This window comes from Sturnus vulgaris, chromosome 7, assembly GCF_052056855.1.
Source record: "Sturnus vulgaris isolate bStuVul1 chromosome 7, bStuVul1.hap1, whole genome shotgun sequence".
Taxonomy (NCBI): Eukaryota; Metazoa; Chordata; class Aves; order Passeriformes; family Sturnidae; genus Sturnus; species Sturnus vulgaris.
Window position 1 is genome coordinate 12867208 of NC_142249.1, and position 134675 is coordinate 13001882.

A 134675-nucleotide genomic window follows, 5' to 3' on the forward strand; every position below is an offset into this window, starting at 1 on the left:
CTACTCCCTGGTAAATGTCAATGCATAACAATATTATATACATTCCATTAAGCAAAAGTGCTGTATGCTGGTTTTTTACTTTCCACCCGAATTCTGTCTCACTCAGCTACAGTCAATTCTCATTGTCTGTTAACAGTACTTGTCTCTAACATGTCTTATCAGACCATCTTTCATTGGAGAATTGTATTACACTACACAGCACCCAAAAGAGACTGTCAAAAAATAGATTCTCACAGGAATCTCCTCAACCATCAAGGAGAAATATCCTCTCTAGGAGAGACTTACCAAATATACAAAACAAGGCACAGCAGTATGCATAATGCTTTTCCAACAATATGAAAAGGAAAAATTATATGGTATTGAAGCTGTTACTTTTAAACTCATTTTATCCAGATGAATCCTTGACAATTTTTATGCATTCCTTTAAAGTCAATAAATGATATCATGTGGTCATTAGACTAATTTTTGATAAAGAAACAAGATATTTGAGAATTAAAATCAATAAAAAATTGAAGCTGATTTGAATTGAATTTCAACACAGTGACACATTCATTGTCTGACCCACAGAAGTGACTGTTTTATTACTGTTTTTGTCTATGCACTTCTGTTACTCCATGCACTTTTTGTACATTTAGACACATTTTTAGCAGTGAAAGCACTCAATTTCATTTAATGTGTAGGCAGAAAAGAAACTTACGTTTTTGCCAGATCTCTACATAGAAACAGCACTAAGATCTTTATTTAAATAAGGTGAAAGATAGAGGGAGCCTTCAGGCCAGGAGTAGAGGTGGTTTTGTATTCAATGTTACTTTTCATTAAAACACCTGTCAATTGTAACTTTTAAGTCAAACAACTGTAACTTGTCACTAATCCTGGACTGGTCATTAATTCTCTTGGCTTTTGATTAACCTGCTCTCTATTTACTACATACATATATATATGGATATACATGTTCATTGCTTATAATTCTGAAATAAATACTTAGCCAGGAATTCTTAGTTATTTAAATGAACATTTTGTTAGTGTTTCCTTACTCATTATTTCAGTCTATATTATTAAAATACAGATAAAATACCAGAACTAGCATTTTAAAACAGTTTTATGTTTTTAATTTTTTTCAGTGAGTGCTTTTTAGTCTTTCTGTAACGTGCTAAATCTAGGAGCAGAAGGTTTTGTTGCTCTTAGTGTCTGGAGAGGCAGTGTTAGTGTCTCCCACTGCCAGCTCAATGCATCCCTTTCCACTGTGAGCGACAGAGACAAAAACTTCAATTTCTGTCCTGTGTTCAGAGAGCAGTCAGGTCAGGGTCCTGCTAGAGAGGGGCTGCTCCCAGGACCTGATCAGTCTGTAAAACCCTCAGGCTCTGATGCTTTCAGGTTACCAATTTATGGCACAGTGCTGAGGGAAGGCAGCTGGGCCAGATCAGAGCTGGGAAAAACATCCCTGCTACATTTTGAAGGACAAGTGGGATGTGGAGCCCTGCTCTCTGTTTGGAAGGAAAGCAAAACTTATTTTCATAGACACGATAAAAATGGAGGAGTTGCCAACTGGCCTTGAGGAAGTTTAATGTGCAGCTGGCAAAGCACTTGCACTGCACACTGGGAGATAACTGGGAGCAGGGAATAAGTGGGAATCAAGTCTTCTTTTTCTGGGTTGTGATTCTTCTCCCACCTTTCCACTGCCTTCTGTGTGTAGAGTGGAAAAGATTACTTGAATGTTCTGTAAGAACTACAAATCCTATCTTCATTCTGCAAAGAGTGCCTTTCATAAGGCATTTTTGGCATTGGCTGAATTTTGGGTTATTTGGGGTTTTTTTTAATTCTAGTTGAAGAGAAACTGCATATCAACATTTTTCAGACCAGCATTCTGCAAAATGCTGAGGTGAATATTTTAACTGCTGTATTTTTTAGCAAGACTGTCACTTAAATACAGGGTAAAAATAGGATACAGTCATTTAAATGCATTTTGTGACAGACATTTTAATCTCTAGTGTATTATCTGTTGAACAGCAGAGTAAATGAGTATCTGAGATTTCTGAAGGTGTTACAGAAATAAAAAAAATTAAGAAAAAATAAAAATAAGTGATATTTTGTGATTATTATTCACTAATATTTTGAAATTTGGTGCTGTGAACCCTAAGTGTATCCTTAACATTTCCTCAGTAAACCAATAATAAATTCCATGGACAGAACTCAAGACTACAAGATTCTTTTTAAGCTAGTCAACTGATGCAACTTGCAAATATTTTAGGAAGTATGTTGCATATAGACATAAATCTAAGTTTACTCAGGTCCTTTAGTCCTGAAATATTTATGCCATGAAGAAACTTGTCTGACGAAAAATGTCATCAAAATCTGGTACATTCAAATCACAGCTTCTCAACTGACTGGTATTTCTGTAAAGAACTACATCAAAACTCAGGTCTAAACACATCTAATCTTAGTTTAGACCCAGATCTAAATTTCACATTCCTATTCATAGTATATTCTGTCCTTAGTGGACCAATCTCAAATCTACAAAAAAAAGTGGATTCTATTTTAAAGTAAATATTAATCACATATAGTACCCAGTGCTGTTGATTTTGAGAGCCTTTCTTTAAATATGAATTTAAAAGTCCAATTTTGAAATTCTGTCCTGTGGTCAAATTGCTTCTCTGAGCAATTGTATTGAAATAATCAATCTGTATACCAATTTTTGAGTTATAAATCATGGCCTACAAAAGTAATTTTTCCTCAAAATCTATGTAAATCCTTGTACAGTAAATCCAAATCAACTGGGATTTGGTTAGATTTGCTTTTCAAATACCTCTTCTTTATTCTTTGCAGCTAAAATGAGAAATATTTACATTTTCTAGTCTGCCAGAATAATCTGGATTTTGTGTCTTGTAAGAAGGAAGCTGTTTCCAACACAGGAACAGCTCCAGTTACCAGCTCAGCTCGAGGCAGGGGGAGCTGGAATGTCACAGCAGCTGCAAACTCATCTGCTCCATCCCCATTTCCAGATCTCACCCAAGTTCATGACCAGTTCCGTGCTCCTGCAAGACCTTGAGACCAGAGCACTTCTGCTCCCCTCCACATTTCCTCTGTTCTTTGTCTCCTGGCTTGTTGACATGGCACATCGAGGCACTGTCACATCGTTTATTTAGAGATGATGTGGCACTGCAGGTTGCTGCCCATCAGCACCAGTGCAAGACTCACTCACACAAAATAGAGCCAAGCTGCCCCAACCCTTTGTTGAAGGTCAAACAGTTATCCTGGGAAAGTTCTTGGGTCAATTCTGAATTTCACCACCACACAGAAGACATGGCCTTATAGGAAATGCAGCTCAGGATTGGAAATACAGCTCCTTGACATTCTGTTGTTGTAAAGCACTGTGGAATTCTGCCAGGCAGCTATGAAAAGAAATAGTAGGTTTCTCTTTTAAAGCAGGCTATGAAAAGTAGAGAAGATTATTCCAGCTATACAGCAGAGCCTGGATTTAAATTAAACAGTGACAAGCTGCATATATTTCTTAAACTCATTACAATTATTTAACAACATTTGTGCTCTGGTTGGATAAATCATGGAAAGCAATGCTCTGTCACAAAGGTACTCCATGATTAACATTGAATAACTGCTTTACTAAGCACCTCTTGCTACTCCTGATAGCAGAAGTAGCTGCTTAGTCTCCATTATACAATTATCAGGCTCTAATCCTTTTATAGACTGTAATCTAGCTTTAGGCCTTTCCCCATTCATAGCTATGCCTTTAATTGAGTTTACTTAGGAGCTGAATTATGCAGTTGTCAGTAACAAAACTGACAGCCTCATTTTTCTACTTCTCAAACAGCTAGCCATGCAAATAGACATAATATCTGGCAGGATCTTGCTATTTGTCTGTCAGCTTCACATTTTATCTTCATTGTTTGTCTAAAATTCCTTCTCTCTCTAAAATAATTTACAGATTCCTGTGGCTTCCTGAAAGCTGGGAGAGTCTGTAAAAATGCGGTCAGTGTGGTGTCCAACCGCACAAACTGATCAGGTTGTTGTATTAGTCTAAATTTTTTTTAAAAAAAGGAAATTTATTACCTAAAGCAATTTATCCAGAGTCTGAGAGTTGCTGTTCTGTCTCATTTCCATCCAGGAAAGTGGTGTAAGCCAGAGGAAGGCAAGTACTCCTCCCTTTGAAACCAATGTTGAACCTGAAAATGGAGATAGAAAATATGATTGAGTTGTCACTGCCTCAGGCTGAAGTAATGCAGGGCTAGCTCCTGGTCTCAAGGAACTTTCAAAAGAAACAGTAAGAGGGACCTTTTTTTGTTCTGCAAAGAGGAGAACTGGGCAAACTCAACCTACAGTCCAGCACAGGCTAGCAGAGATTGCTGGGTTCCGTCTGCAGCACAGGAGGACATGTTCAAAATGTGACTGTTATAAGAAATCAGGAGATATTTTAAAAAATTTTTAAAAATGAAGATCAGACATGGGATAATTCACCTTTCAGATGCAGGTACCCTATTGCATCATCAATGGCACCCCCCAGAGCTAAGGATGATTCTGATATTAAAGAAAATCTTTAATTCAGAAGGTGACAGGCAAGCGTGATGTGACACACAGAATGAGAAGTAGAGGTGATCACTTTTCCATCTCTCTGAACAAGGCTGCATTTCTGCAGATGTGTTTGTCACTATGAAAGGCACTGCTCTTCTTCAGAGTGGAAAGGTCTTTTAATTTTCCAGCATTATCATTTTGGCTTGGTGCTGACCAGGTTAAATCACTGGTGTGCCTCAGATGAAAGTTTGCCAATAAAGCCCAATGAAAGCAGGAACAGGCCCACATTTCCTAGAAAATACATATACACTAGACAGGAAATCAATCTCTGATGATGTCAAATCCTGAAGTGCTCTGTGTTGCTCCCTGGTGTTGCAGGAAAGCTGATGGGGGAGGGTGAGAAGTGCTGTACATGGCTGTGGTCACTGGTTCTGGGATGCTAACGCTGTGCCTGAGCTGGGGAGCAGCCAAGGCTTCAGCACCAGCACTCAGAGCACTCCATGCACTGAGGCTGAATAAACAGTTTGACCCTCATGATCATGAAAGATGAAAACTTACTTATTGCACTACAGGCTCTGCTCTGCTCAGCAAAAACCATTTTTCAGTCTGCATCACCTTCCAGCAGATGTTTATATTTTTTACTTGTATATTTTGCAAAAATACAGAGACAATATTAATGCTGATACTTACTTTCCTGAACAGCACCATAATGCCATTAAACAAAGCTATTTTCACCAGTACTTTATATTCTCTGAAATTAGTTTTACAATGTTTCATAATTGAGTCTAAAAGCACATCCAGAAATACAGCATAACTAGCACAAACCTTCATATAATCTCCTGATTTTTTTGCAAGTGTGACAGGCACTCTTAACACTTGCCAGAATAATTATAACCTCTATTTTTCAGTACACTCCTAGTCTAAAATGAGAAATCTCAGCTTCTGAGGAGTTTTAGAAACATCTTCTTTTCTTAGAAACTATTAGAAACAACACAGTAAAAAGAACTAGCATTTTCTTACAGTATGTGTGTGTATTTCTGAGTGCCAGTGGCAGTTTATCTGGCTAGCCATGAATGGTAATTAATCACACCAATATGTTCATCACAATGTCACCTGCTTTCCCTTTTAATTCCAAGCAGCTTTCCCAAGCAAGGAAAATTTACAAATATAAAAATCCCAGAAATTTCAAAGCATAATTGCACCAGGCACTGATTTTTACAAATCTACTTATTCGTATGACTGTAAATAATAATAATAGTAATAGATATAGTGCACTTGCCATTGAAGTATATTATTTTCTAAGTAAAGGTCAGTGTATCTGAAATATTTTTTCAGAATCAGTACAGGAAGTGCTGCTTTAACGAGTCAGAGAGTAGCGAAATATTGTGGTTCATTTTACTCAAATAATGCCTCAGCTCGTAATTAGTATGCATTTGGCTTAGACAGCTAAATGGGATTGCCTTTATATGGCTAAAAACAGAATTTCGGCACATACAAAACCACAAAAAAAGTAAAAATTTGTTACCTAGGGTATTCTGTTGTTTTACTTCGTGCCACTGAACGATGCAGACATCCAAGGCCACTCAAGTGTGATCATTTACTAGTACTGAATATCATCAGCTTGGGAGAATCAGAGAAATGTGACCTTCAGAGATACAGAAACCTTGCATAAACCAATAGTTTGTACAACATTTTTTGTGTGTGTGTTACAGAACACCAGCAAGCTGCAGATCGAGATATGTTTTTATTATGTAATGATCAACATTAAAAATTCCATTATCAGAGCTAATAGCTATGTGGTGGCTGAGACATGATCAGAATATGCTGTCTTTATTGTCTATATTAATGTCATCTTTCCATTTGCTGATAAGACTAAAGCCTTCTTTCATTATGAGATTAGGCAGATTTCACTTGGAAGATATACACACACTCTGATACATAATATGACATTGTCAAAGGTGCTTTTTCCTCCTCAAGTTTAAAATTTGTTTTTCCCCAGTAACTTGCCTGTGGTATATATATTTTTGTTTAAAGCGTGTCACTGCTTTTCTTCTCAGAGGCAAAATTGCTGGGCTTTTTATTTTAATTTCCTTTTGGATAAAACTTTGTATCTCCTAGAGGCACAAGAAGCTCTGAAGTGGGATTACTGGTGAAAATTCTTCTGGAATGACCTTCTTTCCAGAATAAAATTAAAGTTTGAGGATTTTATATACGAGGAGGCACCCTGCTGCAGCATATATTCCTCTTGCTGCTTTACACAAGCATATCAAAGTAATATTCCTTTAAATTTGTTTTCTGTGTATATAGACTTTCAAGACATGCAAGAAGTCAATATAATTTTAAACTCGGTTTTTCAGTGAGAACAAGTACTGCATCATTTTTATTTTGATGTGTCTTGTATCCAACACTATTCACCAGCAGATGAACCATAGACTTTTGTAAGCCAGAGGAAAAAATAAATAGCTCAAATCTTTCATCTTTGAGCAGAAATCACTGGGAAATCCAGCTGGTGCCCCCAGCCCTTCACAAAGGAGGTCCAGAGAGTTTTGGTTCTTTTCCTTTCTCTAATTCACCTGCATGAAGCTCTTGTTGGAAATGATGCTCTGTAAATGGCAGCAGTGCAGAGGCAGCAAAGCACAAGGAAAGAGTATAATTTTAAAATGCTACTGGCAAATTGAAATTTGTTAGAGCCCCATTGAAGAATATCACTGAATGTGAAAAAAAAAAAAGAAAGCTGGTGGTAGAAAATTAACATAAGCACAGTTAAGTCATTATACCAGAGGCAGTGGCCTCTGTTCACATAAGAAATATGCTCTCTGGAGGTTTTTGCTCCATCTTAATATCCTTAGTGGCAGCTGCTAAAATGTCACCTTCTCCCTGCAGCACCAGAAAACTGTCCTATCTTATCAGACTCTAATTTGGCAATAGCAATGCACACACACGACTTCTAGGCTTGATTATTGCAATCTATTAGAGTCAGGAATGGAGCCATTTGCCTTGAGACAGCTCCACTTGTATCCACCCACTGGCTCAGCAGCCAGAGCTGCCAGTTCCCTGCCATCAACCTTGCCCCCGTTCCCTGCCCTGGATCCCTGCAGAATCCACAATCCAATTCCAGGCTCTCATCTTCCCAGTGGGAGTGGGCTGGCAAACCAGAGCCCTCCCTGAAGCTGGCACTGACTGGAGCCTGTGCTGGCACCAGCTGCCAGGCACTGGGTGAGGATTCTGTCCTGGAGAAGGAGCTGACCACTCCCTCACAGATGGGCTCTCTCCAGCAGCTTTCCAAGCCAGCTCCTGGATTCTTTGTCTACTCAAACCGCCCACTGAAATGAGGGTGGTTTGCATGCACTCAGGATGATCAGATTCCCAAATTCTTTCTTCTGGAAAATAATATTTAGCTCATTAAGATGCTGAAATTGAATTGAGGCCTTTATAGTTATTATCTAAATTATTATTATATGTCAATATTTTTATCTGAAAAGAGTGCCTTATGATATTTGGGTTCTTAAAAGACCATGAAAGTGTAGCTTGCCACTGTTACTATACAAACACAGATGCTGTGATCAGAGACTCGTGAGATTGAATTTGCTGACAATGGACCAAAAGTCTGATAATAGCTAAAGGCAGATGTCCAGGCAAGAACGCTGAAGCCAGGTAGGGACAATTTCTGTGGTATCTTTTCCCAGTTTGCTATAGCCCTTTTCTTAGGAACTTCCTGAAGGGATTGCCCCTACTTTTGCACTTAGTGGACTTTTCTTAGATATAATTTTTTTAGTAAATGGTTATGAACAAGTAGCCATTCTCCTTGCCAAACAATCACAGGAAGAGAATAGGTGTAAGCATAGGACTACATTAGTATTGTAAAAATAGCATCAAAGGGTCACCTGGTCTGCAGCAAGCCATAGTGAGATCAAAACTGCAGTTTGTTTTCTTCATGCTGTAGTCTCACACAGGTTAGATTTCTTTAGGAGTGAAAGCTCTCTGACAGTTCTCAAATTCTTTCCTAGGAAAGGACAGCAATGAATATATTGATCCTGGTTACAAACAGTTCAGCCAGGCTGAAAGCCAGAGCATGAGTCAGGAAATCATTGGGTACAGACACCCCAAACCCCAATTTGTTAGTAACTAAACAAGAATTTCTATCATAGTTCTCTTTTTATTACCCATACACAAATATCATCTCTCAATATATTGCTAAGCAGGAATGCAGCACAGCTGCACTGGATGATGCCAAAGGTGATTTCTCTTCCATCTGTGATGCCAGGGAAAGAAGGTAGGAATAGGCAGAGTTTATGTACAATTACTATTTCCCAGCCTGCAGTCATCTGCACTCCTGGGGCATTTTGAGATTAGCATTGTTTTGGCAAATATTCCCCACTTTTAGAGTTCTCTCTTTTGAGATGCAGGCACTAGAAGGGTGCTTCATTCCATTTGCCTTTCTGACTGTCACTGAGCACCAAGGTGTCTTTTTCACACAACTGTCACAACATCAAGATTTCTGAGTCATAATGTTCATCTTGGAACTAATCATTCCATGCATAATTGCTGTGCATAGTTTATTTAATTAATTTCTGTTCAATTTCACCTGCCATTTTATTTTCCCAGCCACTCCATCATGTAAGTTTTTGCAATTCTGGCTGTGGTATTGCAAGCTATGCATCTCAGGACAGATACAAAATATCATACGGAAAGAGAAAATAGCGGGGGAGAAGCCATAGTAGAAATGCAATACAAGGAAAACAAAGTGTGCTTCATTTAATGAAATAAATGGAGAACATGCAAGAGCACAAAAAAATTCAACAGATTGTGACTGGTTATTGATAAACAGAGAAGACAGTTTATGTAGCATTACAAGAGGAGTAGGTGTAAATCACTGTTTGGTTCAACTCCTTTTTTAAGCATTAGAACAAATAGTTAAGCAAGGATCTGGCAAGAAAAAACATATTCTGATCACATTATAGGAAGAAACACTGGAAAACTGGTGAATGTCCTGTCCGGTTTTATCCACTTCACAGGTGCTGAGCTTTAGATTGTTTATCCCAAAGCCTTTGTAAATTCTTCTATTTCTAATTGTTATACTGGTTGTAAAAGAAATAAGCTTTAATATTATAAACTCAAGCTTTTAATATTGTTAATAATCATATAAAACAAAGAGCATAAAATGGGATCTTTTAAAAAGATATTACTAAATTTTTACAGGGAGTAAGCGCACTGCAAATAACTTCTTGGAATTGCAGCCATTAAAGGCAACTCCTTATCACAAAGCTTGGACAAACACAGTTCTAGGAACATTGTCTTTTCACTGTGCAATTGGCATTTCTTGGAGCAAAGATTTTGAAGTACTAATCAAGTAGAAATGTTACTGTGACCCCAACCTCCTCAGCTGTTTAAATGTAAGTACAGATACTCAAGTGAAACATGAGCTATCTTCTTCAGTTGGACAGGAATTATCACACACAGGCTGTTTGGCCCAATTCTAGGAATGGATGGGCCAGATCTAGGGCAGCATCCTGGCAAATTCATGTGCAGTTTATTCCCAAACCATCCTGCATTGAGGCAATAATAACACAAGGCTAGGCTGGACTTCAGCTTGAAGGATAAGACTGCAGCTGTGGAAAAACAGCTGTTTCATCAATGTCTTCCTCAGTGGCTGACACCAGAGGGAAAAGAGTGCGAGATGCTGAATGCAGTGACAACAATCACTTGAAAAGAAAGCTGAGAAGTGTCAAGTGTTACCTCAAGCCACTAGAGAAAATCAAAGTGTATTTTAAAACATGCAGACTTACCTGATTGGCCGGATTTCCTGCTAAATGCTCTCTAGAGATTCTTGACCACAAAATTTCCTGGTTCATCATAACACCTGGGGTAACTTGTTAAGTTTATTAACCACCTATGTTGTTAATCTGAAAGCAGTGTTCCTTTAAACCTATAAAAGAAATCAATATCTAGAAGGCTTTTCAAGGCTAGAATATGACGTTGCTGTAAAGCAAACAGAGGAGCAGCAGCATGAATGACAGACAGCTTTACTAAAACATTAGGCTTCACCTAAGGCCAAAATCCTGTGTAAGTGGAATAAAATTGCCACTAATGATCTTGGTCATTAATGTTTAATTATGCATTTCATTATGTAAAGTTATTATTGTAAAGGATTTCATTAGTAACAATTAGAGTGCCTCACTTCTAATTTATATGCACCTGCTCTTAATTACCATGGTATCGAAATCACTACTGAAAAATGCTTAGGTACTTTACATTCAACATAATGTGCTGTGTATAACTAGGAGCACAACACCTTCCGTGTTATTAGCTGACAATCAAGTTAACATCTGCTAAAATATGCTCTCTTTGTTCTATAATGAGGTCATATCATACTGCCTGTAAAATCTGAGTTCCTTAGCAAAGCCAAAATTATCAGAATGTCTATGTAAGTGATATTTGTAAGCCATTTCTTAAAAATCCTTTTTGTTTTCTGTTGTTTTTAACTTCTCCATTCTAGAGTTTCTGTACTATTATATACCACAGCTATATATAGTATACATAATATAACTGCTAAGTCAGCTTTCTCAGCATACATTACCATAAGATATCCTGACAGAAAGAGCTGCTAGGGATAATAACTCTGTGCCAACAGGAGGATTGCAAACCCCAGATGTTTCATGTGAGGCAACACACTAGAAACCCATCATCAATTCACTTCTCACACATACTGGTACAGCTTCCAAATCAATTCTTATTCTTGTAATTTTTCATACATAGCTAGATATTCCATATGGAAAGCCTAGTTCCTCTAATATTGAAATGTGTAATGGTGTTTGCTCATGCAATTAATGAAAATGTTTCTTGATATTTATCAGTGATTATATTTAGCAAGCAATCCTTCACCAAGTAAACAATCCTACAGCAAAGCATCAGTGAGGTTTTTAGGGCTGAAACCTAAAATTGCCCAGGACACAGCAATAACCACAGGAGTAGGAGAACCCTCCCAGTTTCTCTCTTTCCTCTGGCATTTTGGTTTTGAAACCCTGCAGCCCACTGAGATTTCAAACACATTATTATTTCAAGCCATAAAGCTAAAAACAGTTTGTGGTAAATGGAACTCCAAGCACACTGGACACCTGTAGGAAGCCTGCTGTGGCTTTTTAGATCATATCTGGTTCCTCAGCTGCTTGGCATGCTCCAGGCAAAACACGGCCTAAGCATCCTCCCAGCTACCAGACTTTTGTTTAACCTGAGGTGTTCTTGAGTCAGATCTACCGCAGTGCCTTTATTTTCCTCTCTTCCCTGGCCATCCTCCCACTTACTCAAGCTGCAGCAGCATCAGAGCAACAGCTCTAAGTGATGAATGGTCTTTAAACCACCTAAATCTGATCGGATCCATGTGGTCACTCGTGCTCTAAGCCAAAGCATTTTGACATATGCTCTCTAGCACCTGTCCCATAATTCACAGTATGCTCTTCCCCTCTAAAAGGGAAAGCAGGGAAAGTGAGGAAATATCATAGCACCAGTGTGATTGCAGGAAATCATCTACACAGCTTTTTCAGCACTTACCAGACCCATGATACAGTAATACACAGAATTAACAGAATCAATCTATTTTTCACAGGAACAAAACCAAAGTTTATTACCAGTTATGACTTACAGGTATGGTACATCTATAATATACAGGTATACTATAGTATCTTTTTTACATGAGAATGGAATTCTCCAGCACATTCTCTTACCCAAAGATTTTCTTCCATGCCTTAAACATTTGCTGGCATTGCAAGACAATGCCAAAAAATTTTGCCTGTGAGATTCTCAGGGTGATAGAGGGCGAAACTGTCTTCACAGGATGATTTTTGCAGGAGGAAACTTCAAAGAAAAACTGACTGATGTGGCAAATACATGAAAAGCACAAGAACAAAGCAATATTCTCAATTGTGGGGAAATTATAATTTGGATCTGAAAACATCAGACAAGTAAACACCAACAAACCAAATTAGCACAGGTAAACAACAGCTAAGGCTTGCTTCTATTGCAAATTAAAGGCTCTTCTTTATGGGTTTTTTTCTGAAATATGACTTATAGATGCTCCATTTGCAAGCCGTATCTTAATTGTGTTACTCTGATGTTCTGATTTTAATGCATATTTTTAAACATGAAGCTGACAACTCAGTGGCATTCCGGTAAAATGTTTATTTAAATTATTGTTTTGCATCCATTTCTTTAATTACTTTATTTAAAATAGGCATTCAAATGAACAGTCCTGAAAGATCACTTTGTTCAGAAGGGTAATATCAACACTGCAGAAATATCTGCAATATAATTACATTGTCAGTGTATTTTAAATTTTGCAGGCAATTGCAGTTTATCTTCACAGAAAAATAGTCTAGATAAAAATAATTGTCAGATATAATCAGAGAATCTACTTAAGTATCTTGCTCAAATGTGGTAAATGTTTGTTTAGGGCTTGGTTTAGTGCTTGTGAAGGACTAAGGAAGCAAAGCAAGTAAGATCCTTGCACTGGATAAGCATTCCAGCTTTTATCCTCCAGCTTACTAGAGACTGGTTCTTTCTATTTCTGGAACTTTCCTGCATAAACTGCTATTTATATTACATGTGTAACACTTTTGTGACATGCACAAATTACTCATCCTTCTCTCTTTCCCTTTGTACAGAATCCCAGCTTTGTAATGCAGGACAAGGCTTTTGTCTGGTTTGGGGTCAATTAGTGAGCCTCTTGCTATAAAGTGATTGGAATTATTCATTAATCTTCCAGACCAGTAGTTCTGTCTTTCATGAAGTAAAATTGATTTCCTTATCTGAGCTTAAGTGGGATGTGCACCTTTCTTGATTCACAGCTCAGGATAGACAGTTATGGAGAAACCTTGAAAGCAGCAGTTTTTGGGACCCCAGGAATGACAGGTCTTGGCACAACAGCCTGATATTTACTCATGGGTGGGCTGCATATTGCACTGGATAGCACTATGAAAAGAGGATATTTAAATCTGGAGAGAATAAATCCTTGGGGAGCACTAGCTTTTCTACAGATTTGCTTTATTCATTCTCTTCTGGAGAGCTTCACGACAGTTTATAGTGCACAACAAATCTCTTTGGTTGCAAGAGGGGTAGATTTATTCCACCATGTTTGAATCACCTGGGAGAAATAGAAGCAACCTTGAGTTGAATTACTGAGTAATCAACAGCTTTTTTTTTTCAAGGACTAGCAGACCCAGAACAGACAGCATTGCCATCAGAATCTTACCTATTTTCTGGCCAGATAGTAGCAATGAGCATTGGAAATCTGATTAATATCCTGTGGTGGATTTTACCAGCTCCCTGGTTACTGGCCTTTCAAACACTCCAGAACTTTTCAGAATCTTCTGTTCATAATACCAGTATTATGTACCTCATATCTCTTTGGGCCAATACAAAAAGGGGTCAAATCATGGTTCTCCTATTTGATTTAACTGAAGATCTGTGGCATTTTCCTATCTAGAAGCTAACACTTCAGGAGCTAAATTGATTCCTATTCCTTTCCAATGTAGTCTGGGAATGACTATGCAGTCCTTACACAGCCACAAACACAGGTTCTTGAATCAAAGCCTGAAAAAGAGGGTCTGTATTACTTTGGATTTAGTCTAGACTTGAACCTTTTATCCATAATATACACAATCTACTTTGCAGTAAAAATGCAAATCATTTAAGTCTAGAGTATAATTAGAGTTGCAGACCTAGATACCAGTTCCTTCTGCCTGCTGTTTGACTAATTTCTTATTTCATTCATTTTTCTTTCCACTGAGAAAAATACTGCGTACTGCATTAATGTGCTGTGGACAGAAAAGAAACAGAGATAAATCAGCTTTGTATACCAGTTATTCCCTGGACTGCAAAATAATTGCCTTGAAAGCCATTTCTCTTACTGTTTTCTCCTACATTCAGAACTGTCTGCATTAATAACAAGGCTTTGCATCTCCATATTACTGTAGCAGGGCATCATCTCTGCTACACTAAAGTTTACCAGTCCTGTCTGTGCAAAGATCCTTTTTGCAGGTTCGACCCACATGGTTAGTTAGCAGAAGCCATAGGGAGTGTAACTGCATGTGTGTTGCACCAATAAACAGAGCAGGGAATATGTACCACTAATGACAAAGTATCAAACCCTAAAAGAACAAAAACTTAACACAGACCTTTAATGGTTCTATATTCTATTCCTCATTTAAATCATGTTGTCCTTCATCCCTTATAAATCCTTGTGATTACAGTGAGATAAACATTTCACAGAGGTGTTACCCAGCAGGTGGTGTCACAGGCTATGAGTATTACCAGCAGCTGGAATAAATATCTGAAAGGTAAGTCAGACATTGGGAAATTAAAAGTTTCAAAAGTGGGTTCTAACACCGCGTGGAATTGCAGCACTGGGATCTCTGACCCACGGACAGTGCAATTTAGGATCTCCTGACACAGTGGTTCTTCTGTAATTTCTGGTAGCATCAGCAGGACTTAGCTAAGCATGCAAGGAAGGAGTCAGAAATAAATACCCTTCGTGCTCAACACAGCCAGAACATGAAGGTCACCTCAGAAAAAAGGAAATCAATGTATGCCAAGGACAAAGGGCCAACACACAATATAACATACTATTATCCCAACTCACAGTGCTGTATGCAGCTTACTGTCAACAAATGCTCAGAGCAACAGGAGAGATGGAGTGAAATCCCTCTTATCACAGTTGTTTGGAGAGAAAAGCAACTGGAAATAACTGCATTCCACCACGGAGAAATCTCGATCTCCTATGAAATGGCTGACAACTGAGTTGTCTTAGACCAAGGCATAGCAGAACCATAAATAGATTGAACATTTTACAGTCTGTATTTACCTGCTTCTTTGATAATTGTTATTTATCTCAACATTCTTTTTATCACGAAATCTACTATGGGTAGTTTTTAAAGTTATAAGCTGGTGGTGTGCTAGATAGAGTTTGAAGGATTTGTTAAAACCCCAGTAAATGAAGAAGACCTGAACTGAATGAGGTTATAATCAGTAGTGCCTTTTTCTGGATTACGTTTTATCTTCATTTATCACATTTTTAGGTGACTTCTAAATTACGGTAGGACTGGCTGCAGACTTGTTTCCTGTAGGACACACAGGGTACACAGCACATGAGGCATGAAAAAAAAAACATCTGCAGGTAGAGGAAGGCTGAAGCAACTGTGCCATTAAAAAAGGCATTGCCCAAATTCCTCTCGGGGGAGAATTGCATGGCTAATGAACCACAGGAAGATTTCAGAGTGCTAACTGCTTAACCTCAAAAAATCATGACTTGGTCATCAGCTCTGCAGCATGAGTGAGAAGGGTGCTTTTAGCATGTACTTCTGAACGAAAGAACAGATCAGTTGAGAAAATACGGCTTTGGTACTTCTTATATGCTTTGTCAGCCTAATGAAATCAAGATAAAATGAGGTATTAAATATCATTTCTATGGGGTAAAGTGGAAGGCCTTTATTGTCCTAATGTCAGACTTGAAAGCGAAGGGAAATATAACTATGAGTGCAAGGTAAATTTCTACATAGGAAAAAAATCAATGAGCTATGGCAGTTGTCTGAAGACTTTATTAGCTCAATGAATCACATTTATATAGACACTAATAATTATAATGTAAATAAGGCAGTCAGAGTAATGTAAAACAGCCCATCATATAATACTCAGTATGTCAATGTTATTACCACAGTGTTACAATTACTGAAGTTTAATAGAGAAATATAAGACACACACAAAAAGTAATTGAGATAAAAGAGCACAGTAAATTGGTATAGTACTGCAGAGACTGATGAACCACACTTATTAATTTCAGCAATTACAAACCTACAGAGCAAGTTCTACCTCTCTTATCCCAATGAATGATTGTGTTAAAGCAAATATTCCACACTCCTAATGGAATTCCCCTACTTTATAAAACTGGAAGGGTTGTTAAACATCCCACCTGGATTTTCTGCAATGCTGCGCTGCTTGTACTTGAATGTTTCTTCTGCAGCATTATTTGCAGAGTGGGACATTCCTTGAAGTGCTGTAGAATGTCTCTGCACTTTGAAGTGTCTGTCATGAGTGTGGCAGACATGCCATCAGCCTGTCTCAAAGATAAGGACCTCCACAGTTTTTTACAATAAATAAACCAGTTCTTTTTTGTGTTTCCCTTGCTCTAAAAATACCTTTCCTTTACCATCCCTGAAGTTAGCTCATGTGCTCCTGTCTTTTGATTAGCTTCTTCAAAGGGAGGTAAAAAAATTGACTGGCTGTCAAAACAGCATTAAAAAGAAGGAAAGAAAAAGAAATGAAAAGACAGAGAAAATAATCCAGTAAGATACAGTGGTGTTCAAACTTCTACATGGCAAGGAGTAAAGGTAGGGCAGAGGTTTTGCATAACCAAAATAATTGTCATTATAAGGAACAAATCAATTCCAGAGAAATACTAAAATTCTAGCAAGAAATTCAGCCTGGTGGCACCTTGGCATGATTTACATCAGACATTGCCTGGAGAATTCTCATTGGAGAGGGACAGGGAGAGGCTCTGTGTCTAAGGAACAACCTGACCCAGCTTGCTTTGAAAGTCAGCTGGATGAGATTTTATGATTAATCAGAAAATGCACAAAATGAAGTGCTTATATGGTAGGATATCCAGCAAAAACCTTGCTGAGCTCCCCCTTGCTGAGCTCACACATCCTGGGAGCTCTCCCACTTGTACAGGTGTCTATGCCTTGTCTAACAGCCCCATAAAAACTCTCTGACCTTATTACACTACTGGTTTGTGATTAGTTACCTGGTCTTAAAATAGTATGAAAAATTAGAGTGACCTAATTTTCCACACAGCCACAACACCCAGAAATTAATTCTTCTGTTCCCAAAACATTATTTCCTCCTGCTAGTTCCATAAGTGTTCCTTCTGGGGCTTCTTTTTCACCAGAGTACTGCAGAGGATTCTCGGCCTGATTGCTCCATGGAGCAGCAAAAGTCTGAAAAGAAAGCATAAGATTTAGTGTCTCAGCTGGTGGCCAAGGGAAAAAAAATAAATATGCAGGTATCCTGAGATGCTTCAGTGCTTTTGATGAATGAAATTGTGCTGTGAATGAAATGCTTTCAGAGAGAAGGAAACATTTTTTTTAATGTTTGCAAGTTCAATTTAGTAATTAATACTTTACATAGATATTACTAAGGGAACACCTAAAGCGAGGTGAGGCAAAAAATACCTGTTCTGAATTTGAATTTTCACAAGCAATTGGAAGGACAATTAAAAAGGATTATGTACAAGTGATAACAGCTTGAGAATTCATTAAAATAGAACCTCAACATCTTTTGATTTGCAGAACCTCTTCAGTATTCAGTATTTAATGACTTTTGCAGCATTCTTAAGATTTACGGTTTGAAACCTTTAGACTCTGGGAAAGATCAAAGTCTTGTGCCTGTTTAACAGTATCACCTACGAGTCTGAATAGAAGGAAAAAATATGTAAAGCTGGGAGAGAGAATTACTGCTGGGACATATGTATGGATTTTCCTGCCACTGTAGGAATGTACAGATTATCAGTCTGGGTCACTTTGTCTCTGGAAGAAATTCAAGAATTCACCTAGACGCCTTGTTTTTCCAGCTGCTTTTCTTCAAAGGTATCCAAGTGAGTTGTGCCAGCATAAATCTTTCCATGAAAGAGCAGCATCTGCATCCTGGCCCATAATACAGACTTTTACAGGCTCTTCATGGCAGCTGAGGCGTCCTGTCTGACGAGGTGAAGGAGCAGTGTCAGTTGTTGTACAGCTCCTCTAAAAATTATATCCAGGATGAGATATTTCAGGAGCACCAGAAGAACTTCTTGCTCTTATGAGAGGTGTCTTTATGTTTCTCCGTGTCAGCTTGAGTAGAATGTGATAGCACAAGCTGCTACTGAGAAAGCCAGATCTGTCATATGAAAAACTATAAAGCACTACTTCAAATGTATGCTTATATTTCTTTTGATACAGACCAATTCCTAGGATTTAATATAGAGTGAAATAAAAAGTTGAAACGTACTTCATATTAAAGTAGAGTCAAAATAAAAAAAGGCATTAAAGTTTCTTAAATGAGCTATTTCAAGCTTGAGAGCATTTTCTGAATTGCATTTCAGACACTGAAAATCCAAATTTTTTCACAACTGGTTCATATCTAAAAAAGGGATGTAGAAACCTTGAAATGTTTCATATGATGGAAATCCTTTTCCTCCCACCACATAAAAATTATACTTTTATCTTTTATTCCTTCCCCTGCCCCACCCCACCCCAAAAAACCCAAAAACAATTAGAGGAATCCGTGACGTTGGTTATTGAGGTATTCATATAAAAAAATTAAAAGGAACCTCAGCTTTTTATAATATAATTATGTATGAATTCCCTTTAAAGTCTGATCCAGTATCTGCTGACTTCAAAGAACAGACCTTTTTTGGATGAGACTAGTCACTGAAGAATTTGGATGATATTAGTCACTGAAATGCAGATTCTGTGTTACCAGACTCTGCCTGGATTATGAATCTTAGGTAAGACACGATTATTAGCTTGAGCACACAACAAGCTTTACAAATTACCACAGTATTCTGAAGTTACAGTGGTATATTATCTCTTAAGTGTTCAAATCTCTTCAAAATTCTCTTTCTGTTATTATGAATTATATATAAAAATACTCTTAGCTCATAATCAGGCTGCAAAATCTATGCATAAAAGAGCATTTCTCTTTTGAGGAACCTTACACTAAGTTGAAAAAAAAAACTCCAACAAAAATCTGTCTACCTATAAAATTAATGCATCAAACACCTTCAGATTTAAAAAAAATGTCATAAATGTAGAAACTTACATTTGCATGGTTCAGACAAGAAATTTCCTGTCATCTACTGCCAGTTTTATCAGTGTTGTGTTAAATGATCCTCTCCTGCATTTGCTTCATTGAGTCCTAATAACATTTGTCTTTTATTCTGAATTGAAATTATGTTAGCATGACAAACACTAGAAGAGAAATCTGCTGGGAATTATTTATGAGGAACTTGGCAGAGCAGCTTTTAACAATACCTAATCCTAGAACCTTAGCCATGACCTTCATTAACCATAGAAACTTTCCGAATTACTAAAAAAGATGAAGTGCTGAATTTTACATAAAAGCATGAAAAATAAATGAAAACACCAAAACCAAAGAAAAGCAGGGGGGAAATGGAGAGAGGAAATCTATAGGGGAGAAAAACACTAGTTTCCAAACCCAAATAACTCTTGATGGCCAAATTCAGGACAAAAACCCCAGACGTGATGTGACAGTCTGTTCCACAGAGGTCACATCAAGAACAGTGCCACTACTCCTGGTCAGCTGGGTGCCATCTCAGGGATCACTCAGTGCACCAGGGATTCTGTCCTGATGGGTGGCTCCAGAGCACACACTCAGAGCTCCCTGATGATCCAGTCCTGCTGGCCTGTGCTTCTCTGAGGATGTTGGACAGGATGTGCACGGCTGCAATTCCCAAGCAAGCCCTCCCCCTCTCCTTTTGGAGAACAGACGAGGCTGGGGCTGTGTTTTCCTTGCCTGTGACAGATTTGCACACTATCATAAGCTTGGTGTGCTTGGTTGTTTTCTTCTTATCAAAAGAAAGATGTTGCAAAACTGTTTAGAGTACAAATGAATCCACACCCCATATGTTGCTATTTATATTTATATCCACTTAGGACACCCAGCAGACCTGGTTATGGAGCAGGTCCTTGTTGTTCCCAGTTCCTCTTCTGCTCATAAACATTTAAGTGCAAACAACTGGATATCGCCATGTCTGCACTTAAATTGCTCATTGTAATTTCACATCAGCTCCTATTCCATATCAATATTCTATGCAACATATTATAGTATCTGCTCATGTATTTTGTGCAGACTGTGTAGGAAGAAGCTTAATCTAAAACATCTGCGGCAAGATGAGATGATCACATAAACATTATTTCTTGCAGAGGTTCTGTCTATAAACTGCAATGAAGTATGTTTCCACCGCATCAGCACAATCCTACCTTTGCATTTACCTTTTATCATCGAAATGGAGAACAAAGGAAAATAAAATACAAGAGGAAAAGTCAAATTCCCAGGCACATAAACACTATGTTCAGGCAGTAGCTGACAAAGCTCTGAAAATTATGTCTCTACTCTGAAACTCGTTCAATAAACTACATTAATTATCACTGCTGAGTATCTGTTTATGTGCCTAAATTCCCAGTAAGCCATATGGAAAATTACTTTCTAATGTGGAATCGCCAGAGCTTTTTGATAGCCAAAGTCCCACACACACTAAACTGTTGCAGAGTAAGTCAATAATCAGTGAGCTGCAATTTTCAGAGCCTAATGGATTCAATAGACACCTAAGGGATATCTCAGCTTCAGCAGCATCATTGTGCTCCATCACATTACCCTGCAATAGAAATGGCTCAAAACAGACTCCTAAAAGAGGGTATAAACTATGCTTGTAGTTGAGATTTGCCCTTGAAGGTTGGTATCCATACCCAAGCAATTTCTCTTCCATCCTGCCCTTCAGGCCCTTTACCAAAAGATAGGAAAGGTGCTCGGCACCAGGCATGTTTCAGCTCTGAAGGTGCCTATATGCAGCTTCATCTGCACATAAAATACAGAACGGAAGCAGCTTGCCATCAACACACAAATAGCTTTTGTCAGCAAACATGTTAATTACCAAAATTTGTGTTCCAATTCTTTCCATGTTAGTTCCTTAAAAAAAAAAAATCAGTACATTAGCTGTTTTCTCATTACATCATTTTGAATATGAGAATGAATGCAAGTCCCAACAACAGTTTCAGGCACTAGAGAAGGGCATATCATAAAGATTCACCTAATGGCTGAAAAATTTCACAAAGAAAAGAATCCTTTTTCACAAGAAAGTGCTCTGAATGGAATATCTGTTAACACTTAATGTATGCCCCTGGAAGTCAGAGGAGCATTCGGATCCCCTCTTAGCTGTAAGATTTTATAAATAAAAATCTAGTAAGTTCTTGGGATTTGTAGCCTCCCATTCGATCCTTTCAGCCCTGAGTGTTCTTCACCATCCTCATTGGAATATAAGCAGAAGAGTTACATACTTGTATTTCTAAATGCAGAGGAGTATTTTTCCCTATATTATGATCCACCAAACTGGAGTAGGATTCAATAAATAAATTACTCTTAACTCCCACTGAACTATAATATTGTAAAGAGACTGGTGTAAAGGCAAACATGTCAAAAGTTGAATGTCTGGTGACAAGCAATCCATTGGCTTCTATAATTTTAACCAATATAAAATAGTTTTTGAGGGGCAATATCGTAATTCCAAGAAGACTATAGGAAGTGAACTACTCTTGCTTCTGCAACTGAAGTAGCAAAAGGAGTAAGAACAACAGGAGGTAAACTTGAGGGAAGAAGGCTCATTTTCAAACCTCAGAACTTGGTTCTATGTCCCAGAGTAAACTGAAGACACTACTGTCACCCACTCATTAATTCCCTGCTTCCAACTTTAAGAAGCCTGGGGGTTAAATAATGATAAAAATCCATGGATGATGGGAATGTCTTTGCTCCAGGTGGTCCTGCAGGAGGAGGAACAGTGCCCTGTGGTACTGGGTTCAGTCTCAGCTCACAGTGTGATCAACACTCCTGTGCTTGATGCCCAGGCAGAGCCTCCCTGGCACGGAGAGGTTCCTGCACACACAGGCACCAACACGTCCCATCACCACAGGCATAATCACTGCCTCTGCAGCAGGGGGAGAAACAACTGTGAGAATAAAACTGGAGGCCAAAAACTGCCTAGAGCCTAAACACTGGCAATGATTTCACTCTTCTATTTAGGATAGAAAGGAAGGTAGGAAGTCCTATTACATGCAGGGAAGGAACAAAGTCCTCGAGGCTCATTGGTGAAGCCTATGAATTGAAAAGTACTAATTTAACACGAGGTTAGTAAGTGGAATGATGGCATCTCTTCAAATAAATTCATAAATTAAAAGGTATTTTACATTTTTAAGGGAACATTTTTGCTGGTTATAAAGAAATTAAGAAAACTGAACACTGCAACTGGATTCACAGGTTATCACTGAATGCTTGTGTTAAATGAAGAAAATAACAGCTACAAAGGTTTTGAACCTAAACTGAAAACTGTACCAAGTCAGTCTCAAAGTCAGTTTAGTTCTTGGCAACTCTTCTGAGGACACATTGGCTGATCTCTGCCCACATGAAAGAAGAGCCCATACTTAGTGACTTCAATAAATTGAAGCTTTGGATATTCCCAGAAGGTGCAGAGAATACGGGAGAAATGTAGATTCTTTAACAATGCCAGGTATTTCCTTTCTCACAGTGACTGTGTTCCACACTGTGAATGCTGGATGAGCACGCTGTATATGGAAGAGAAGTCAGACTAGGAGAGCCCTTCTGACCTAAAAATGGAGATACAACTTAACTACATTTTAGGGGACTCAGGAGCAGAAGCATCTGGACAAAGCAACTTTTGTGAGAGTATTCTTTTGCATTATAGTTATGTATTTAATAAGACTTCATACTTACTTTTACTGTAAATTAGTATCTGTATCAAAGTACCAGCTTGTTTCCCACCCGCTTCTTGTTACTTTTTGCTTCATATTTCTCTTCCTTCATATTCTTTTCTCCAATTGCTTTTGTTTTTCCACTGTAGTGTCCCCAGTGATGTTCTTTCAGTCTACTTGCATATCACAGTTCATTTTGCTTCCTGTTTCTTTTCACCATCACCATAAAATAGATACTGATAATGTGGCATTCTGCTGCTCTGCGTCCTACTAAACTTATTTTATAGCTGAGAGATTGGCACAGGCAATAAATAATTTGCTGGTTTACTTGTGCACCTTTAAAGTATGTGTCACTGCAAAAACCAGAAAAGAGATCTCTTGCCTTACTGGATAAAGTCCTAATTCGAATGTTTCTCTTCTCTTTTACAAAACTGAAAGAACTTTATAACAATTGTGAATATAGCATACTCTGGCAGAAATAAACATACCACTTCCTCAGTAAGAGATCTGAAGAACAGCTTTGGGAGACCTTTCATTCCCCATCACCAGGCAGAGCTGTCAGATTCTCTGCCAGGGTTCGAGTTAGTCAGTGAGCACACTGGCACCACTGGCCCTAAGAGGAAGTTCTTTTACAAAACTACACTCCTAAATCCACTCCCACCTTTTTCACACAACAGTTGAGTTTCATTTCTGTGGTTTTCTTGTCTGCATTAACTTGTCATGCCATGCCCTAAATTAGACATCGACCTAGCTTCCAATGCACTCTCTACAGAGGATGCAGAAGACACAGAAGTGTCTCACACAACTCACTGATCACGTTGTGATTTATTAAGAAATAATGAAGAAGCTGATTGGTATTAGTTTCAAAGCTTTGAATCGAGCCCTTTGAGAATGGATGTAATTGGATTGCATGATATTATAAGCTAGCAGATTTAAAGAAGAATTCTTTAACTTTGGGTAACATTACAAAATATTCTGAAGATACTTATTAAAAAAAAAAAAATCAAGAAGCCATTTCTCTGTTTGTGAAGGCAAGAAGAGCAAGTTAACCATTTCACAAAGCTGAACTATCACACCCCTAGCCAGCTTCATCACCTATTTTGTGAATTAAACAATTGTTTATATATATGACATTCTCACTACAAGTTTAAAATCATATTTATTTATTGCAATTTAAAGTAGAATCACTGGCTGAAAACATTCAGACCCTAATCAAAACTATAGCTAATTAGTACTAAAGTAACTTTTCTCTATCAATAACTTACCAGTGGGGAAAGGAAGTTATCTGAATTATTTATTCCACCACAATTTGCCAGTTATCCAAATAATAATTCATTTTTTCATCTGAATCTTTTATTGCTGAGAATTAAAGTGTATGGGTATTGAACAGGGTCTTGTTTCATAGCAGTCACAGATTTTATCATGCACAAGGAACTGTCATGACTTTAAATTAAGCTTTCATGGAATCTAACTTTCCACTTGAGCCTGCACAGGGTCATGATTTTTTTTGTTTTTTTATGCCTCTATGAAATTCACAAAAAGAAAGTAATTTTATTTTGTAAATGAACATTTATTCCTCTTAAAGCAAATGGTTGAGGGTACACTGTGTTCATTACCACATTACTGACCTAGCCAGAATTAAATGAACTCAGCATTTAAACTAATATTCCATAAACAGCAATGAATAAGGGCATCTAAACAGCAATTTAAATGCATCCATTTTGGTGGAATGAGTATTATACAAGAGAGACTTACTTCATATTAGAAATAATTTCCTGCCCAGCTCAGCATCTTTGTATTATCTCCTGTGCTTATTTACTTTTCATATCATTACCACTGCGGCTTTGCCAGATCTTTTTTTTAAGTGATAACATCAGTTTCTCTCAGCCAAGAATCTTATTTGACATAATTGCTTCTCATATTAGAACTTTTTGGAAATTAATGTCGATTTGGCACATTTCTGGGGTGATGCTGAGGACTTTCTAGACATCCAGAACTAAAATTACACTTCCAGAAAAGGCACTGCTAAGCAGTTCCACCACCAAATGATGGTTCCTAATTCAGCTGGTGGTACTGACCAACACTAAGCCAGCAAGTCCATCCAGGGGACTTCTGAATTCAGTGGAGATAGTCAGGTTCTGTTAAAAAGAAGGCTGGGAAGGCTGAGGGTTTCTGGAAAAAAAAAAAAAAAGATGGGGAAGAAGGTTCAGCAAGCATTTAGAAGCCCTCAGAAACAATACCTACTGAATAAAAATATTATTATGTTACAGTATTGATATTATGGGACACCAATGGGGATTTGCACTGATTCATTCTCATCTTCCCTGAAGCCACATTGTGGCTGTATAATCATGGCCAAATGCATCCTGCAGGCAAGTCCGAGTATCTGCTGCTGCAACCTACCTATTTCAGCACAGTTTGAGGGGCATGCTGTTCATTATATAGCACATATATTCTGTTTTACAACATCCACTGGCCAGAATCAGGAAATCAAAACATCCCTTCCTGCATTTACCGCAGGGCAGCTGCACTTCAGGCTGCTGTTGTAGCAATGTGTAGTTCAGGTCCTGAAAAACAGCTGCTCTGCATTACTATCAAGGCAGGCTTCTGTTTGGGCACTGTAATCAATGAAAATGCATCCTGGCTAGTTCTGAAAATAGCCATGGATGTGTGGGAATACAGAGAAATTAAAACCATCCTTCTTAAATTGATCTTTAAAATAGCTAAGATACATTCAATCAAAACCTAACCTAGAGATTCTCTCTGCAAAGACTTTGCCTATGAATGCATTTCATGTTTAGGTCTGCTGAACCCACCACAGAAATTGCATAGCTTTATTTTGGGACCTTATCAGGTGGTCCAAATTTCCTCACAGCTCAGTTGTTGATTCTATAAAGCTATTCACATACTTTAGACATCTTGATGAGAAGCCCAAAGGCTTTCTATAAACATTAACAGAGAGTGGGGACAGTTATAGGACATGGTTCAGAATAACAGCTGAATTAGGTTCAAAAGGAGCATGAATATCCCCTCTTCTTTCATGACTCTTAAAATTTTATTTAGATGGCATAGTCCAACATTGAGGAAAGACAGAGGGCTTATGTTATCCCTGAACTTTCAGAGATGCCCTAAGTACTACAACAGCACTCAAAATACAGTAGCAGACACCTAGAGCCTTTTATAACTGGCTTATGTTGCTTTTGCACAGGTGGAATCCTGGCCTGGGCCCTTCAATCCTGACATCTTTGTGAATTCTTCTGGAGCTGGTGATCTAAAGAGTCCTGAAACATTGCAACATCTTCGGAGTGGTTTGCAGCAGGAACCCCCAGAAGCACAGTCACACTGCAGAGAACATGGTAGGGAATTTCCACAGGCCATAAATGATCTTTACTCCTTCAACAAACAAAAATTAAAGTCCAACCAACTCAGCCACAGAACAGGTCCACTGCTCATAATTCAGGGAGCAGGAACTTTTCCACTGACAACATTTTATAACCTTTGAAAAGACAAATGTCTATGGTCCCAGACCTTCTAGTTGCTTAATATGATGGATTCCTTGATAGATTGCTCTGGAAATTTGGTGCTTGGAAAGCCAGGGCTCTCGTTTTGGAGAATCCTTTGGGGTATGACAGTGACAATGCTTTTGTAAGCCTGCCTCATTTTATCCAGCATTAAGAAAGGGTCTAATATATTTCATGGCACTGTGTAGCATAATTGCTTGTGCCTTTTTTTCTTCTGACTCTTTCAAAATGAAGAATGTTACTCCCATACATCCTTACAGACTGTGCATCATTAATGACCATCCAGGCCACAGCTGCATATTTATTTCCGTGCATGGTTTCACACTGTCTCTCTGAAGTCTTTGCTTTTTAAAGTCATTCAGTCTTCTCTTGAAAATGTGAATAAGAGACTAGGTGATATGTTCCCAAAAATAATCACATTCTGCAAGAAGTCTCCATGCTGTTTTTTTATACACGGCTCTTACCTCTGAGGACAGAAGTACTTTTTAAATCCAAGTGTTAAAGCAAGTCAAAGACAGGAAGGTGAATCAACCATGCACTTACATTATTATGAGATAACTCAATGCTTTCATACTGCAGGATAGCTATTTCATTATCTTTTGCTTGCAAAGGGAAGCAGCAGTTCTGATTAAACATTATTTTATCTGTGCTCTTTGTAAGCATAACTCAGTGAAGATGACAGTCCGATATGGCTGAGTTTTGAAGGCTTGTGCTTTAAAGCCATATATCTTTAAGGCTTGTACCTTACGTGGATTCTCTCCTAATTAAGAACACCTGTAGAGGCCTGACCAGAGCCTGTGGTTTGCAGCAAAACTGCCGAAGGGCTCTGAAAAGGCAGAAACTTTGTGTTGTCTTTTAACCTAAATTATAACAGGGTTCAAGCCTGTGCCAAGCAGAGTAAAACTATATAATTTATGAGCTATGAGGGCAGCTCTGGGCCCCTCTGAGGTGATTTTTATCAGTGCAGTAGCATAAACAGTTCTCCTTTACTTGAACATTGGGAACAGGGAGCAGTGGAAGGCCTGCCGTATAAAGGGGATCCAGCCTGTGCCAGCACCTCTGGAGCCCACGGACAGCCAGGTAAGTGTGTGTGCACTGCTCTGCTTTTGGAGCCATGGCCGAGGAAAAGGTGTGCAGTGTGCTGAGACTGAGCATGGCTGTGTGCTCTGGGACTGCAGGGCTGCACTTCAAGGCCAATGGTTTGCTTTTTGCTCTTAAAATTTTAAGCTTGTTACAGAGGATCGACTTTGATTCATTGTCTGCCCTTGTCTTGGAAGGCTCAGTTGTGCCAAACCTCACCAGTGGTGTAATAGAACTACCCACACTATTACAGACTGCACTTGGCTGTAATGATGGGTTTGGGCCCTTGCTCTCTCTGGGTTTTGAAGTCATATTCCTATGAACAGGCAGGTGTTACTTAAGGACTGGTCCGTGATTCAAGTGGAAAACTATTAGATATAAGCAGAACATGTAAAGAATTTTTTTTCCTGCTATGTATTAATAATGTAAATATATATAGACCATAAGAGTTAGTTTGTAACTCAAAATGACAGTACAGAACAGAACTCAATTTATTCATTTTTTCTGTCAGGGTTTGAAGGGCTTTAGGAGACTTAGATAATAAGATATTACTGCAGCTTCGTGTTCTTTTCAGCAAATAGCACACACGAAGTGGGAATAGCCTAAAAATATCAGCTAACTGGAAACAGAACTAAGGCAATGTCCAGCTGACCCACCTCCAGAAACAACAGACAGGCTCCAGGGACTTCTGGCTTTTGTTTCTGTCTCAGAAGGTTTGGATTTTGTGGTGTGGAGGTTGGGAGGGAGGAAGGAGGGGCACGTTTTTTGTTTGGTTTAAACTGACATTTTGACTCTAATCTTAATAGGAAAAGGGACACCCTGAAAATTTTTGTGCTATGTTTCCTTATTGCATATCTCCAGCAAGAATAAAGCCTTTGTTGGTATTGGTTTCTGATGATTAAAACAGCTACAGTAGTTGATGTTCTTAATTTAAAAAAAAGTCGCTTTGAAGTTGCTCTAATTTTTATTTTCTCTGTAATGTTACATGCAGACTGCTGGGGAGGTAAGTTTCAGGCTCAGCTTGCCAGCTGCAGCAGGAGGGACTTGTTTAGAAGTTTTTCCTTGATGAAAAGCTAGAGCTCTGCCCTCGTTAAGCAGTGTCAGTGGGCACAGCTCTCCTGTGCTGCCCAGTTATGCCCCATAAGTCGGGGATAAGAACCACTCCTTGCTAAAAGGTTAAGAGGGAAACTCTTAAAAATGTTTTACAGCTTTATATAAGAGCTGAATTGGGCTGTAGGATGTCCTTGGACTTGAAACAACCAGGGTCACATTTCCAGCCTGAACATGAGCTCAGTGCTCTCATCTTGAAGTTCTTCTAAATGTTAAGCCATTATGGTCTATGACTAACTGTAGTTTAGACTGGCACAGTCTCAAAGGAAGGTATTTCCCTGCATCTGGAAAAAAGGGGATGCAGCCAATGGCCTTTTAAAGCATACTGCAAGAAAACTGTACAATAGCTTTAGGCACCATGTGTAGGTTGTTTAATTTCTTCAGCATAATTATCCTTTTAATAGGTGTGCACTAGTACCATAATCCTCCTTTCAGGATTCCACTAGAAGACTCAATGCTTGGCTAGTTCAGGCCAATGACTTCTATGCGATCTGTACTGTTCTTTTTTGCAAATTTGATGTAATGGGTTTGTTCTGTTCAAAGAAGATCAAGGTCAGATTTCTCCTGTAGGAGTGAGCATCAAAAAAAGTTAGTCATTTTTGATTAAAAACTTGCAATGTATGAAGTATTTTGTACGATGCTGATAGCATTGCTCATAGTGTGATTGAATAATACCATAATTTTATACAAACAACACCTTCAAAATATACATTATAGACAGAGCCCAGCAGTTTGTGTATAGGGGTTTTGTACAGGTTGCTTTGTATAGATCTTGATTAACCAGGCAAATCTGCTGGTCAGTTCCCAGGGTAGGTGTGGCTCAGGAATATTTCATACTCATCCAGCTGTCTAATGTCTGTCTAGACACTGCCTATTGCAGGATTACTGGTTTTTATTCACATCATTTTTGCCTGATAGCTGCGGTGGTCCTAGTGTTGAGAAACACACAGATCTTTCTAAATAACCTCAGTTTATTTTCTGTACTGTTTGGATTTAACACTCAGTGGTGTTCAGAGAATTGTTTTAGAGTCGATCATAACCAAGGTCTCTATCTACCTATCTCTACAAAGATGTTCTGAGGATTTTACATTTCAACAAAGCCTCTTTAAAAGGTTCTGTGTGCCTAATGTCAGATCACTAGTTGGAGCAGTTCTTGTCATGGGACTGGACAGTGGAAGTCAGCCAAAATCTTTCACATCCTTCAAAAGCTTCTGTTGGGTGTTCTCTGTCTTGACTTGGTGCTGGGGGCACTGTGTGTATCTTGTTACTGTGAGCGCTCTCCAGATCAAACAGAATTAGCAGCTCATCAAACTGAGCAAACAAGCTCGGAAAGCCCACAGGAGACCTCCCACCCGGACATGTGCTATAGAGAACACGCATTCCCATGTAATGTGAATGGGCTGCACTCAAATGAGAAGATAATGTCTGTCTCAGATAAGTGCAGTGTGTTGCTGAGTACAGAGATAAGCCTGCTCTGGAGCAAAGCAGTGCACGGTGAGGCAGCTGCTGAAAGCCTGCTGGGAGCAGACATCAGGCATGTATCTTCACACAAGCAAGATCCCTGCAAGCAAAAGTAGTGCCATGACCTAAAAGGCCAAGAAGTCGTGCTGAAAATAGATGGATCTGTGAATCATCGGTCTGAACCAGCCTACACTCTGAGGCAGGAAGGGCAGCAGGGAACCTGAGAGTTGGGTGCTTTGCACTTCTTGTCTGTAAAGCCTTCAGGGGAGGGGATAACTTTCTCTGATGGTGGAAGATCACTCAGTAATAATCACACAGGAAGCTTAACAGTCAGTTTGAACACTTCAATTGTTGTCCAACCACACTCCAGTCGGTTCTAGTGGCATAGCAGGTGGGAACAGTACAGCAAAGAGTTAGAGGAGATCCATGATGAAATGTCTGTTTTACTAGAAGAGAAGCACAGCAAAAAATGTAATTCTTGTCTTCACTATCATCACCACCAGCTGCACTCTAGAGAGCTCCTGGAAAAGGATGTTTGCTCATCCTATCACTTCTGGTGGACTTGGCAGCATTAGGTTTGTGGTTGAATTCAATCTTAAATGTCTTTTCCAACCTAAACGATTCTAGAAGATGATCTGGATACTTCTATAAAGATATTATTCTTATCTAGCTATGCAACTGGCCACAATCACAGCAGGTAAGAGTCTGGAAGATCAGGAAATGGCAGCATGGTTACCAGAGAAGGCTCAGTGCATCTTCCGTTGGATTTTTATACCCTGTTTAATCCTTTAAAAAGGAGATTAAATACAATGGGGTTTTTTAGCTAAGAGAATTTCTTGGGTGGCAGAAGGAAAAGCACCATTAAGAAGGTGCATGAAATCAGGACTGGCTGCTAGAACAGAGCAATGTCTGCTGTTGATGCTGCTGCTCACTGAGGCTCTGTAAGGCAAAGGAAAATCTGTAAGATATCAGTGGATGACTGGGATTACATATGTTCCTAGCCTCAAAAGCTGAGGAAAGAAGGTGGGAAATATTTGGGGCTATGGAGGGAGGCAAACCTATTTTGCATGGGAATGGCATGTTTGAAGAACGAGACAAAAATGGGTGTTATCAGGTGTGGAGACATAGCTTTGTATAGCTTTGGGTTTTCTTCAAAAGAAAACAATAGATAACTGTCTCCTGGGTAACAGAAAAGGGGAAAATATAAAAAAAAGGACTAAAAATAATCAAATCCAAAGTATGAATTCTGGCTGTGCCCATTAAATTCTCAATAAGCCAGAAATAAAGTATGGTTTAGGTGACAGTATTGTTTAGAGGAGAGGGTTTGCTTATGCTCTTAGGACTGGCTTCAAATGCAGCTAGGTGATTGCACTTAAAGGCCTAGGAAAACTGAGAAAAACTAATTGTATTCTCTGTAAGACTTCTCATATTCAGGATGAACATTTAAATTTTGAAAAAATTTACAGATTCCTTCCCTCCTTTAGGCATGTAGGCATTTCTTGTATAAAGCTGCTATAACTCTTTCTCTTTATCAAGATAGAAGTTTAACCCTGCAAACTTTCTGTACTCACTTTCCCTTTCAGCTAACCATAAAATTCCACGTGTGTGATGTAGCTAGTGTGTTTTCTGGGATCAGAGCCACACCATGCTAGTAACTTGAACCTCTCAAAGTCTTTGGAACTGCCTTTGGAACACTGTGGTCTGTGCTCCTTGGATGTTTCCATTGCTTATTCACGCTCAGCTTCAGCACAGTTCAGCTGGAGCTGCTGTAGTTTGTATCCATTGTGCAACAGAAATGTCAGCGTGCTACACTAAGTGTTAGTATGGTTTATGATTTCTTTTTAATCTGTGCTAATTTGGGGGCTACTTGGCATTAATGCATAGCTTGAAAAAGAGCATTAGTGACTCAGATATTGTTGCCAGGTTTCTGTGGTTTACTTTTACCCATACCAAGCATTAAGCAATTAATCTGAAGGTCTTATGTACGGCAAAACAAAACAACCTTTCAGATGTGGCTTACAATTGTTTGAGAAAAACTTTCATTGGAAATGAGGAATTTGAAAGAAAGAAGAACAGAATATTTATAAACAGTATGACAAAATGCTTCTGTAAGAAGAGACTAAATTTAGCTTTTGCAAGACTTTTACCTGTGTTCTGGGTATTCTCAAGCGCAGGTAAACCATTTGATAAGTGAAACGAAATATCTTGTACAAGTTGTCCACAGTCCTTACATGTGTGTTTTTATAACATCTTTCTGACAATTACTTTTTTTTTTTTCCACTAAGATATTTTTCTCCATTTGAGAAGGTTTGATAGACATGCCTCAGGTGAAATGTTGTCTTTGAAACTGGTGCCAGGCATTGTACAGATGAATTAAATTGCCTCCAGCAAATGCTGAGCAAACAGAGGCTGTACAGTCTATGGCCATCCACACTGAAAGTGACTGTCCCTTTAGTGGGTATAGAAAGTCACAGAGCACCTGCAGTGCTGGGAACGTTTGATGAGCCATAGCAGCGTGCAGGGCTAAAGCACTGGAATGAAAGAACACAAGTTTTTTTTTTTTTGGTTTTTTTTTTAAGCTCTGCGCCGTCTATATATGTTGTGAATATACAATTATGTAAGCCAGAATAAAGCAGCTACAGGAAAATGTCCAAAATTTTGGATTACATAGGACAGTAACTATTTTGCATATCTGGGCCAGGTACCATACCTCACCATACCTTAGCCTTCCTCCCCTTCTTTGGTGAAATCCCCAAACTTTGCCTGAGACCATGCTGACAGATGAAGTGTGAGTTCTGCAAATCTTCCTGAACCAAATCACATCAGCCTCAAGTGGATTTTTCTAAGAGGTCAAGATGACCAAGTGCCCTGTTGAAGTGCAGAAAGATTGGCAAATGGCCAGTGCAAAAAGCCAAGGCTGGAAAAGTTTTCCTCTCAGCTTGATGCCATTCCTTGCTGAAAACCAGGATGTTTTTCTGTGTGACAACATATAAAATAACAGATGACCAAATTACTTGAAGCAAACAAAGATTTTGATGATACAAGTTGCTTTAAAAATATACCTGTGCCTTCAATACAAGCACAGCTCTCACACGCCCTCTTTCCATCTGTCTAGGTACATATTCCAACCTCATGAGGGATTGAAGCATTATTTTGGAGGATTGGGTTTTTCTTCTGAGAAATTTGTGAGAATTGAGACAGAAAATATTTGAACAATACCCTTGTTATTGCTGGAACATTTCATAACTGTGATACTTCAGAGAAATCTTAGCAGAGTGCTATCAGAAGTGTAAAATGAATCCAGGTAAAATAGCTTTTGCAGAGAAGGTAGCAAAGTTTTTGGATTTCCTGTCATGAGGCATGCTTTCAAATCTTTGTAAGGGAAATCAAAGAGACTGGGAGGAAAGAACCACCAGCCAAATACTTTTGGTGTCTATAACAGGTGTACAGAAGGTACATAGTTTGCTACAGCCTTTGCAGGCTTCATTAGAATGCAAAGACAAGGACCTAATATAACCAATGTTTTTAGAATTATATTGCCTCATTTTTCACAGCTTTGGAGATGTTGGACACTTTTAAGCAAATTTAGCAAGACAGCTTTTAAATTTAGTGAAGTTCCCTGAAGTTTTATGAGAGCCATTGTATGAGCAGGGAAGAGAGTTCCTATAATGAGTGCTAGAGAAGTTTCCCATGGATATGTTTGGTGTTGCCCAGGCTGATCCTGATGAGGTTTGAGAAAAGCTGTAGGGGCTTCTCCCAACAAGTACAGTGTGCCACGAGAAATATGGGAAACAAGAGTAAGAGTAGCTAAGGATGTGAGTCTGAGGGCAAGAATATGGCTTCTCTCCTTCCAACAGGATTGTCCTATGCTGCTAATGAAGTAATTTTTAAATCAGCTTTTCGCAACAGCTCACTAAAGAGCTGTTCTCCTCTCCTAACTGTTTCACTATTTCGCAAAGTGAAAAATCTCACTTTTCTTCTTCTGTATGAAGCAATGGACCTGGCTTTTTTATAGTCTGTCTGCACCACAGCTTTCTTCTTAAATGCACATCACCCAAAGCTCATCTCTGTAGTTCCCCAAAACCCCTTGTTACCTTCATGTTACCTATTATCATAATCTCATTTATTTGAAATAGTTGGTCTCTGTAGTCAAATCTTATCTTTATCCCCTTAGGGATCTTATCTGTCCTACACTTGTGGCCCCATTTCCTCTTCTGGTGAGTCCCTGGAGTGCTTTATGCCTTTCCATGGAACTGTTTACAAGCAGCTTTGGAGGGCACAGCTGTCACTATAAGACTAAAACTGAATCCAAAATCAACTAAATATAGCTGTTCCACAGGGAGCCATCTTAACTGATAAGGCCAGTAAATTACAGGAAAAAATAGAGATGTAGAACATAAGTCCTGTACAGCCAAGACCTGAACAATGGCTAAAACAAAACAAGGTTCAACACAGCCAGGGAAAAACCCAACAACGTGGCAAACAAAGCAGCGCAGCTCAGGCAGCCTTGCCTTTCCTCCCACCTGGGTGAGATGCAGTCTGGGCCTTTCCCTGCTGCCCAAAATGCAGGATTACTGCTATGTGCACACTGGGGGTCACAAGGAAGTCAGGGCTAGAGTGAGTAACATGCCCCACCAAATCCACCACTAGTTGTGGATTAATGGGCATAGGAATCCCACAACTCCTCTCCTTAATTCTTGATTTAAAACTGGGATCCTGTGATGAAGTAAACTCTACAGTTTCTCCCGTTTAATGGGATTTGACAGGGGGCAGCAGAGCAGTAAATGAAGAGCCAGCTTTATTTCTATAGCTGCCATTTTCAAACAGTGTGGAAATGAAAGCCCTGCCAACGACTTTGGTGAGATGTGGAGGGCCAAAGATCAGAAAAGGACTGCAACAGAGGTGCTAGGTAAGAACCACAAGCTTCAAGATGCCATAAAGCCCACAGTTCAAATACTGACTTGGGATAGGATAGATTGAATTACTATGTTGAACTTTAAAAGTAGGCACTCATTTGCATATTGTTGATATTAGGGTAAGATTTAGAAGATAAGAATCTATGCAACCCATTGTGCTGTTCTCTCATTGTTCGTCTGCAGAGTGAGAAGGATGCTGGGGTTGGATATCATTTTACATTCCTCTTAATGAGTGTAGAGGTCACCCATATTTTTTAAGTCATTAAGATCGTGGAAATAAGATTTTCCACCAAAAAAAAAAAAAAAAAGAAGAAGTAGGAGAACTTGCAGACTTGTTTTCCACGCAGTTTTGCATGGGACCTAGCTAGCACAAGGGTTGTTCCCAAAATTATAAGTCAAGTACTTTCATTTCACTTAATTCCTCTTCAAAATACTTTCTGACGTTCTGTTTTAAAACCAAAAAATTTTTTCCTCCTCTTCCTGAATGTCATAGAATGTTATAGAATTGTTAAGGTTGGAAAGAACCTTCAAGATCATCAAGTCCAACATTCATAGAAAAACAGTATTCAAGAATTTAGGAAAAATGGACAGGTATTCAGTGCCTGCCCTGATCCAAAATTAGCTCCAATGGAAATGTCCATCTTTTCCACTTTCTAGTTTGAAGAGCTGTCAATAGAGCCAGTAAGTGCTAGGATCTCTGAGGAAGCTGGGCACAATCAACAAGTGTAATCCTATACCACAGTCAGATACTTAGATGCTGGGGCAGGAGGATCCAAATGGCATTTATGAGCTTCTATCAAAAGCTTTTAACTTGGCCAAACTTGGACGGATTTTCTTTTTTTTCTCTCTCTCGAAACAGCACAGGATCCTCCCTCTTTGGCATGTATTCCTCTCATTCTCTCATTTTGTTTTGTAGATACAGTCTGCTCTGTGAGACACAGAAAATTGTTACCATAATTCTTGGTAAATAGCTAGAATTGGCAGAGCTTTACACACACACACACACACACGCTTTAAAAAAAAAAAAAAAGTCCAAACTCAGGCATGCGCTGGGCACAGAATGTTTAAGCCCAGATGATAAACAATTATGTGCCTTGTGAGAGAGGAGTGATGAGCAAGCACATTCATATATATTAATATTACAAGCTTTGACATTAACCAATTCAGATTATGCTTTACCTGTTGTGTTCACTTACCTGAGACCGGTTAAATGAGAGAGACAAATGAGATTTTATTCTTGGAGCGTTTACATCTTAATATCTGAAATGCAGGATGCTTTTGAAGAGTGTTTAGTACATAGTGGAAAATAGTACAGAACACTGTATCTGTTTCTCTGTAACTTCATATCAAATATTATTAATCTTGTGAAATAGTTATGATAAGATTTTCTTTCCTTTGTTTTGGTTCTCATCATTAATAAAATGTATGTAGGTCAAAGTAGATTTTTCAGTGACAATTGCATAACCTTATAGAGTTGCTAATGTCTAAAAATAAGTAGTTATCCTTCCAGCCTTTTTTTTTTTTTTTTTTTTTTTTTTTATATTAAGACCTAGGAAAAATAAAGTTTTCAGCATATTCTTGGCTGGACTTTTAGAGATGAAAAGACAAAAGTAGCAAAAACTCTTACATTAGTAAAGAAAGCTATTTATCTACCAGACTATAGAATTTATCAAATGAGTGAACTGAATGTAAAGGTGAAAGAAAGATGGAGTATCAGATACTCTGAAATGTGGTATTGCTATTGATTGGTGCTGCTGGAAATGGCTGCACCAAATGGTGCAAATGTAGTGGAGATGGTGAATAATTAGACATCAGCAAGTTAAAATTTCTTTGTGTTTTAGAAGTGATAGCACAGAGGCAAAGGGCAGGAATCAGCTGGAAGTACTGCACTGCATTTCTGTGCAGGTTAATCAATAATTGTTTTTCTTAATAAAGTCTCCAGAGGTAATCCTGCTGGTCTGAACAACACTCTGTGCATAGTAATGCACCTTTCAAACCTCCAGGTTTTTGTGTTGCTCAAAGAACATGGCTTCTTATATAGCCTGACCAATGAAGAGATTACAGAAACTCTCCCCATTACTGTTAGGAGGTGAATTTTCTGCAAAAATGAAAACAGGATGTAAACTAGCACATGTTCTGCAGCACAAAATGTGCTTGCACTAAAGATCCCCTGTGGGAGTGTACACAGCTTTGGGCCAGAGGGAAGCTTGATAGATGGAGCAGCTAGTTCCCCTTTTTTTCTAGATTCTCTGTAGGAGGGCAAAGCTTTGAGGGGTTATCTATCATGGCAGATGCAATGGGGAGGAAAGGAGATGTGGAAGAGATGTTTATTGTAAGAACTGAGTGAAGATACATTAGCAGTAAAGCATCCCATTTCCTGTATTCAAATATTTATTAACATTACAACTGAGCCACAGATGTTCAGCTTAAATGCTGGTGTAAGGAAATGAGAAGGCTGGAGTCAATAATATTCCAGTTTACAAGTTTTAGGGAAATAAACCAAGGATAGTGGAGAATGAAGACAAAATTGGGCTAGTAGCAAAGAGAGTATGGAAGTTGTACACAGGCAACATTCCAGGAATCTCATGCAGAGCAGGAAATTATCTTGAAGTTCTTGGGGATCTTTCTGTTCCAGTGAAGTAATGGAAATGGACATGGAGAAGTATTTGACCTCCTTGACCTACAGGTGGTTTGAACCTTGCTGTTACTTCAGCTAGTAGTGATCTACTGACATGAAGCTCACAAAAGGTGTAGTAACATGGTCATGGTTCAGAGAGAAAACAGATTTCTGCAGCAGGAAGGGAACTGAGACCTTCAGGGGTGGCACTGATGGTCAAGGGAAGGACAGAGTGCAAAACACAACAGGAAAAGGAGAGAACACGTGTAAGTGACCTGATGAAGGTAAAAGCAGCACTCTAGGTTCACATTCGAGTCTACATGAGTAAACAGCAGTGAAAGAAATCTTACCAGTGCCCCACTGAAGGAGCAAATGTCTTAATCAGAGCCTGAAACAAATGCAAAAAATGGAGCAGTTGAAAGTGATGGGTTGGCACGTGTGAAATCTTTAACTGTTCCTGCATTTCCCACACTTGTCAGTCAGATTGCTTTTCTTCTGGTTTTGCTTGCCCTCTCTCCCCTTCCTAGTAGAATTCCTCTGTGGTCACAAATGATTAGTTAAGTTTCCTTAGTACCAATTCTCTCATGATCTGATCTTCTTTTAATCTTGCAGCTGAGAAATTATAACACAGTAGGATATCCTATGTGTCAGATTTTTCCTTGTCATTGTTTGGGGGGTTTGGGGATTTTTATGGGCTTGGCTTTTTAGGTGTTTTCTAAATACAAAGCACATGCAGATTACCCTATCTCACATGGGTTCTGCTGGGTCCAAACCAAAATATCCAGCACTTGATAGTGGCCTGATCTGACCACTGATGCATAGAACTGGCTTTTGATTCGGTGTCAGTGTAACTGGGGAGAACAAACTCCTCTCCAGAGATGTATATTTACATCATTAGCATCTAGACAAGCTAGCTGAGATCAGCTCACTGGTTCTCTAAATACTATGCTGTATAGTATAGCAAGACCATAAAACCTTTGCAATATAAAGATTAAAGACAATCAGCTCTTAATTAACAGTGTGTTGGGGAGCAGGCTGCAAGTTGAAAATCTGAAATATGAGAAAGCAAGTCTTTCTTCAGATTGGCTGAACTGTAATTTCAGCACACAGTAAAATTACAATCTTTTACAAATAGCTGTCTGCCAAATGAGTCACAGTGACAATATCTACATTGACACTCTTTATCTGGCCCTGTAGTCAGGTAATGCAGCTTAGATAGGATCTGTGTGAAAAAAAGACATACTGTGTCTTGGAAGAAATCTGCTTCCATGTAGAAACACTGATAGCATCAAGGAAACTGAATTGACTCTTCAGTCCAAAAGTCTAATGAGAACAGAAAGTCCTAGAGCATTAGGGAAATAAATTCTGGTGGTTTTTCTACTGAAACACGGGACATATTGTGGCAGCACCTCAAGCACAGGCTCTGAAGCTTCCTGATACACAGCATGAATTTTAGGGTCAGAAGATGTGTACAGGGAGAACTGAATGTCATCTCTTAAGATGAAAACTCCTAGCTCAAGGAAGTCCATTTCACTGCTTCTCTCTCTCCAGTGAATAAGGCACACACCATTTTACATTCTATGTTACAAATCTGGGCCCTTTAGAGAAATGGAGTGTGCAAGGGCCTGGGTAGTCAAAATCCAACATGTTTAGTTGGGGAGCAGGTGGGCAGAAACTTGAGTCCCTAGGCTTTGAAGAATTCCACGCATGCTTATTTTATGCAGATAAATAATCTTATTTACTTCGCTGAGTACCTCATATGTAAAGCTCTGTAAATCTGTGAGTGCAAGTAAAATGCCTTCTGCTGATCCTGCAGGGACTGTCTGCCCCTGTTTAGAGCAAAGCTGCCTGCAAGCCTGTATCACTGCCTTTAATCCTCGGTGTGTAGGTGCATTGTTATGTGACAGCATAGCATTCCAAAGCATTTATCCACTTCTGAGAGCACTTTATTGCTGACCCAATGGTAAGCACACAGAAATGTGGAGAAACGAGCTACTGATCTACAGGTTAAAAGATTTAATAAATGGGAATTTTCACAGTCAAGTTGCAGTAAATATTGTGGGTCTTCAGTAACAGCAGATTGATCTTACTCTGGTGTGAAACCTAACTGTAGTGTATTTTAAAATATCATGAGGTACTATCAGCAGTAATTCTTGCTAAAGTTGCACTGGAAGAGGGGAATAAAGTTTAGTAACTGGGCCTTTACTTGAAATGTAAACATATGATTTAACACATTGCTGGAACAGATGATACACATAAATAAACCTGGACTGTGTCACTTCTTTAGAATATTAACTGAGGTTAACAAATGCTGCATGAAGGAAAAGAAATTGCCTGGGACTCCACTGTCAGCAGTTTAAAACTCATTCACTGCTAATCTCATAACAAGCATACAACCAACCCCAGCTGGACCTGGGGTTCTCGATTGTGTTGGCACCGTGATTGTTTGAAACTGAATTCCAGGCCCATCTCCCTGCTGCTGCCATGCCATAAAGGGGCAATTTTTACATCCAACTTATAAAGCATTTGTCATCCTCTGGATGTTAAAGAATTTTAGCAAGTGATGTGTGAGTTTAGAACGTGAGGATGAATGAGGTATGAGCTTGGAAAGAAACAAACTTTAAAATGCCTTCTAGCTTTTCGACTCCAAAGGACTTGAAGTAAGGAAACAACAATCAAATCCTGTTTTGTCACTTACTCACGTCAAGTGCCAGTAGCCATTACCATTCCTTCAGCCTTTCTCTCCATATTCTCAGCTGTTCTCATCAGTAATTAAGCCAAATATGCTGGCTCTGTTTAGAACCTCTGTAGTTATAATTCAACTCTTAATACCAGTAATTAGTCATACCTTCTTGAAATTCATCTCTCCACTGGAAATGGCACTGGTAACCAGACTTTGCTTTTCCTTTTTGCTTGTCTCTTTCTGCATCTATTATATTTAAATTGTTTTGATTTTTTTATAAGTACCAACACTTTATGGATATGGGCTGAAAAGTAGAAGTAATTTTAAGTGTCAGGCAGAAAAATTTAATTCAAGGAACTGAATTTTCAAACTTAACTAGTGATGGATCATAAAGGTTTTGTGGGGTTTTTTGTCCTAAGTATTAAAATGCCCCATAATACTTAGATCATTTCTCTGTTTCACAGTTAATGTTTTATCAAGAAAAGTTAAGAAATCAAATAGTTTACAAAAGCATAATGACCAACTGTGTTTGGAATTTCTCATTATCCGCACAGCAAAGTGGGAAAATCAGAGGGGCTAGTTTTTAAATTAACTACCTCAGCCATGTGATCTAGCAAAGCCTCCAAAAAATGAAAAGTATGTTTAATCTGGTAATGACTTTTTTGATCTCTTACTACCAAAGCAACATAATTAGTGTTGATTTCTGGAAAGTTTCTTTCTGAAATCCACTTAACTTTATTCTCAATAACATGCAAAAATTCTCCTTTTAACCTCTATAGCAAAAATTTAAGGCTGAGATTTTTGAGTCTAGTAAAGCCCAGGTGCCCAAAGCCTACTGAAATCTAATTGCAACAAATGGACTTTCACAAAAGGCCTAGCTCAACATGTTGTCTTCCAGTACTTTCAATTAAAGACACATTTTGACTTTACTGTGGCTGTAACTGCAATGACAGGAAGCTGTGATGTTTAAAATAGAACTCAATAGTTTATTACCAGCATTGCATCTTCCTGACACCTTGATGTTCCTCTTCTCCCCCACCCCTCATCTGCTGCAGCCCTTGAAAAGGATCCATGCAGAGAGTGGCATCTCCAGCCTTTGGCCCATCTCCCTGCAGCTCTTCTCAAACTACAGTGAACTTGGCAGGGGGCAGCTTTCCATATTCAGCATCAGAACATCTCCTGTTGTTCCATACTTCTATCTAGGCCTGCTGAGGGTTGGGGTTTTTGGGTTGGGATGGGGTTTTTGCACTCAGCTTGGTGGGCAGGCTGTGTTATTGGTACTGCAGAGAATGGATAACCACGGTTAGTCAGTGTTTGAACACCTCAGTCATGTCATTAACTCACTTTCCTAGCTGGTGTGGGGCAAAGGTTTCCTTTGTACTCTTTATCCAACCTCTGTTTTGGAGTTTCTGTGTGATGCTGGTGCTGGAATATTGATGCCTTTTACATCATAACTTATTCTGCCATTCCTAATTAGTCTATGGTGGAGCTTTTTGGGGTTGGTTTCCTTTTTTTTTTCTTAGTGGTGCTGGCTTGCTCTCAGCTTTGTTTATGGTCTGTAATTAGCTGTAGGTTTTCAGTAGCTTTATATGGACCTACAGTTAGCTTGGACTCTCAGCATCATAATTCCAAGTATTCTATCCTTAGCTCTTCTAATAGCTTCTCGTAAATGAGTTCATATATATGTCACTTAATAATTATACATAATATATATTGAGTAAACCTGGCAATAAAGCCACTCACAGCTTCTTCTAGACTCTCCAATGAAAATAGTTCTATTCTTTGTAATTTTGGGGGTGTGGTTCAGAGGTTTTGAGTTGGGTTTTTGGTTTCGCTTGTGTTTCAGGTATGTTTGTTTGGGATTTTTTTAAATGATTCTGCTAATCTGTTGTTAAATCCAGATGATGCTGGTACACGTGACAAGCAGTGAATGTTACTGAAGCAATTTCTGTGTTCTTACTTTACTTTGTTTTAATTCAATATCCCTATAAGCTGGTAGTTTTCCCACTTATGATCACTGATGCAGAGAGGTAATGCAATAACTCCATCTTTTCAATACTGCACTTGGGTCCAACTCACAGGTATTTTCCACATGGTAATGGTGCCCAGCTCTAGGCTGATTGCATATCTTCAACTGTTTTGAATGGTAAAGCTTTCTGCATCAAAAGAAATTATGTGCATGTTTGCTGTCTGGCAAACACATCCATATCCCATATCACATCAGTTTTTTATATTTAAACGTTCCACATAAAACTCTCACCTAACAATGGTCATGAGCTGTGGAGCTCCAATCCATAGCTAAGGTCAGCATACCTCATAGATGAAGAGTTACTCAGATTTTGTTTGGGCCCATCTCAAAAAAGTCCATGCTAATGTAAATTTTCCATCTTTTTTCTGCTGCCACTCTCCCAGAGCATTTACAATGTTTGCTTACCTTGGGGCTCAGGAGGGAAGCAGTCTTTCCAGCCAAGCTGCTGTGTTAGCCTTTAATCAGTTGTTGGGAGGAGCCATAGCTAAAACTTTTACTTTTTTCCTAGATTGATGACTTCCTGGCTTTCCCTCATTCTTTGTTTCTTCCTCACAATCCTAAACCTGTGCTTTTGGATCTGAAAGGTACAGAGGGCTTTGGGAGTCCATGCAGCAAAGATGAAAGACTCTTCAGCAGAGCTCGACTTAGGAGCTAAAGGGAACAGCAAAGGCTAATCAGGAGACTGCTTTTATCAAACTTTTTCTAGTCTGTAGTGGTAAAAGTCTAAAACATTTAAACTTACCAATAGCTTTAAAAGCTGGATAGATTTTCTTTCTTTGAAGCTTTTTCCAAAAGCACAGGATAACTTTGGAAACTGCAGACAAGCTTCCCGGAGCTCCATCCAGTCTGCAGCAGAGCTGGTACTTTTATTCTATCTTCTTTCTGTTTTGGACATGCTAGAAGAAGATTGAGAGCCTAAAGAAGTTGCATTTCTGCAGAACTGTCAGCATAATTTCCTATGCTCCAACAAGGCACTTCTACTACCTCTGAAACTGCCTCTCTGGAGCCATGACACTGATTTAGCTCCAGCTGGTTTAGCATGACAGGCAAGACCTCCTTACTGGCAGATACTGGGACTTAATATAAGAAAATACATACTCCATAAAATAAAGATGATAATCATAAACTTGGGGAAACAAGCTGGGGGGGCATAATGAAAAGTTTCTAAGTAAGTGGAAAAAAAATATCTTTTCCACTGGAATATATTTTCATTTTTTACCAGAAATTACCTAACTCCTCCCAATCTTTAACCAGAGTAGCCACAACTCAAATAATTTGCCTGCACCATCCTCTCTGTCCCCTGCATCCAGTCACAACCAAAGGCCATGAGGAACAGCTACTATGACCAGTCCTACAGAGCCACATTTGCCCAGCTGCTCTGCCCTCAGGATCTCTGCACTATGTTCCAGTACCTAATGTAGATAAGGAAGCAAATCATCACACTGCCTCATCTTAAAGGGGAAGCTTTTCCAATTTTGGATCAGTGATTTCTTGTCCCAGATGTTTGTTTCCCTTGTCCCTTTTTTCCTAACTCAAAAGAAATATTGGAAATATTGTCAGGAATACATTCCTTCAGAAAAGGACAAGATAATGTAATACACAGTGCCACTAAATCTAGTGGCCTCCATAAACTTCTTATGAACACATGCAGTTTGCAGGAATGCTTTTTAATTCAGATGATTAAAGAGCATATAAACAGACAGATCATGCTTAAACTGTGTGTACAAATGGGTGTAGATTTTAAGGATGGAAAAGAGCCTAAAAAATTCTTAAACTTTACAAGTATTTAACTAGGCTTTACGAACTACTTTCACTTTGGACTTGGGCCCAGAGTAACCATATTATGATTTCTTGGCATGAAACTACAGCTCTGATAGTTTAATTCTTCTCTGAATGACTAACACTTTACCAAAAACTTTATTTAAGCACAGAAGAATGGGTGACCTTCAAACAAATCATTTTTCAGTACCTGAGAACCTGGCTAGGAACAGTGCAGGAAGCACATGGAGCTGGGCATTGTACCATGAACACCATCTCTTCCTTTCATCCTGCTCCTCATGCCATCCTCAGGCCCTCTCTGATTGGTGTCACTGCAGGGAAGTATCTCCACCTGATTCTTTGTGAGAACAAAGGGCTTCTCTACGTGTTTGCAAACCAGTTTACTCCTTGCAGCCTCTCAAAGTGGTTCACCAGGTGGTGCTTTTCTTGCCAAAAGGGAGGCTAAGCTCAGCTCTTGGGTTCCTGTTGACTTCCAGACTCACTGGGAACTGGATGCCCTCAGAGTTCTGAGTAAAGCAAAAAGATGCATCCTTGGTTACCAAATATTTCTTATCTACCATCACCCTTTAGCTGCTCATTGGTAAAATAGGTAAGTGACTGTAATATGCTTGGTAAATGCTTGGGGGAATGCCAAACAGTAAAACAAACGTTTCCACATTTATGTGAGTTTTTTTCTTGCTCACAAAAGCCTACATTTCAAATATGCTGTGAGCATGGAGTTTTGATATTCATGTTGCTGCTATCTGAATAGGGGTGAAATAGGCTTTGCACTGCAGTGGGGAAGTGTGTCTGGTCTGGAGAGAGAGGCACATATATTGGAATTAACACCTGCACAATTCAGAAAACACATTTCCTCCAAACCATCAATAGCCTTGCACATTGGCAGCTTCTCTGTCAAAAAAATTGACTGTTACAGAGACAGCTACTCACTGTCAGTCAGCTCAAACCAGAGAGCTGCTGGATTAGAGGAGATGGCACCTCCTCTCCTTGAGAATCTGCTGAAGCCCAGATTTCAGTGTGGTGCTGCTCCTGCTGGGCATCAGCACTCTGCTTGGACTTCTCTATATGCAATGAGTTCCTCAGTTACCTTCCTTCAGTGCTCATTAGCCAAATTCATGTGCAGTACTGCTGAGTGAAGCAGCTCCAGGTATAGGCTCCATAGAGGTGACTTTGCCCTCAGAAAATAGTCAGATTTTAATTAGACAGATTTTAATCAGACTGTGTGACTGTGTTAAAGCCACTGTGTGGCTTTAGGTGGCCATTGATAGTGACCTTGGTGGGAGACTGTCCTAACACCTTGGGATCTTGCTCAGTCTCACTTCTTCACCTGATGGGCATCCACATGAAAAAAAGAGAAGGCTTACAATTTTGTGATCCTTCAACACCAGGCTATCTGGTTGTGAAATGCAGAGGGAGGCAAAAGCTGCACTTGATAATAAGTATATTAACTATTAAATGCATACCCTGCAGCATGGTGTTCTTTCCAATAAAACAGGCGGCAACAAAACCAGATTGCTCTGGATAGGGAGCGTCCAACAGCCCAAACTGGATTTTGGCAGGATGAACAGCACAAACAGTAACAGGCCCTCTCTTGTAAAAAAAAAAAAAAAAAAAAAAAAAAAAAATAAAAAGAAGAAGACATTAAATTGTTAATGCCACTATATAATCAGAGCTTTGATCTTGATTCCAAGAAAAGAAACCTCAAGCCAGTAGCTGAAATCTCTACAGCCAGCAAAGGCATTGGTTTAACACTGGCACAGAATAAGCTTCATGGTGCTGTCTGCTGCTAGCTCTCCCACTCTGCTTGGCCTAAGCCTACCTACTTAATCTACAAAATCTAAGAAGTTTGGATTTTATTGATCACCAAAGATCCTTAGAGTTTTAAAATGCATTTTAAAAAGAGATGAGAACCCTCCATTCTCCAAGAAAGGATGTCTCATGGCAGATCCTAGCCATTATTCTCCTTGCTTCCCATGAAATTCTAAAATTATTTGTTTAATAAGTTTGCTTTGGTATTAATTTCCTTAATGGATAGCTCTATTTGGAGCTCTCATTCTTTCAGTGACAAGTTGTGTGTCAAATCGTAAATGCTCCAAATCTTACCTTTATGAAAAAAAATTAATTCTCTTTCTACTTCTTGTGTGAGAGCGTGTACAAACTGGAGGTTCTCTGACCGTCCTCCAGACAGTTAAAAAGTGGCTTCCAGGCCTGTACTTTTAGGGTATGTGGGGTTTTGTTAAACAGCCTTTACAGAACTCAGCTGGTAAATGCAAGGTGAGTTACAAGGGCAATTGAGTTACAGCAATGAAGGGAGAGCTTCAACAAGTCGAGGCATTAAAATGACTGGGATTACAGCAAAAGTTAAGTAGTCTGTGTCTTCAGTATTCAGGCCTTAAGTAACAGCTTTGCTTCTGCTGTAAAGGATTCCTTGCACAGCTCCTGTTTTTCTTCCTGAGCATTCTGAAATATATTTCTATCTTGAGTCTGGTTTGTGGTGTATCTCAGAAAAAGAGTTGTACCAAGGGAGATCTTAAAAAGTAAAATATAAAGCCACTGCTTATGTTTATTATGTGAGAGGCAATTTGGACATTTTTTTTCCAGGAATCCACCCTCATTACATAGTGATGTTTTCTCAAATTACTTTGGCTGCTTTGGGTGTCTCTTTCACAGAATATGTGTCTATTTTTACTTGCCCTGCACTCGAATCTGTCTCTTTTTTATCAGCAAATATCTATTCATTGGTCCCATCTAACTTTTAAATCTATCTGCATTAAAATGTGTATCACTCATTAACTCGGGGTTTGTACATAAATTAAAACCTCCTGTATCTCCTGTAGCAGTGTTATTCTTTGTGCTTATTGCATCACCTAAAAATAGAATAACATTTCATTTATAGCAGATATCTGAATTTGTATCCCTTAACTATTTCTTAGTTCAATCAGTAAATTTTTGCAATTAGATTATACTTGAAGTCCTGTGAGTTTGACAGTGTATTTATGTTCAGAATATTCTGTTTCCAAACTTGGTGGGTGTGGAGGTTTTTTTTGTTTGGGTTTGGGTTTGGTTTTGTTTGTTTGTTTGTTCTTTGTGCAAGAAATAAAAGGTTTCTGACTATTTTGTAGGAACTTTGAGAGTAATTTAGATAGAAAACTCACAGGTCTACAAGCCTGGACTGTATTAGCCTTAACCCTAAAAGGAAAGTCCAGCATCCAGAAGACAGTTCATATTTAAATATGAATTTTTAGTAAGCTACTTGCTGTTGTTTTCTGTCCTAGAAATCTACTTGAGAGATAATATTTGAGCGGCTCTGCTAACTGCTCAGTAATCACGATGATTTTTTACTTCTCAGAGTACTAAAATATTCTCTATGTTGGTATGTTCACACGTACATTTGTTTTTTTACACAATTTAAAAATCTTTCCATTAATAATATAATTTCTTGTAATAAAATAAGATGTTCATGGCAAAGCACTATATTATACAGAGAAAGTAGTATTGCAAAAATGAAAGGTAGCCTTGATCATCTAAATTAGGTCTTGAAAATTAATTCTGATCTGTAATCTTTGCCCAGGAGAAACGTAATAAGTCTTCACAAACAGTTGCATCAGATTTCTAGCATTTTATCTAAGTATGTAACTCCATCCCAGCTGAATACTTAGCACTCAAATATGGGTTTGTAATGGGGAGCATTTAATTTGTTTCAGTTACCTGTACAAATAATTCTAATCTACACATCAGTTGCCCTGGTTTCAATAACATGTATATTTAACACAGCAAAACGTATGTGTCTAAACTTGGCTTGCAGCGTTGAAGCAGCTTATTTAGACAGACAGATACCTGATGGATATTTAGTATCTCAGATATGTTTATCACACTAATTCTATTACGTTTATAATACTAATTCTATTTAGTTAAATGTGCAATTTTTCCAGAAGATATATAAAGAATATTAGTATCATGTCTGAACAAACGATCTGTAATTAGTTCCTGTCCAAACTGACGTAAAAGCAACAGGAAAGAAATTAACTTTCGTAATTCTTTGATAGTTGATGTTCTATTGTCTGATGCGAGGAAAAAAAAAAAAAGGAAATAATTTATTACTACTATAATCTTATTTCTGTAGCATAGAAATTGCCTCACAGTTACATAACCATGTCCTTTGCACACTTTGGTGTCCTTTGTTTGTAAATCATCTCAGGGGAATCCACTAAGCCACTACTGGCAGTCAGAGGCAGGAATTATAAGGAGTTTTCATGATAAGCTTTTTCCAAAAGTGCCCTGTTTCATGGTCAGTTCCTGGTAACAGTATCATGTAAACATCCTCCACGTGTTTTAGACCTCCTTATCCATAAAATGATGTCCCAGTAGTCTTCTGTGGCACTGCTGTGGAAGGAGAGACTTAGGGAATGCTTTACATCTATTAGAGTAAAATCTCTAGTCTCTTTTCCCTCCCTGTGAAGACAGAGTCCAGTCATCTCCAGGACAGGCAGTAAGTATAGTGGGATATCTAATTTCTTTTATCCTTGCTGAGCAGACAGTATGTTACCAGACTATGAAATGGTGAAACACCATAAACTTCTACAAAATTCTTAAGAAAGTTGCAGGTACAGAATAAGTATTTGAGTTTGCTCCAAAGTCCTTAACTCTAAGGATGTAGGTGTAACCCAAGGTTTAAAAATTGGCTTACTTTATAAAACAGGAGTTAAAAGAAATCAATTAGCTTGTCCTGTCCCACAGATTGTGAAATATCAGGGAGAGCAAAGAGAGAGAAGTAATCCTTCAGTTTGTAAAGAGAAGCAATAAACATGGAAATACAGGCTCACACTTTTGGATTAAAATTTGTTGTGGGCATAAAATACTCTTCCAGGAAATCAGTTCACAGTTGAGAAACATGCTACCAGATGTAATAATGATATATGGGACCATCTCTTGTATTAATTCAAAAGTGCTTTAAGTTTTGCAATATCTTCACTTGGGAGGGTTGGATGTTAAGCTCTAAGCAGAGCTTTATGAAGTGAAAGCATGTTGCACACTAAATGCACTTGGCAGCTGGATGAACAGCACAAGGCTGGCTCCCAGTATGTGCCATTTACTTTGCAAATAGGGAGCTTGATAAGTGAAAACCTGCCAGTTGATTGAAAAAAAAAAAAAAAAAAAAAAAGGCATGTAAGGAATAAGAGAAGAATATAGCTGGATCAGCTGTATTTAGTTTGAGCAGTAATGAATGAGATGAACTGTGTTCATCATCAGCCTTTAATGACACACCATGACTATTTTCCCATCATTCATGTGTAGAGTGTCAATGTGTAGAGTGTCTGTCATGTGCTCAGAAGCAGCTCCAAAAGAAACAAGCAAATTACATCACTTCCTCTTGAACTGTTCTCGAGGGTTGGTTTGGACATTAAACAGATTAGCAGTAATGTGAAAGTGGTAGAGCAGGAGCTTACGTAGTTGTCCAAATGGATTCATCCAACACCTGCGTTTAAAAAGGATTATTATAAACTGGGTACATTCTGAGGAGGCAAGGAATGTTTTAAGTATGCATAAAAGTGATTTGTGAAATGTGTTATATAATTAAAAAATTTAATTTGGCAGTGAGGCATTATCTGTAGCTAAAATCAAGCAGTGGTAAGGGCTGCCACCTCAAGTCAGATATCAAATCTAGGGGTGGCAATATCACAGTGTCACCCAAAAAGAATTTTTGGAGGGAAAGGGTTCAGGGAGCAGAAGTGATAGTCTTCACAAATGTACTTCTACAAAATGCAGTGTTTGATTTCATGTAAGGTCTGATCTTGGATAAACTGCAGGTAAACTGAGTTATGCAATTAAATCAGGCTGGCAGGTTGCATATGCACATGAAGTATCAGGTTGCATGACAAGCTGTGTGAAAACAGCATCAGACTGGGTCTTGAATTGCTCAAAAAGAAAGGATGCTTTACATCACAGCAGGTTAAAACTTCAGCTGGGATTCTGGAGCACCATTAGCATAATCTGATTACTGTCTAGGCAGGTGATGGCTGCTCCTGGATAGGCCTAAAGGAAATGAACGCTTTTAAAGCATCAAGGAGTGCTCAGTGGAAGGGGGGAGGAATTCTAAAGTTATTTGGGACTGAATGAATATTACAAAATAATCAATGCTGATCAATTTTAAGGAGTGTCTTGCCTGTTCAGATTTCTTAAGGTTTTAAGTACTGCTTAACCTGTCCTTATATCCATTGCCCTTATGATTTCTTACTTGGTCCAAGAGGCACATTTGGGGGGAGGGGGTGTTGGGTTGCTTGTTTCATTTTGGGGGTTTTTTAGTATTTCTGATTATGATCTCCTCTCACATAATTTGGTATATTCTCATTATTCCCTCTAACTAATTCTATTGAGCTCCCATTTTGACACTAATATCTCATTCAGGTGTTGAAGAACTACTGGCTATTAAATTCTTTCAAAGGAAAGCCATGAGTTGTACTCCTTCCTTCTAAAGGAAATTATGATTTACAGGCAAAGAGCCAGGGTGAAACTGACTGTCAAAAATTCTGTATTGTGTTTCTAGTTGTGCATCTCTCCTGGTGTGTAATTTACTGGGATTTTCTTGTGCTTCTAATTCCAAGCTTCAAGCTTAGGCATTGCAATGCTTGTCTTAATTCTGTCTAGCATAGTTTAATTATTTGCATTCATTTACAAGCCTTGTTTCTCAGACCAGTAGAAATTATATTGCTAATTAATTGTGTCTAACTGAAACATCAAGTGGGCTTTTTGGCCCATATAGGAAAACTACTAAAAACTAAAGACAGGAAATTTTTTTTTAATACCAGATATATTAAACGGCTTTTAGGTTTTGCATTACTCATCACTGGTTTTAAGTCACTTTTAGTTCCTCTGCATAGGGTGTGAGTAGCTCCAGGAATGACAGTGTGCTGTTCTTTTTTAATGTCATCATTTATAATACAGTTAATGCCAAATTGAAACATCAAGTTAATGTTCAGAACATGATCCTTTAGACATAACTGAAAGAGAGTTCTAGAAGAATATTCTTCCTTTATGTCCCTGTCAGTTAAGGCTCAGTTTTCCATTCTGATTAAGGTGAAAAGACAACATCTCTGAGGTTTTATGCAGGTTGAAGGGCCTGTCTGCTCAAAGCTATGACTTTGCAAGGGCACTCCTTTCTATATACATAATAAATATAGACAACATCAACTTCCTGCGCATGAGCTGCAATAAAATATCAGATTTCCAGGTAAAAGCCAATCCTGCATGAAAACCATCATACAACTGCATGAATCTGCAATAACTGCATGTGTGGAGTCTGAAGGCTTTCACTGAGAATAGCACCAAATATGCCAAAGCGTTCATTTTCTCAAAAAAGATTCTATCTAGGACCTGGAGATTCCTGGGAAGCATGAAAGTATCACTGGCCAGATCATCTCACATCAGTAGATATTGATGGGGATCTCCATGTATATAACACTTGAATTTTAAGACTGTTAGAGAGTTTGCCAATGCTGAGGTAATTCTCTATTGCTAAAGGAACTTCTTAAGACTTTTCCTCAGAGATGTACCAGTGAGAGTAATCTAGATCTGGAGTCTTAATCTACTCAAAGCCTGGATGTGGGAAGAGGGGCTTCTGAATGATAAGTAGTTAGAACTGCTTTCCAAGAGCTTCAGGGACAGTATTATACAGCCTGGAAATTGCTGAAACTGAAGATAAAAAAATCTCTCATAACTAATGTCCCTTGGAAAATTGGTTAAGTATGTCAGAAGAGATACTTTAATATTCTCAAACACTTCCTTTCAGGCATTCTTCAAGTCAGCAATGGCTTTTGAATTGTCCCTAAAATACTTTGATGCATCAGCCATCCACTCTTGCAAAAGGGAATGTGGGAGCAGAAAGCTTTTTGACACTGCCAATTCCTTTAGGCACCTGACTCAAGTGACACTTGTACACTGCAGAGTACTTTCCATTTTCCATTTCAGGTGAAACCTTTTATTTTCTTCTATTAAAGCACTGAACATATAATTATGAGCATTTTCTACCTCTTTAATTTTGTCTGAAACTGATTCTGACCCTTTGATTTTAATTACCTTGAGATGATCTTGGACTACATTTTAAAACACTCTGTAAAGCAGACCCATGCTGTACATCTTCATTGTATTTTTCAATTTGAGGGCTCTTGCTGTCCAGTCTTCAGCTATATTTGAACTGCATCCCAAGACTGAGGTTTGTAGTTAACACACACTCACACCTCCCACCCCCACCAAGCCTTTCTCTAGAGCAGTACCTCCAATCAATCAGAACCTAATTCCAGTTCAGATGTGGAGTAGCTGGTAGAGTTATCCCTTCGATCCTCCCAGGAGAGAATTAAGGGCAAGGCAGTGCATCTGGTTAGGAGCATTAGTTGTTCACTTTGGGCCTTTCTTTTATTATGACTTTTTAAAGTGTACCCATCAGTATAAACAGATGGAGCTCAAAAGAGCAATTAGATTAGCAGAATTTCAAAAGTCGTGGCTTTTTATGACTGTATCTGTCTTGTCTTGGCCAAGAAAAAGCAATCATTATAATTCCATCTGCATGAAGATGCTTACCACCTCCTCAACAATTTGTTCACTGTTATCTCTATTGGTATGCACTCCCATACCCTTCGCTGATTTCTTATCACTGGTTGCTAACTCTGAGGAAAACAGCAAGAGGCAGGACTAAGAGAGAGTTAAATTAGCCCACTTTCACACTTCACCTCCAGGAAATCTGCATGTGAATAAAAGTCTTCAGTAACCAGAAGGGATAATAGAAGAAAAACTCTAGCTCAAGAGAAGCAAATGTCTGGCTGACTCCTCAGGTGTTCCCTGCAATGCTGTTCTAAATCCATTTCCTCTTACTGTAGACCTAATACTGCTCAATCCATATAGCTTTGGCATAATTATTGGCTTAACCTTAAACCGTCCTCTCTCACAGAAAAAAGAAAGCACCTTGCCTCTGCACAGATGAGGTGTCAACTCTCCACAGCGAAGCACTACTCCTGTTACTGCAAGGAGAAACCTCATGCAGATAGTGGAATTAAGCTGGTCTAAAAATACATCCAGCATCTTTAATAGAGAATGACAGATCACTGCTGGGATTAAATATGCAGCTTTACTGCCTGAAAGGGTTTTTCTTGTTCCTGTATTTCATTCATTTCATGCAAAAATTTGCCTGGAAAACTCTAAACTTAGAGTTGATTGTACTGAATAATGTTCTGAATAAGGAAATAGAAGAAAATATCAACATTAATTTTATCTAACATAAAGAATCCTAAAAACAAACCAGTTACTCCCACAACAGATATCACACTCTGGAAAGAACCTGGTAATTTATACTTGACAATACGAAGCAGAATGCGTGTATTTTCCAGATTTATAACAGGTAAATCATGAGCCTGTCATTTGTTTTCAACTTATTGATCATTAAAATCATCTGGTAAACCCTCACCCTTCTAATAAGAAACAACCTGAGAAGTGTCAACCATTGGAGACAGAGTCTATGAACAGGCTGAGTGCTGTGTACCTAATTAGGTTTGGCTGAGCTAACTGCACTCTGAGCATATCTTTCCCTGCTTCAGCTATAAGCCCATCCTCAGGGCACAGGTAGTTTTCTATTCTGACTGTGCTGCCTTAATCTAGTAAACTTCTACCTCTGACCTCAATAAATATTTTATTTTCTTAATAACAAGATGCTTGCTTCATTCCTCTGCAAGACCACTTAGCCTGATTCCATCTCTGCATTAAATGTTTTTAGATTTGGGCATCTCTATGAACACAGAAACATAGATATAGACTAGATAGAGAGATAGAGATATATATGTGAACGTATATGTAGGATTATATCATTTGAACATAAGCAAGAGAAGGTAGAGCAAAGAGGCAATGCAGCAAGGCAGACAGCATGTAATTTCTGGAATAGCAGTGCTGCAGACTTTTCTGCAACAGCTTCTGGCAGTTGGAAGCAATCAAACACAAACACCTTGCTGTTTACAACAAAATCAGAAATTTTCTGTGATGGTTTTGGGAAACTAAAAACTAATACAGTTTTCATGAAGGAGAGTGAGAGGGAATGGAAGCTTTCTTCCTGTGCAAAGATTTCTATGTGAAAGAAAGCAAGCCATGACTTAACAATAGCTGAGAATTACAGCTTCATTGTAGATGTTAGGCTTATCTTTTATATTTTTCTCTGCCATTTTCATCCAAAAAAATCTCTATTGAAACTGGACCTTGAGAAACAAAACTAACACTGAAGTTTATTTCAGAGCTGACTGAAGCGAGCACATTGATTTTTGTATTTGTATCAGCTTCTTGGTACACTACATTTCTCATTCAGCCATGTAATATTTGGGATAATATTTCTCTGCATACTAGAGGGTCTTAAATGTTGCTATCAAAAAGAGAAGTAAACACTTCATCTTGGTCCATACTGAATTGAGTGTGTAGGAAACCTTTCTTTAAAAAAGCAGATTTGTTATGTTGTTATGGTGGTTGTTACAGTGTCACATACCTGGCAGAAATCAGTGTGTTGTTTTGGTAGGTTGTTTTTTGTTTAAGGTGTATGCAATGTACCTAAAGAAATAAGATGTTTGGATTCTAGCATCTAGGATTTTTCTGGAAATGGCAGATTTTGTTAAATATCTAAATGCTTAGTAGTCTCACAGCTGTAAACATTCATCATCCCCCTTCTCCTACCCCACCAATCACACACACCCCAGCCTGATGTCACAGCATGTTCTATCTTCCATAACAAATTTGGTGTATGGTCACAACCACATTTTTCAGTAATGACTGTGACATGCAAAGGACATGATTCAGCAGGAGTAAAGCATGTGCCTCGCTAGTGGCACACTTATATTCCTATTGATTTGAAAGGAGCTACTAAGCAACTGAGGTAAATACTTACTTGCCTGTGTAAAGCCAGCAAAATGCTTTAAACTCTTGAATCAGAGCCTGATAAAGGGTAAGTACCATATTCCTTTATAAACTTGCTTTATGATCGCTTTCAGGGAAAAAATTAAACCAAGTGGACTTCCTTTGGGTTCATTAGGTGACTACTGAAAATGGTTGTTTCAGGGTAATAGAAACCCTTAGAAATCTTTTTTCCACGTTCTCTTGGAACTTCACCAGCCACAAGCACAATGGGGGGCGGAGGGAGGAAAGTCTTACATCCCATTGTCTCCACAGGACTCCCTGTTCCCTACTGAACACCAGTGTCAATTTTTCCGAACAGCTTTGTCTTTCTGCCAAAGATAATGGACATGTTTGGAGTGTGTGGGCCAAGATTAAAACCTTGTGGATGCTTTGTAGTACTTAAGACTAGCTTCAAACATCTCAACAAAGTTGTAGAGCTATAGGTATCAAAATGGTGTATATCACTTTTTTTTTTTTTTTTTTAAATCAGTGTGGAAATAAGTTCTCTAAAAAAGCTCTATTAGTTAGCTTTTTTTTGTGGGAGGGTTCTGGTGTGTAGTTTTGCTCCTCCTTGAATGTGACAAAGTGAAACTAAAGGAAAAAAATTTCTGCCTCCTTTCTGAACTTAGCAACATGATTTTTTCCGAAAACAGAAGAGAGTTCAAGACCATAAAAATATTATTGCTAAATTTTAAACCCCTGAAAAGGTCAGGCTAAAGCAAACAAAGTCCATTGAGGAGAAGTTGTTTTTATTAAGGCATTAACTTCAGTGGTGCTGTGAAAGTCTGCTCCGGGGTAGGTTCACTATGCAAATGTCAAATGGGAATGTGTTCTCAAGCTGTCTCTTCCTGCATGGTTATTGAAGGATAAAACTTAATACTGGGAAGATTATACCTCATCAGTATCTCAGGACCAAATGCATATATCTATAGTATGTCCTCTGTGTCATCAGGGCTTGGCTGGCTGAGAGAGACACTGTGTGACAGCAGTCAGTGGGGAGAGACTTCAAGGGCCTGCAGTGAGAAGAGTGACTGGGCAGTGAGGAGAAATAGTTACCTGAAGTCTCACATTTGAGCCCCTATCAGCAACAGATTTTTCTTATTCATCCCTCTGTACCTGCTACTATTCAGTTACAATTCCACCTTGGCAAGCGCTGCCACAGAGGAACCATCAGCACTAGTTTAGTACTGTGTTTCCTGTCCTTCAAAAAACCTTCAAACAACCTTGCACTTGGCCTTGTTGAGCCTCATGAAGTTCACATGGGCCAAGCTCTCCAGCCTGTCCAGGTCCCTTGGGATGGTATCCCTTCCCTCCAAGCACACCACACAGCTCACTGTTGTTGGCAAATTTGCTGAGGCTGCACTCAATGCCACTGTCCATGTCAGTGATGTTAAAAAGTGCCAATCCCAGCACCAGCCCCTGAGGAGCATCACTCATCTCTGGTCTCCACCCAGACATTGAGCTGTTGACTCTGAGTGTGACCATCTAACCAATCCATTACCCACCAAGTACCCATCTGCCAAATCCATGGCTTCCCACTTTAGAGACAAGGATGTCAAGGGGGCAGTGTCAGGTGCTTTGCACAGCTCCAGGCACATGTTGTCAGTTGCTCTTCTCTCATCCATCACCAGCTGTAACCCATCCCAGCAGGCCACCCCATCCATCAGGCATGACTTGTCCTTAGTGAAGCCATGCCCTCAGGCTGTCATCACTCTCCTTATTCTCTTAGCATAGCTCCAGGAGAATCTGCTCCATGCTCTTGCCAGGCACTCAGGTGAGACTGACTGGCTGGTAGATTATGTTCTTTTGAAGAATACACTGTCAGAAAATGACATGGAAGTATTGTCCCCAGAAGAAACAGAACTGCTGGCCTGGTTTCCTACAACTGGAAGCCAGAATGTCCCTTTGGGGCCTCTGCCCAGGTGAAACTGTACACTTCAGTCATGTTAGGAAAAAGAAGGTCAGGTGCTTCTGCAGATTCTTGAAACTGCCTTATAAAGACTGAATCATCTCATGGTTAGGGGTATTACGAGGTTGATAGCTGGAATGGATGGTCTCAAAGGCCTTTTCCAATCTCAGTGATTCTCTAATCTCTGAAAGCTTTCTGTGGCAATTTGCACTGTATCTGTCACACTTCAGGAAAGCAGATTTTCTGAGGACAGGAGAGTTCTGTGTTGTCTTTAGACAGCATTATAACCTATAATCTACAGCTGGCTGGGTGACTTCACTGGTGGTTCCAGCCAAAGGGCTGAACACGAGCCATAACAAGACAGGAAGCTCTGGGATATGTCAGGAAAACACAACCGTTGTGGTGCAGTGAACAGACAGAGATGCTGGGGGGCAATTCCATCTGCCTCTGCCAAACTCTTGAAGTCCTGTTCTTTCCTCCTTACTCAGCTTTCTCAATGATTGCTGATCAGGTTATATTAAAACAAAGAGTGACTCTGTCCTTTGGCCTCGGGAGATCACTGGGTTTTGAAACAAATGTAGCTTCCGTGCTGTTTTGCAGTACAATAAGCGGCATTAAAAAATGGAAAGCGTTGCAGTAATATTGATCCACCCCACCCTCCCCTAAAAAAATCACTTTTTCTATGTTTCATATTACAACTAAACTACCAGCAATAACTTCTGAAAAGCTGTCTATTGCTGCTTGGCTGTTCACAATAACTGGGGCTTGTACACTGCAAACCCCTGAGTGCTCAACAGTCAAAGGTTTTGTGCAGCAATTTGAAGTATCCCCTTGTGAAAACAGCAGCTCTAGTTTTATAACTAGAGCACTACCATAATACTGTTTTTACTAGCTCAAGGTTCAATTTCAATACAATAATAAATAACAAAACCCTCTTCAAACAGCTCCTTAAAAATACAGTAGTTTTTAAAAGAAACTGCATAGACAGCAACTCTTCCTGTTTAGGGAAATGACTTAAGGCCATGCAGTCTCTCTGTCCTGTAAATGAGGAAGAGGAAAAAGAGAGAAATGACAAGACTCAGACACTGCTGTCCTGAATGATGGAGCTGGCACTCAGCATCGTGTAAGTGGCCTGATCTGATCTGTAATGTGTGCATGCTGCTCTCAAGAAGGGGGTGCCTGCAGGACTTTCAGGTGCTGGCAGTTCATTTTCTCATTCACAGTTTTTAGAAGCTGCATACCCAGGCATTTTTGGTCTAATTAGTGATAGCTGTGATACTGTTAATATCTTCGGAGATAATGGGGCCAAAATTTGTATACTTCTCTGAGGGTAAGAAGAGCACATTACCTTAAAACCAAAGCCCCTTGGAAAAACAGGAACAAATTCTAGTCATTCTTATGCTATGAATTTGACACATCCCATAATATAAATAATGTTATCCCAGAATCACACTTTCCAAACTCAGTACTTTTCTGTCATCTGAGATAACCTTAAGTAAAACTCTGTGAGCCGGTTTTGGGTAGAGAATTTCATAGAATCTGGCAATGAGCTAGCCCAACTTAGGTACATTTGAGCTGGAGAGCCCTAAGCAGTCTCTTTTCAAGTACCTGGATTAACTAAAATATTGTCATTTCAAGCTTCCTTGCAAATCATTAGTAAGTATTGACTTTAGTTTTAGCCTCTGTTTATCTTTAAGAAGAAACTTCTTGAAGCTCCAGTGTACCAATTCCTTCTTTCCATTATGTGTATTTATTTGCCAAAGGATATTATGTCGTGTTTTGGAGAATTATTCTCAGAATCTTAGTAAACTGGAAATCTGACAGATCATAGACTTTCAAACGTCAGATTGCAGCTGTAATTAATCCAGTGAATTTCTCTCATACATCTAACAACTAATAGAAAACTAATTTGCAAATGTAAATGACATTATAATGTTTGCCCAGCTACAAAGATTTATACTAAACTACCTGCAAAAAATAGAGAATGGTGATTCTCTGAAGTAAATACTGTTCAAAGTAAGATTATGATTCTATGAACTGTTTTAAGGTACTGGATGCAGGTAACTGCCTAAGTGGCCTGACAGCCAAAATCTGCTGTGAGATTGCTTTCAGTGAGAGCCACCACCCACTCGCTTTAATGGATGAACAGGGTGAGGCACTTTCATGGGTATTTTTTTTTTTTCTTCTGAGAAATAACTAACAAACCTCAGCAGGAGAGAAAAACTTCAGAAATCATACAGATACATTCTTCATATGTTTAAAGAAAGCCACCTGTTGGAATCAGTTCCATGAGCAGACATAGCTGTTGAGAAATGATTAAATGAAAAAATAAATATCAGTTAAGTCCTTTAATTTTGCCCCATCTGTTCAGAAGGCAGTAGTATTTGGGTTTTTTTTCAATTAATTTTTAGCCTTGAGTTATATCACTGCATGCTTGTGGTGCATTTTGGTATACATTCAATAATGTAAATCTGTTATAAAGAATATACTGCATTTGCTGTTTGACATTTTATTTGGAACATTCTTGGGATACTCTCAACCACGAAAAGGCATGTACTTGTGTTTTTCTTGGAGAAGTGCACAATCATTTCATTAGAGCTACTGCAGAAGATCATTAAGAGTTTACTCTTTGTTTGATTTTATTTTGTTTGTATTTATGAAGAGAGGGGTACGAAATACAAAGCAAGGTTATCTGAGAGGAGTGGAAAGACACTAACAGTGTGAGTGAAATCAAGCATTTTCAAATGTAACTTTTTATTTCTTTTTTCCTTTTCAATTCCAGTGTTGACAAGACTGGCATTGAGTTTTGTCTTAGAGTGATTTTCTTTCCCTGAGCTTGTGAGTTCATTTTCTTACACATATCCATGTGTATGTATCCGTGACATATCCATGGATGGACAGACTGGATGTCAGCCCAACCTCAGCAAAGTTAGTCCAGCCCAATCGCTGCAGAAATGCTTTCATTTCTCTCTGCTTGCTTACTGGCATTGCCACCCTTGAGTCTCCTCAGGGCTCTCAGTGCTCTAATACATGGCCAATCCATCACTTGATGGGTCAGCAAAGACACATGACCACATCCCCTGTGTCACGAGCAGTCTCCTTGGTCCCATGCTTGAGAAAATGCTTCAGGGCTTCTCTTCCTTTCTAAGCAATAACAGGAAGTATTCACCTCTCTGAGAGTCTGTGCAGCTGCTGCTGTACTTGCTCTCAGAGGAGTTTCTACTGGCTTACAGAAGGAGGTATCAAGTGAGGTTGCTAAGTCATGCAGAAATAGTTATGTAACAGACCTCTCCATTCCTCTGCACTCTTCCCAGTTCTACTGTGCAACATCCCCATGGTCTGTCTCTCTCTCTAATTCACTGATACTCATCTCTGGCTTTTACATTTGTTGTCATTTAGACCATATTTAGGTGTCTCCGTGATTCATCTTGTTGTGTATCAGCTAAAGTTTACTCCCTTCTTTGTAGATCTTTATGCTAAAATTCACACTCCTTCTTGCATCATTGAAACCAAGAATTATCATCCAACTGTGCAAAGGACTTTGGGGCAGCAATGTGGAAAATAAAGCTGCAATACCTAAAAGTACTGTCAAATGGTTGTACTTATAGGTTTAGAAATTGAGGTGCTTCCTTATGTCATTCACATTCTTCCTGCTGTCTCCTTATTTATTTTACCTAGAAATTGTGACATACAGGTATAAAAATTACAAGCGTAAATGATGGAGGAAAATGATGAAACTTTAGATGCATATCAGCATTTCTAATCAAAGGTTATGTAGGTTTAATAGTGCCCTGAAGACCAGCATCCTACTGCTCCCTTCAGTTCCCAGTTCTGAGTTACCAGGCATGGAAGGATAAACACAGCTGACCTTAAGCTAATTCTTTCCCTAAACTGTGGGCCAGCCTTTGATAATTTTGATTTTGAGAGTCTTTCTCTTGATTTTAGATTTTGTTACTGGTACAGTTTATTTTAAGACAAGCAAACAAAACACCCATTTCATAATTTGCTTTATTTCTGCAAACAATACCTTTGTTTTCCCAGCCAGTGCACGTTCTTGTCCCACACGTTCTCTGTAGGTGTCTCTGAGGTTTTGGATCTGTGCTAAAGATGGGATGAGGCTGTATGACATCCCTGCCCATTCATTCAAGCTCATATTGGCTTCCCTTTCCACTGCCAAAATTTCACAGATGAGCAATGGCCCCAAGGCACAAACAGGCAGCCAGCAGCTTAAGGATGTCTTGGCTTCCTGATTCTTCCTGCTGATCATGGCAGAATTGCAGGAGTTCAAAATTTTTCATTTGCACTTTCCTGTATAACAGAAATGAAAGAATTAGGGAACTTCACCCTACTAAGATCCAGCTTTAGAAGAGCTATGCTTCCATTACTCAGCTAAGTCTAGGTCATATATATATAAAAAATGCCAATTCACCAAATTAGTGGTTAAAATTTGACAGGGACTGACAATAAAAGGATGCTGACCTTTGTTTTCTTATTTTAAGCTCCTCATTGATTTCTTCAAATCATGACAGGGCCAGTCTCATTAATTTTTTCCATTCTGTTTAAGAAGAGGGTGTAAAACAAATTCCTCAGCTTGTAAAGAGATTATATTAAAGCCAATATTTTCTCTTGGGTCAGGTGGGTCAGTTTTGGAATCAGTCGTTTGCTTTTATAAGTGAAAGCCTTTAGAGGAATTTCGACCCCACCCAGTCAGCTAGCACAGCTTTGTTTAATGTTTCGAACCCTGCCTGGCTCCAACAGATAATATCCATATTTATTGATACAGAGGTCTTGTGTGAATACAACCAGAAGTTCTTTGTGCTCTGCAATCTCACCCCACTCGTGCTGCAGGAAGCAGCTGACTGGCCTTTCCCACCCACCACATCCTTTGGAATGAAGATGATATCTCCCTACAACCACTGCCTACGGACAAGATGCCACAAGCAAACAGGTGTTTTCAGCAGGCAGGCAGGAAGGGAGAAAAATAAATAAACCTGAGTCTGCAAGAGAGGAAGAAGGCTGTGACACACTTTCTAATATCTTCCACATCGAATTTTATCCCAACCAGCAAATCCTGCCTGTCTCAGATCCAACGAAAGGGCTTTTGACTGCTTTAGAGAGTAGGACTAGACAGTTATGTTTAAAACAAATGATAACGAAACAAAGGGAGAGTCATTTAACAAAGTCAAGTTTGCCAGTAAGTTTTCCTGTGGATAAGTATACCAGTGTTTGCTAGCTTTGCAAAATTAGCCAAAGGTCATATTGGCTGTTTCCCAAATTGCAGACAAACCTTTGAGTGCAGCAAAGACTTCAGCTGCTGCTGCTGCATCACACCCTTCTGCTTATGTCCTTTAATGTTTATGTAACCTTAAGTCTAGAGCCAATGAAAAAGGGTTTATATTTTTTCTAAAAATGTCAGCCCATGTTTAAAAACAAAGAAGAAAAGCCCAGCCCTTCCCCACAAAGAGACCAATTCAAAAACTTCTAAAACAAAGACTTTGAAAACCTGTATCTTGTTTTGGCATGTTAAAAAATAATAAATAAAAAATTCCTAGATTTCTGTTTGAACTGACTTCCCATTGGTACTTACACTGATACCATGTTTAAAATTATGCAGATGGTATCACTGATTTTGATACTTTTGCTTCAAAGCCTACACAAATGCTCATATATGTTTAGATACTGCCTGAACAGAGGGGTATCTACATGTTGTAAGAGAAGAAGGATAAGAATGGTTTCTAGAAACAAAACAAAAAAGCTCATGTGGATTTCCCTTTTCTTCCCCATCTTACAACTAAAGTAACTTTCAGGTTTTACTGACTGCTTCATGCAAAACTAGCCAGATCTACTTTGATTCACCACTGGAATTCACACAGCTGAAACCAATTAGAGCTAATTAAAGAAACCAGCCAAGCAAAGGCTTAAGGGAGAGCACCCAGTTTGGCAGGAAGGTGAAAAAAAAAAAAAAAAGGCAAGTATAGTCTCTACAAAAAAAAACCATTTTTTATAGATATGGCTATGTAGTCAAATAAACTTGGGCTTTAAATTCACTGCAAACAAACCAAGTAGTCCCGAGGCAGTGAAATCCCCCAGAGGACATCAGTTCCTATTTCCAAGCACAAGCTTTAATCACAGTATCACTACCTGCTTGTTTAAGTTCCCCCTGATGCTTTAACACCTCCCTTCTGTCCTTGCCATAAACAAAGTCTCTGCTGCTTCAGCACCAATCTCAGTGCCTGGGGAAGAGCACAGCTCAAACTGCCAGGCAGTGAAAATACAAGTAAATCTGCACAGCACAACCAACCAGAGATGGTTAGACAGAAAACACATCAGTAAATTCAGAGCACAAGAGACAACTGTCAGCAGGTCATATTTAGGACACAGAGTAGGAAATTATGATTTCTGTATGATTCCCTGGTATTCCTCTGAAGAATTCAGAGCTCTTGTCAGTGTACTTAGGAGCAAGGTTCCTGTAGCAAAGCCCTTCCACTCCTGAGGAATTTGTAAAATCCTTCTGCTTGGCAAGTCTGCATGGACAACGGCTGTGACCTGTTAGCTATCTCCTCTCCTCAAGGTTAATTCTGCCACTGGATTTCTCTGGTGAACTGAACAATACTTGTTGGTCACTGTCACAGAAGAAATGGCATTTCTGACTTTGTTTCAGGCTCCCAGAATGAATGAAAGGCAGGGACAGAAACCAGAAAAAATGTTTTAAAGGACAGGAAAGAAGATATGTGTGTAGCATGTGCCACAGATCCAGGTATGTTAGCATTCAAACTGCCTTAAGATCTGATTAAATCTTGGACAAGATGATTTAAAATAAAAGGAAGAAGTTGATGTTTCAAGCCATTACTTTGGCTTTTTTATGATACATCAGTATTTCACAAGTAAGAAAATTAAGTTGGTTTCTTCAACCAAAAAAGGTGAATTTGCCAGAGGGGTACAAAACTTCATTTTGGCAACTAGTGACATTTTTCTTCCACTTATATAACAAGATTTGTGTACACCTTCAACTACCAGTTTTCTAAATTAATTTTTCCCAGGTAAAATATTTTTCAGTATTACTGTTCCAGTCCTCCAAGGAATACTCACAAGACTCTTATTTCTGTTTACAGTCAGAGCACTATCAGGATATAAGAACTAAATCTGTGTGCAGAATTACTAACTGAGTAGTTTTGGTGTTTGCTTGGGTTTTTTGGGCGAGTTTTTTATTTTTAATAATTTGTCTAAACAACCTAATTTTTTTGTATATATGTCAACTTTCTACACCCTCTCCTGCAATTGGGTACCCCAAACTAGTTTTGTTCTAAAAGCGTGGTAACACATTATTTTTGAAGCTTGAAAAGTCAGTCTGGGTTTGTTGCATCCATTTGTGTTTTCTCAAGGTCTCAGCACTCCTGCAGTGCTGGCTGCCCTGCTCTCCTGTTCCAGCTTCCCTGCAGCACAGAAAGCTGCTCCACGGGCTTCTCAGGGAAACACACTCCTCAGCCTTTGGTCATGGTAAACGCCTGATCTAATAATTCTTGGCTTGGGTTTCTGAACCTATGTTATAGAAAGTCCTACCTTCTTTTCCTCAAATACTGATGTGCAATGCTTGCACTAAAATGTATGGTTAAAACTACTGAGAAGAAGCTGAAATGCAACATACAATGAACAACTACAGGGAAAATATTCTAGATACAAGCAGGCTTTTCAATGTATCAGGAGAAAGCCATGAGCAGACTGACTGGGAAGGTTCTAACCTAAAACTGCAAATGAGACTCATTTGTTAGCAGGAAATGTTAGCAGAGTGCTGGCAGGCCTGCTAATGGCCCCTTCTGGACTTTAAATGAACAGATACATGTTAGAGAGGGTAACAGCTGGAGGGGAGGAGTGCCCACTAACAGAGGTCTATTTATTGGTACACCTTGGCTGGGTGAGTTTCTGGGAAGTCGCTGTGTAGCATCAGTAATTCATTGTATTAGAGTTCTTGATTTATTTTAAGATATTGTCTTACTGGAATTTTACTCGGAAAAGCTAACAAACCCCATATGCTCTATTTATTACTGAGTACAATTCCCTCTGAATAAACTGAGGGAAAAAGAAAATTTAATTTTCAAATTTTTTTTCCACTCAGTGGATCTATTTCTAGAGCAAACAGCAATACAAATCAGTCAAGTCTAGTGATCAACAGTGGCATTGTGATAAATGTCTAATAACCAATGTCATAATCAGATGTGTATTTTATATGCTGTGCTAAAATTCTGAGAGAGAAGGGACCTGCTTCAAGGTAAAAATCATTCAAATTGATCAATGGTTTAGTATACTACCTCATAATCACTTTATAATAGTTCCTAAAACTTGATGTGAGCTACTGACTTTGGACTAGTATGGTTTGTATTCTAGTGATGGATTTGGTAAGACATATAGCAAAAAAAAGTGAGGGAGGGATTGTGTTAATTTTTTCCCCAAAAATAAATACTAAAGAGAGAAAAAGTTGTTGGAGGAGATATGAAATTATAAATTCTGTCACTGAGGCATGAATCTCACAGGTAAATATCAGAATAATCTGAAAAGTTGAGAAAAGATTCAGCATCACATACCAAAAAATTGGTGTAGTGTAATGCACACAGCTGATGTGGCCTTAGGTCATTTGAGAGGTCTGCATGTCTTTGGCTGCTTGCTTCAGTACCTGCTTTAGAATGAACATTTATCATATCTAGAAAAGTTTACTCTGGTTTTCTCTTGCACCGTGACTTCAGTTTAATGCTTATGTGGTTTTTGGACTCTTACAGGTAACAACTTTCTTTATGTTTCTAACAAACAGAAGTAATCCTTTATATGTCACCAAGGGAAAAAATCATATAACTTTGGGAGGCTTTTGGGATGGATAACCATGGGGTATAACCTGGACTTCAGACAGGACTAGGACAGGACTCTGGTTCTGCCAGGCCAGACTTAAGATAGTGCTGGTGTTAATAATCCAGTTTAACAAAAGAACATTTATAGACATAATTAGGTTAGATCAATTCAGTAATATAAGAATGTAAAAGAAAAATGAATGCATCCTCAAAAAATAGAGGGAAGGTCAGTTTGCTTCTAGATACATAGCAGGCTTCTTCTAGACGGAAGTTAGTTATTTTGGGAGGGAAATGTCATGAAAATTGTATGCAAAATTCTCCAAGAGAAAAATGAAACAGCCTAAAACTTATCTGAACCGTTCCTATAACTGCATTTCAGCCTTTGAACGTGCTTTCTATAAATAACCATTACAAAACATGCTGATCTATTTTAAAATACAGTTTGTTGTGAAAGACTCCACTATATTATAGGTCTTACGTTATAAACCAAAATATTCCCTCACTTTCGGCGTTGAGCTAGCGAGTGTTTTGATTTACCTAAGGTCTGGTTGGGGGGGTTTATTTCGCTTTATTTATTTAGATTTAACAACAATCTGTAGCTGCTGTCCAGGAACGAAGTGTGTCGTGACGAGGGACTCCACCTCGGCACGGGGAGACGTTTATTGCCCGAGCAGCCTTTGGTGGCATGAGCCAGCCTGTCAGGAGTTTCTGGAGTTAAATAAACGGGGGTTAGCGCCCACCTCGGCCTCGAACGCTACCTCGGTAGGAAGGTACGAAATGCCCCGCTGTTGCTGACGGACCCTCTCCCCAGGCGGCTGCAGAGGCGACAGCTCGGCCCCGGCTCCCCCCGAGCCGCCCAGCCCGGGCTGCCCCGGCGGGGACACGGGTGGCCGTCGCGCTGCCCCGGGCCCGCGGGGCTCCCTCCGGCGCTGCCCGGGCCCCGCGGCCATGGCCGTGCCGTGCGCGGAGCCGCCGCAGCGAGGGGCGGGCGGGCAGGGCCGCTACGCCACTTTCGTAGCGCTGGAGGAAATGGCTGCGCATTGGGCAGCGCGGGCTGCGGGGCCGCGTGTGCAGGGCGAGCGCGGCGTAGCCGGGTCTGTGAATAGCGCCGGCGGAGCGGCGGGAGGAGGAGGAGGAGGCGCCGCGGCGGTTTGGTACCGAGCGGAGAGGGAGATGCACACGGCACTCGAGTGAGGTAGCTATAAAACCCCATTTGTTTACATGCCCTCCCCCACAGCCGCCCGGCGCTGCGGAGCGGGTGGCGGCCGGCCCGGGCCGCGGCGGGGCGGGGGGGCGGCGGTGCGGGCGAGGAGCCGCAGCGGGGACCGAGCGGCGGCAGCGGACAGCGGCTCGCCCGCGATGCGGAGCGGCGAGAGGGGCGCGCGGCGGCGCGGCCGCCTCATCACGTGGCGGCGGGGCGCGAGGCCGCGGGGTGGGCGCGGGGGGCCGGGGGGCGGCGGGCGGGGGGGGCCGCGCCCGGGCTCCCCCCGAGGCGGCGGAGCACGAGGCGCCGCCGCGGCCCTGGCGCATCCCCCCACCCCCTTTCTTCCTCTGCTCGGGAGGCGACCATGCGGCAGGTAAATCCTCCCCGCCCCCGCGCCCGGAACGGGGGGCCCGGGACGCGGCGGCGGGGCTGCGGCTGCCCTGGCTGCTCGGGCGGAGGGAGAAAGGGGGGCGGCCGGGCGCGGCGGGGGTCGGGGGACCGCGGCGGGGCCCCGTGTCCCGGCGGGTTCGAGCCGCACGGAGCTGCCCCGTGCCCGCTCTCCCACTTTTCCTCTGGCAGCCTTCCTGCCGGGAGTGCGGCTTTGGGCGCGCCCCGGCCCTGCCGAGCCCGTTCGCTCGCCCTCGGTGCGGCCACGTGGAGGCCGCGGGTGCGGGTGGAAGGGGCCGGCCCTGCCCGCCCGGCGTGGGCGCTGCGGGCTGTGCGGGGCGGCAGCGGCCGAGTGGGCTCCGCCAGGGACCCCGCAGCACTTGGCGGTATTTGGGGGCAGTACCGGGGCGCTGGTGATGAACGAGCCGCGCGATTAACTCTGGCAGGGCTTACTGTTGGGATCTAGCGTTAACAGCTGCGGAAAAATCGCTCGGGCTGTAACCTGCACGTAACTTTAAACAAGGGTAAGGGCGGAAGGGTCAGGAGGCTTTGTCACTGTACTATACAGACAGAGATGATGAGCGAAAAACATTGATTTCCTGTTCGCAACCAACTCTGCTGCTTATGCTGCATCCTTTGGAAATGCATACTTTACGTTGAAACTGCGGAATAAAATTGCTCTTTAAAATCTCTAGCTATGTTTGTCGTTTTTGGGCCTCTCTGTAGAAATTCTCATGCCTGCTAGCTGCTAAAACTCTCTGAGCAAGAGTTGCCTGAATAGAAATACTTCTGGTTTCTAGCACTCCTAAAGCTGTTAATGTCTGTAAGTAGCAATCATAATGTGTTTTTTTTCATCAAGGTAGGATCTTGTACCGTAACACCAAGGGAACGTGTGATAACCGCGAGCCTGGTACAGAGCTGAGAAATGCACACTGGAAGACCTGGTTAGTTTTCAGAGGAGCGGAAGCAGTTGTCATCTAGTTAACAAAAGTAATTCCTGGCATGTTCCAGCGGGTATGTTCTTGTATCCCTTTGGGTAGTAGTAACTGACACAGTGACATTAAAATAGAGAACTTGCTATATTAAAAAGGTATCATATGAGATTTTCTAAATTCGGCTTTAACGGAGAATGCACTCTTGATTTCCTTTCCTGAGTAACGTGCTTTGCTTCAGATGTACAGGGAAATAGAAATTTGGACTGAGGCATGCTATGCAACTCCAAAGTGAGAGACTTAATGGTTACTCTATAGGCTAATAGTTTGGCATGGTAATGTAAGACAATAACTGGAAAAAGCTCTGTGGTCCCCAAAAACATGGATCAGTGTCACTATACCAGCTAAATTAATGGTTAAAGTAGAATTAGTGGTGGTGTACTGCAGCATTTTTGTTTTAAACTGCTTTTAACTCATGCTTTAGAGAAAAAAAGGTATGCAGCCATGCAGTCTATTTCTAAAGGAGAATAGGGCCTAGATAGATAGACAGACAGACTGTGAATTAATTGTGTGTGTTTGATGAGATTAATGGTGGCAGTTCCATATGGGCATTACTTCAGTGTCCGTGGGTGGGTGTAGAGAGGTTACACACTGTTACCTATCTGCAATAGGCGGTATGACTGGAGAATCAGGCTACATTAAAAGAAAAATACTCAAAAATAATGAGCTTTGTTTCAATTAGTATTTGTGTAGGTCTTCGTGCTTTCTAGGTTGGCTTACATAAAACCCAGGTATTAAGCTTGCAGCATATAACCAGTCAGTCACAAAAGTGCAATTACAGCAGAGCTGTGGTTTAAACTTAACTCAAATAGGCCCACAGGCTTTGTCTTAATGGATGTTTTTCCCATTGCAAGAAAATAATGTAATGAAATTGGATCATCAGGGTAATCCGGACATTCTAAAAAGTTTACTTGACGTGAAAAAGCACAAGCTGACTGTCATTACTTTGACTTGCACAGGTGAGATAGATAAACGCATATGGCAAAATTAATATATCCAACATGACATAGGTTTCCTTCCTGGTCTTCACTAAGTAAGTCAAACAACTGTAATTTACTCTTTCTATTCATAATACATTTTCTGCAAAGCCATGGGTGATTCAGGTCTGAAGAGACGTTTTAAATAGTGCCCAGATCACATGGACTTCAAGCTCGTAGAGTCCTAAAGGAAGTGTGTGTGGACTTGTTTGCCTTGGCTGTCCAGTTTCAATGCCGTTTGATCATGATTGTGCCTATTGTAAAGACTTATTCCTGTCTCTGTCACAGTTTTTATGGAAGTGGAAGTTTGTTTTGAATGTATGATGGGCACTTGATAAATCAGTGATAAAGTAAATCAATTTGAGAACATTTATGTGTTTTCATCAGATGGAATTGCTGATTAAAATTACTCAAACTACTTAAAAGCCAGACACCATGAAGTTTTTCTCTAAGTTAAAATTTGGTCCTTTACTGTAATGAAACTTGGTGGAAGGATTGTGGCATCTGTACAAACTGTTGGACAGTAGGAGAGACGGACAAACATAATTGCATGTGTCAGCCATAAAAATTAAACCAGAACGAGAAAATCTCATTCCGTTTTCTTCTCAGTTTGATGATCAACAATGTCAGAACACAGCATATTATTTTTTAGGATGTTTTCAGAATTGTCAAGTGTATCTTTTTGTAACACATTAAAAATGTCAGTAGAAGTTTTGGAGAAGGAAAGTTTAATGGCAGTTCTGTTCCTTAGGCAGGTATGCTTTTCACAGGATTGAGCTTTAGGTGCAGGGTGAGTTCTGTGAATACTGAGAATTTATGCCTTTCGGGAAGCAATTTCTATTCTAATGTGAAGAAAATCTTTATAACTTCCTGGTTTACTGTGGGAGTCCAACTTAATTTAGATAGCAATTATTTAAAACAATTTTATCATCTGAAATGTATTATCTTTAGGGGTGGGCTGTTGAAGTTACCTTAAATGAAACTAGTAATTTTATCTTGCTGATAAAGGCCTGAAGTAATACTTAATGGAGAAAGAATTAAGACTGCTCTTACATCATTCTTTAATTACAGCCGAGATATTATTTGAAATACACCTAATAAGGTCTGGTAAGGAAATGTGTATCAATTAGGCAAGGGTAATAAAACCGCTTTTTTTTTCCTAAATTTCAAAACCTGATTGAAATGCTGGAAACCATGTCCTGCCACGGTGTAACCTCCTAAAGGAGAGAAAGGTATGTGCTGCGTCAGTCCCCCTATTCAGAGTACTTTAGTGCTATTGAATCAGTGCCATTGCTCCAGGCTTTTTGGATGTAATAAAAATCCGAGGAGGAAAGAAGTTAAAAAATAGTTGTTTGAAGTCACTTTTGTTACCTTTTGCAATAGTGCGAAGCTTATACAGGTTTTAATACCCGGAAAGCAGCATAAAAGACTTGGAAGATGTTTGCTGATGTCAGTCTCAAAAGCTTCTGAGAAGAAGGGGATGTTGGAATTACAAGTAGGGTGTTGTACCCCTGCTGGGGGACATGATTCATTAGGTGGGAAATGTTCTCCTATCACTTTGCTGCCTCATCATCTCTGCATTTCCTGGCTGCTTTTTCCATTGCTGCAGAGGAGGAATGACTCAGCTGTTGTCCTTTCTCAGTGACCCAGGAGCTTCATTCTCATCTGACTGTCACCACCTCTGTAGCCTCATGAAGTTTGTGAGAGAAACCTGCCCCTCTTTTTGTTCTGTGTTGACAGTCACAAGTCAGTATTAAACAAAGTAGCATTTCTATACAAAATGTGGAATATTAACGGAGGACTTAAAATGAGAGAGTGAGAGAGAGAGCATGAGTTTCTGGACTGTTGAGAGGTACAGAAAATGGTATAAGCATCAATTTGGTACTTAAGTGATAAGCACAGTTCTGAATAAGTGTGAGTAAGTCTGAATAATGAGTGATAAAGACAGTTCTGAAGTCACTGAGGTAGCTAAACCAACCTAGATTTGGGAGAAGGTCTGTGTAATACTGGAAGTTGATGTATAACTGATCATGTCTGAAAGCCATCAGTCTACTTTGTGGTTGTTTAGATAAGATAAAATGCATATGTGAGATAAAATACTCTTCAGGTTAAAAATGTATGAAAGAAGTTTCATGCAGAATTTGCAGAAAAATTGTAAATACAGTAAACAGAGACTTTGTGCAGTGTTTCTGCGTGTAGGTTATAAATGCTTTAGAAATAGTTACCAATCACAGCTCCTAGTAAAGACCACTATAATCCAACGTGAATTCCAGGCAAGTGTTGTCATGTAATTTATATATAAAATTCAGATCTCTAGATTACCTGACTTGCACCAGGTTCATAAATAGCTCTCTAAGATGACGATTATGAATGGACAAAAATAATACTTTGAATTCTCAAAGATAATGTAAATGATAAATTATTTACAGCTGGTGATTTGATAGCTATAAAAAGTTACTCTTTAACCAAGCTAATTGCTGATAACAGCATGCAGCCATACTGAGATTGGAGCATCAAAGAAAAACAAAGGAAAACGTATGTAATCTTCAAGATTGTCACTTCAAGTAGACATTGTTCAACATTATTCTTTTTGTGGATTTTTTTTTGAGTAATATCTTTGTTAATACTGATTTGCATTTTAAATAGGATTGAATAGCACCGAATTCCATCTAGGATTGTTCATGATAGCCATATGTCATTTGTACAGCTGGCAGTTGAGTTCAATTTCTCTTGCAAAATAACTAGCAATGCCCGAAGTGAGTGTTCCTGCAAGGGGGAGCAGTGAGCCAGGGCTGCTTCATTTGTATCTTGTACAGAGCATTCCAGAAAAGCTGCTCCACTGTCCAGTGGAAGATTGCACTCTTTTTCACACGATAGTTACATTTCTTCTCAGGGCTCTGTGCAGTTTCTGTAACCATTCCTGTCAAGGAAGGCCTCTTTCCACCAGGGCTCCAGTACCCTGATAAGCACTCTCATTCCATGAAATGCAAACGGTGTCATATGGGCCGTATATATTATCCAGTGCTGTTTGCAGAATATAGAAACATTTTTTTGTGCTGGCCTCAACATCTGCCTCTAGAAGACAGTATCTCAGCCAAAAAGTACAGTTTCAAATTGTTCTAGCATACATTAAAACTTGAGAAATGCTACTTGGCTGCAGTCCAAATAACGTGGTTGCCTTGCAATTCTACGTTGTTATGCTAAATATATTCCTATTTATTTGATGTCTGCTACAATACACAAACAGGATAGATTTCCATCCTTGCTGTTCTGAGCTGTCCTTTGAGCAATTGTCCAGCAGAGGCATTGCATTATATTAATGGGGTCCACTTGCTCCCAGAGCATAGATTCAGTAAATAAATACACAGTAGCTGCAGCAGGATGTATATACAAAATTTTGCTTTTCATTGTTGTATGCCCATAACTTGTTATTTTTCCACTGAGTTGCTGTCTTTGTACTTTAGATAAGAGATTGAGTTTTGCAAAGTGTGTAGTCTCAATTTATGCATCTGTGTCTTGCAGAATGTGATACAGAGTCCCACAAGTTCATTTTTGGTGACTTCAGGCAAAAATTCTTACGCTGTCTTTTTCTAAGGACATTCAGTAGCAGGGAGAGGAATGTGAGGGGTTAATGCTGACTCCTGAAAGAACAGATGAAGATGAGATGCTTTAATAACAATGCAGAAAGTACAGCAAATTCTTACTGTTTCCCTTCTATCAAGCTTTGTGATTCAAATTAATTGCAGTAAAGTTACACTGAGTGATGTAAAATACTTTCCTGTCTCTGAAGATGATATTTTTGCCTTGTATTGTACTGCTGCTGAATTCTTAAAACAGGAATAAAGTTGAAAAAGGCAAATTGCCACTAATTGGTGGAAAATCCTGAGAGTTTCTATAAATAAACTAATTTACTGGAATTTTCTCCCTTACTGTAGTTTAATTGTTAACAGTAAATTGGGAAAGACAAAGGATTAATTATATTTTATAAACAAAATATTCTCCAAGTGAAACACCTAGAGGAGTACATTGTTCTACACATAAAAGGAATGTATATCAACAATGGGAAAGCCCATTTCCAAATGGAAAATTTTTGCTCAATTTTTCCCATATTCTATGAAAAGTGTCATAGAGGAGTTCTTTGTATTCAGTCAAGCAGTGATAGAATAATAGTGAAATACCAGTTTGATGCCTCACCTGCTCTGCAGTTTTTTATTCTGGATATTCAGACAATAAGAAATGCTAGACCCTTAACATTTCTGCCTCACTTATTCCCAGTAATATTGTGCTTCCTTGCCCTCTTCTGTATCTAATCTTGCACTAAGAGTAATATTGGGTATTAAAAATTTCATTATTTCACCTTCAACTTGTGTCCCTTCTGAGTTAATACTCAGAAAGGTTTATAGTTCAGGGTGAGTGATTTTTAAAGTCAGTCAGTATTTGTATCAGTTTGTATCAGATGGTGTCTCCATCACCACACAAACCTGTAATGAGAAGCCAGAATACTTTTGGTTATTAAATAATAAATGCTTTCAGAATAATTTTGATTAAAATAAAAGATGGCTGGGAAATGGCATGAATTTTGTTGAGGTCTCACCTGGAATGTGGTAAAATGACACTAATTGGTTCAGCTGGGCATTTTCTTGGTGGACTTACATGTTGAAATATGTACAACTATTTTATGTCCTGTGTCAGACTGGTTAAGTGTTACTTCTGAATCTGCCAAGATGTCTTCACAAACTCCTTTGTCTCCCACAATTACTGAACAGAGACACATTTGGGAGATCACTAATTCAAGATGTCACTGGTCCCAGTAGCTGCCTGCTGTCTAAGAGTAGCAGTTCTCCTGGTTTGTTCTCTTGACTGAGTAACTTTGCTAAGAAGAATTTGAGTTGGCAGAGTACCTTATAAAAGTCTGTGATGTTAGTTCATTAACTAAATCTCATATTTAAAAATAGAGATTTGATTCAATGGTATATAATTTGAAACCTCTTCATTCTAGGAATGGTCTTCACAATCGAGCACTAATTTGGCACAGCACATGTAAGAGAAGTATGCTTTAGTCTCATTTTTAAGTGAACTTCCATAATTGACAACTTTTCTAAATTTTCTGGTTTTTTTCAAGTGAGAGATGTCACTGGCTTAGCAGTAGGTATGCATAATTCCTTTCTGGATTGTAGCAGTGATGGAGAGAGGTTTATTATAATGATGTAGGTATCAAACACTCATCAAAGACGTGCCTTTAATGCCTCCTAACCTATCACAAGTGCTACAGTGTAGTGCAAGGATGAAATAGTTAGAGTGGTGTAAGTTATAAGAACAATAAAAGTACTGCAAGTGCTTTTAGAAATATTTATTAATATTTAGAAGCTTTATTAGAAATACTCTATTCTGAAGGGAAAGTTGGAGAAATTATTTTCAAATGGCTTTCAAATGTTTCAGTGTGATTTGAGTGCATTCTGAGGTGACCAGTTGTTTTATTTTGTGCTCTATCAAAATACTGTTAGACTGCAGGTCTACCAGATCAGTAACTGGTGTTCCCACCTAAAGCTGGGTGGCTCTTTTTTTGTGTGGACTGTGGTGTTTGTGCAGCTGCACAATGAGCCAGATAGGAAAAGCAATCTGTCTTGAAAATAATCTTTTTTTTTTTTTTTCCTTTTTCTAGGCTGTTTTTCAGCAGAATCTAGTTGTACAGCTGCACAGTGAACAGATCAGCAAACAAATGTGCTGGTATCCGAAATTGTTTTGTGGGAATGGGAAAGAGAGAGTGAAGCAGTGGGGGAGGGCAGCACTGCTGCTTTAAGTGCAACAACATCTTAAAATATTTGTTGAACTTCAGCTTTGGTTCTAACCAAAACAACTTGCTTATTTTCAGAAGAAAAATTAAATATTAAAATGCAACTGTAACTGGTTCATCTTTTCAGGTATTTCAATCTTAAAAGTTCTGGTTGGTATCTTAATAGGATCTAATTGAACAGTATATTCTATACAGAATATTGGCACAAAAGCAAATTAGCTCTGTTATAAATTCTGTGCATTAATAGGTGTTTCATGGACTGCATCCAATTTATATATGAAAGACTGAAAATTAATTCTTGGTGAGCAGAGCAAGTACTTACAGAATTTCAAGTATTCTGCAGTTTTTATATTCTTTTGAGCTCTGAGAAGGATCATGTACTCAGCAATTTCTTACAAATAACTGACCCTTTAGAGAAGGGCTTCCAGTTTTTTTATGTTCAGAATAAATGCTCCTTTCTGGATAACTGAGCTGGTAGATTGCTACTGTATTAGTTCAAGATAATTTTATTATGCTTGGGACTTGGCTTTTCAAATACTTCACAGTTCAGATTTTTAGGAAGTATTCATGGTGTGTTCAGTTATGCATAAATGCTTTCTGTACTCTAAGTCTTATCTGGTATTAACTTAGCAAATAGGGCTTGGATCAATTAGTTAATGGTCTGTTCTCACAAAGTGCCCCTCCTACTGAGCTATAGGTTTTCAAATGAATGAGTTTTACTGAAATCCACGAACCTGTTTCACTGAAATTGAAGAAGGAAGAATACAGGAGATGGGTGAGAACTGAAGTTAGAAATGGTTACTTTTAACTTTATTGATCTCTAGCGTGCTTTCCTGTTTCCATTAGCAGAAGCTAATGTTGGCTTAATAAACAAAACCGTTGACTTCATAAAACAAAAACAGGTTGTTATTATTTAGTTAAAATGTGTTTATGGCTTTCTTAAAATGTCTTTCAGCAATATATTAATTTCACATTATTTTTTTACAAAAACTTACCTTAAAAATGTGTGCCAGATTAATAGAATTTAGTATTCTACTATTTGCTAAAAATGTGAAATTTTAAAGAGTAGATTCATTTGGATTTTCAGATTCCAGCCTTTTTTTTCGACTGACTATTTGTATGAAGTATTGCTCAGTTCAGGATGGGGGGGAAGCTGCATACATCTCTCTTGCATGTACATAGGAGTGAATACCTGCAATATAGAAAATAAGTTACATTTCTAGGACTTGTAAGAAAAACTGTCTTTGTGTAGTCAATAACTATTTCAAGAAATATTTGTCTTTTTAAGAAATTGGCATTTCTCATAGAGCTGTTGCTCTGAGAAGTTCTTAATAGAAATTAATTACACAAGTGCAGAACTTGCACTGCCTCACAGCAAAAATGCCTGAGTTTGGTAAGAATAATGCTTTGTCCTTATTTTTAGCACCTCTTGTCTCTCTGGGTTCTCTGTTGCCTTAGCTGGAACATGTAGCTGGTGTGGAACTCGTAGCTGCCCATGAAATTTTGCTAAGGCATTTTACTTTCTGGCATTCAAGCTGAGTAACTTGGAGGAGTCAAAGATGTTTTTGGTAGATGAGGAGATCAGTCTTCAGAGAAAACAAGGATAAGAAAGTTGAACAACAAGGGAGCGAAACTGAGATTACTTGGGAAGGAGCGTGGGAAGGGAAGAAATCACTGCATTTATATTACAAATATTTCAGGTTATTAAAATTGTTGGGAGTAGAAAAGAAAAGGTTTAGGGGGAAGAAAGTTGGGCACTGGAAATATTCTAGTCAGCATTGTACACTGAAAAAGAATGCTTTACTTCGTGGGCTGCAAATGCTGGAATAACAGATGTGGCTTTCATTTGAATTTGAATTTTGTATGACCACATTATTTGAATCCAACTTTGTTGTTTTAAGTAAAGCCTAACTCTTGAACTAGTTTTCTAGTCTCAGTGAAACAGTTGGTGATAAATAAACAAAGATGTCCCCACAAATTATGTTCGTATTCCAGGCTTTAAGGCATAAAGTGCTATATAAGAACAACAATTAAAATAGTAAGCACTGTGGATAAATTTCAGAAATCCAAGGGAAACTGAATTTAAAAAAATACTTTAAAAAGGAACAAAACCAAACCCAACTCTGATCACAGGTGCCTTTGCTTAAGTAGCTGGAACAGCCTAGGCAGACAGTGGTTGGCACAGAGATGTGCTGAGTTTTCCATGCAGAGCAGGCAGCTGTGCTTATGCACTGCCCAGGTGCTTTCACCTGAAGCCTCAGTGTGTGTGGATGTTCAATCAGTTCTCCATTTGCTGGGAATGATCTCTTGCCCTGCTGCATGTGGAGGGGATGGGGTACCCTGGGCAGCACCCCATGCCTTTCTGAAATGCCCTCTGGTGGGACACACTTCATCTCTGCCCCTGCAAATGTACACGTTCTAATTTTGGAGCTTGGCTTGGGGTGGGCTTGTCCTGCTGCCTGAGGTGTCAGGAAGGACTCAGCTTCCTCTTGTTGCAGCTCAGGGAAGTGTAGCAGGTGCTGGCATTTCAGCCCTGCCCTTTTTGGGTGCTGTCGTTTCTTACTGACACACAGCTTGGAGTGTTTTCCCTCCTGCCTGCCCAGGATCGCGCTCCTGCCCCTGTGGAGGGGAGACAGCAGGGAATCAAATCAGTGAACAGAATTAGGCAAAGGCTGACAGCAGTAATAGGCAGAATCTTTTCCAACTCTGGTGCAGCCTTGTCCTCAGACTGCCTTTCCATATTCTCTTGAGGGGATTTGAGAGTCTTAATGTTCCTATAATGAGATCAGCTATATACAGTTTTGTGCCACTGAAGTGCATAGAACTTGGACTTCAGCTTTCCATATTATACACATATGAGTACTGCCTGACAGGTTAAACATGATAGCTATTTACAATTGCCTAGAGAATAATGAAACTCGTTTAAAAAGAAAGAAAGAATTCTTTCTGGTTGTTCTTTTGGAAACTTTATTATGGGTACATTTGTTTTTTAAGTATCTGTTCTGTACCAAGATTTGCAATGGAAGATACAGAATATTATACAATAGAAGATCAAAAATAGCGTGCTAGGGTTATTACTGTTTTAACTGAAAACAGACAAGTAATTGATTTTAAAACTGGACTGATACTGCTCAGCTCTTGTTTTTCAGCAGTGAATCACAGTCATAGGTTACAAACTATTTTAACCACTAGGACATGGAGAAAAGGTACCATTCAAAGCTAAACACCAAAATTAGGGATGCATGACTAAAGTTTCCAAGTAATGTATTAGTAGTATTGTATGAGGCAGTCACATGGAAAAGATCATGAGGTTGTGAAAAGGATTATGAGCATGCTTTAGTCATGAAGTTCCTGGTAGAGATATTTTAGTCTGGATCATGCTTATTTAAATGAGAATAATTTAACTTTGCTTGTTCTGATTGTATTACCATTATGTGGCAAAGGGGGAGAAAAGGTGTCTTACCTACAAAAGTAGTATTACTTTATATATATATTAATATATGAAAATAATATTTCAGTAAATTTTGGGGAGGAACTTATCATACTGAACTACTTGAAAAAGTTTATCACAGCCCTGAAATCAGTAACTGGCATGTAAGGGACTGAAGTGGAGACAAACCACGGTCATTCCAGACTGATGACTGAATAGTTGTTTATAAAAATAAACCACTAATGTACAATGAGTAGCCATTGACCTATCTAATTTCCCTGGAATCAATTTTGATGCAGATGCCTCCGTTTGACAGATACTCTTCTGGGCTTATATTTTTAAATTGGACAGCGTTGCAAAAGAGAGTTCTGCCTTTTTAAAAAAATTTGTAAGTTTTTGAAGCTCCAGTGAAAAGTGAATTTTCATATTTTGGATTTGTAAAAGTAAGGAGGAGAAAGGTTTTCCACCAGTCTTTTGTCTTGACACGTTTATTTGCCATATGAAGTCCTTTGAAGGCAGCTCCTTTTGTCTGCCAACCTGTTACAAGTATAGGAGCTTCCAGTAAATTTTGTGTGTGTGTCTGCAGTAATGTGATTACAAGTGTTTTAAGTACAAAAGAACAAGCTGGTATTTTGGGAAAGTAAGATGGACTTCAAATGTTTGTGGTTTGCTGCACAGCACTTTCCTGGCCAGATTCACAAAGCACATTTTAGCAAGCAGCTTGAGGGGCTTGGGAAGGACAGCCGAATTTCTCCTGTCTCATGTGAGAGTCAATGGCACTTCAGGGTGCCCTGAGCAGGTCACTCGTGTCTGGGAGTGCAGGGCCAGCAGCACCTCCAGTCAAGGTGCACATCAGGAACCAAAACCACTGGCGGTGTTAAGAGCTTAAAGCACAGCTGCCCTGTTTCCTGTCCCCTTACATCCCTGCATTTGTTAAAGTGTAAAATGGTGAATTGCTTTCAATTCTGAACACAAGATAAGCATTTCCAGTGTCTCCTTCATAACCTGCTGTTGAACTGTAAGTTTCTAACATGTAGCACTAAATTGAAAACCACATTGTGTCAATAATATAATTTCTAAATATCAGCACTAGCTGTTTTCAGCTCAACAGTTGTCAGCATTAACATGTTTTTTGAGTTGCATAAGCAGGTGTTGTCCATATAACCCTGCTTTTATGTGGATATCCACGTAGATCTTTGAAGTCAGTAAATCAATGTAAGTGAAAAGTTCTGAAAATAAGAACATTTAAACAACACATTGAAGTTAGTTAATGACAACTTTACATCGGTAATGGGCGATTTCAAAATAGGGAATTGTGCAGTGTGTGTTTAGTGGAGGCACTTTAGCAGCACAGAAGAGAACAAATGGTGCAGGGGTTTTCAGCTGTATTACCTGCCTGTCACCCCTGTAAACAGGAAAACACAGCATTGTTATTTTAAAATAATTTTCATTGTTTTGTAGCTTGTGTTTTATCAACATTTTCAGTATTATAAGTTATCATAAGTATAGATGTCTCTGAAAATATGCACAAAGATATTCTGATCTGACTGACAGTAAATGTTGGTAATCTTTTTCTTACCATCACCTCCTGTAAGTATGGTTTGTAAAACCACATCTCTGAAATACAGAGTCTGTCTTAGTGTTGGAGGAGAAAAATACATGAATACGATTTCTGCAGTAAAAGTACTGCAATTGCTATTCTTTTATTGCCAATATCTAAAAAGTTTTGTGAGTGATTCAGCTGGCATAAGTATCGAACTGATACACCATATAAATTGACATTGAGATTGCATTTACAGCTAAGTGCTTCCCTTTGTGTTTCTTGTAGGAAACAGAGATGAAGGTACACATGCACACAAAATTTTGCATCATTTGTTTGCTGACATTTATTTTTCATCAGTGCAATCATTGCCATGGAGATGGACATAACAGTGGTCCCAAAAAGGATCGTGTACACGACCATAATGACTATCAGATCTCAAATGAATCATACTTCCAGAATGGAGGAACAGAATCTATGCCCAGTAAATTTTCAACGTTGGAAGCAGAAAATGAACAAAAATACTACATTGAAAAGATTTTTGATCGCTATGGCGAAAATGGAAGATTATCTTTTTTTGGCCTGGAAAAACTGTTAATAAGCCTTGGTTTGGGAGAGGTAAAAGTAGTGATGATAAATCATGATGATATTGGCCATGATCATGTTTCTCACTTGTATGCTTTGGAAGTACAAGAAGGAAAGCATTTTCATCCTCATAACCATGCTCACAGCCACTCAGATTCAGAGAACCAGACCACAGCTGGTATGTCTGCAAAGAGAAATCATAAATGTGACGCTGAGAGAGACGCAGCGGTGCCCTCGGTGAAGGAGGACGGCAAACACGTTCACAACCAAAGCCGCCGTCACCACCACCACCACCACCACTCGCGCCCGCACCGGCACGAGCACAACGGCACGCGCCACTCGCGCAACGACTCCGTCAGCCACGGCGACCAGGCAGAGCAGAGCCACGAGCCTTCCACGGACACAAACACCACGCAGGAGCAGCCGGAACGGAAACAGCGGAAACAGAAGAAGAAGCAGAAGAAGATCAGCGAGACGTCGGGAGACGCCACGTGGGATTACGCCCCGGAGCACGATCCCGGTGATCAGTACGAGCACAATCGTGTTCACAAACACGACCACGTCCACGACGCCTCTCACTTGCACGTGCACCACCACGACCACGGCAGTGACCGCTCTGCCAGCCACGGCCACCAGGAGGGCGCTCTGGGCACTGCCGCCGGGCACCGCCACACCAGCAAGCGAGAGGCGTCGCACAAGCAGATCAGCGTGAGGAAACACGCCCTTCCCGCAGCACGTGGTCACAAGGATCACGGCGAAGACGAGCACAAGCATGAAGAGGTGAGTATGAAATGGAGGGCTGGTAAGTTGACTTTCAGTGCTGTCATGTAATAATTGAAGGTGCATACTCACAGATAACAGAGAGGCGTGCTTGGGACCGTAGTGTAATACAGGTAAGCACAGTGACAGTACTAGAGGTCACTGCCACAGTTCTGAGCTTACTTGATGAATTGTCATTTCTGTGTGCCCGACACCCATCTTTTCTCAGAGACCTATTGTCATGCCTATTTATCTGTATGAAGTTGACCCATAAAGCTTTCTGAGATACCCTGGTTACAGGTGAGGTTTTTCCCTTCCCAATATTCCAGAATACTGCCACCACACACTGGACTTCTTTCTGAATCTGAGATCACTAACATTTTTGAAAACTGCACAGACACTCTTTCCTAAAATACCTTCAGCAAACTTCTGATATCTTTGTCCTAAGAGATTAAGAAGCAATTGCAGGTGTAGCTTCAGTAGCACTGTGCTCGGTGGAAGCTCTTCTGTTATGTCCTTCAGCATCCATTATTTCTGCCAGCACCATAAATCCCTTCGCTGTACAGTTAACTACAGATGCAGGATCTTGTAAAGTCATATTTTTAAACTAAAAGGATGGAGGGAATGCCGAATTCAAGGCTTCAAACTGTATTGAAAAGTGAAACTCAAAACACAGAAAGTTGGTAGGTAAACAGAAGTGTTGAAAAACTTCTTTTAGATTTACATTTTTCCATTCTTCACCTGTTTCTCTTTGTTCACTGCTTGTACTGTGTAAAGAATATGGAAATTGCTTTTCATTGAGATTTAACAAAAGTTATGTAGGTGTTTGGAGACTCGAGTTTGTGGTGCAGGTATTTTCACTGTTTCTCTCATGAACCACTTAGATCAGTTTAAGATATGTTTTAGCACTGGTGGAACATTTGGACCAAAGTTTCTGCCTTGTTTGTGTTCTCAAATAATATCGTGCATTTTCCATAAGTGAAAAGAGATGCTTTTATATTTAATTTGTCTGTACAATTTGCTTGCAGTGCTTAAATGCTACACAGCTGCTACGGTACTATGGTCTGGAGGCCAGCTCCCTAATATCTCCTGAGCTCTTCGTGTACATGTGTCCTGCTCTGCTCTACCAGATTGACAGAAGGCTTTGTATTGTACATTATGATGAGCTGGAAGATTTTACAAGAAATAAAAATGCATCGATTGAGAATAAAGATAAAATAGGTGCATCAGGTAGGTGTCTTTTTTTCCTGGTGGGACTGAGATGGTCCATATGTTTATCTTGAAGTTGGAAAGTTGCAGTGTTACTGTGGTACTAAATTTCTTAATAAATTTAACCTGGATGTATTAATCCAGGAACAGAGAACAACATTTTCATCACAGTTCATTCACTGGAAAATAAGATTTTAGTTGTTACTATTTTTATATTTTAGCAGTGGTACAAATCTGTAGAATTGGCAAGCAGAATTTTTTGTGAACTTAAAAAATGGCATAAGCAAGTACAATAGCATTTAAATTGCCATTTCTGACGCTTGCCTTTTCTGACTATTTCTCTCTAAGCACATGAGAAATGTTCCATCAAAATACTCTGTTGCCAGTTTAAATTTTGTATCTTGAGTAAAACTGAGTAGACTTCTTATCACCATAGTTCTAAGTTAAAATATTTCTACTACTGTTAAAGCAGTTACTTTATGGGTAGAATCCATTGTTGTGATTCCATAACTGAATGTACTTTTCAAATATAGGCTTGCTACTGCTGTCTTTCATAAATTATAAAGGAACTGTTTCTATTTAGTTGCATAAAAATATTAAACATCTAAGAAATCTTGGATATAATGTCTGTATTTTGAAAATAAAAGTATTGGTGACGTGAATATTGATTAGTACATAGGTGCATATTAGCCTCATAAGAAATAAAGTTTGAAATAACTGCATTCTCATAGATGTTAATAACTGTTGGGAAGAATGCATTGCTGGTAATCTTTCTTAACAATTCCAGAGTCATTAAAATAATTCACTTCTTATAGATAAATCTCCTTTAGTGACACATCTGCTGCCTTGTTAGCTGTTCAGAGATTGCTGTAAAGCAGATATAGTGAGTTTTGTACAACAGCAAATTGCTCTGTGATGTGGTCTCAGTGCAGTTAAGAGCTGACCCCTTCCTTATTACTAAGAGCATTGCTAGAGTAGCTCTAAGCATTTTCTGCCAATTAAAATGTTGAAACCCTATATAAAATTGTCATGTTGCACATGCTTTGAACCAGTTTAATTAGAAGCTTCTACAGATGAGTGCTTTTTAAAAGATTGCATTTTATTTCTCTGTAATGAGAAAGGGAGTTCATTAATAACTCAGCTTGAAGACCTTTAATGTTTTAAGAGACTTAATTTGCAAAACTAGTGAAGCTTATTGTGAATGTTTAACATGTTTTATGGCATCTGATACCTTAAGTATAAATGACACTTTTCCCAGTTAGTTGTAAAAATTTGGGCTCTAACTCATTGATTTGGCTCTCAATCAGTAACCTGCAGAACAGATCAGCTTGATTAGATAATGTTAAATCATTCTTCATAACAATTTCCTGTTTTCTCTTGTATTAATTACAGCAAGATTTCAGTTGATATAATAATAATTGTTCCTTATGTAAAGAAGTGGATAAAAAAAATCAAATCCTAATTGGAATACAGGAATTGTGGGAGGTGTAGGGCAAATGTCAGTCATAGAGTAACTTAACCTATGGGTTGTAGGATTGTACTAAAATGAAAATGTGTGCCCACCTGAGCTGATATAAACATTTTTAGATAGAAGTATTCACCAAAGTTAGGAGAATGCAGTCACTTTTAAACATGAGCTTTCTGTAGTTAACTTTAGTTTTAGTTAAAGCTTTCAAGCAATCTTAACAGGCCAGTGCTGCTTCTGTTCATTGATAGCCACCTGTGAGGTTTCCATTACTTCTGCTACTGTGATTTTCTAAGGCAAAATAATTTAACTAATTGATGGCAAAAAACTTACGAAGCCATGCTGGGTTTTCTTCCTGTAATTTACAGACAGTTCTGTGACATCTTCTAATGGAGGATTTTCAAGGGTTTATCCATAGAACTGAGCTGTCACAGTGTACCTGTGTAAGAGGGGGCATTGTCACCACTGAGGCCCCCAAACAACTGAAAAGGAAAGGCACACCCTGCTATGAATGAAGCCAATAGAAGTCACACAAGTGAACAGGGAGTGCTTTGTTTAAAGATGGAGATAGCTTAGAGCTGCTGATTAAAAGTGTCTCAGATCAGATACAAGTTGTAATTCTGCTTGTGCAGATGCCAGTGCTCCCTGGAGTTCAATCTGAGAGGGGCACAAATTCCATACTCTAATCTCATGTGCCTTATCTTAATCACGATGCCGTGTTTAGGTCCTGTATCATCCATAGGAGTATTCCAGCCCCTCAGAGGTGTATCTGCCAAACCTGCTGTGATAGGTGAAACTTTAAGCCTTTCCATTTTTCTCCATGTAAGGCTGTTGATCATCTAAGCTGGCACTTAACACCCGAGTGTGTCCAGCTTGGGGGCAGTGTCATTTTTATCTGGGCTGCTTGTGCATGGTGCTTGATTGAGCATTGAGGGACAGCTCCATGTATGCTGGGTTTTCAGCAGAGCCTGTCAGGCCAGGGTACATGGCTGAAATGTTCTGGGAATCAGTCAAGGATGTGGCAGTATTTTGGTCATTGGGGTCCTTCCTCAACTTTAGACCTACTTTTGTATTCCTGTTTTCCAATATCAGTGTTTCAGTTCCTCATCTGACTGCAGACTTCGCCTTACCAGTTCTCTTTTTCTCTGGTCTCAGTACTCATGTTTGTCAGTGCACACCTCATACTGTCTAAAGCTTTTTCCAGTCATTTTCTCCCAGTGGATGTGGTCTTGTACCTCTTGCATTTCAGCTGGATTGTTTCCTTTTGTGCAGTGTTGGGAAGTGACAGCCACAGACTCTGTAAGAGTGAATACCCCAAAATAAAATTTAAAGCAGCAGATATTGTGAGCTTTGGTGTTGAACCAGACGGAGCCGGCAGCAGCCGCACTTCTGTTGGCAAAGTCGTGTCAAATCTGCTCCATAGTGGGTTTGGTGCACATAGAATTCTTGTGGTGTTTCACCCTGATGCTGGCACTGTTCCTCTTTTCTTCTCCTCTCACCCATTTTCCAGGATATTGTCCCCTACTTCTGGACCCTCGCAGATTCAAGGAAAGTCAGTGCTTTGAAATGTGGAAATGTCAGTGATTTTGAATCAAGAGTTGTAACTTACATTAAAGTTGGCAATTGTGTAGACTTCTTGATTAAAAGTGGAGCTAGGAAAAACCGTGTGGAAGGAAATCAGCACCTTTGTGCTAAAATTTAAAGAAAATATTTTATTAAAGTGAGATGCTGACTGCAAGAGCCATGTCTCCTTGTTTATAGGATCTGTTTCTTCTGTAATTCTTTCTTTCCAATGTCATGTAGAAATTCTCACATCTTCCCTAATTAATTATGTTGGGTGTTCCATTATCACTTCTTCTCCTAATAGCAACGATAGAGATTCTCAGAAAAAAAAAAAAGCTGCTATTTGGTGGTAGCAAGTTGCTTTCAGCTTTTCAAGGTCTTATTGCAGCAATCAATTTTAGAGTTCCTCTGCTGAAGGTTGAGTCTTCTCATAATAAGCCTATGTTTCAAAGCACCAGGTGAAATAAATGGTGCCAAACTAAACATGTGACTCCAAATGGGGAGAAATACAGAATCCAGAGACATTTTGCATCAGAACTATATTAAAAACAACTGTTACATACACATAAGTGCTTGCAGAGTAGTAAGTTAAGTAGCAGAGATGGTTTTGTTCCAGTGTGAAACCTTTTGCTTTTTGTTTCATGAAGGGCTTCAAAGCTATGCCCGGAACTAACAATCAGGAAGAATTGCTGGGCTCTTTTTTAGCTAATTGTCCTCTGATATCTCACTATATGATACTGTGCTGTGAATAAGCCAGTGTATTTTTGATTTGCTGTGGACTTCAGTACTGCCTTTCTATTTTTCAGCACCTTTTGAATGAATAATCACAGAACTTAGGTTAAAGAAAAGTTACCTTTTTAAGAGATAGTTGAAAGTCATTAATCAGCCTTAAAAGTTTTCTAGGTGTTGTTCTGATAACCTTTCTGTGTTCATTTCTTCCCACAGCCTGGTTTTGTGGTATCATCTCTATCACCGTCATTAGCCTGCTTTCCTTGCTAGGTGTGATCTTGGTTCCCATCATTAACCAATGGTGCTTCAAATTTCTTCTAACTTTCTTGGTAGCTCTGGCTGTAGGAACAATGAGTGGAGATGCACTGCTCCATCTCTTGCCACATGTAAGTATGGTCTCCTTACCTTTTATTCTTAATTGTAAATGAGTCTAGAATTTTTGAGTAATTGTTTGAATGTGTTAATAAAGAAATGTTCACTGATGCACCTGTAGATTGATTTGACTGTGAGGGACACCAACACTGTTGGAGACTTTCTGCTGACAGAAAGGAAGGAAATGTGTTTCTCTAAAAAAAGGTGGGGAAAAGTAGTTGTGTATTCCTTGTTGAACTGATGTCACGCTAATGCAAAACACTCAAGAGCCCAACAAAAGAATTTTAAAATTAGCAGTATTGCTGTCTCTTGTTTACTGATTGTTGGGTATCACTATCACCTAAAAGTATTTCCTGGGGATTAACCTGCTTGGTTACTAGATTTGAGGGAAAAAGTAACCTCTAATGTACTGAATCAAGCAATTGGCCAAGGAAGGTAAGCAGCTTTTACTTCATGATGGTGTACTTCTTAAAAGTGGAAATGTTTTCTAAAATTTTGTTACCTCAGTTGCTTAGGACAAAGATTAAAGATTAATATTTACATGTTTTCTTTGTGTAATTCTAATACATATTTTTGGTCATGGTGTTAGGATTTTTTTAAGTTCATATTTCAGATCCAAATTTAAATTGTAATTGACTGTAATAGTTAAAAATGTCATAAGGCTTGGTTGCTAATGAGAGTGTAAGAATGGTAATTCCTTGTGATATTTCTGAGTGTTAGTCTCATCCATCTTCAGCATCGTGAGAGAAAAGCTGAAGCTACATTATCTACCCCCACAAAAAAAAATTTCACATTGATTAGGATAATGAATAGTCTATTGAAAAACTTATGTGGCAAAACGTGCGAGAAGAAAAACCAAAAAAAGGGTGGGGAGGTTTCTGTTGTTTTTCTGGCCCAGTGCCATTTCAGTGTCCCGTTGTCTCTCCCACCAGTCCCACGGAGGCCACAACCACAGCCACCACCATGGCCAAGGCCACGTGCACGAGCACAGGCGCTCGCACCGGCACGGCCACGGCCACGCGCACGCCGAGGGCTTCCTGGAGGAGAACGATCCCGTGCTCAAAGGGCTCTTGGCACTTGGGGGCATTTATGTTCTCTTCATCATTGAGCACTGTATAAGAATGTACAAACATTACAACAAACAAAAGGTAGGAAATTGTTCACTGGTTAAAAATGCGTTACCTAAAGCCACCTTGTGAGCACTGTGCTTTGTGTGTGAACAAGGGCTGCTGCTGCTCTGTATTCTGTCTGATGTTATGTGAGGGATCCCTTTCCTAAAGAAGTTGCTTTTCTCAACAAGGTAATTTGGGACATCTGATGGAGGAAGCTGCAGCTTTCTGGCTGCTACATTTGGAGGCAGATCGAAGTAAAAGAGTTTGCAGCTCTTCCTCTAAAGCTCCCTGGGTCTTTTTTTTTTTTTTGCAAAAACATGAGAAAGCATTATGTAAGAAAGATCTGGTTAATTGTCAGACAATTGACATGAAATTTAGCAGTATGCTCTTACCTTTGTTACACTGGCATCCTTAGGTATCCAGGTTTTCTACATAAGAAGAATGCTAAAATTTTCAGACCTCCTGCTTTCTATAAATTGCCAGTCAAATTTTAACTTGTTTCTCAGAAAATTATTGTATTTTTACTGCTGGGGCCATTCTGTATTTATGATATCAAAGGAGAGCAAGTCCCTGGGGAGTGTGAGTATGCATGGAAATTCAGTTTTAGCCTTTGCCTTTATCATTCAACTCTGATGAGAAAACTACCTTGGTGAAACTCCAGCTTGCTTCTCCCAAAATGACTGTGAAAAATTTTCAGGTTCTCTGTTTTTATATCAGATTTGCTGTCTGAGCTGGACAGGCAGCAAAAGATTTTCTGTGTTGGAGGAGGCATTTCTTAGATTCTCTGATAAAAGTATGAAAACTGTTACATTGGGCATATCTTCTTTGAGATTAATTAAACAACTAAATCCCCTAGGCTGCTTTGGCAAATCCTTGGGATCTGCTGCATGGGCTGCTTGCTGCTTTCTTAAAGGGGAAAAAATACAAGGAAGTTATAGGAATATAAAAGAAAAAAATAAAGTTGAACAAATTAGAGCAGCTGTTTTTGCTGCATGTTTGCTTTCTTGAACAAATCTAATAGCTGCGTGTAAGTATTTCTGGGCTGTGAGAGCAATCCTTGTCAGAATATCCCCTCTTACTAAAGTGAAATATATCTCTGGTGTGTGTTTGGGAGTGAGATTCCATGGTAAGTAGCTTAAGAACTCTTCACTGGGATAGGAATTGTTGCTGAGCCTTATAAAGATCAATATTCTGAAGTAACATATTTCTGTCATACAAGGTAAGAGAGAATAGCTTGATCTATTTAGAGGAGATTTTTGGACAGCATTTCAGTTCCTGTTGTTTCTATCAATGTCTTTTTACAGACCAGACATTACCTGTTTTCTGTTGCAGAGTAAGCAGAAGTGGTGCAAAAAAAACCAGACTGAAGAATCACCAATTGGAAGGAAACTCTCTGATCACAAATTAAATAACAGGCCAGATGCTGATTGGCTTCAGCTGAAACCCCTTGCAGGTAGGCAGTTACTGTCAGAATTCTCTGACTGGGAGATCCAAAGTAGGAGCAGGTTACTGGGACATGGTGTGTAGCATGTAACCTCTTGTACAGTTTTGCTGCTATTATGCAAATCATTGTTAATAAGACTTAATAGGCTTTTCCATATTAAAACTTCTTTTTTATTTTGTTTTCCTTAGATCTGAGAGCACTCTGAACATTTCCTAATATGCCATAGAGATGGTTCTCAGACTTCTAAAGCAGTTGTGTTTTGGGTGGCTGTGGGTGTTTGGTTTTTTGTTTGTTTGTTTGTTTGTTTGTTTGTTTGTTTGTTTGTTTGTTTGTTTGTTTTCAGGGTGTGTTTTGGTTCAGCTGTGCCTGACTGGCTCAGCCCTGGCAAAAACTCACACCCACACAATGAATGGGGATATCTATTCCACTTTGTAGATTCCAGCATCTGACCAGTTACAGATAAACAAAGTCTGTTTCTTTCCATAAATACAACTGAGTATCCTGAATATTCAAGTATCCAAAACAACTTTTGCACACTGTTCTTTCATGACAGGGTGTGAATGCTCATGCTGTGTGTACCCGGAAGAAATGCTCTATCTCTCTTCTCACAGGGGGAGAGAAGGGCAAAGGCTTTGCTCTTTGCTTCATAACGTTACTGTTCTGTTGCCAGCATGGCTGCAGAATTAATTTTTTGATGAAGAACTTACACAAATTTGTATTTGTACAAATTAGGTTTATTTAATTTGATTGGTTTGTAGAAGGGAGAGTTAGGAGTGCAGCCTTCTTCACTCAATCTCAGAAGAGATTTGGGGCAGTGACACAGAACATGGAAAGTCCTTCAGCAGTGCAGGGGTTGGAACATACATTTGAAATGTCTGCATGACAGTGGAGGCTGAGCTGTGACCTGTATGGGCATGTGCAGGCAGAGCCAGGTAAGGGTTTCCTGAGCCATTCAGATCCCATCTACAGCTCTAAGACATTATCATCATTCTGGCAACTCTCCTTTGCCAGTGTTGAACCATAAACTTTGTTAGTAAAAAATTAAAGGCACGAGGGTAGGCTGGGCCGAAACTGGCTTTGAGTGCTGTGGATGCAGTGCTGCTGCCTTGTAGTGGAGACTTTTATATACTGTACATGCAAATTTATGAAAAAATGTCTCAAAGACAGACTTAGCTTTTGGATTTAATACTGACAACAAAGTTACTAGACTGGGATGTGTTAAAATACTTGTTTTGCTTTCCCAGAGCAGTTAACCCTTAGTTCAGGGGTGCAGTGGTTGCTGGTTAAGCAGGAATTAACTCTGTGTCTCTCCCAACTGGTTCCATGCAGGAGCAGACGACTCGGTTTTGTCTGAAGATCGACTGAATGAAACTGAACTCACTGACTTGGATGGGCAGCTGGAGCCCCCTGCCAAAAACTACCTGTCTGTGGAAGAGGACAACAACCTGCACCACTCTCACAACGACGTCTCCCATGCCGCCCAAGAGCACGAGCTGCACGATTCCGAGTATGACAGCCATGGCGAAGATAAAATGATAGCTAGAAAACACAGTCACCACTGGCATCACAAACATTCCCATCATTCCCATGGCCACTGTCATTCTGGAAAAGACCTGAAAGATACTGGGATAGCTAATATTGCTTGGATGGTAATTATGGGAGATGGCATTCACAACTTTAGTGATGGCTTAGCAATCGGTAAGCAAAAGCACTGAGTATTTCTCAACAGTTTCTCCTTACCTTTAGTAACTCTGCTAATATTTGACTTATCAGTGATCACAGGTAAGGCTTCCAGTTAGCACCTGTGGTTACTGCCAGTGTTCAGTCTCCTGCAGAGCAGAAATTAAAAGGCTGTCAAATGTAATAGTTTACCTTTTGTTAATATTCTGTGCTACTGACACAAAAATTATTATATCAGTAGCAGTGACAGTCGCAATCTCTGCCAAGGAGAGATTGGTGCAGACAAACCTTGGGATTTATGGAGCACAGTAACCCACGTTTCTTGTTTTGGTCTCAGTTGCCTTAGAATTATAAGTAAATGCCTTTCAGTCTTATTTAGAATGATATTTATTAACAACAATAGTAATATTATTTCTATTATTGTTAATACACAGAATTACACAATACTTTCAAATAAAAAAACACCGTGAATCAGGTTAAAGGAATAATACTTTTAAAATATTACTTAGGATAATTTAATTTTTGTTTAAGCAAAATATTATTTTGACATATGGTCAGCATATTTATTTCCAGCCAAGTGCAGAAGAAATTGAAGTACCAAACCAAGACTTTATTACATTTACTAAATCAGCTTGGAGTCACACAATGCTCTAAATGCAATTTGAATTATAAAGTGTACTAATTTGGATATACAAGTCAGTGTGATGGTGAGAGGGCTGAAGTGCACACTTGATTTTTTTACTGAGGTAGCTGCTGAAGAGTACGCAGGGTTCTGACCTAATGGCAGAAGGGACACACCCATTCTGCCATTTGCCAGGGTCTCTAGTTAACAATGGAATCTACTACAGTTTCTCCACTTTCTTCTGACAACTTCTAAAGAAACTAAACTCCTTAAAAATTAACCTGTTGCTTCTCTTGCACATTAAACAGGTAAGACATTTAGACAATGGCTTCTAAGGCCAAAAACAATTACCACGCCTTCTTTGAGAACTTCACAGTATTGAAATTCCATTTCTAAATATTCCTGGGTCAAGCCTAAACAGCTGAATCTGTGGTAAAATGTAGATTTTAGAAAAGCATGCTCATCTTTTTAATATATCAAGCTATGAGGAATCCAGAGGAAAGTTAAATTTCCCCTCTGTCTTCAGATTGTGTCTTCTCTTTCTGCTTTATGCTGCCTGTTTTCACTGCTCACTGCAGGCTCTTTTTGTGCTTTTCTCTGCTACAGTACAGAAATTTATTACCAGTTTTCTCATCTCAGAATTATTTAAGGTACGAACTTAAAGTTGATTGAATCCAATTAGCTTATCCAAAAGTACTGAAATATATTTATGGCAATGTTTTTATCCTTATTATTTTCCAGGTCTGGCTTATTAATATTGCTGATATGTAGTCTAAAATAAGTAGAAAGGAGCTAGAGAGGTTATGGGTTAAATATTAGTTTGGATTTCAGAGCTGGAAAGGAGAGAGCCAGACTCTTGCTCACGTGCATTCCTAACTGCCCTCATGTACTTGAGAGTTCCTAAGAGTGTAAAAGTGGTGCTATTTATTAGCTTATTGCCTTTATGTCTTATTTTTGGCCAGTTGTGTTCTCTCCAGGGTTTGTCTTTCAGATAAATGAGTAGTAAAGCCTGCAGTGGTAATGCACATCCAGGGTGCTTCCAGTATTTCCCATTTATGTACAGACAGGACACGGTTATACTTAAAAATATAAGTGTGCATTGTAAGAGAAGGGTGTCAGCTCTAAAAAGTCGATTGATTTTCTGACCTGAAAATAGTGAAATATCATTTTAATTTTTTTTTTTTTTTTTTTTTTTTTAGGAGCAGCTTTTAGTGCTGGACTGACAGGGGGAATTAGTACGTCTATAGCAGTATTTTGTCACGAGCTTCCCCATGAATTAGGTAATTAAGTGTAGAAACTCTGTGCTCCCTCTGTACAAAATCCTTATCCAAAACTGTTGTGATACTGTGATAAGCACAATGCAGTGCAGAAGCTGCAGAGGTGCCAGAACTTCAGAGGGTGAAGGAGAAATATTGCTTCAGAATGGGTACTGCTACAGGATTATATTGATAGTGTCTAGTTACAGCACTTCTGTGAAGCTTTTTGAGCATGGTTTAAAAATGTTCTTAGGAGTGTACATTTTACATAGCTCTGCTTTTTATAGAGTTTCACACTACTCTGTGTGGCATTTTCTTACACAGTGTTAAGTCACATAAGTAAACACAGGTTTATATAAGTGAAATTCCATGTGGGGATCTTCAGAAGACCCTTTGTTCCAAATGTGGCCAAGTTCAGCTGGTGTGGCCATTTAGGGTAAAGCCTGTAGGCACTGTTGCCACTGCCATTGATTCTTACCCTCAATTGAAGCATTTCTCCTGGAGGTAGCTAACCATGATGAAACCCGTTGTTTTCACATTGCTTGAAAATTTACTGCACCCTGAGAGTTTAAAAAGAGCAGCCAGAGAGAGAGGAATCTTCTAGTTTTCCATTGATGTGAAGTTGTGCTAGATTGAGCTATGTCTATACTCACAGCTTGCTCACTTGAAAAGCTGCTGGCTCTGAATAATCAAAAGTGAGGATAAACAAGTACTTCACAAACCTTAGAGGTGATGAGGGAAAGCATTTTATACAGGCAGCTCCTGAGCTATAGGTAAATCACGGGCACAGGTGGGGAAATAATAGAGCAGATGTTTGTGGTTTGACACCTGTACTTGTACATTGATTAATTAAGTGAAGTTGCTGCAGTATATGAAGGATTGCAATGTATATTACAGTGCTTAGAACTTGACAGTATAGCATGATGATATTAACCTTGTATAAAGGGTGAGTAGTTTATACCTATTCTTTTATTTTTTAAATTTTTCATATGTTTTGATTCTGATTTTTGATTCTAGATTAGGCAAATTATTTCAGGCATGTGTTGCATAAGAATATTACATTAATTGCCCTCATGTCTGTAGATCATCTTCTCACGATCACAAGAATTCAGTTTGAATGGAGTAAAACTATTAGAGCCAAAGACTGAAGTCTAGATTTTTACAGAATATCTACTTTCAGCACCTAATCTAGCAGAGCTGTACTGAATTCCGAATAAAACACATTAACCTGGCATGTCTTCAACCAGAAAACTGATTCAGCATGGATGTGAAGTCATTCTTTGTGAATGTAACTCTTCCTAGTGTTCAAATTCATTGTCACCTTCTGTGGGGACAAATGCCTCATTATTCTCTTCCCGGATTTGCATAATGAGGTGTGTATAGCTAAGAGGAATTTTCACAGGTATTGATCCAAACTAAACCTCTGGTTTTATGTACTGTGAAGAACTGAGAAGTAAAGGTATGCTTACCACACGGGCATATTCTCAGTGGGCAGAGCAGACTTAGACTTCCCCATTCACCCTTCACAATTAATCCCTGGTACCTATCTGACAATCCCCGTGATGAGCGGGCACCTTTCAATCACACTTTACTCAAGGGATCGCTGTGTATAAGCACAGTCGTTCCGGGGCAGTCGGCCCCTGTGGCTCGGGTGCCTGAGCCCTGCAGCAGCACTGTCTGCTGAGGGGGGTTCCTCTGTTTGCTGGAGCAGCGCTGACGCCGAGCCCGTGTTGTCCCCACAGGTGACTTTGCGGTGCTGCTGAAGGCAGGGATGACAGTGAAGCAGGCCATCGTGTACAACCTGCTGTCGGCCATGATGGCCTACATCGGCATGCTCATCGGCACGGCCGTGGGCCAGTACGCCAACAACATCACCCTCTGGATCTTCGCCGTCACCGCCGGCATGTTCCTCTACGTGGCCCTGGTCGACATGGTACGGCTGCTGGGGCTGGGCTTGGGGCGCTGTGCACGGCAAACCCGGCACTGCTGTGCGGCTGCACCGCAGTCTGCTGCTCACGTTCATGCTTCACTGCGATTTCATCGTCATATATTCCGTTCTGGAAAGTTCAGTCTGAACTTTTACTGTGAGCAGCTGGTAATCCAGAGCTGTTGTAGTGAGTAGCTTTTAAAAAAATTACCTGGTGGAAAAATGCTGCTGCTTCAGGAACACACAGGTGCATTATCTTTAGTGTGTGTACACCATAGATCAGACCCTTCAGGCAGCAGTATGGCTGTGCACATGTTACCAGCCCATATTCAGTCCTGATTTGTCTCCTCTAAGCTGCTTCAGAGCTTCATTTAAATAAGGCAATTTTCTCACTTCTTACGTTTCTGAGGCCAAAGGTAATGAGATAATTTTTCACTTTTCGGGTACCTTGTAATGCTCTCCACTTCATTATGGAGACTTTAATTTGTAAATATACTGTTGTTATAAAGTCAGTCTAATCTACTAATAGGTGAATAAGTACTTTTCAGTTAAATTGTTAAATAGAATGTCTGGGTAGGGTGATCCTTCTTGCAACTTTAGGTGTTCTACAATAGCTTTTAATGCCTGAAATATCACTTCCTTCTAAGCTCTGTGTCTGATACTTATTTTCTGTCCTTTGACGGAAGATGTCATGGATAAAGGAAGGCAGTACTTTCATTCCTTCATTTCTTTTTCTTTCCCTCAGCCATCATAGTAGTACCCAAATAGTCAATAATCCCATGGTCTGATTCAACAACAGCAGGAAAGTTTCTGCAAGAGACACTTGAAACTGAACTCGAGTTTTGTCTTGCTGTTTGCATCATCAGCCTCCTTCTCAAAGACCTCATTACCTGGCACACAATAAGAATAGATTTTGATTCCTCCCTAGCTGCAAGCAGAGGTTCACAGAGGTGCAGTTTTCTATCCATTCCTTACACCAACCCATTGAGAATGAGCCTTTTGGCATTTTTGCATCTGACTCTCCTGAAGTTTGTCTAATTACATGGGTTTCAATGATAAGGCTATTCCTCTCCAGTACAACCTAAACTCAGCCTCCTGACTTTTTCCTCCAGGTTTTCCATGTTCTTTCATGAAACTTCATTTGGTGATAACTTTTAAAACTAATCATAATATCCTCCTTCCTGACACTCCTGTTTTGGTTTGTATGGGTACATTGAATAGTCCAACTTGAATAATTTCATCTTACTGGGAAACAAATTAATCTGTTGCAGTTTTTGTTCCTTTTATCTCTAATACTGACAGCATAAGCTTTCAACTTCGAAAGAGTGGGGGTTTTTAACTGAAAGGACTATTTTTCATGTGGTCCCTGAAACTGGTCACATCAGTAGCCAATAAAGCAAAAAGTTCAGTCATCTTTAGACATGCTGTCAAAGTAAATATCCAGAGCGTTAAAGCCCATAACAGTAATGGTAAGGTGAAGCCCTTTATTTTTAATGACTTAATAGCACTTTGTAATTTGGAGTTGTGCTTGCTGTTGAGCTGTCTGGTCTAGTATATATGTAATACCCATTTAAACATTTTTCACAGCAATTGGGAGGGCTTTTTGGGTTTTGTTTCTTGAGGGATTGAGGGGTTTGTTGGGGTTTTTTTGTATTTAAATACTCAGTGGATCAAATTAATTATCAGATTTATGTCTCTTTTTAGAAACAGAGGAATATAAGACAAGATGGGTAATATATCTGGGTTTTTAGTAGGTTTGATGTCATTGTCTATCGAGTAGTATTCAAGTTCCCGGAATAACCAAAACTGTCCTAGCTGATCTAATGAAGAGTAATAGTTTCCATTTTCTTCTGTATCATCATTTTCTGTACTGAGTTTTGAAGAAATTCTTGTAAGAATTCCTTCCTTGAAGGAATTACTGTGAGAGACTTAAAGATCACAAGTGCCTCAAACACTGTTAAATCACCGAAGGACTTTGCCCACTGTAGCAAACTGTGCAGAGAAGCAACTGCTATTCCTCTGCCACCACAGAATCCCACCCCACTGAGTATAGTCCTGACTTAAGGTAAGGTTAAGGTGGGACAATTGTCCAATTATCTCAGGCCTAAAGAGAAGTAAACAAAGCTGGGGAGAAGAATGTATGCACCAGGCAAAGCAGCTCTGCTGAAAATAAGCTCTGGCTGGGTCCAGCAAGGGGAGACCACAGCCCAGCACTCCAGATGGGAGGCACCCACTCAGAGGCAGAGAGAGACTGGGATGGGACTAACTCACTTTGGAAGTGAGAGAATCATTTAACCAGCAGAGTAAGAGAACTGCTAGCCAAAATGGTGAGAAGTTTTGAGTGACCTCAGGACACCCACCCTGGGGAAGCCAGGGTGAAGAGGACCAGGGGGACACCAGCTGGATCCACAGGTGGTGACTCTCTTCTTCTTCATCTTTCACTCCTCTCTCTTTCCTATTTCTCTCTCTCTGTGCCTCATATTTCCTGTTAAATAAAATCCTGACTCTCAACTTTAGCGTACAGTCTCATTTGCACCTTAATTCAGGCAGAAGCATCTCTCAGTAACCAGATCTTAACATTTACTTCCTGCTTTCTTGAATTAATTTCCTTGTAAATATTTTACTTCTGCTCTATGTGAATGGCTTTGTAAAACACAAAATTATATTTTTCAATTTCCAAGAGCACTATTATTACTTGATTTTGTCAGTACTCTGACTTTTCCTCATAGGTGAGCAATATCTAGAATGTACAGAATTTTCATGTTCTTATATTTGCACATAAAATTTCTCTTTAATTGCTTGTAGCTATCATTCCCATATTTAAAGGAGTGTGTATGTGAATACGTGTAAACATCTCACATGACAGATGAATGGCTAAGTTAATCAAAGTCCTTTGTTTATCTGAGCATGATTTGAATTCTTTTAAAATTAAAAGAGCAGAACTCGAAGAATATTGGGCTGCGCCCTATCTTGAGGAACTTAATGTTCAATTTCATGGATGATCGGGTGAAAGTTCAAAGAAAGGCATTTTTAGTTTGTTTTGTAAATACTTCACATGATCATGTTTTTATTGGATGTAGCTGTTCAGCAGAATATAAGCTGTGTCTTAGTGTATTGTTTATACATCTGAACTCTGGAGTGTTTAATCCTTTACAATATCATCCTGTAAATTTGTCCACGTATAAATGGAATAGAGGTGAAATAACTTTCTAAATTGTTTTGTATCTTTCAGCTTCCAGAAATGCTTCATGGAGATGGAGATAATGAAGAGCATGGTTACTGTCCTGTGGGGCAGTTTATTCTTCAGAATCTAGGCCTGCTTCTTGGATTTGCCATCATGCTGGTGATTGCCCTCTATGAAGACAAAATTGTGCTTGACATCCAGTTTTGACCTGATGCTGGTAATCACTGTGGTTCCAATCTGTTGCTGTCTGGCTTTGAGTCTGCACTGTGTGGCTGTGTGCACACTGCTCAGAGACACGTGGTGCTTGCACTGCTTACACAAGGACAGGAGATTCCTTTCTGCCTAGAGTAGCTTCTGCTTTTCTCTAATCCCATCAGATAAGCTTACCAAACACAACTCCTAAACTCGAGCGAGCAACGTTTAGGAAACCCTAAATCTGAGAAATAAGGGCCAAGGTCAGGGTGCTGTGTAGAGAGTGCTGCTTGCTTAAGAAAGAAAAAGTACAGGGAAAGATCTCATTTGGGAAAATACCATTCCATTAGTGCACTTGGACAGAAACCAGAAGATGTTACAGCTGAAACAACTGTGCAAGGAACCCAAGGAAACATTTAGTGCCACATGAGTCTTGAGTAGCAGATAGCTGTCTCTATGTATATCTACATCTATATAGATATAACAGATATGCACACATGTGTGTGCACCTCTGTACATATACCTGTTAATCCGGTGCTGATTTTTTTGCATAGTGGTGACTTGAAGTATTCAATCTTACAGCAGGACATGGAAACCACTGTGCTGGGTTAAATTTTTAAAATGGAAACCCCAAGCCTAAACACTGTTTAAATTCTTACAAGCTGTGTTAAGCTGCACTCTGTCATTGCAAAGCTCCTGTGTAAGAAGGCAGGCTGTTGCCATGTACTCTGCAAAGTGTAACTTCTGTCGAGGGTCAATTTGATGATGTTTTTCCCCAGCTGAGATTTATTTGATGTTTGTTCCTTGATATTAGTAGGAAAATGCAAAATGCAGTAGAATTAGTGTTAGCCTGGGGCAATCCCTGACCTTGGAGTTATTGAGCTGTTTCTGGTTCTTTCTTACAGACGCTAAACATGTATTGTGTGCCACTTGCAGCATAAACTACTGAAGAATTGTGGCTGTGAATTTGTGCAAACTGTTTTAACAAGAGAATCCATGTGGGAATTTCTCCATTTTTTTAAAACGATTATTTTGGACTGTTTTCTTCTCTTCATGTTAAACCAAGGTGCAAGATGCTAGTTCCTGAAGCTGGACACAAGGGTTAAATTATGCTCTGCGTGTGTTGTACTGGTAGGGTATTTATGATACTGTAACAGCGCATCAAATCTGTTCATGCCTTCATATCAGACATTGTGACACCAGCCATTTCTGGCAGTAAAGAATATGTATGAAGATTTCTACTTCCAGTGTAAAGAAGTTCATTTCTATAATATTTTTTTACAATTTTGGTATTTAAATTAGATTATTAAAAAGCAGATGTGGTAGAACCATGGTATGTGTCATTTAGAAGAATAGACTGAAAATTTGGGCCTTAACTTGCTGGGACCAGCTGTCCTAGATCAGATTGTGCTGACAGGCATTTATTGCCAGACATGAGTTAGTTCTTCTTGTACCCATCTCCTTAAAAAAAAATGAATTGTGAGTTTGTGGGGAGTGCAAGTTGATTCTGTAGTACCAGTCCTAAGCATGGTAGTAGCTTTTTTTCTAAAACATCCAGTTTGTCTCTTTTCTGTGTATGCCAGGTAAAAGCTGTACTTTGACTATGTGCTGTAAGTTTTAAAGTTCTGGTCTGCTTGGTGCCAGCGTAGCTGCTAAAGCACTAATCCTAACACCTTTAATGAGAGCCAGTGGCTATCTGCATTCCATTTCAAGTTTCCTGTGTTTCCTACGGCCCTTTACTTTGGAAGCTTCATTGGTCAGTTTAGCTTTTACTGAGAGCAGCTCATGTATTTTAAAGGTATCAGTTGGTTGCCAGTATTTCTTCCTCATGCAGTATCAGGAAACAGTATTAAGGGTCCATTTCAAAGAAGGGTGCAGTTTCTTCAGTGAAGAAGCCAAAATCCCGGAGTTCAGACACGCAGCCATTTGATGTTCTGAACTCAGGTTTTCTTTTTTCCTCTTTAAACATGCTTAGTGTAGAACCCTTATTAGCAAACACACTGTTGTTAGCTTCAGATTGCTGAATTTCTGCAGTGTAGAACTCCTGGATGACATTTTTGCATAGTGCCCATGTTCGGTCAATGAGACAAAACTTCCTGGATACCTTCTGAAGATCTGAGTTTAAACAATCTCTGTTTCTTTTGTATTAAACTGACTGACTTAAGTTTTTTCTTTTCTGTTAATTCTGAAATATAAGGGGGTCATTATGCAGCTGAACTGGTATTTTGTCAAATCATTTTTTAAGGTTTATTTTTCTTAATTTTTTTCAAATGAAGATTTCTGTGTTTCCAGTAGTATATTTACTGTTGTATTAGTTGGAATGTGGTTATAGCTTAATACACTGCCTCTGTAGGAAAATAGTTAACTTCCTTCCAAGACCATCTTCAGACAAGGGAAAAACATGGTCATTGAAGGTAGGTACTGTATTTTTCATGGAATATAGATTTTCTTTTATTTTCTAGTATTTATTGTAAATGTAACAGAGCAGTGTAACAGCTGTGACTTCTCTATGTTTCCACCAGTACTGAATTCCAGATGATTCTAATGTACACTTTTGAGTCACGTTACAGACAATCTGAATTCCACTACATTTCTACTTGGCTTCAACATTCCATTTTGCTTGAATCCAGAGTCTCATTTAACTTGTATTTGTTGGAGGGCATAAATGTTACTTGTATATTACAATGCTGTCACTGTGTGACATCCCATATGAATTCTGATGTAAATCACATTGCACTCAATCCGCTGTGATTATGCTTAGAAAATGTTGTAGTTGCTAGATGCAGTGTGATTTTTTTTTTATTATTTTTTTTCTTTCCTCTCCCCATTAACAACTGAGTCTATGGTTTAAAATGTGATAATGGTCCAATAAGATAACTTGCTGAGCTATTGTGTTTTTTTGTTATAACTAAATCATTTTTTAAAAATTTTATAAAGCTGGAAATTATCAAATGCTGTTTTGTTCATTGTCAACAGTGTTGTGTTCATTTTATGTATGTTCCTTATACATAAGGAGCCTTCAGAAAATAAAAAAAATTATTCAAGGAGCAGATATTTTTGTTGAGTTTTCTAAGGATTTTTGTGTTTTAAGGACTTTTGTGTTTTAATATTCCTTTCAGTTCAGCAGACATCACTACAAGCTCCCAAAATAAATTCTGAAAAGGAAGGTGTCAAGGAAGGTGTTTGCTTAACAGGCTTGTTTAAACAATTAAAAACTAACATAAATGCTCTGTCCAATAGATGTTACAAATTTCTAGGTCAGTCAGGTAGGAGCAATACTGAAAACAAGAACTGGGGGATTCCATGGAAAGTTACTGTGATGTTCTGGCTGATCCTGTAGTCTTTGGATTGCTCAGGGAAAAAGTCCATAACCACTTATAGAGAAAGCTGCCCATCCTGGGAAAGTGTCATTCCCAGCCTTCAGAAGTATGGTTTTACTAACTGTAAATTCTTCTCACTATTCTTGTTTCACATTCTGTGGCATTGCTGCAAGTGTTCCTCTAAAGCAACAGAATTCCCTCAATTACTGCAGTAAAAGTTACTAGCTTAGAACTAACAATATCCAGTTGCCTACAAATGTGTCTTTTTCTTTCTCTTGAACCATGGTAGCTCTAGACTGTACCTGGCTTACAAACTGGACTAGAACTGGCCAAGGAGCTGAAAATTTTAAAAGCTGGAGGAAGTAGGAGATACATAAGCTGACTGTACAGTCACAAAATGTTTCTTCAGGAAGACAGAAAAAAATGCAACACCCCCCCCCCCCCCCCCCCCAAAAAAAAAATCCTTAAAACATTCTTAAGTGGAAAAGCAATTTCACCAGAATAGAGCTACAACACAACAAAGTACAGTAAAAACTCGGGAGGGAATGTGAACATACTAACATGGATAACAGTGGAAGGTTAGGATAAGGTGGTGTGTGGCTTCACATACCTGTGTCAGAATGGTGTCAAATAGCAGTTGTGTTCCTGACTCATCCTTGGTAATAGCAGCGTGTTCAGTGATTCCAAAGAGCTCTGGGAAAGGATTCTGTGCAAGTGTCTTTGCATATTCAGTACTGAGAAAAGGTGGGGAAAAATACCTCTAGACTGAAAAGAAGATGCAGAAGCAGCCAACCAGCCCACAAAAGGCCACAAGCTGTACTTCAAAACCCACTACAGGTTTTCCTAGAGTGATGAATAAAATGCATAAACTAAGATATAAAAGATACAATTTCTGAAAAATTCTGGGAGCTGACGAAAATTGTTAAAATGAGATACCACGTGTAAAGGGCTGCAGCTCCTCTCCAAGCCCACTGCCTGCCAAGTGCCTGAAGATGTTTTGCTGATGACTGACACACAACTCCTGTGTGATAAATTAAGCTGATTATTGTGGCCTTTCTGCCTCCAGTAGGTATAATGAACTGTTTCTTTCATGCCTATTTTAAAATGCTTTTAACTTCACTAGGCTGTTTCTCACTTACTGTCCCCTGAGTGCTGACTCACAGAGTCAATTTAGATGACAGTAATTGGGTGGTGTTTACATAATGTCACTTTCTCAGAAGTCACTGAAACAAGGCCTGATAGAAGATGAGATTAAGCCACCAAAGCAAACAGTGACTGAGTAAACACAGACACAGTTTCTGTAAAGATGCATCTATTAAAAAAAAAAAAAAGCTGTTGGCAATTCTGTTGTTCTGAGATACTTACATCTTCAGGAGAGGCAAAATAAACAGCACTTGGATCAAGTATATAATTGACATTTGTAATGATTTCCGAGGAAAATAACATCTTCAGAACACTTACAGAGCCAATCCCAGTCATCAGTGCCTCTGGCACCATAATTGCATTCCCCAGTCACAGTGAGGAGCAGCAGCTGGCAGCTCCTGCAGGAAAACAGGACAGTGATCTGAGCAGCCCAGCACTTCCCTGGACAGCCCTATCAGTATCACTGTAATTCAGCTGGAAGGCAGCCAGAATTCTCACTGGAAAGTTTAAAAGCTGTTAATTACTTCTGCTAGTTCATGCTTGAACTATTTCATCTCCAGCCCTTCAAATACTTTTTAATAATCATCCTTCAAGTCAGTCAGCCATTGCTGCTTTTGAAGAATAATAGCACCAAAAATTTCCACAGTAATGCAGGTAAAACTCCCTGGATACAAGTTTATGGAAAACTTTTCCAAAATTATCTCTACTTTTTTGGCGTCTTTCTAAAATAAATGTATGCCATCACAAGGCCAGAGCTGTGCTCATAATTTTTTTTTATTTTATATTTTTAGAAAAAGCAAACATGCTTAAATTCTTGAGGTTGGGAGAAGCTGGACTCCTCTTAGGTGCATAAAAAAAGAAAATTATGAGTGATAACAGAAAATTATTTGCAGGAAAGCAAGAGCAGGTGATGGACTGAGAACTGGGATGAAGCAAATGAGTCAAAGTATCAAGAAATGTTTACTACATACAAATCCCTTTCTTTCAGGACCAAAAAAGGTTCCCTCGCTGCTAGGAACTGTATTTGTAATTTATTCAGAACCTTTGGTCATGTAATATTTAGTAATTTATAAAAGGCAAAATGGGAGTTTTAGGGCAGAGGTTTCTTGTTCACCTGCTTCCTCATGAGCTTAGGTGGTACTTTTGTAATTGGATAGAAAATTCCACACTGTGGGCCACAGGTAATTAGTTATTGGGTTAAAAGTAAAAATAATTTAGGTGTTTATTCTTAATTAAACATTTAGGCCTTAAAGGGCTTGCAGAGAGAGAGAGATATCACCATTTTCAACTTGTTAGCTAGAAGTGCTAATAAGTAGAACTTACTGTAAAATAGATAGAATTAATGAAGATCTGAGTCCAAACACAAAGTACCATCTCTCGAGCATTTAATCCAACTCTGGCAGAAGGAAAAAAGAAAATAAATGCAATAGATCCCAGCTGGTTTCACTCTGCAGCAGTCCAGGGGCTGCTCTTGTCCCTGGCACCGAATAAATCCCAGCCATCAGGGGTGGCAGTAGTGGATGTTTTACACCTTGCAGGAACAATTCCTTTTTCCTGTCCTGCCCAGCAGAACTGAGCCACTCAGAGCCCAGCTTCTTCCTGCTCTCACACTCTGTGAGCCAGGGGAAACTTTTCTAGACAAAGACCATCAGCAGGAGGTCTTTAAATGGTTATGAGCATCACTTCCAAAGAGTCTCTTTTTTAAAGCTATTTATTCGTGTACATCTAATTAATATGTATTATATACAACTGTATGTATGAGACCATGCACCTATACATTTTTTTACACCACTGTATTATAAAATATTGTTCATACAATATTTTAGCTTTTTTTTTATCCTAACTAAGTTTAATTTCTGGTCTTTACACAAAGACATCCGATAGAAATGTTTGATTTGGTTCTCAATTGAGACCATTTATCTAAACATGCAACCTCATTTAGACAATCAATATTAATTATAGAAAAATAATGTAAAATGTGATTGCAAACACACATCCAATTATTTAAAAAGTGGATAGGTTTTCCCAGTCTTACCTTTTTAAAAAGAAAAATACACCTAGAGAGCTGTATTATTAATGTCATAGCAACAAGTTTCAATTGATGAAGTATGAGACAAGCAATAAAATAAAAGTTTTCTCCACTATTGACAGTAATTGAAACTAATTTCCTTGCAGTGGAAGACAATTATTTAATTTCTGAGGCTTTCTCCCCCAGATCATAGATACACATTCATCAGGGTTGGCTTTAACTGATTTACAAAGTTGCAAGATTACTCACAGGTTTTCTGCACATATTGGAAAAGTCAGGATCAGACAGTGGATATCAGGTATTTAATGCACTGCATAGTTTAAGATACAATTTAGATATTTTCTTTTATGTCATGCCATCTCTTATGTATCTTCCAGTGAAAAGCTCCAACTACCATCCATTTAATCTGGACCTAGGAAATTCTGAGAGTTTCAGAACACTTCTACAAACACTCTTGAAGGATGCAGACAAACTACTGTAAAATGCAGGATACCTCTGCAGCTGGTGGCTAGAAATGCACCTGCCATTCTCAACAGCACTCAATTCTGACAATTACAGGCAGGAAGTGCAAGAAATACATCTTCAAATGTGTTATTACACATATGTATAATCTTACTTTCTAGTATTCTAGGAGTACTTTTCCTAATAAGAATGTAGAAAATGGGCTGTTGGGAATTTTTTGTTTGTTTGTTTGTTTTAAATGCCGTAAAAACAGTCAAAGCAAAAAAAAAAACAAAAAAATTCATATTTCAATTCTGGTGTATAAATATCACCCAGGACTCCACGGTCCCATATTACTGGGGTGTTTATATATTAAGTAATATATTACACATAATGCATGTTTGAAAAAAATAGCATTTTCAGATAAGACTGCTTACAAGAAACATTTAAACTACTATGGCTTTGTTCCATTTTTGCATTTTGCATTTGAAATGACACAAGCTAATTAGTTAAATAGATCATGACATCACAAGATGACAAAATATGCCAAAATATTTCACCTACAGTTTCTTTTAAACAACAGACAAATTATTCATTCCTGAAAACAATCTGTTTGCCTGAATTAGTGTCTTGTGTTAAAGAGAAGCATGACATCAATTTTACCATGTTTTCGTGCAGTTAAAAACAGGTTTTGGGTTTATTTTGGCATTTCAACTTTTAGTTCAAGTTCCTTACTTCATGCAAATACACTCACATGTGCACACACCTACACACACAAACACCAACTACAGTAAAAATAAAAATAAAGATTAAAATACCTGATCATCAGCAAACTTAAGAAGGGCTGCCATGGAGTCAGCACCAGGAGAAACTATAAATATCAGTGCTTGGAGGGCCCAGGTTATGAATGATAAATTCCTGCACCATTGGTATTATCTGGAAAAAGAAAAAAAAAAAAAAAAGAAAGCAATTAAAGTGTCCTGTTTTCATGTAACACATGTTACTCTAAATATCTGAGTATAAATTCCAAGGACAGTATTCCTGCATACAAAAATAGATACCAGTGCAGTCCCAGAGGAATCAATGATGTAGCATTTGTAAATCTAGGCAAAAACCATGCCCGAAGAGCTGACATTAGAAGTCCTACACAAATGTTCTTTAATCTCATTTCTGTCACCACATCTGGACAGAATAATGTGCTGGATTATTTTCTGCACTTACTCCATCTGTATTTTGGAGAAGATTTAAATTTTCAAGTCTCACAATGCAGCATCTTTCAGGGGTGTTAAGATCTCTTAGAAAGCAGTCTTGAAGACACTGATGTTTAAACTTCTACTGAATTTAACTGGACTCTATACCAAAATAAGACACAGTTCATAAAATAACAGCTTAGTGCTGTAAACCCTTACAGACATATACCTTTAAAATATTATCATCCAGTATCTGGTCATGCTCTACAATATTTTAAAAGAGAACAGAATAATTATAATATCATTAAATAACCACCTCCTCTTTAAAGAAATGTAATAGCATTTGCAAAGACAATCCTAAGAATTAATCTCTGAACATAAAATTCAAGAAACAGTGAAGGCTTCAAATAGCAATGTTAATTCAACCCCTTTGGTTGCAATCAGGATAGCATTTTTTTCAAACTTGATATGCAAAGTTTCTGTATTTGTAACTATTTTAACTTGCAGATTTTGACGTTTCAAGTGTAAAATCTTCCACTGCCATAGGTGCATTCAGTTAAATATATGTAGTGTGACCAAGGACACATACTGTGACACAAGGGGAAGAAATTCCAATAGCTTCATTTCCCCTGGCTGTCCTGCCCATAAACTCACGTTGTTAGGAAGGGCCTAAGGCTGCTTTAGGCCTTCCCCTGCTGTCCAGGTGCAATGTGTAAGCAATTAGCAAAGGCCTTAAATGTGAGAGCAGGAGGGAGGCTCTACCTTGCACTGACTGCAGCCTTCACACATGGAGGCACTCCTGCAAGAGCTCAGCTCAGCTTCCAAGCTCTTAATTGACTTTAAGGAGATGTATGAATATGAGACCCGCTTAAAGACCTTCACCAAGTGGCCCTTCCAGGAGAACTGCAAGTGCACTCCAGAGAATGTAAGTCTAATATGGTTATTTTGCCTCTGCCTTAATTTATATATGCTGTGCCTGAAGGTGAAGTGATTGTTAAGTATATTCAGGTTCAAGAGGGGTCCACTAAGCCTGAAGATAAAAAGTTAAATACTCAACTTTCTTCTGTTCCCTCCTCAGAAATACTGTAGTGGGATTGACTGTTTTTTCTGTGTTCAGTTCACCAGTCTGTCTACAGATTTTAATAATTATTGTTCTTGTTCCCTTTTTTTTTTTGTTCCTGTCATTTATTGTAATACACAGTCTTTCTAATTGCAAATTCTATTCATGATAAAGCAGCCTACATTAAACAAGTATAGATCCAGCAGGAAGGATGAAGTAGTGATCACTACTTCAAACTCAGAAATAGAAATTATTTAAATAAAAAAATCCACCTGACTTTTACATTGGCACACACATGATATTGCTAGCCTGAATCTCAGATGAGTCATACTGCAAGAGTTACCTGAGAAGGTGTTTGGTTACTGAAACAAACTTAATTTTTGGTGTCCTGACTAGATGTGATTCTAAAGTGGCAGGAAACGAGTAGCGTGTGGGACAAGGCTCTAATCTTCTAAACTGTCCCCTGCAGATGGCAAAGGCTGGCTTCATCCACTGTCCAAATGCAAATGAACCAGATGTGGCAAAATGTTTCTTTTGCTTGTTAGAACTGGTGGGCTGGGAACCAAACGATGACCCATGGTAAGCACAGATGTAACAATGCTCTTAAGCATCTCTCCAAATTTGAGTAATTTTAAAATGAGTTAATGTTCCTGTCAGTTTCCACCATGACAGTTCACAAAACTGCAAGTTTACCTTGCCCAGTAACTGTGAAATTGTTCAACTAGCTTTCATCTGAGATCCACTAAAATCTATTTCATCTTTTCTGTATCATGCTGTTTCTGCTGATAGACAGCACGAGTACTGAAGAGACCTGCCTGTACACATCTCTTCATCTCCTGAAATGAAACTTCTATAAGTTTAGCATCTGTTCTTATTCTGGATTTATCTTGCAGGGAGGAGCACACCAAACGTCACACCTGTGAATTTTTATCCCTTCCCAAGCACTTTGATGAGCTGACAATGGAGGAGTACTACATGCTGGAGATGACACGGCTGAGGACCTTCATTGTAAGTGTTAACCTTGTAATCTGAAATTCAAAGCTAGAATATAAACAAGAACTTCTCTTGCTAAGATTTCCACATATCAGCCAGGAATGATTGTCTAAGGCTAGAACATGACTTATTCTGAAGTAATAATTTATGTGCATTATTGGCTAAGAAGTCTGCACCTAAGCACTTCTCAGTGTAGTTTGTCTGGCTTTTGAATGCAAACCTGTTTCCTTTAGAAGTGTTTTTCCAGAAACTCATTACAACAGAAAAAAAAATATATAGGGTGCAATAATCAATGCAGAAAACTCAACAATGAGCAGCTCTATTATTCTCAGGAGGGATCAACAACCTACATGAAAAGACAAAATTTGACCAGATCATTGCTTCACATGTCCAATTTTACATATAAATCTGCCTAATTAAACTTTAAAGCCCATTTTAAATATTATACTTCTCTCACTTCTGAAGTTTCATGCCATAGTGTTGACATGTAAAAAAGCACACAACTGAGTTGTTCAGTTGATCAAGATCAGCTGATGTATGAGCCCTAATTCTGTGCATCATAAGAACCAAGTGAACCAAGTTCTCTGATGAGGCACAGTAAAAGATTCTGCATATAACTCATTGGTGGGTTTGCACAAATAAGATCTTTGCCTTAGCTAATAATGTTCAGTATTAAATATATACCTGGTGACTGGCAAGGTTAAGCAGATTAAAGTACAATAAATAGGATCATGTGGCACAGTGATATCTTAGAGGGTGGACTAAGAGTGAGAAGGTGGTGTTACCTAACTTGAACTGCGAATGATTTAGAGCAATTTTTCAAGGTCTAAAAGGCGTATTGGCCATAATATGACATTATTTCTAAGTACAGTATATAAAAAATTTGAAGCAGCAGCAGCTTCAGGTGGGGACACTTATCCCCAGGGATACTGTCAGTGATAGCTGGGAAGGTGTGCACTATGCTGACCAGGGTACCATTGCTATCCTGAAGCACTGATACTTGACTTCAGCCTGAGGAGGGGGGGTTGGAATTTGGCTGAATGACACAGCTGAAAGGTTCAATCTCTTGCTTTGATTCAAGTGCAAAGTTGGCAGGCGCACAATCAACTCTTTTCAAGAAGAAGTCGAGGCAACAAGGCAGAGGCTCGTGGATTACTTTGGCTCCAGACCCCAGCTCCCGGCACCACTGCCTCTACGGGATGAGCCAGGAGACTCAACTGCCGGGCCAAAGGAGCCCACGACAAGTGAGCTGTGAAGCCTGACTCTAAAAGTGTCTCTTAATTTGGTGCAAACATTCCTCTCTTTATGTGAATCTAAAGTGAATCTAGAGCTGAACAGCTGTGTGAGAAAGTGTACATAGGGAACTGCTCTCAGCCTCTCTGGATCAGAGGAGTGAGTGCACACTGGTATGGCCTTTCACTGTCTGCTTTCTTGGGATGGCTGGGTGGGCAAGAGCAGTCCCACTACCCTGCCAGTCTATGAAAAATGTCTAAGCAAATACTTTTATTCTGGTTTTTAGTTAGCTGACTTTTTTTTGGAATAAAGATTCACAACTGTGAGTATTTTCTGTGATCTGTGTTAAAACTTTATACCTAGTCAGGCTCAAATCAGAACAGTTCTGCTTCAAAGCACTCTCCAGCAAAGGAAATGGATCTGCGAGTCTGCAACAATTGCTTTAAGCACCTGCATTATCTGCACTCCTGCTTATCACTAAGTTGTCTTTAGAGATTGGACAGAATTGACACAGCAAATGACATCCAGCAAAAACAGCAGGTGTACTGAACAAGGGTAGACACAAGGTGTGTAAGACAGTCTCATGGAAGAGCTCTGGGGATTTTGTGTGTAACTGAAACAACAAAAGCTAAAGCCCTATTTGTAATGAAAACTTATAATTTCAAACTCACTGAAGTTCTTTAAAAATATTAATTCCTCTTTTCCTTTATGAGAGACTGTTGTAGAATAAAAATACAAGCTTGCAAATACTTTTGGTTTTTAAGATGCAGACAGACCTTTCTCAGTAAAGCAGGAGTTTTGTACAATGCTTTCTCAGGTCTCAGGCAGAGAGTCAACAGCAGCTTTTGGAACTCCCCTGACTTGTCTTTCCACTCTGCAAGAAAATCCTGGGGATCCTAAAAACATGTATTTCAACATTTTTCAAAGCATTTATGAATTCCCTATCTTGAGAGTAAATTATCCCTTAATTTGACACATCAATCCATGCAGTATTCTTTCTTAAGTTACAGAAATGAGGTTGACATGATTAAAGCTTTTTTTAAAAAAATTTAAATATATGTTATTCTAAGAAGCTTCTTGTATAGCACAGGATTACTATCTTTGAAAGAGTTAGAGTGATTTTAAGTTCAAGTTCTTCTCTAGAAAGTGAAGAAATTATTCTCCTTCTTTGTTAGAATTATATTCTAGTGCCAGTCTTTAATATTACACTGATAACATGTCATCAATGACAATCACACTGCAGTGTTATTAGGTAACTATGAGTTAGGCTGCAGCTGAAAATGATGGCAGAAAAACAAGAATGAGAAAATTAAAGTCAAGCCAAGCACCAGAGAGCTTTGTAAATGGCTGGTGACCAACCCAGCTGTTGTTACTGCAGCTTCCAGAGCGGGGGCAACATTTGGTTTGTGGAGTGTTAACTTTCTATTAGCCTGACAACAGAGTATTCTCATTTAAGTAGGAGTATTAGAGCTACATGGGTGATAAAAAAATGCTTTCACCTGACAAGTAAAAGGTACAGCAACTGTCTGCATCAGGACAGTGACAGATAATGCCATTCCTTCTGATCTGCCATGCCAGGGTCAGGAATGCTCTCAGCTTTGGTGTTACTGCTTGAGAGTCTTTAGCAGTTAAGAGATGACAGTGAGTCTATTGATCCCATTTTATGGAGCACAGCTTACACGAAGGACCTTCTCTTTAACTCCAGTTTGGCTGTGTGAATGCACACAAAGCTGCCCCACATCTCTTGGATCCTTACTGCTGAAAGTCAGCACCTTTCACTTATTTCACCTAGAAACTAAAAAAAGCTATAATCTCAGTATGCATAATGAAGCAGTTCCCTCCCTCAGTCTTTTTTTCCAAAGTCATAATTTTCCAGGTGACTATTTCCTAAAGAACTAAAGTCCTCAAATTGCTATATTTTTTTTTAATTGCCCAAAGAAAGCCTAATTTTCATTATTTACCCATTTCTTGCAATCTGGTCAAGTGAAGAAGCTAGAACTGTTTGGTTCCTTTAATGTCTCTCATTGTACTCTTTTTATGAGCATTTCCAATCAAAAATCCATTCTTTTTCTCTCAGAATACTTCAGGCTATTTCTTTAATTAAAAAGGATTTTTAAAGCCTTGATATTTATAATGAATAAAATACAAAATTACTCTTTTTATTTAAAGAGTCTAAGAAGTCCTGGGTCATTTGACTCAATGTTGGTGATAGATTTTCATCATTTAAATTAACAGTAAGAAAACTGAACTGGCAAAAGTTTTACATGAACATGAAAGTGGTTATGGTCAGATATAGAGAGTAAGATAGAAGGATAGTTTTTTATTTGTCTGAATACCTTGAACACCTCAGCCAAAATAAGGTGAAGTCCATTCAGATGGTTTGAAATGCAGTGTAAGAATTTGCATAAACTACTTCAAATTCTTTTTTCAAGGTAGAAGCAAAGATGTGGAAAAGCTCTATAGCTTTTTCCCAATTGTGTAGGTCACCAGAGAGCTACTCAGAGGATCATTCCTGTATTTTAGGCACGGTGATCATTCTGACACCTAATTGTGATCTGTTGTCATTAATAGATGTTCTTGTTTTGACAGAAGAACAGGAATGAGAGCAAGCTATGTTGTTTGATCTCTGTCTCCTTTTCAGTCTTGTGTTTCAATCTATTTCTGTTTTCTTCTATTCAGTTAACAAGAAATGGATAATTTTTAATATTATTGCTCTAATAATTACTGATTACTAATAATTACTGATTTGTAATAACAACATAGTTTGCATGAGAAAAGAATGGTTAAAAAATATCAGCACAGAGCCTGTTGTAAAGAGTCTGACTAGTGAAGGTAGCCCAAGCCAAACAGGGCTTTGTGAATTATTAACTCCCAGAGAATTTTCTGTGGAGCTGCTTACCTTCAAAAGGAGCTTACACCAAACACTCCCTGGGGATGACTGGTGTACTTGACACTGGCAGCTGGGATTCAGGTTCTGTATCTTCTTATTTCTCTGCTGACAGAAAGGTTTGGAATCAGTGGGAGGTAATTTTATTTATCACGTACTCTAATTTAGGGACACAGGGGATTTTTTGAGATGTAAAATAGTAAGATTTAAAGTCAAAGGGTTAGATTTATAGAACACAGACTACCCAAAATATTAAGCTCTGATTAAAATGATTACTAGCAATATCTTTAACAGTTCTGCTAAGCTTAGACTGCCTAGACGTTTTCCTGTCCCTAACTACACTACAGATAAAAAAATCCCAATGTAGCTTTTGCATATGAGGTGACTACTATTAAATCTTGTAAATATTTTTATAAAAGAAAGTGACCAACTAGCATCAGGACATCCAGACTGGGAAAGGTAAAAAAAGTAACTAATTAAATTCCTGACTGGATGAAAGAATGTCAGAATTGCAAGGTGAAGTATTAGACGTGAGAAATGTCAACACTTGTGATAGCAGTCACCCAGAAGTGTAGAGCAGGGGGGGAGGAATAAACAAATGCTAGGAACTCTTCACAGGCTTTAGCCAAACATTTTAAAATTAAAACAGAGTTGCACATTTATTTTCAAAATTCTCACCTTAATTGATTTTCCAGCAAGACAATGTGTAGAAATATTATTATTGTAATATTAAAAAAAGAAATGGCAATTCTTATGAAGCAATTAAATATATAAATTAAACTGAGTATTATACTGTGCTAAGAAATATCTTAGTATAGTTTTAAGTACAGCTTGGAGTGAGGGCTTCAGTAGTACTCACTTGATTCAAAACAAGGGGGAAAAATATATTTTCCTTAACTGTGAGAACACTGGGTAGTCACTACTTTCATTTTTTAGCTAATTGTGCCCCCTCCAGGTCCTTCTGTAATTTACACTTTCATTAGTCATCCACCTTCCTGAATGCACTTTGCCAGTGTTGTAATAAACTGAGGGTCACCGAGTTTGATTATATGCAAACTATTGGCTTTTTTTATGTTCGTTATTCATTTGTTTGTTTGATAGCTCCCTAAAGAGCCATCATCAGAGGCCATCTTCTTACATTACTGAAGGGAAAAATACAAACTTTCAAAACTGAAATATAAGCTCTTCAAATGTTTATCTCAAAGTGCTTCTCAAGGCAATGTATTCCCTTTTGTCATTACAGCAAAAGCACATTATTATAAAATCATAGCAGGCACATACTCAGAACAATCCTTGATGAATTTAAGAGGAGACAGATGAATCCTAAAGTTCTTTGTTTAAAAAAAACAATTTTCCTCTTTGAAAGAATGTATTTAGACTAAGAGATCTTACTAGAAAGTTTAATCACATTTAGTTTCCTATTTTATTCAAAATAATCATATCCCTCTGAAATTCTGAAGAGCTTTAATACAGTTGTGTGTATAAGCAAGTATTTTCAAGTAAAAACAAAGGGAATTTTCCACTAATGAAAATAGATATTGTGGAAGAAAGCCTAAATTTAGGAGAGGAAGTTTTGTAGAAAAATGTACCATGAATGGCAGTAACCTTCTCTGTTATGGATCAGAAACTGCACTTAGGAATGACCCATCACCAGCTGAAGGAGGATGCCTTTCTTCTCCCTTTCAGAAAGGTTTAGGAAAAAATCTGAAAGGGATACTGTCCAGCCTAGCCACAGGAGAAGAAAGCTTCCACAGGTAAAATGCATCAAGAGATTCAAGAAATAATTTGTAACCCACCAGCACAGCATGATATTAACAAAGTATGAACTTTGTAAAAATCACAAGGATTTTGAGTAATTTGATAAACTCAGGTAGGGGAAAATTTAGTAACATCGTAGTTCTGGAGAAGCAATAGGGATTGGAAACCTGAATACCTGTCAGATGAGGCAGTAGCATCAGCAGTGGAAGAAAAAGAATCTCACAGCACATAACAGTGGTCAGCAGTGGGTCAAAGATGTACTGGAAGAATTGCTGAGCTCCCAAATTTCTACATGGCTCAGCCACTTCTGAGGGCCCAAGGGAGATGGAGTCAGGTTACATTTTCAACATAAGCTGATACCACTAACTGCAGACTGTAAAGTGAACACAGGTAACCTGCATGTGAAGCACAGGCTAGGTCAGACCATATTTATGTCATTTGTTCATAATAATTTTGCTCGTTCTTATTTTAAAACACGAATTTAGCATTTGGGTAAAACTCAGCTAAAACCTGCATTATATCTTTCCCTGCTTCAAAGTTGCAGTTACATATTCCTTTCAGCATATCCCACTTCAGACATACTATTTGAATAATTAAAGAATAATTTTCTAATACCAGCCCAGCACACACAGCTTTCATCATCTATAAAATCCTTTTTCGTTGACAGGAATGCAAAAGCAGTCACTGGTTATGTTTGCAAATTATCCTTGGATTGCTCACTAATTCTGCTTTTTAAAAAATTTGTTGTTACAAAAAGCTTGAGTTGCATTTTGTATGGTTCCTGTGGTCCTAATATCCAACCATAAACTCATAACTACAGGCATAATATGTACCATTAGTTTGAGGTAGATTCTATCTCACCTTTCAAAATTAAAAGCTATCATTATTTAGTTTTAAAATGCTAATCATCTTTCCATTAGTTCAAAAAGAATTTTGATCAAAGCTGTGTAAAAGTGAAATGGAGGATGAACTCTACAAGTGTTGAATTCATTAACATTTGTCGACAGTTTAGCCTGAGTGATTGAATTATTAATACAGTAATTACTTGAAATAAAAATTACATATACAATCAGAATCCCAGCATACATCCTCTAATTTCAACATGTAGTTTTGCTTCCAGAAGTACAATCAATGCTCTATATCTTTAGTATTTCTAGAGACAAAGTTAGTGCATTGAAAAAATAAGGAAAATATCCAAATTCTGTCTTCAAATTACAGACACTGATTTTCCTGTCTCTTAATTTTTAACAGTTTTCATTAACCTGGACCTGATTTTCAAAATAAGTAGAAATACCATGTGATAAAGAAACAAATTTTGAATAACTTCTCTGGCTATCAGCAGAACAATAGTTCATCTTTTGCATCACACACCTGATTTTCCAAGTCAGCTTTCTCTTGTTTCTTGGACTCCTGTGTCTGCTGGAGTACAGCAAATTTATCTTGAAACTCCCTCACGTTTGTTTGTTTCTTTCTTAGACAATCCATAGAAATTTTTAACTTTCCTTGGACTCGACTCAACTTTAGCTTTTTGGGTGCAACGTTTGTGTGACAAAAAGACAAAAAATAAATTAAACATCTGAAAGATACACCCTTCACTCCAGGGTGCCTTTTTAAAAAAAAAAAAAAAAGAACATGAAGATGAAGGGAAACCTCAGCAACTCTGTAGCTCATGCAATATTCTGTTTTATAACTTCTTATCTGAAGACAATTGGTTTTTACTCAAGCATTTGTTTCTGTGCTGATACTAATTTATACACTTTCTGCATTTTTTTATTGGAATAACACAATGATTGAAAGCAAAGAAGGTTTGTACTTCCAAGCTGTGTCCCATTTGATCACAAATTAGAATTCATTATGGATTTGTGCCAGTAGAAATGCACAAACAATAATATGTGTTAAGTAACACTAAACACACACATCCAGCCAACTATGTATACAACAAAAATGAAAATATTAATAGCTTTTCACAACGTGTTTGCCAGCTTTGAGGATTTCACCCTTATATGGATTTTTTTCAAGGAGAATATTGTATGTAACATATACTGAAAGCAAGAAGGATGAAAATAAGCTAAATGTCTCTAGGAGCAGCTGAAGCAGAATTTGATAAGTATTAGCCTCAATTCAATCCCCTCTCGTATTGGTGTAAGTTGCAGCTCTCCTTTAAAGTCCACCTCTTAAAATCATTTTCTAACAGTAGGTATTACAATATCAGTAGCTGTTCCCAAACTGAGAAGTCCCCAAGCATGCAGTAACAAAATACCTTCTCAAATAAAGGCATGCCAAATGAGAAGCCTGCCATGACTCAGCTTTCAAAGGCCACATTGACCTGAGTGCCCAGAGCAGATTTACTGCTCAATTGTCAGCTCCAGATGTTCCAAACTAGAAACAGCATCCAAAAAAGTACACTTCTTCAATGCAGCAAAAGGCAATGCATACCAAAAAATATCCTGTGGCTTGATATGACTACCAGAAATCTCCAAGGACATTTCAAGAATGCCCCAATTTTGTGCAACACTCTAACTTTGTTGCTATCTGAAGAGAATGTTGTTTCCATGCCTTCTTAGAAAAATTCACAGCTGAAAATCAGGCTCTACACCTTATCAGCTATCTTACATGAATTGATCTGTATTATTGGTTTTTTGCATAAGTATCCCACCAGTAATTTCACCTCCCTTTTGGTGTTAAATTACACTGATAGACTGATCCCTTTAGGGAAATTTAACTATTTTTTAAAATACAGACTTACATATCATAAAACTCCATGGTTATGACCCATTTAATGAAAAACAATTATTTTTTTCTCTTTTGGCTCAATGCTGTTAGAAACAACTATATGGCTTCTGAGACACTAGTGTCAATGCAACCAAATAAAGAAAAAACTACCAATTAATAGATTATATAGTATCAAACTAAACCACTGGTTTTTAAACTAAACACTACCTTAAAAAGATCCTACTAACAGTACTGCAGGGTAAAACTGTCTTGTCTAGCTATTGAGGAAGTTAATGGACTTCTAAAAGGTAAAGAGAAGCAATCATGACCAAAAATTGTAGTTATGGTTAGTGTATGACCTCTACTTTTTTTTTATTACTGTATTTCACATAAAATGGCTTTTGTGTTACAAGAGATCTTGTCCTGATTTATGTAAAACATTGTATGCTACCACTATCCAGTAAAAGCATTCATATTTTTCCAGTAAGTCTTGTCAATATTTTATTGTGTATTAAAATCTTTAACTGAAATTGTCATCCCTATAGCATTCTTTATCCTGCAGCTCCACAAAACCAAAATACAGTCTTTGAGTGAAAAAAATCTGTCTGTAACACTCCCTACAAATTCAGCAAATGCACTGAGACTCAGCAGAGATGAAGCAAGTAATTTTAATTAAAAACTGTTTATGTCTGGCTACTGGCCATTCTAGTTAGCAATCCATAAAATTATTATTCCAGGTATTCTCTTATCAGCAGAAATTCTCACTGTAGTGTAACCATTCCCTGTGTGAGCAAGCAAGCAGAAATTGAAAAACTGTGAACAGAAATTACCTCCTAATAGGATTGAGAGGTATCACTCACCTCCCAGTAGCACCTAAGCTGACTTAACCATTCAAAGTCGCTCTCATCTTTGCCTTTTTTGCTTACTACAGATGCAAGAACATCCTCAGCATGAACATCAAGCTCAAGTGCTCCTCGAGCCACTCGATTCTGCTTAGGCAGCTTTCCTCACACCAAGGTGGCAGTGTCCTCACTCTGTCCATTATCCTGTCCCAGAAAATGCTCTGGTGCCTGCAAAACATTGTAAAAGTTGGAAAGTTGAATGTCTGGTCCTAGGCATGATTATGTTTTCTCGTATTTCTTATTTTTTACTGTATTATTTCTATTTCTCTGTATTAAATAGTTCCTTCTCACTATGATACCAGTACAATGTCTCCTTCACTGACCAGTAGCTCAACAGGGCTTTGAGACGCTTTTTTTCTTTTACAAGCCCAAATATAAAACACCAATGGCACATATCTGCAAACAAACAGCATACACAACTAAATTCCTGCAACGCAGGAAATATCCATGTCCTTTGACTTTTTTTTTTGTTTCCATTTTATTCTTTCCAATACTATCTAAGAATATATAATTAAGAAAAACATCTGAACAATTTACTTAAAAGACCATTTAAAGTTTGATTTTAAAAAGTTTATCCTCAGCAATAATTCTTATGTATTACCCCCTCTGCAAGATGCTTCGCACTGAATTTACTGAAGATCAGTTTAAAGATGTACAACTTTACTCACAGTCTCTGTAACATAAAAATAAGGATAAACAAGAATTCTCTCTTCAACAGCTAATCCACCTCCACTACATAAAAAGTTATTATTTATCCCTTCCCAGCAATAGCAAACATTAAGGAAATTGAGTAGAGCAACCAGGTACAACCTTAACACAACAGCTTCCCGTGATTTAAAAAAAAAAAAACAAAAACAAAACCAACACCTTTAAGAGTTTTTTCCTCACGAGATTTCTTGTCCTGTTCTTTGCACTGTTTCTCTGGGACTGAACCAGCATTTTGGTTTTCATTTCTGTTCTTGTTTTGGCTGACTTTACACTGCATTCACTGCACACTGTCAAGTCTGTGTATAGGGTCCCAAACCCAGATCCTCTCCTTACAGCAAAGGTTTCATTACTTAACAAGATCCCTGTTAAATACTTCCATACCAAGTAAGGTCTTTGGCTTTTGAAAAAACCCCAAGAAGTTCCTAATTAGATTAAAAAAAAAGAATCTGGGGAAAACCAGATGCTTTTCATCTAAGTATTCATTAAAGCCCTTGAGAATTATTTCCAGAAATTCATTGCACTTCCTTAGTTTTTCCAGCATCTTGTCTGTTGTTACTACTGTCAGAACATGTCTGTTCCGGAAAATAAATTATTCCAGATAAAAATATTATTGTCTTTTCAAGTGAATCACCACACAGCACTGCAAGAAGTCTTAATCAAAATGAATCTCTGTCACATTCTGCTTTCCTCAAACCACTGTCAGGTTTACAATTTACTGACCTTGCTCATTGTCAGAGTTCACCAGAGAAGCAGTTAGGCATATAGTATGAAATTATTCAAAACATGAAAACATTTCTGAAAATAATTTCAAAACAGGGTCAATTGATCAAACAGTACAACTCCCATCATTCTGTTGGAGCAATATCAATTTACACTGGCTATTCAACTGAATTGTGCAATTAAGCAACATGAACAATTCAAACATTTTGATGGACTTTTTTTTTACTCGTATGACAACAATGAAGTGACACATTTTAACCAGTAATCAAGTATCAGAATTCAATGCAAAGAATAATCCTTCTTTCCATATAAAACATATAAATATAAACACAAGATCTAATATTAATATGGCAGTTGTACACAGGCAACACTGACTTCAGTACTAACCCTAACCAGTAATGTGATCTAAACAGGGTATTCCCTGATCCTGAAACATTTCCTAACTAAATACATTTAAAGAATTTTTTTCTCAAAACAAAGTTCTACTTGTTTTAAGAAGACAAGGAATTTTATTTTTATTTCTTTATACAAGAGCACCTGAGTAACACCTGTCAAGACACACTGTTGAATAAACACTGGGTTTCTTGTATCTGTACACTGTACAGATGACAAAATATACATTAAGATATGGAGTTCTTTCCAAACTAATCTCTTAAATTACATTAATGTAAATTAGTAGAAAAGCTATTGCATAAGATGAAAGTTATCTCATAATACAAATGCAAAAAAGGTTTTGAAAAGACCTTTGAAGAAATACAGTTGTCTGAACATCAGGTTCTGGTATTTAATTTCCCTTATGACCCATTTATAGCCTAATCATCATAACAGTTTTTAATCTTGCTCATCAAATATGGGGTCGGGGAGCAAAGACACACTGAAATGTAGGAAATTATGCAAATTTACAATGAAGAAATCAAACCAAACAAATGCTTCTACTCAGTTCCAGTATGGGCTTGAATTTAAACCACGACTGAACTTATTCTAGTTCAGTTCCACACCAGGATATTGTGAACTGATGCAAGCCCCTCATGTTGCAATACAAAATGTTCGATCAGGGTAAAACCCTGGCAAGGAAATGGGACTGATTTAACCCAATCCCCTGGGAACACAGGTTCTGCCGAGGCATCTCCTCTCCCACCTAAAGCAGCGAGCATTCCTCGCGACCTGAGTGGCGCTGGGATGACCGGGGGTGAGATGGAAACAGAGGTCACCAGAAATCCCAGCCCAGCCCGAGGTCCCTCTGCTGTGCCCAGTGCCTGCTCCTGAAGGCACACAGCCAGCATGAAAACAAAACACACAACGATATCCACCATGAGAAACTCCACAGAGATTTACAGGGAGAGTTTCAGCCTCATCGATCTACTGAGGGCTCGCAAGAGCTGCTGACAGTGACAACAACGACGGGCTCAGAGAACAAAGGTGTGCCCAGACTCTTCCCAGTAGGAGCAGTTTTGTCAGAGCCCGTCACAAAAGGAGACTCACCCTGTCAGGGAGGCCCTGGCAGAGGCAGGACAACCTCACGGAGCAGCAGTGGGGTCACCCACAGGACAAGGACACCTAAGGAGACGCAGAGGCTGCACTGCTGTGACAGCCAGGGCTGCAAGGGTGTCCCACAAACAAACTCCTCACAGGGAGCCAAGGCAGATCGGACCCACAACTCCTCAGCTTCAATTTGGAGAATTTAATAGCAAATTCCAAGCTCAGTTTCAGCCCAAAAGCTCGGAGTGTTTGATGCACATTTGCAATATGCATTCAGCTTTGGTTTATTCACTCGTGTGACACAAATCCTTCCCATGGAGTGACCAGAGCAGAGCCGTGACTGCTCTAAGTGACCGTGATGGGGTGCAGCTCCCCATGCAATCACAGCCTTCCTTCGTGCAGGAAACATTCACCTTGTGCCTCCTGCCTCGCACATCACACCAAACCACAAACTGCACTAACGTCACCTATCCACAGACCATCTACATGTCAGCGTGCCAGCACAGCTCATAATTGGATTTATAAAATAGTTTTTAATGCACAATTGTATAGCTATACATCGTCAAGAGAAAAGTGGGTTTTGATCCCTTTCTTAGTATATTTATCAACAGTAAATGGAATAATTGCAACTGGTAAAGCAAATCAAAGTAGTGTTGCTAGTTCCATTAAAGGGATTCTTCCTGTTTGTTTGGGTTTTTTTAATATGAGAAAAAGCTAGGGGAAAATTTATGCTTCAACATCGTTTCCTATTTACAGCTAGGGTATGAAATAAAAAAGGGAATGGCATCATTGCCGGTCATTCAAAACATCAGTGTACCTTATTTTGTCAGTGACACTGCCAGTGTCAATTGCAGGGGAAAGAAGTATCAAAAAGAAGTATATAAATCAAGTGTACAAAAGTAATCTGAGTACCCTGTTAAAAGACCATCAATAATCTAGATATCTAGATCTAATTTCTAAATATAACTTTTAATATATCACAGATTGCAGCCTGGGATTTTTTTTACATATGTTTTTTTTTTTCTCCTTTTTTTTTGCTTCTGCTTTCTTCCCTGGGAAGACGGAAAAACTTCTGTACCCAAGATTTTCTTAAAATTTATGGGATGTGGAAATCAAACCACTAAGTAATTTAAACCTCATCAACACACTTTGCTTAAAATAGATATTTATAATGAAGGAATAATGTATGATTATTCAAATTAGCAATGAAAAACTAAGCCAATAAAGCAATTTTATTATACAATTTCACATGAATGAAAAAAAAAAAAATCAACCTGAACAGACTCCAATTAACTTTATGCTTTAAGAAGTTCTGTTCATACAGTCTGAAGAAGAGCATCCTCTTAAGCCCTGAACCTCAGACACTGCATTTGTGAAAGGACAGTGCCACCTTCTGGAAATCGATGCCTGCTCGTTTAGCCAAAATCAACCTGACACTGCAACTCCTATTCTGGCACTTACACTCTCCTGCACAAAAGATGATTTTTTTTCCCTGCCAGTGATAGTACATTAAAAAAAGAAAACCACCTTTTTAATTGAGTAGCACTGAATTTGATTATTTTATCAAAATGGATCATCCAGCACACAATATTCAGAAATACTCAAAAACTTCTCAATTTCTTGCTTATTTTGAATAGTTTAGTAAGCCCACTTACAAATACATTAAAAATGCATCATTCTACTAGAAATCCCATGATATTGGCAAACATCTTCAGAATGAAGGCAGGTTTTTTGAATCATTATTAGAATTATGTAACAGGATTACCAGAATCACAAGGTAGCTGGTAATGCCCTGAGGATCAGAATCTGCAGAGCATGCATGAGAAGAATTTGGGAGAGCTGGACTGGCTCAGTTTGGTGAAGTGGAAATTAAGATAGAATTTTAACTGTAGCCAGTAACAGGTACAAATCTTGGCTTGGGAGATTCAGCTTGGACAGCAGGAAAAAATTACACCCTAGGAGCCCTGAAGCCTCTGGAGGTAATCTGCAAGAAATCTGTGTTCATGGAGATTTCTGAAATTTGGATACACAGAGCTGTACCCGACCTGATGGAGTGCTGCCAAAAATTCCTGCTTTTTGGAAGGAGTCAGATTAACTGAACTCCAGAGGCCCCTCCCAATCACTGTTTCTCCGATTCTGCCTGAACCAATGATTTCTTTAAAAGAACCTAAGCTAAGTAAGGAAGCTAAAATGAAATAGAAAATGGATTACTGTTCTATCAGAAGCAATTTTTTGGGTAGATACTACAAATTCACTCACTACTCTTAAGACAGCAGTATGTACCTGAAAAACTGATTTCATCAAGTCTTTTATTTGAGTATTGAATTATGCACTTTCCTTCAGGCATCTGAGCCACGATGTTAGAACTGAACACTGGCTCCAGAAAAAGCCAAGTAGCCTGAAGTTCCATCAGAATCTCCTGTATGAACAGCAGCTTTCCTTTGCATTCCCTGAAGAGGGACATTAGCTCAGAGGCATTAACTGGTGCTTCCAGCAGAACATTTTCAGTAGATTGCTGAAACCTTTTGGGCAATTTGCAGGTGCAACAGGTGGAAGCTTTAAGATTTCAGCAGATTTCACCTCATGTGATATCCTGCAATAACAAATGCTATGTTATTTTCTGCAACTGGATCATTTGGAAGGTTGGTGACAAGAGTTCCTGAACGATGTGAATCCAATAAACAGACAAACAGTACCATGAATAAATAGTATTTGTGGACAAATTCCCTTTAACAGAATATGGAATCTGGCTTCTGACAAACACCTAAGCCTAGACCACCTATTAGTGCTTGCTAGGATAGGCTGAGATCACAGAAGAAAGGCAGGAAAGCAACCTAAACTACTGAACCAAAACTAAGCAGGGCTTGTCCTGCATACAGGACAACAAAAAGATACATGGTTTTAGTTAAAAGATTTCAAGTAGTAAATAGCCCAATACTTAAGTCATATTTTATTTCTGACTTCAAATTCCAAGTGTGGATGTGGAACACATTTGGTTGATAGATAAAGAATTCAGTATTACTGCACCAACTATGGACACATATTCATATAATTCAATAGTTATTCACTCTTTCCTTTGAAAACAAAAAATTCAAGGTCTTTTGCTCTATCATTTGTTCTAATTATTCGCAATTTTTTTGCATCATTTAAAAATTTTTTACCACAGCCATTTGACACTTCTTACTATCTCACCAGTATCACAAAGATGTGATGATAGTAGGTCTCTATAGTCCCAATTCACCTATATAAGCAATTTGCAAAAAATATATAAATATAAAATGCTATTTATAGCCCTATAATAAATACCTAAAATCTTCTTTCTCATAAAGAAACAGGAAACATTTTTAACAACTCTCATACTACTGGGCAATACAGATGGAATTATTACCAAAAGTGCATGCTATTAAAATAGATACTGTATATTTGTACAATAAACTCATTTGTTATACAAATATACAATTCATTCAACATCACTGGAACCACAGCAGTAATTTTCTCAACAGCACACCCATACATGGGCTGCACCAAGTCCTGTTGAATTAAATATGTGAAAACTTATTTAACTTCTTCCTTCATCCACTGCCACAGGTTCTAAAGAACAGACCATTGTAACCAACACGTACCATTTCCTCTAAATAAAGTCTGCCTCATCTTTCAGCTGCTGGTTTCTCATCTCTGGTGACCTTGCTTCTACCAAGAGCTAGAGAGAAATGCAGTTTCCCAGAGGAAGGTTAGCAAGGTCAGTTAATTTGCTTACACCCAAATGAAGACAAGGAATCTGGAATTCTCTTTGGCAGCAGTCCAGAATTCTCCATGCTCTGTTAGGTAACTGAGAGAGCAACCACTGTGTAATTGCCTGAATCTCAAAGACTGAAGCAAGTCTTGTGTTATTGAAGTAATACCTTGCATCATCACCATCAGTCATCAAAACACTCTGGAAACTGAAATGATGACATTAGCATGGGAAGCTTGCTCTTTTTAAATAGGCTAACCCAACTATTTTACATTAATAAGGAAGGAGCTCCTATACTATGGTATTGTAGCAATTAGAGAATAAATACTTATTAGAATGCACATATGTATTCATATTTACAGAATATGTAATGAAATCTGAAGGAGCATTTCTGCAGCTCAGTGGGAATTCTGAGATATCCATATTAGCTTGATATTTATAACCAAGCTTTCTAGGAAAGGCTTCTAGGTTTTCACAACATGGGTATACGTTTGGGGGATTTAAGTAGTAAGTATTTCATTGAGAAAAGAGACAAAACCAGATTAAATCTATGCTCAAAGATGGAAGCACAGAATTTTGAACACAATTTATAATGTTAGAATTTAATTTTCTACTTTGTAAAGAAAATATAAACCTTTCATCACATCCCTGAAATTTGTCTTGTCTTCAGTTTCTTCATCCCCTTTACATAAGCCCTAACATTTTTAATTGTTGAAGAGCTAAAAAATTCAGTAGCTTTAAATATAATGTAGAAAATTCAGGCAATATTCGCTTAGTCTTCAACCTTCCTATCTCCACTTCAGATGTATTTTAGCTGCTAAAACAAAGGTATTGATATAATACATCTGCTGTCTTAAGTACCAGAGTGTGTTAAAAAGACTTAGAAATATTTCTAATGCATTAGCAATCCCACATCATTAATTAAGAGTAAAAATCAGCTTGAAGGAATTAAATAGTGTGTGGCAGACAAAGAAAGCTTTATCCCTTTAAAACAAGATTAATTCACTGCTTAAGGAGGATAAACAAAAGTATTTGAAGTCTCTATGCTTTAGATTAAGCAGCAAAGATTTCTTGTTTGGTTACAATAGTTGGTGATGTTCTATGAGAGAAAATTATCTTTCTTTTCGTAATGTTTAATGAAAGGTGATCCTCTCATAGTGTGAATTTTGACAATGTGGTCTGAATATCATCTACAGATGACAAAATATGGGTTCCTGCTCTCCAGTCAAGAAGTTCTTTTAATCCCATTTGGAATTCCTGTCCAGCTTTCTCAATTGAATGTTCTTTCCTGGCAGCTTGACTGACAGGCTCAAACTTTTCTAGGAATGGTTCAAAATGCAAGTTAATGTATGACAAAACAATAAAGCCTTCAGAAGAAGATAGTTGTAAACCTACAGCTTTGGACATCTTTCCCAGTGTCTTTCTTGCAAACCAGGATTGCGAATCACCTGGATTAGAGGAACGTGACATCTCAATTCTTCTACTTTGAATTTAACTTGCCTTGTTGCTGCTAATGCATGTGGAGAAATGTGGAAGGCTTTGACAAGTTTATGCAGCCCATGCCAGTAGTTTTCTGCACCACTTCTACTTCATCTGGGCTCACTTCTCCATCCAGTCTGTTTTCTGCTGTATTCCACAGTCACATCATTGAGATGACACATCAACTCAGGATCATACAGGAACAAATTACCATGCTCAGCAAACTTGCAGTTTAAATCTCAGAGGGGGTTTCGTGCCAGTATAATACTCCACACTACCCATGATGAAATGCTATTTGTTCATTCTCCAGCACAAAATTATAGCATAACACATATGCATCTTAAAGGCACCATATTCTCAGACAGCAAACACTCAGTTTTTGCTTGAAAAAATTGCTGCAATTATGCCCAATATTAAACTTCACTGTAGCAAAAGTTCAAATCATTCAGACCCAAATTCAGCTGACCACTGAAGCAGCCACCTGCATTCCAAACATTTAACATCAGGCACATGCACCAGCATGAACAGCTGTGACTGCGCTGAACAGCAAGTGACAAAAGACGAGTTACATTTCAAGGGTGAATGTGAGTGCTTTGCTGAACTGAAACATAAATACATCAAAGAAACAGCAGGGGGTTGATTACTGAAGTGATATTTGTGAAGTGAGGAGATGGGATTTTACAGTTCCCAAACTGCAAACTCTGCATCTGCTAAATTTTAAACGATCATTCAACAAAGGCTGTAAAGGCAAAATTACTTCATACCAATGAGTACTTTTTAAAGTTTTCTTGTGAAGAAGTAAATGCATATTCAAGTTCTCTACATCTCAGGTTTCAGGTGTTTGATTAGTTTAGTGTATCAGCTAATTCAATTCCCTGCATTTAATTCAAACGAAGGAAAACCAAGAAATATTCACTGTTTGGCTACACTGCCTGCAGAAGACACAATTTAATTCTCCAGGCATGTTGCCCACACTACAGAACTTACTTGTCTGCTGCTTACACTGGTTAGATGGACACAGAACTAAACCCCAAGCCTCATATACAAACACAGTGCTTTCTGAAAAACAGCTTTAAAATGTCCAGGTAATGCCCATATCACTAACTGAATACCTACATTTCTCTCTAAATACCTACATTACTAACCAGGCACACTGCTTGCTACCACACTCCTCTACATCTGTGACCTCCAGACTTTCTTGATCACACATTCCTCTCAGCAAGAATTTTTGAGCACACCCCTCAAATATATTTATTTACAGGTTGCACACACAAGATACTGTACCAACATATATACGCAATAAAACATACACAAAAGGTAGACACTAAAATCAGAATCAATCAAGATGAAATAAACAATATTATAATGAATTTTATTAACTTTATATAAAACATTTTTTCATTCACTAATACTACTATTATTAGTACTATTTTAAGTAAGAACAATTGTGTGATTGAATATGCTTCATCAGTCAAGATTCAATACTTCGAGATTCAAAGGTCTAAATTCAGTTTATTATTTCAACACTGTTTTAATGGCTGTCATTAAAACAGCTGAAAAATAAAGTTTGATGAGAGATTCAAATGGAAGACTTACACCATTGGCTGGGCTTAATAAATCATGATCCCATCCACGAGTTACGCAAAGATTTTTGTTTCAATTTATATAGTTTATCTTCATCCTCCCTGATGTCACCTTATTGTTCTTGCAAACTGACTGGAAGGTCTTACATTTTTGAATTTTCAAAATCACATAAAAATTTTTGAAAGAGATTGCACAGAGCCTTGTCCAAAGCCACTGCGTCTGCAGGCAAACTTCTCCCCTGCCTTACCATTCAGTGCAGAGAATGTCATCCCTGTGCCTGAATTCCCCTCCCTGCAAACTGAGGGAGCTGCCCCTCCTGCTGCTGCAGCAAAGCACCAAGAGGAATGTGGCACCATTTTCTCTGTAGGCTGTAACCACATCCCTGCACCACGTTATTTTCTCCCAACACACACAGATCCCCCAAGACTCAAGATGCTCACACCAAATGCTCCAGCCTTGGTGATCTGATGGACTCGGGTTCATCAGCAGCTTTACAGCTGACATGAGTAAAATCACCTGAATCAATCAGATGACTGAACTTCGAACATGCTCTTTGTTCTCCACGTCTTACATAATGAAACTGAAATATAAAGTTTAAGTGGCCTTGATTTGGCTAAGCACTACCTAGCAACAACCAAAACATCAGTGTGTTATCAATGTAATTGTCATACTGAGTCCAAAACACTGCACTGTGTCAGGTATTGAGAAGAAAATGAACTCTAGTTCAGCTGAAGCCAAGACAATGACATAATATTTTGTACTTTGCACCAAGGAGAAGACTTGAAACGCAAATTAATTTCTGCGTTTTCTAAAGGGGTGCCTGTAGGAGAGTCACTCTCTCTGGCAACACTGCAGAACAGCAGCCCAAACCAAAAGCATCTGTTTAAATCTGCACTGCTAAACCAATTACAGGAGATCCGGGCAGCTTTAAGGAGGGCTGTGTTGCTTGTAAAACCCTGTTTTGCAGAGTTGGAAGCACAGACAGCGCCGTTTGATTGCTGGATGCCAATGCCGTGTGCTTCAGCGGGACCGGGCCGTGCTCACACCGAGCAGCGATAAAACCCGGCATGGCAGGAAGTCCACTCATAAAAGGGAGTTAAGTGAAAATAAATGAATTTTTAAAATTTAAAAACCCCAAACAAAACGCACCTTCCAGCTCAGACAGCCCGCTCCGGCAGCCCGGTGTCCCCGGGCTCTGTGGGACCCATGAGCCGCCGCCCCGAGAGAGGCCTCGCGTTCCGCGGCTGCCGGCGCTCTGCAGCGGGACACGGCACGGCACGGCTCGGCACGGCTGCCACCGCCACATCCAGCCGCCGGAACCGCCGGCAGCCCAATCCCGGGCCCGGTGCCTCGCCCAGCGCCGGGAGCCCGGCAGCGGCTGCGTTGCCGTGGCGCTGAGGCCGCACCAGACACCCCTCAGCCGAGAACGCCTCACAGCTGAGGGGACGGAATGAAACTCGCACAAAGCACCTGCAGCTGTGCCGGGCCGCTGCTCAGCTGTGCCGGGACTGCACCGCCGGCACAAAAAGCGTCAGCCCCGGCTGGGCCCGCCGGTTTCAAATAAGGATGGCGAGCATGGCTTTGAGCAGCGTGTGCTATTCGCTGCTGCCAGGCAGGTGTCCTTACCTTTATAAATAACCCGTGAGTATCAATAAGTGACTGCAGGTGCTCGTCTTTAGCTGTGTTTGCAAAATGATCGAATGGGCTGGGGTGGCTAGCCCACAACAGCAACCAAAGGTTCTCCAGGTGCCTCATCATGCATCAGCCCATCTTGTGCACAATGATTTACGATTTAAGCACCCTGCCCTCACACTCCTGGAATATTACAGAATACAAGAAAATATAAATAAAAATCTCATTCAGTTTAACTGGTACTTAGTGGGTGTTTCCTCCACTGAATCCAATGCTTTGGCCAATCCAAATCAACTACTGGCACAGTGGGTATGACTTCTAACACATTGCTGTGGCCAGGTTTGGATTTCTATGGAAACTGTAACAGCTTTTGCCATGTTGAAAAGTTAGTGAATTTTAAATGAGGTTTCTATATATTTTCACAGCAATATATAAAAGGTAGCACTACATTTTACAGAGTTATCCTGCTGAAAAATCCCTATAAATGAGCTCCAGTTCAAGGCTGTAACCCATGTGGTGAACTGCACACAGAGCATTATGAGTCTAGATAGCAAGTTTTAAACACAAAAGCCCCTTCATTAAAATACCACAAGCAAAGAACCACTAGGGTATTTCTGCTTTGCCCAGCTGTAGAATGCTCAACATCACCTGGAATTTCCAGTGCATTTTCTAAATCCAAGCCAGCACCAAAACCCGGTTTTGATTTTGAAATGAGAAATACCCTCATAGTCAAACCTAGCATAGGGAGATTCAAACAAGCTCTGCTCTGTACTGGCTATGATATGGACCAGTCCAGCTGGAAATCATGCAAAGGGAGCTCCCTGCTATTTCAACTATCAGAACTTCACCTGCAGCAAGCAGTGGCACATTCAGCACACACTGCTGGGCATGGGAGTTCTTTTGCTTGAATGTGACATTTTGGGGTTTATTGTCTGATTAGGAAACTGGAAATAGCATACCTGCTTGTACTCTTCAGAGGAAGAAAGACACAGATTGCTAATATGAGAAATACTGTAAAGAAAACCCTTATACATGTAATATTTTTCATTATCAGAACTTCCTTCTTACAAACAAAAATAATACTTACCTTGCAGTTTCTTCACTGCATGGGCTACCAGATAAGAACTTTTATGTCATAATTCCTGTACCTGCTTTTAATTATTAAAAAGTTTCCTTATACTCTCACAGCACATTACTCACTGGTAGATGACTTGGCAACTTAGCCTTGTAATATTGCAATTAAATTTGATAGACTTTCTACACTCTGATTCATTCTGTATCTTGCTCATTTCTGCAATGCTGAGTAGACCAAGCAGTATTTTCAAGCCTCTCAGCTGCCAGATTCTTAATGCCCAGGATAAGTAGTTTCTGAAACAAACACAGTAATTGCACACTCATGTTCCACGCAATTTTACAAAATATTTTTTCAAACTCAATTTCCCTCACTTGTCAAGAGTACAAGCACAGCTATCCTGGTAAGAAGAGGGACAGTTATCATCATATAATGGTTTGGGTTGGGAGGGAGCTTACAAATCATCCAGTTCCAATCCTCTGCCATGGGCAGGGACACCTTCCACTAGATCAGGTTGCTCAGAGCTCCATCCAACCTGGCCTTGAACACTTCCAGAAATGGGGCATCCACAGCTTTTCTGAGCAACCTGTTCCAGTGCCTCACCACCCTCACTGTCAAGAATTTCTTCCCATTATCTAATCTACCTCTAGTCTCAATTTTAAGCCATTGGGATGCTTTTCTCCAAGATGTCTCCTTCCTTAGGACTTTAGAAAAGGCAGAAATTTCAAACTGTCTCAAACCACCATTAAACAGAATAGTTTGTTTTCTTGATATGTTAAAAAAAATAGCCATCAATCCTGATAAGAGCTCTCACTGCAAGAAATGTAAATATTCGGATAATTTCTGAACTTAACGCTGCAACACCAAAACAACCACATGAACACACTGTCTCTTTCACTAAAAAGAAAGCCCATTTGTGCATTTCAAACAATGGAAAAGCTTTGTCAATGAAACATGCCTTTGGAAGAAACACACTATCCAGGCCACCAGGAGTTAACCCTCTCTTTTGAGTGCAATTCCCTTTCTAAAGGACATTTGTTACGGTTTTGTTGTTTTCTATTTCAGCCATTTACTTGAAATTTACTTGAAAATAAAACACATTGTACCATTAGTGCCCTAAGAAGTTAACATGTATACCAAAGACTGCATTTGTCTTACACAGCTATTCAGAAAGGGCACCAGAATTTCACATAAAAAGTGAAATTATATTAAGTCTGTTAAGTACAGCAAGATATAACTAGATCATTACAAATAGGAACACCAACATTTTCTACATAAGCCCCAGACATGTGGAAAACAGTTCCAGGAAGTGAGCTGCTAAGTTCATGATTCAGTGGTAGTAGTCAGCATGGATTCAGCAAGGGGAAGTCAGACATGAGCAACCCTCTGCAGTGAAATGACTGCCAGGAGCTGGAGGGAGAGCAGCGAGGCCTCTGACACTGCCCAGAGATCCTGGCTAGTGATGGTGGGCAGAGCATGCCCTCAGCGAGGCTGCAGGTGACACAGAACTGGGAGTGGCTGATACACCTGTGGGTCCTGCTGCCATCCATAGGGACCTCGGCAGGCTGGAGAAATGGGCTGTGGAGGAACAGTCCCATACACTGATCCATGCTGGAGCCTTCCAGCTGGAAAAACGCCTTCACCGAGAAGGCCTTGGAGCCCTGGAGTTGAACAGGAGCCAACAGTGTGCCCCAGACCATGGCATGGGCTGCACCAGCAAGGGCACAGAGGTGCCCCTTCCCTTCACTCACACAGGAGCAGTGCCCAGAGTGAGGCACACAGACATAGCTGCGAGTCCAGCTAAAGGCCACCAAGGGGTTCAGGGACTGCAGCACCTCTCTTACAAGGAAAGGATGAGGCAGCAGGGATTGCTTAGCCAGAAGACAGCTCAGGGAGACTCTTATCAACTGAATCTTATCATCTGAAGGGGGGGGAGCAAAGAAGATGGAGCCAGGCTCTTGTCAGGGATGGGCAGTGACAGGACAGGAGGGAGTGGCACACACTGGAACACGGCAGGTTCCATCTGAGCACAAGAACATACTTTTACTGTGAGGCTGACTGAGAACTGCAGCAGGCGGCCTGGGGAGACAGTGTCCTTCCTTGGAGATCCAAAGCCACCTGGACATCATTCTGGCCAGCAAGGCCTAGATGGGATGGCAGGAGCAGGGTGTTTGGACAACATGACTTCCAGAGGTCCCTCCCAACCTCAACCAGTCTCTGATTCTGTGAATAAACAAAAGCATCAAAGTTCTGAAAAAATGGCAAAGTTTATTTTTCTTTAATATAAAAATGTCATGAACTGCATAGAAGTATGACTTCAGTCATCTGAAAACGTTACTCAACATTCCTGCACACTTGGAAAGTCCCAGAAATATGGCAGGAAGCAAAACAGACTAACAGTTGCCTACAATGTAGGGATTTACATTCAATTGGAGTTAATTTGTACAACAATATTTTAAAATAAATCCAATGCACTTACCCAAACAAAGTCTGATTCAAGGTATATTTTAAGTATATATAAAATACAAATAAAGTATTCAAAACTTAAATTCTTTGGATAAAACCAATGTTCAATTATTTAAAGATAAGTTAGCTCTAAAGTAGTAAGAAATGTAAACATCAGATACTGTGATAAAATCCTAAGGAATAACAGCTTTTTCATAAAGTGCTGGCATATGCTATCAGATTTATTTTCCAGATGCTAAAAGATAGTTGTAATTTCCATTCAGGAGTATTTTGGCAGAATTTTAAGTTACAACCATTTTTTTAAACATTCTTTTTTACCTTTATCTACACAGCTTTTTGGCATTTTCTCCTTTATCTTAAGTGAACTTTAACTTCTACATATGTATCGAATAATCTGTGTTTTTACCTTACCCAGTTCAAACTGGAGTCCATGATGGTGGAAAAAAAATCAAAAGGTCAGGTAAGACTCCAACTGGGAAAAGCCAAGGATTTTGAATAGTAAAAAGTGTAAAGTACCTGAGCACAATCCAACAGCTGCCTTCTGCAAAGTAATCCCGTAACTACATATACTATCAGTACCACTGAAAAAAGCTCCATGAGAATTAATACACAGAGATCTGGTGTGGTTCACTCACACCCAGCTATCAGAGCTTGGTCTCTGCTGAACAAACCTGTTACTTCATTTCACATGGAATTAAGTTTTGGAGAACTTCTGACAACCACAAGCTGAAAAATTTGACATGCCTTACACCTCAGTCTGCTTTTCACTTGTCCATGTGAGCATCCCCCCAAACCAAGACAACAGCCCTGAATCCACCCATGCATTATGGTGACACCTTATACTGAAACCTGTTTGGGAAAAACCTGCTCTGTCCTGGTGTGAAGAAAGAAAAAACACAACCTTTTACCACTCATCAGGTTCACCTCTCAATCATATTCCAAAATGCCAAACTGCACAACTACTGAAAAATCCACAGGCACATTTAAAAAAGATTATCAGATTGTGGTATTTTATTACAGAAAACAATTCCAATTCAAAGACAATAAAATTTAAGCTTTGAGGACTGGAAAATCCCAAAATATTTTAAAATGGCATTTACTTTCAAAATATCTGTAAGAGTTTTAATAAATTCACTGCCCAAAAAGGCTCCCAGCCTCTGTTATGATTAAAGGGCTTATTTTATGAACATCAGTTTCAGGCTGTTAAGGCACAGCTGGCATTTGCTCTAAGACAAAACTTGACACAGGCATTATTACCTCAGAGCCAGAAACAAGTGGAAGGCACAGAACTTTAAAAAATACCACGAACTAAACCAATTTTAAAGGCTTAAAACAATAATTAGGTTCTTTGTCTTTAAATACCAACACACTGCAGTCCATTTCTCAGAGCAGGCACAAAGCTGAGCAATTAAGGGCAACAGTAATTGACAGCAAGATGCACTACTACTTAGAGGGGAACAGAGAAAAGTTGTTAATTGCAGTTTCACTGCAATTCACTGCAATTCACTGCAAAAATGGTTATTTTCAGTTTTCTCAGTTCTACAACTTTTACCTAGAGGCTTTCTGTTTTGTGGCTTGTTTTTGTGGGTTTTTTTTGTTTTTGTTTTTTTTTTTAAGATAAGAGAAAAATCAATACAGGTAGATTATACTATTTCAGAGGTTTGATAAAAGCAAACCACCAAGTTCAAATATTCTCATCAGCATAGGAACCTCATCTTCAAATGTAATTTATGGTAAGAATCCAAGGACCACAAGCCCAAGGACTGACAATCTACTTGTTTTCTATGCCAAGTGTTGCAGA

General features: G+C 39.0%; 3 protein-coding genes and 2 long non-coding RNA genes across 11 annotated transcripts in view; 2 read left to right on the forward strand and 3 right to left on the reverse strand.

Moving 5' to 3' along the window:
• Positions 1-61063: 61063 nt before the first annotated feature.
• Positions 61064-66851, reverse strand: LOC148223167 (uncharacterized). The gene is made up of 2 exons (XR_015804790.1): positions 66651-66851; positions 61064-61381 (listed from the first exon to the last, which is right to left on the reverse strand). It is a non-coding gene; the product is annotated as an uncharacterized LOC148223167 (long non-coding RNA).
• Positions 66852-67006: 155 nt separating this feature from the next.
• On the forward strand, positions 67007-101385 carry SLC39A10 (solute carrier family 39 member 10). Of its 3 annotated transcripts, none has more exons than XM_088167799.1 (12): positions 67007-67105; positions 68361-68515; positions 80523-81599; positions 82607-82808; positions 86761-86930; positions 87849-88064; positions 89361-89481; positions 90802-91170; positions 92974-93054; positions 94773-94963; positions 98190-98358; positions 99239-101385. In XM_088167799.1, the coding sequence occupies exons 2-11, from the start codon at positions 68504-68506 to the stop codon at positions 98346-98348; spliced, it is 2598 nt and encodes an 865-aa protein (XP_088023925.1). In that variant the 5' UTR covers positions 67007-67105; positions 68361-68503; the 3' UTR covers positions 98349-98358; positions 99239-101385. The 3 variants fall into 3 exon arrangements, with proteins under 3 accessions (XP_088023925.1, XP_088023926.1, XP_088023928.1); XM_088167800.1 differs by lacking the exon at positions 67007-67105 and adding an exon at positions 67419-67487; XM_088167802.1 differs by lacking the exons at positions 67007-67105; positions 68361-68515 and adding an exon at positions 67430-67487.
• Positions 69524-112766, reverse strand: LOC148223168 (uncharacterized). Of its 2 annotated transcripts, XR_015804791.1 has the most exons (7): positions 112642-112766; positions 106085-106202; positions 102264-103194; positions 91213-91301; positions 76260-76456; positions 73665-73951; positions 69524-73111 (listed from the first exon to the last, which is right to left on the reverse strand). It is a non-coding gene; the product is annotated as an uncharacterized LOC148223168 (long non-coding RNA). The 2 variants fall into 2 exon arrangements; XR_015804792.1 differs by lacking the exons at positions 69524-73111; positions 73665-73951; positions 76260-76456 and adding an exon at positions 80556-81003.
• On the forward strand, positions 103093-118297 carry BIRC5 (baculoviral IAP repeat containing 5). The gene is made up of 4 exons (XM_014879468.2): positions 103093-107381; positions 107986-108095; positions 108410-108524; positions 109591-118297. The coding sequence occupies exons 1-4, from the start codon at positions 107244-107246 to the stop codon at positions 109762-109764; spliced, it is 537 nt and encodes a 178-aa protein (XP_014734954.2). The 5' UTR covers positions 103093-107243; the 3' UTR covers positions 109765-118297.
• Positions 118298-132656: 14359 nt separating this feature from the next.
• The window catches only part of STK17B (serine/threonine kinase 17b), a 15430-nt gene continuing 13411 nt past the window's right edge, over positions 132657-134675 (reverse strand). For all 4 annotated transcript variants that reach the window (XM_014879493.2, XM_014879492.2, XM_088167804.1 and 1 more), the window contains one exon: positions 132657-134675. This exon is cut by the window's right edge and continues 879 nt beyond it. The gene's annotated coding sequence lies outside the window, so the exon portion shown is untranslated.

Bases quoted from the DNA above. Each gene is read 5' to 3' on its own strand.
- SLC39A10 (XM_088167799.1), top strand. The intron at 93,055-94,772 runs GTAATTAAGTGT...TTGTCCCCACAG, and splicing joins CGAGCTTCCCCATGAATTAG to GTGACTTTGCGGTGCTGCTG. The intron at 94,964-98,189 runs GTACGGCTGCTG...TGTATCTTTCAG, and splicing joins ACGTGGCCCTGGTCGACATG to CTTCCAGAAATGCTTCATGG.
- BIRC5 (XM_014879468.2), top strand. From the start codon at position 107,244: ATGGAGGCACTCCTGCAAGAGCTCAGCTCAGCTTCCAAGCTCTTAATT. The intron at 108,096-108,409 runs GTAAGCACAGAT...TTTATCTTGCAG, and splicing joins GAACCAAACGATGACCCATG to GGAGGAGCACACCAAACGTC. The intron at 108,525-109,590 runs GTAAGTGTTAAC...CTTTGATTCAAG, and splicing joins CACGGCTGAGGACCTTCATT to TGCAAAGTTGGCAGGCGCAC.